This window comes from Microtus oregoni, unplaced genomic scaffold, assembly GCF_018167655.1.
Source record: "Microtus oregoni isolate MIOR12 unplaced genomic scaffold, Mior012 000169F_ref0000294, whole genome shotgun sequence".
Taxonomy (NCBI): Eukaryota; Metazoa; Chordata; class Mammalia; order Rodentia; family Cricetidae; genus Microtus; species Microtus oregoni.
The window spans coordinates 612162-756340 of record NW_024544825.1 but is presented as its reverse complement, the minus strand read 5'-3'; the positions used below and the strand labels follow the sequence as shown (position 1 = coordinate 756340).

Sequence of the window (144179 nt, the reverse complement as noted above, 5' to 3'; positions counted from 1 at the left end):
TCTTTGTATCTTCTTCCATAAAGTATCTGTTAAAGTCTTTGGCGCGTCTTTAAATTGGATTGCTGGGCTCCGTTGTTTACTTTGGAGTGCTTTTCCCTATATCTTGCATTCAACTCTTTAAACGAGTACATCCTTTGTAAATATTTTCTCCTGTTCCACGTATTCTTTTTATCTTTTGACAGAATCTTTAAAATGATACTCAACTCATGAATTCTTTTTATGGATTCTTCCTTCAGTCCCATTTCTAAAAAGTCATCAACAAACCCTAAATGGGGTCTTCTAGCACTTACATTTCTGTGTTATTGACTGATCAGGCAATTGATTAGTTGGATTGTGGGCTTGTTTTGTTTTGCTTCTTACCAGCCATTTTGTAGCCCAACTAAGCTTATTTTTTACTTCACTTGTGTGGTTGTGGACGCACATCTGTGCGTGTGTCAGTGCGCATATGTGTGCCTAGTGCTATGGAGGGCAGAAGAGGGTGTCAGATCCCCTGGAACTGGAGTTACAGGCAGCTGTGAGATACCATGTAGGTGCAGGGAATTGAAGCCGGGTCCTCTGAAAGAGCAGCCAGTGCTCTTAACTGCCGAGCCGGCCCTCCAGGCCCAACCCAGGTTGGTTTGGAACTGGCAGCAGTCCTTAAGCATCTGCTTCCTGGAAGTGCTTGGATTACCGAACAGATGTGAGCTACCACACCGAGCTTTACTTTTGCATTTACATTTAGGTATGTAGGGTGTTTTGAGACCTTTTGGTTAAGTGTATGTGATCAGTGTATAGATTCTTTGTTTGCTTGTATAGACATGTGCATATGCTCCAGCAATTGTTGAAAGGCTATCTTTCCTCATTGTGTTGCGATCACTCATGTTGGTCATCTGACAATATCCATTTTCTAAGCTCCCTATTTTGTTCCATTGATCTGTTTGTCTATTTTTCGCCAGTACAGTTGTCTCAATTATTGTAGTTTTCTAGTAAATCTTGGAATAGGATAGTGTTAGTCCTCCAATGTAGCTCTCCAACAACACTTTTCACGTTATTTTAAATGGAATTCATGTCTTCAATTTTTTGAATTGGCTGCAAACATATCAGAATGCCCTTCTATTTTTGTGTTAATTTTTTAATCAGCTGCCTTTCTAACTTACCATTTAAAGAAAGGTTAGGGGCTGAGGACGTAACTCAGATGACAGAATGCTTGTCTTGCATGGACAAAGTCTTTGTCATGCCTTTGGAAGGTAGAGGCTGGAGGATTAGAAGTTCAAGGTCATCCTTAGCTACACAGGGAGGCCAGCCTAGAAACAAGAGATCCTGTCTCAAAAAACAGACAAACAAACAAACAAACAAATAAATGGGCTAAAAGTGCCACATAAATCTGACATATTAGGTGTCATCCCCAGATTGAACCAACTCCTGAAAGTTGTCTTCTGACAAACACACACACACACACACACACACACACATGCACGCACACACACCCACATGCACTACCACCACCACCAAAAATAATGATGATAGTGATAATATGCTTTTTAAAGTATATCTTGAATTTTTATATTTTGTGTATATGAATATTGCTTACAACTAATGAAATTATATTTACATACTTTAAGTCACAATACCTCTTTGTTTTCTTCTTGGAGTCTTGTCTAAAAATATTTAGCACAATGTTGGATAGAAAGGTAAGTATTCTAGTCCTTTGCAATTACTGCCAGAAGAAAACTCTAACATGATATTTGGTTTAGGTTTTTTGTTCACATCTTTGAATAGCTTTAAAAAATCTCTCTTTTATTTATAGTTTGCCATTTGTTGCTAATCATGAAGGATTGTTGAATTTTTAAAATTGCTTACTGTGAGGTAAAATGTTCATGTGGACAGTGCCGGGCTTATTACCTTCTGTGGGAATGTATTTTCCTGTTGCACATGAAATGAGTGTTCTTTTGTTCTGATAACTACATGCATCAATGGCCTTAGGCATGCCCTCAGCTTTCAGCATGGGGTTTCAAATGAGGGTGAGGGGCAGAGTCTTGCAGTGAGGTACAAAAGAGGTGTGATTAGTTCAGTTGCCCTGTGTTGGCTGAAGAAGATGAGGCAGCTGCAGGTATGTGTGTGTGCATGTGTCTGCATACATGCGTGTGTGCGCGTGCACATGCACTCAAGCAGACACATACCATTGAAGCAGATTATTTTCTTTTTTGTGTATAAATAAACTGTTCTATCCCTTATTTGATTTCAAAGCCCAAATGCAATGGGCAAAAGTGATCGCAGTCCTCTCTTGGGCTAGTCATGGGTGTGCAGGTTATTGTTTATGACTTAGAACTATTACTTGCTCATAGAAAATTGTTATTGTGGTGCTAGGGATGGATTTGAGTTGGTAGAGTGCTTGCACAGTGAGCTTGAAACCCTGCCTCAGACTCCCAGCCCCTCCTGAACCTGGCCTGGTAACACTTGCACTGAGTACATGGAGTCAGGAGACTCAGGAAGTTCGAGGCCAGCCTGAATTACAAAACACTCTGTTGCTCTCACCTCAAAAGCCCAAGAAAGCAAAAAAATATATTATTTTGTGTAGTAACTTGTTTCTGCTTTTTTAAAAAAATATTCTATTTGCTCTATATTTTTTAATAATTTGGTTTTTTAACTTTATTTTATGTGCATTGGTGTGAAGGTATTAGATCCCTTGGAACTGGAGTTAGAGACAATTGTGAGCTGCCATGTGGGTGCTGGGAACTGAACCCTGTCCTCTGGAAGATCAGGTAGTGCTCTCAACTATGGAGCCATCTCTCCAGCGCCCACCTTGCTTCTGCTCTTGAAGAATTTTATTGCTTTTTGTACCATACACATTAAGGTTTGAATGCCTATACAACTCATCTTGATATGACTGAAAATTATCTTTTTTCTTGTAAAGTGTTTTAATATTACACATATTATTGTAAAATATCATCAATAGATTTGTTTTATGTGCGTGGGTATTTTGCCTGTGTGTATGTCAATGTCCCACATATGTGCCCGGTGCTAGTAGAGGCCAAAAGAGAGCACCCGATCCCATCTAGTTGGAGTTAGTTACTGATGGCTGTGAGCCAACATTCACCTGCTGGGAACCAAACCCAAGTCCACTAGAAGAACAATAAGTGCTCTTGACTGTCAAGCCATCTTTGCAGCCTACATCTATAATTTTTAAATTTTCCAAGATTTTATTTTAGTTTTAGATACATTTTGAATCCATAAGACATTATTCTAATGATTTTACAGTCAATAGGTCACTTAAGATTTACTCAGATATATATTTGTCCAGCTCTTCCCTCCCTAGTCAATTTTTCTTTTTTTTAAATTATTTATTTATTATGTATACAATATCCTGTCTGCATGTATGCCTGAAGGCCAGAAGAGGGCACCAGACATCATTACAGATGGTTGTGAGCCACCATGTGGTTGCTGGGAATTGAACTCAGGACCTTTGGCAGAGCAGGTAATGTTCTTAACCGCTGAGCCATCTCTCCAGCCCCCCTAGTCAATTTTTCATCTTCTATCTATAATCACATACCTTTGGAGTATATTTCAGTCTTGATTTTGGAGTACGGCTCTGTGAAGAATTGATACTATGTAACTCTTGAGGTAAAATCATAAGAACTGACAGAATTTGGGACTTGTTTGCAAGGGCTGTGCATGAAGTAGAAGAAACTCAGAGCTCTGCGGCTTCCATGTCATTAGAAAGGCGAAGTCCTCCAATGAAATCACAGGTTGCACCACGGTTAACATTTGCAGCTAAACTTACTGCTGGAAATATTGTAAGATAAGGATCGGGCCCATGAATAGAGGAGCCTTTTGGAGGTTTCAACTGCCAACCACTAAGTGACTCCCAGCTTCAAGGCTTTCTGAGGCCCCAGCTACAGTGGCACCAATGTCCCCTGGCTCAATTCCTGCCCCCTAAAATATGAAAGTAAAATTGTTATTTCACATTGCTAACTTTTAGAGTAATTTGATACACAAAAGCAAGAGAAAGAATGAAGAAATAAAAAACTAAAAAAGAGGAAGAATGAGTGTTTTAGAGGTGCCTTTGTGGTCAGGAAATAAAAACAAATAAAAGAACTAATATTAGAAATAAAAATATGCCATTTTTTCATAAAAAACATGACCTTAAAAATAGAAATACAAAATATATGTGATGAATATGAGTTTAAAAAAGGGTTAAAAAGTCAGCATGCAAAAGTCAATTGTATATTGCAGTTTTTATATTCTAATTTTATAAAAGGAAATACAAAAATATAAGACATTTGAAGAATGATCAAGGTAGGAGAACTTGCTGTATCAGATGTCAAGATATATACATTTCTAATATGAGATGCCATAGTGAGGTACAAGGGTAAGAAGACAGATAGAACAGAACTCAGAGGCCTGAAACAGATCTATTCAGGTACAATCATTTTCTTTTGGACATAAAGCCACTGCAAAAGTAACGGGGTTTTTTTTTGTGTGTGTATTAATCCTAGAATAATTATATGCCTATTTAAAAAAAGGTTTGAAACCTTATACCTTAGATAATTCTAGTTAGATTTTAGAGAAAAATGTAAGGAGCTTTTATAAATGAATATGAAAGCATCTTCAAGTCTTTGAGTACAAAAAGTCATCTTTTACAATTCACAAAAAAGTACAGTGTGTGTGTGTGTGTGTGTGTGTGTGTGTGTGTGTGAGAGATAGAGAGAGAGAGAGAGAGAGAGAGAGAGAGAGAGAGAGAACAAATTTAAGGACAATAGTTTACAAAAAATACCGTATTCAAAGTACAGAAACCAGCCTTGTGCTCCCTTTACAAAGCGGCTGAGTATTATCAATCCTCTTTTCTCTGACTCAGATTCATCCCGGTGTCACGAATCCAAGCAGTCTGAATCCAGTACCATTGACCAGCATGCCTGCTGCTACAAACCAGTTGCTTTAGCTGCTTTATTTTCCCACAGCAATGAGAAAAGTAGCTAATACAGGTAGTTACAGATAAGGAAAGCTTTTGCCTATGTCTGGGGACATACAGAAATAGAGACAGTGAAAGACAAAAGTTCTAAAGCAATATTTCCTTCCTTCCTTCCTTCCTTCCTTCCTTCCTTCCTTCCTTCCTTCATGTTTTTTGACCTAATTAACATTTATGTGGCCCAGGCATGTCTTGAACTTGCCCTGCTGGTCTTGAACTCATGCTCTTCCTGTTTCAGCCTTCCATGCACTGGAATTACAGGTATGTTGTCACCATGCCTGGCTTCTAAACAAACGAAAATATCAGAATGGCAATGTGTATATGAAAGAGTGCATGTTGTTCAAAATGATGACTTCAACTACTTTCCTTATATTCTTTCCAGGGGGATTATACTTTTTAGTTGTTTTTCATGCTGATAATTCTATGAAGTATTAGCTGTTAAGTCAATGATAACCAAGTGCCAATCCCTAGAACAGCAGAGGTTAGGTACAGAGTAAGGGACTAGGAGGGACAGATAAATCTCGCTAGGAAATGGAAATAGAATAGATAGTGATGGATGAACAGGAAGTATGTGTGGAACAGGAGGATCAATTGGGGAGGTGAGGAAGAAAGATGAGGAGGAGAACAGGTTTTTTGCAATGCTATAATAGTTTTCTCAGCTAACACAGTAAGCCAGATCCAGTTGAATTGAAACAGGAAATGAACAGGTTTATTTGAGCAAAGTGACTCCCAGGTGATCCTCAGGCCCCAGAGATCAGGTTGGAGAAGTCCTGAGGCCAAACTGAAGCAAGGAGCATATATGCCTTGTAGGCGAGAGGTGATGGCTTGAGTGTGTAGCCAAGTATGGTCAAAAGTTGACGGTTTCAGCTGGGGGCTTAGGCCTCTAGCAACTCCTGGGGTGGAGCTGCTGTTGCTGCCAAGAATGTGGAACTGGGATTTTGGGCGGCTTTTCTTCATTAGAGAGTCTCTGGGAGGGCTGGGTTTGGAGAGAGAAATGGAGCTCTCTGAGCAAGCCGGAGTGAGCTGGAGGTTCCAGCCAAAGAGAGGGAGTACTGGGAGGAGAGACAGATAAATTAAGGGCAGTTTGAGGGTTAATATGGAAACCTAATACAGTGGAAGCTTCCTAAAACATATACATATATGAAGGTCATCTAAATGACATTGTCGAATGATGGGGGGAGACAAAGCCCCAGGTGACTATCTCCAAGTGCAGGGATTGGGTTACATTCAATTGAGTTGGCCAAAGGGGCCCAGTGGAAATCTTCTAGCCCCACCCAGGCTGTTGCCAAGACTATATGTTGCTTGCCACAAACTGATGGCAAGGCCGTTTGCTGATGACGACATCTACACTATTCATTGGCTATGGAGAAGTTGAGCTGGTACCTACATAGAACCTTCACCCCTACCTTCTAGCATCTTCGGTACAAGAAGGTACTCTGCATACTGCCAAAAGAGGAACAGAAACACCCACCCAGCTGCAAACACTTCGATCTGCAGTGGTGACCTGCCTGCAAGATGAGCTAGGGCAAAGGTGGCATAGAGCTTGTGAGAGAAACCAACTGATATTTTGGGAAAGACTAAACATGACTTAAGGTTTCCATACTTTACTCGGCTTGGGTGACAAGAACCAGAGATAGATAGCTCAAGGACTAAGGCTAACATTAAAACCAAACACTTCTGCTCTAAAAAGGCAATAAAATGACTCCTAATGACATTCTGCTATACCATAGATTAGTGTCTCAGCTGATGTCAGAGATGATTCCTCCTGCAGCAGCTGGGAACAGAGACCTACAACCAGAGGCTGGGCAGAGCCTGAAAGACCTTGGAATGCTCAGCCCTAAACAGGAGGGCTTCTTCAAATTCCTCCCCTCAGGGCTCAGGGATCCCTGGTTGGGGGAAAAGGAAGTAGGTAGAGGGTGAGAGCCAGAGGGGATGGAGGACGTTAGGAGAATGAGGCCTTCTAAGTCAATGTGATCAAAGTTCAGATGAGCTCACAAAGAATGAGGTAGCTTGCACAGGGCCTGCATAGATCTGCACCAAGGCCTTTTACATATATATATATATATATATATATATATATATATATATGTATATATATATATGTGTGTGTGTGTGTGTGTGTGTGTGTGTGTATGTAGGTATATGGTTTATACATATGTTTAAAAACACTATGGTTTCCAGTTTAGTGTTTTTATAGGAGAACAAGTGGGTCTCTCTTTCTTGTGTCTTCTTGTAGATGCTTTTCCTTCTGTGTACTTGTTTTGTCCAATTGTAATGTGTTGGTTTTATAATGCAATGTTTTATTTTCTTATTATTCATTAGAAATATCTTTGATTTCTAGTGCAAGACAACAAAGCAGTGAATCCAGAGGGATGGAAGGTGCGGAGAAACTGGGAGGAGTAGAGGGAGGGGAAATTGTAATCAGGACATATTATGTGAGAAAAAAATCTGTTTGTAATGAAAGGAAAAAAGCAAACTAGTTTTAAAACCCTTAGATCCCCACTCTTCTGTGTATCATCTAAAAGATCTTGGGAAAATACCTCGATATTGAAAGTCTACCTTCTGAACCTTGATGATATGGGTACTAATAGTGTCTATCTCAATTAACTATGCAATTTGTAAGTAGATGTTTGCAAAACATTTGCTATTATGAAAATAATTATCATATTGCTATTCTGTTCTAAATAAAACGAGTACTATATATTAGAAATATACTCAAATGATTGTAAAAATTGGTTTGTGTTTTTCTTAGTAAATTTTACTGCATCTTAAATTTAGACACAAAGTTTATTGCTGAACAGGCGATAGAAGATCACATCCAACATTATAAACAGCTTTTACTTAATGAGATCATATCAATACATAAGCGTGTTACAGAATCATTAATATGTAGCTATGCGTTCCCTGTATACCACATTACTGTTTGTATTAAGAGTGTTATCTACATGATCTTATATCCTTATCAGTTTCGGAGTTGGGTCATATTATGATCATTCTTCACAAAGAAAGAAGCAGAACTTCAGAATAATTAAATCTAGCTCAAGGTCATAAGATAATTGCAAAATCATGGATTCAGAAACTTATCTCCAGAGTCTATAAAACTGATCATTACACTAACAATCTGTAAAACTAAACATGAATTATTCTATTTAGAAAATAGAAAATTTTTCCTTGAGGTATCAAAAACCAAGGCATCTAACACCAAGACTTTTTTTCAAGACAGGGTTTCTCTGTCAGGACAGCCCTAATTGTCTTAATGATTGATGGGGGAGGGCCCAACCCATCATGGGTGGTGTCATTCCTTGTAATGGTCTGTCCCTTTAAGAGACAAGCGCCCCCCCCCTTCCAGCCTGAGTTTTCTTCTTTTCTGCTTCTGTCTCTCACTTCTGCCCCTTCCCTCTTCTATTCTGTTTCTCTCTTTCTCTCTCTCTCTCTCTCTCTCTCTCTCTCTCTCTTCTCAGCAGTGTGGTCTCATGGCCTGCTGGGCCCCTCAGGGGAACCTACAGCATTTTATTTTTCCATTACATCGCTGGGCTGGTGGTCCTGCGTTCTATAAGAAAACAGGCTGAGTAAGCCATTGGAAGCAAGCCAGTAAGCAGTACCCCTCCATGGCCTCTGTATCAGCTCCTACCTTCAGGTTCCTGCCCTGTTTGATTTCTTGTCTTGACTTCCTTCAAAATGGAAGGTGATATATAAATGAAAGCCAAATAAACCTTTTGAACCCCAATTTGCCTTTTGGTCATGGCTCAGCTATAGAAACCCTAATTAATACATAACCAAAAAAATAAATTAAGAAGTCAAAAAGATTCTATGAAGTGTGTGGGATGGGGGAGGGGGGTTCAAACCAGGTTCTTTGGAAGAATTAAAACCCAGGAGATCATTCTCCAGCATTGTGTTAGTTAATTTTTTCTTATGGTAACTGAATTGACCTTTTCCTTTTGTGGAATCAGTGGGATTTGGTGAAGGAGGGTTGAACCAATAGCTTTTTAATCTTAGTATCAGATTCCCCCCTCCCCCTGCTAAGTATCAGAATGTTTTGAAAACTGTTGTTGATTTTGCCTTGAATCTTACTGTTTCCTGAGACCCTTCATTGTAACTGCTCTGGGATAATAAAGGAGACGACACTCTATCCTTCTGTTGAAATTCTGTGAAGAGCGGTAAAAATTCTCGAAAAGTCTCTGCTTTTCCAAGTGCGAGACATTTCTCTTCCATAAGCCAGTGGTGCCCTCTAGTGATTGTACCGATGTACCACAATTTGTATGTGGTCAGAACCCTGAACCCAATACTTTCCTGGAAGCGTCCTAAGGTTGTGGTTTCTGTTGCACACCACTTCATCCCAGGTGGGGTAGATTATGTTAATCTACCCGAGTTCCATTGCCGATAGTCTCGGTATTGACTGTTGGCAAGAAGAGGAAGTCCAGCAAAATATAGTGTATGTAGTGGGTGTTGTGTGAGTGTGTTTTAAATATTTACATGTTGATGTCTATGTGCCATATTTCTTTCCTTCCATCTTTCAGGGAAGGCAAGAAGATGGACATCAGGTGTTATGAATGACATTGCTCATGATCCATGCAACAATCTAGGAATTTTGAAAGCCATTCAAATTATTTTTTTATTTTGAAACAGCCAATGTACCATACATTGAACACATAGAATGTAAGTGTACTCAAAATTCTAAATACACACCTGAAATATGTATGTTATTTGTTCATCCCTCGATGAATGGGGAATGAAAATGTGGTATTTATACACTGAAATTGCATTCAGTTATGAAGAAAATGAAAGTTTGCAGGCAATGGATGGAACTAGAAACAATCATTCTGAGTGAGGCAGCAGCCCTAGGAAGACAGACTTTCCATATTTCTGTCAGATGTGAATCTTCGTACCCAGTCTTTAGATTTCTGTTCAATTTGGTCTAACTGTAGGAGCTATGAAACTAGGAAAGGGAAGGGAAAGACAGATCTTGGGGGAGGGTAGGATAACATAGGTGGTGTGAAGAGGAAAGGGGGGATATTGGAGGTGATTAGGATATTTTTTTTTTTCAAGTTGACACAAGCCAAGGTCGTCTGGGAAGAAGAAACCTCAATTGAGAAAATGCCTCTTATTAGATTGAGCAGTAGGCAAGGTTGTGGGGGGATTTTCTCTATTGAGGATTGATGCAGGAGGGCCCCGCCCACTGAGAGTAATGTCCCCTCCTTTACATATAGTCGTGCATTACATAAGAAGCAAACTGAGGAAGACATGGGGAGCAAAGCAGTGAGTGTTCCTTTGCAGTCTCTCTGCTATGGCTCCCGCCTTGGCTGCCCCCAGTGGTGATCTCTTTCCTCCACATGTTGCTTTTGATTTTGATGTTTTGTCCAAGCAATAGAAAGTGAATTAAGATCAATGGGAAAGGGGATTTAAGTTGGGAGAGGGATGTGAAAAGGTGAAGTAGGAGGAGTGGGAGGAGGGATAATTAATACTAAGGATATTTTTTAAACCCAGACCCAAAAAGATGAATATGGTATGTACTTACTCATAAGTGGATTATAGCCATAAATAAAGGACATTGAGCCTATAATTTGTGATTCTAGAGAGGCTAAATAAGAAGGTTAACCCAAAGAAAAACATATAGTTATCCTCCTGGATATTGGAAGTAGACAAGATTGCCAAACAGGGGTTGGGAGCACTGGGGTGGGGGTGGGGTGAGGATAAGGGGAGATGGGGAGAGAGAAGGTAGAAGGGGAGGATGGGGAGAGCTTGAGGGAATGGGATGGTTGGGATGGAGGGGGGTGGATGAGGGAGCAAGGAAGTAGCTATCTTAATTAAGGGAGCCATTTTAAGGTTGGCAAGAGACTTGACTCTGGAGGGATTCCCAGGTATCCAAGGAGATGTCCCCAGCTTGTTCCTTGGGCAGCAGAGAGAGGGTGCCTGAACTGGCCTTATCCTATAGCCACACTGATGAATATCTTGCATATCACCATAGAACCTTCATCTGGTGATGGATGGAGATAGAGACAGAGACCCACATTGGAGCACTGGACTGAGCTCCCAAGGTCCATATGAAGAGCAGAAGGAGGGAGAATATGAGCAAGGAAGTCAGGACTGCGAGGGAGTCGCCAGGACTGATCTAATGGGAGATCACCAAGGCCAGTTGGACAGGGACTGATGGAGCATGTGATCAAATTGGATTCTCTGAATGTGACTGATGGTGGAGGCTGACGGAGAAGCCAAGGACAATGGTGCTGGGTTTTGATTCTACTGCATGGACAGGCTTTGTGGGAGCCTAGTCTGTTTGGATACTCACCTTCCTGGACCTGGGGGGAGCAGGGAGGACCTTGGACTTCCCATAGGGTAGGGAACCCCGACTGCTTCTTGGACTGGAGAGGGAGGGGGAGGGAGAGGGGGAGGGGGGAAGGGGGAGGGGAGGGAAGTGGGAGGAGGGGGGGAAGTGTAAATTTTCAATAAAAATTGAATAAATTAAAAAAATACATAAAAAACTACTGTTTTATATATAAAAGGTCATATATGTAACCTTTGTCTTTTGTGGAATCAATGGGATTTGGTGAAGGAAGGTTGGACTAATAGCTTTTTAATCTAAGTATCAGATTTATATATATATATATATATATATATATATATTCATTGAAAAAGTTTGATTGGAGGTACCCTACACACAGGATATATTCTTCCCAGAAGCCATATGTTGCTAAATAAAAATCCTAGTGCCAGGTTTAAGAAAACTCCCCTAAAATTTTTGGTGAAGGGGTGTCCCAGAGGCCACTCAAATGGTACCCCCTATTGTCACTGCTCCTGGTTGCCCAGCAGAACTTGATGCTAAGCAAGCCCCTTTTGCTGAAGACGTCACGCACTTGGGTCACAGGACATGCACCATTCAAGATGGCATAGGCCTGGATGCTTTCTCCTTGGTGGACAGCAATTTCAGTACCAGAGGTGCTAGATAGGCTACTGGGTAGGGTTTGTAATCAACAATCTCATCGAGCTGTGCACCGTGTAGACCGCAGTAATGACCCACATGACACGGTCTGTCCATGCACACAGTAATGACATGAATTTTATGGTGCTAATGAACGTGTTTCTGACTGGATAAGGTCCAACTTGACAGGACATGACAGGTTCTCTGTTCACATAAACTCACAACAGTCCCCGTTACCTTTGAAAGAACTGCAAAAGCTCAAGCCAATTAACACTCCAGCACGGAGGGGCATGGCTCAGCAGTGTTCACGCTTAGTTAAGAATCAATTGGCGATTAAAGGATGTTTGGGGGAGGCAACATTGCTTTTCTTTATCAGTGCAGTCCCTAATGGATCAACCATGCTCTAGCTGACGGCCACACACCTGAGCGTACACAGGCAGCACAAATTAGACTCGGTGAGTTATTTAAAAAAGAGGACCTGAAGCTGGGAAGTGATGGAGGGGTGAGGAGGGGGAGGATATGGCAGAAATTAGGGCAGGGGTGAGAGCTGAATATGAGTGAAGTACATTGTAGGCATGTACAAATTCTCAAGGAACCAATATTCTATTAAAGTGTTGTTCCTAGTGAACTAGCATATTATTTCTAGAAGCAGAAATTTTCTTTTTAATTTTTTAAGAAAATAGAAATATTAACTATTTAAGAAGACAAAAGATGAAAACATTACAATAAAGATAAGCATAATGTTTGAAATTTTCACAATATCAAAATCAGTATTCCTAAATACATATAATGACTACACACAAATCAACCAAGCACAGGTTAAACAATCTTTTTTTGATAGATACTTTTAGAGCATGTGTGTACGTGTGTGTGTGTGTGTGAGAGAGAGGGAGGGAGGGAGGAAGAGAGGGAGAGAGAGAGCGAGAGAGCGAGAGAGAACAGAGTATAGGCGTGTGAGTACGGTGTATGTGTGTATGATGTATACATATGGGGGTTGCATGTGCTCGTGCACACAAGACGCCAGGGCAAGAGTGTGGGTACCCTGATCTATCACTCCCTGTCTTATGTTTTTGAGGCACAGTTCCTTGCAAACCCTGAAGCTAGACTTGAAGCCAGCAAACTCTTGAAATCCTCCTGTCTCCAACTCCCACAGTACAGAGGCTACAGGGGAGTGTGGCCCCAGGCTGTTTTTAAAAGCCTAGGCACGTGTACATGCAGGCAGACCACTGTATATATAATAAAATCCTTTAAAAAATTAAAAAAAAAAGCCTAGGTACTTGGTTCCGAAGTCAGGTACCCACGTTTGTACAGCAAGTTCTCTTAAATCTCTCCAGCAGCCCCCACAATTTGGAATTTAAAAATAACATTATGTCATGGGGTACTTGAAGATAAAAGCTCCCCAAATACCCGAATAAATTATATGGAGTCTTATTTACCACAGGCTGAGCTGTCCCAGGCAAAATAGTGGGAAGCAGCCTCGACCTCCAGTTTGAGTTTTTCAAGACAAAAACTATAACGGTGAAACACAGAAGGCGGCTCTGGATATCTGCAGCAAGCAAATGTTGTTTACAGAGAGATAGCAGTTAAGTGGTCAGGCAGTTCTCATAACCTTTAGGTCAGGGACACATGGTATAGGAATTTATGGCCGGTCCAGAGACCAGTTTACTCTACGAGTCTATGGCTAGACCAGAGACCAGATTACTCTAGGAATTTATGGCTTTTTCTAAGTGACCAAAGACCAGTTTACCCAAGACAGTTTTAGCACTTTAGCATATTCTTAGGAATGCTTTCATGAGATGCCATAATTATAGTTCAGTAGCCTACTACAGTTACACGACTCTTAAGAATATACACGTTGCTCTTTACTAAATACGTTTTATTGCTTCTTGAGAATTCCATGCAATATACTCGATCATATTCACTTCCTATCCATTTCCTCCTCACTTCATGACCTCATCCTCTCAAGAAATAATGTAGTAAGTACAATTTTTGCTAAGCATATATATTCCTAAGCATGGGGCTATGCATTGAAATATGATCAAACTACCAGGGACCACATCCCTAAAAATACTGTCCTTCCCAAGGAAGCCCTCAGAAGTTAAAGTTCATGAGCTCCTCTCCCACTCATGTTAGGATATTGACTAGCTTGATTCTGTGCAGGTCTTGTGTAGGTAATCACAGCTGTCGTGAGTTGGCTTGTTGTTATATGGCATGTTTTCCCAATTGTGATATTCTTTCCAAATTGAGACATTTGCCCAAGGTAGAAAGGGGCAGCTCAGTAGTCTTAGGAGGCAAACAGCACGTAAACACAGGGTCTCGTGTCCTGTGGGAGATGGAATATAGTACTTGGTGTGTTCTTAAGGGCTTTGGACCAGCAGTAAATAGGAAGAAACACAGTTGCTGGCAGTGGAGGAAGCAGGGAGACTCTGAGCAGCCTGACTGCCGAAGAGGCAGGGTGATGGACTGCGGAGCGGCACGCAGCTCTGCAGAGAGCTCCAGAGTGCCTTCTTTGGGGGTTACCATCCTTGTTGAGGTGGTTTCCTGGTAACACAGCTGCTTTTGAGTTATTCCTGCTTTTTGTAAGTAAACCTTTACCCCCACTTTTGTGAGCAACTCCAATAAAAAAGTCAGTGGTTCAACAAACTGGACATCTGTGTAATCATTACTTTCGCCAGTTGCAGGCTCCCTTTCTGGGGTAAGTAGACATTGTGTGTGCTGCCTCTCCCCCAGGAAATGCCTATTTCATGATACTTGACACCCAAACAGGGACAGGACAGACCCAAAGACAAGTTTCAGAGGAGTGATTGCAGTGTCCTGGCCGTGATTAATTGGCAAGGCATGCAACTGAGGCAGAGCAGCCTGAAGGGGGAGTACCCTAAGAGGAAATTCCGATACAGCCATATGGTGTGTGTTAATGTGCCTTTGTGCTACGAGAGTGGTTGCATTTTTGTTGCTGTGGGTAGTGAGATGAGCAACTAAGGCTGACTCACTAGGCTTATGAGTATCTGTGGTGAAAAATCCCAGGACAGAAGGCAGTCTTCATCTAGGCAGGATGGGGAGGCATGCCTGCAGGATGAGTACAGAGACAGAGATGCTCTGAAACCAGTTGAGTGTTGATAGCCAATTTTGCAGTCTTTGGGACTCACAGCCATGGGTTGAGATCATTGGCAAGGAGCATCAGAAATTGCCTAGTCACTGCTGTGTATAGTAAGAGATGGCAGCCAAGCGGGAACCCGTTTGATTGAAGGAGAAATTGCAACAAAAAAAGGACTTGAAGTTAGCATCCTTTGTGCTATCCTCTGTTCTATCAAACAAACTCGATAAATGAAAAAAATCAGACAGAGGCAGTGTGCTGGTCAGTTTTATGTCAGCTTGACATAAGCTAGAGTCATCTGAGAGGAGAGAAAATGGGTTTGGAAAATGCTTCCATGAGATCAGGCTGTAGGCATGCCTTCAAGGCTTTTTTTCCTATTAGTGATTAATGGAGGAGGGGCCAGCCCATGGTGGGTGGTGCTATCCCTGGGCTGGTGGTCCTGGGTTCCATAAGAAAGCAGACTGAGCAAACCATGAGGAACAAGCCAATAAATAGCACCGCTCCATGGCCTCTTCATTTACTCCTGCTTCCAGGATATTATCCCATTTGAGCTCCTGTTCTGACTTCCTTTGATAATGAACAGTGCTGTGGAAGTGGAAGATGGATAAGCCATTTCCTTCCAAACTGGCTTTGACCACGGTGTTTCATCACAGCAATGGCAACCTTAGCTAAGACAGGTGTTTCTACTGTTTTCTTAAGGCTTGGAAGCTGAAGGGAATAGAGAGTACAAATTCAATCCATGCCCCAATCCCTTTCTGGTATCCAAGAACTTGGAAAGAATCAGAGTGAGGGGGAAGAGAACATGGTAGAAGTGATAAAAAGATACACTTCAGGTCTAACCTCTAATCTCTATGAGAGAGAGAGACAGAGACAGAGACAGAGAGAGAGAGAGACAGAGAGAGAGGGAGAGGAGGGGTGAGTGGAGAGGAGAGGAGAGACGAGACGAGACAAGAAGAGAAGACTCTGGTGAAGAGAGGTGAAGAGATCTGTGATCCATCATGCAGACAGGAGCTTTAACCATAGTCCAGTACAAGAAACTGTGGTAACCACGGAATGAGTATTCAGCACTTTAACTGATGGAATTGGGAAGAGTTAGATTTATTTTTATTTTCAAGTGTATAGGTGTTTTGTGGGCATGTATGTCTGTGCACGACATATGTGCAGTTCCCACAGCAGCCAGAAGAGGGTGTTGGGTTCCCTGAAACTAGAGTTACAGATAGTTGTGAGGTGCCATATGGGTGCTGGGTCTCTACCCAGGGACCTCTGGAAGAGCAGCCGTCTCTCTTAACCTCTGAGCCTTGTCTCCAGCCCTGTGTATAAGACTTTTAAGCAATGAAAGAACCTATTACAGCCTACCTAGTGAGGCTGTGGGAGCAGATGGAATTAGTCTAACTGCTGTGGAGGCAGAAAAAAAATTGAACACCATTCCTTAAGGCAAAGACTACACAACCTGAAACAATCTGAGGGAAATCAGTCCTTCATGGACTGCTTGTCAGAGCCATCAGTAACGCCATCTGAAGTCCCCATAAACATCAGGAGCTGGAGGGACACAGAGTAGGGAAGGGAACTAGGTAAAAGGAAAGCCACATATGATGCCCCATTCACTGGGCCAGATAGGGTAGGGTTTACCATTGCCTTGGGGGTGGGGACTGGATTCAACAAGGACCTGGGGGCTGATATGGAGCTTTAGTGACTTTGCTGAGGCCTTTGGTGGTAGAGCTCTGTAAAGTAGGGAAGGCTTTGGTGGGTCCAAAGAGCAGCACGGATACAATGTCCGAAGGTGAGAGAGAAACGTAGGTGGAAAAGGAAAAGGTAAAGCCGAGGAAGAGATTTGTTTGGGTTACTCAAAGTCAAACGTAGAAAGATTTGCATCAAACCAGAGTTCCTAAGGAGAAACTACTGGCAGAAAGCCTAGTGTGTGCTAAGGAGCTTCTGGAAAGCTTTCAAGCCCAAGAAGCCGTTTATGTAAGATATCCATGGTAAAACAATACAGGTAAAGACAAGCTGTCCCGGGGTGGGTAATTATCCCCTAGGCTAAGCAGGGTATACTTCCCTCCAGCACGAGTTTATGCTAGAGGTGGAGCTCATTTGCCCAAGCAGGGCCTCCCTCAGCAGCCAAGTGTGGCGAATGGAGTTGCAATAGCTATGGCTACAGTCACGTGCCTACCCAAAGCCTTTTGGATCCAGGCAGCACGGACCATAGAGGTTCCCCGAGGAGGTCCAATCCAGAAAACGAACCATTTGTCATCTTGGACATCCTGTCACTGCTCTGAACCACGGCTATTGTGCAGCTGTCTGGGCAGTGTGTTGGGGAGCTGAGTCGAGTGCTCAAGGTCCAGGCTGCTTCACACCGCCCTGTCGGCCCTCCTGGGCAACAAGGGCATGGTCTCCTATCTACCACAGGCTTCTCACATCTACTACTGCTATCACATCTCAGTTCCACCTCTCTCCACTATTTCCATTCCTCTATCGCTCCTACCTCTCCATTGAATATTCGTTTGTCCTAGTGGCATTGGAAACTACAGTGTATTTCTCTCTCTCTCTCTCTCTCTCTCTCTCTCTCTCTCTCTCTCTCTCTCTCTCTCAGTGTGTGTGTGTGTGTGTGTGTGTATGTTCGCGTGTGTTCGCATTCATCCCAGACAGCCTTTCATGCAAATATTCATTAAAATGAGTCCTTGGCCTGGTTCAAGGTTTCTGGTCCTGAAGCACAATAAACACTGGACCATTGCCGAGACTCGCTTGTCTTGCATATCCTGCTATTGCCAGAGTCATGGGGATACTGCAGCTTTGGTTCTTCAAGACCGGCTCATTCACAGGCTCTAGCAGCTCATAGGTGGGAGAGATGTTGGGGTGGATTGACTCAAAGTGCTGGGCCCTGCAGCTTTCTGCACAGGGCTGCTAGCTACTTGGGGCTTTTTCGTTTTCTTTTCTCTTTCCTTCTTTCCTTCTTTCCTTCTTTCCTTCCTTCCTTCCTTCCTTTCGAGACACGGTTTCTCTGTAGCTTTTCTAAAATATCAAAGACAAAGTGGGTTGGGGTGGTGCCCATCTTCAATTTCAACACTTTGGAAGTAGAAGTAAGGAAATTTCCATGAGTTTGATGTTGACTGACAACGTGGTCTACCCAGTCAATTTCAGGCCACCTAAGACCGCATACTGAGACCCTTTAGCAAAGGAAACACAGGAAAATGTCCAGGACTGGTGGCTGGTAAAATGACTCAGCAGGTGCAGGCCCACCTGCCACCAAGCCTGGTGACCCAAGTTCCATCCCCAGACCCCACTGGATAGAATTAGAGAGACGACTCTCATAAGTTGTTGTGTGCCCACATAATGTACACACAATGCACAGCTAAAATAAATAAAAGGTAACAAAAAACACAAAATATTGAAGACCTAAACAAGGAAGTAGTGGCTTACCTTGATTTCAAAACAAAACAAAACACAGCAACTAAGAGTACATTTACTTCAAGACTGTGTATGCTCCAGGGGCAGCTCTTCCCACCCAGAGGCCTCTAATAGGGTTTCTGTGCACCAACGGCAGCCCTACCCATCCACATATTAGGACTGTGGCCTCTAATAGGATTCCTCTGCTCCAGGGGCAGCCCTACGCATCCATGCATTAGGAGTATGAATTGGACTGAGTGGGTTAAAAAAAGAAGGTGAAAAGTTGGGAAGGAAATGTGATGGGAAGGGTTTGTGAGTTGTTGGAAGGGAGAGTAGTGGGTGGATATGATCAAAATACACTGTTTTCATGTATAGAATCATCAAAGAACAAATACATACATATATATTAAGTTATTTATTTTAATGTGTATGGTTGTTTTGTTTGCATTTATGTCTATGCAATATGTTCCTGTCAGGTGGTTGTGGGGACAAGGAAAGTTCATGGTCCCTTCTTCAGAAACAGAGTATGGCCTGGAAAATTACACTGGCTGCTCTTGCAGAAGACCCAGGTTCAATTCCCAGCATTTGCTTGGTTCACAACTGTCTATGACTCCAGTTCCAGAGTGTCAGATCCTCTCTTCTGGACTCTGAAGCCATCTGACATTGTATGTACTGGTTGTGAACATACAAGCAAACAGGCAGGCAGGCAAAATATTTTATATAAAATAAAAACTCTAAAACAAATTCCTATCCTGTGTAGTCCATGTTGCCCTCAAAATATTTTTTAATGCTCTTGTTTGTTTAATTATGGTTAAAGATAACATATTTGGAGTAGAGTTCTTGGCTCAAGTATCCAGAGTTCGCGGAGGCTTATGTTTGATATTGGTCCCCAGCAAAAGAAACCTCTTCCACATTTTGAAGCTCAGAATCCATATGTGTTTGTTTTTGACTTCTAGCGGGAAAAATGTGAACTTAGGTAAAATATACATGCAAGTTTTTCAAAATATTTTTTGAGATTTTTAAATTGTAATTATTTTATGTGTATGGGTGTTTTGCTTTTATTTGGGGGGGGGGGCACCATGTGCATGCAGTACTCATGGCATCCAGAAGAGGGCATCAGACCCCCTGCAACTGGTATTACAAAATGTTGTGAGCTGAGAATTTAACCCGTGTCCTCTTGAAGAATACCCAGTGCTCTTAATGCCAAGCCATCTCTCCAGCTCTATCAAAGTAATTGTTAAAAAGAAGAAAAAAAAAGGAGGGAGGGAGGGAAAAAAGGAAGGGAGGGGAAGGAAAGGAGGAAAATAACTGCAGTCACAAGGAGGTCTGTTGAAGGACTCCACTTGTTTGTTCCCCGGCCAAGCAGATTCCCGAAATAACCATACAGAAACTGTATTAATTAAATCACTGCTTGACCTATCACTTAAGTGTATTGCTAGCTAGCTCTTATATCTTTGGTTAACCTGTTTCTATTATTTCATATTTTACCATGAGTTTCGTGGCCTACTGGCAAAGTTCCAGCTGGCAGCTAGAGTCTTTCCCCTCTGTCAGCTGCGTGGCACCTCACTGACTCCGCCTACTCTCTTTATCTTTTCAGGACTGGCTACATTCTGTTAAGCCATTGGATGAAAACAGCTTCTCTATTCATTAACCAATAAAAGCAACACATATACAGAAGGACTTCTCACACCAGAGGTCAAAGGTTATTTAGAGCTTCTTCTGCCAAGGAGGTCAAATGTTTGGACCAAGTAAGAAAGAACATTTTCTAGGACTAGCAAGATGGCTCAGTGGGTAAAGGAGTTTGTTACCAAGACTGATGACCTGTGTTTGATACATGGAATTCACATGGCAGCTGGAAAGAAAAGATTTCTGACCTCCACTCTCATATAGCATGCTGTTGGTATGTGCTTATATGCGCGTGCGCGCGCGCACACACACACACACACACACACACACACACACTCACATACAGAGAAAGAGAGAGACAGAGACAGGCAGCAGAGAAAGACAGGGAGAGAGAGAGAGAGACTCAATAAACAAACAATATGAAAAAAAGAAAAGAAAAGGTTTTTTTCTTGGGGTTTGTGTGTATAAAAATGAATCTCCCTGGAATTTGTAGTCCTGAGTAGGAAATGAAAGTATATAAATGGTCTCTGCTTGATGTCAGAGACCAGCTTCGACAAGGATACCACTTACCAGGGTAGGGGCATGGGATTAGAAAAATAAGTATAGAGAACAAAGATGTGAGCAAAAATAATAAAACAGAAACATAGGATAGTAGTCGGTGGGAGATCCAGGGAATATTGAAATCCACCCACATTCAATTTTCCATACACTTGGGGAGGGAGAAGGCAAAAGACTGTTTTAATATGATACAAAGGACAGCTAGAACAGTTACGTGCTTCAACACTCTGAGACATCAAGCCATTAATTCATGAGAAAAGCATTCTGTTGTTTAGGCAGTGAATCCACCCCAGACCAAACATCCTGAAGACAGCCACTCCCTAGGTCAAACCACCTATTTCAAAAGAAGTATGCTAGAATTCTCTGACCTTTGCTCAGGGTGGAGTGGATCTACCTTTACACGCATCTTAATGTTCAAAACACCAAGTTACCACACCCTAGGTCAAGGTGTGTAGCTTTGTTGTCAACAACTTTGAACAAGTTAAAACTCTCTGACCTTCAGACAAGGTGGAAATAGGCTCATATTTTTGGGCCTAAGCAACTTGAAAAGGAAGACATGATATCCTGAAGAGAGAATCAGTTCAGACAATGGAAAGGGAAGAACATTCAGGGGGAAAAGATCAAATTAGAAGGAGAATCATTTAATTGTGGAGTGGACTCGCAAGTGAGTACAGAGAACACTTTTTAATAGGAGTAATAAAATGGAATCTAGAGCATAATCAGGATGGACACTCTGGGTGGGAGTTTTGGTTACATGTAATAGCCTGCATACAATATTTTCCCCTTAATGTTCTTACCATTCCATTGTCTGAACTGATTGTCACTTCAGGATAGCACGTCTTCCTTTTCAAGCAGACACCATTTATATACTTTCATATCCTACTCAGGAATACAAATTTTAGGGAGATTCATCTTTACACACACAAACCCTGAGAAAAAGAAAACCTTTTCTTTTCTCTTTGTTGTATTTTTCTTATTGAATATCTCTCTTCCTGTCTTTGTCTGTCTGTCTTGTCTCTCTCCCCTATCTCTGTCCCTGGTTGTGTATGTGTGTGTGTGCATATTGTGCATGTAAGCATACTATGGGAATGGAGGTCAGGAGTCTTTTCTTTCCAGCTGCCATGTGAATCCCATGTATTAAACTCAGGTCACCAGTCTTTACCCACTGAGCCATCTTGCTAGTCCTGAAAATGTTCTTTTCTTACTTGGTCCAAACAGTTGAACTTCTTGGCACAAGAAGCTCTAAATAACCTCTGATCTCCTTCTGGCCTGCACACACAGGAGGTCTTTGGCTTCCACCCTTGCAGGTGGACTTTCTGACCTAAGTTTGATTCCTGGATGACACAGTGTGGCAGGAGAGAGCTAACTCCCACAGTTTCTTCTAAGATCTCTTGTGATTGCAAGCCAAAATTCACAAACACACTTACACAGACATGTACACACACTCTTTCTCTCTCACACACACTCACACATTCACACACATACACACTCACACATTCACACACACACTCACACATTCACACACACTCACACATTCACACACACACACACTCACACACATACTCACACACTCACACACACATACTCACACATTCACACACACACTCACACACATACTCACACACACACTCACACACTCACACACACACTCACACATTCACACACACACTCACACACTCACACACACTCACACACATACTCACACACTCACACATTCACACACACACTCACACATTCACACACACACACACTCACACACACACACTCACACACATACTCACACACACACACTCACACATTCACACACACATTCACACACACACACTCACACACACACACTCACACAGATACTCACACACACTCACATACACACACTCTCACTCATACACTCTCACACACACTCCACACACACACTAAATACAAATAAATAAATAAATATAAAAAAATTGTATTCAGACTATTCTTTCCAACTAAATGTAAGGAAGGACTTAGCTCAAATCTCCACAATACAATCATCATAACTAGGGTAACATTTACTAGTTTTTCAATTAGCATTCTTTTTCTATCCTAGTCACTGGTGATACTGGGTTTATGTTATATAACATTGTAACTATAATCTCTAGTGTCTATTCAGTTTGCCAGCAGTTCTGCATTAAATATTTAATTTTTACAGTGGTGGTTATTGTTATTATTATTATTATTGTATGTGAATGATGTGCATGATGTATGATGTATGTGTGTGAGTTGTTTATGTTTGCATGTGCCATGGTGTATATGTGGAGATCAGAGAAGAACTTTTAGGAATCAGTTCTCTCCTTCCCTTATGGGTTCCAGGAGCCAAATTTTTACTAAGAGGAAGGCTTTTTACTGGCATAGCCATGTCACTATAAAATTCCTAAGAAATTATTAGAGAGGTAGATAACCATTTATTGATATATACTATAACATTACTATATAATGGAATAATTTAAATCAAGCAATATGTTTAATAATAGAGAACTGTTGTCTTAGGTTTCTATTTTTGTGATAAAAATTATAACCAAAAGACTTCAGGGAGGAAAGGGTTTGTTTTGTTTTATATTGTCAGGTAACAGTCCATTACTGAGGGAAGTCAAGGCAGGAACCAGAAGGCAGGAGCTGATGCGGAGGCCATGGAGGAGTACTGCTTACTGGCTTGCTCACCATGACTTGTTCAACCTGCTTTCTTGTACCAACTGGGATCACCAGCCCAGGGGTGGCACTTTCCCCCAATGAGCTGGGGCTTCCCATAGCAATTGTTAATCAAGAACATACTCCACAGGCTTTCCTAATCTGATGAAGGAATTTTCTCACTTTAGGTGCCTCTTCCCAGATAAATCTAGCTTGATCAAGCTGTCAAATCACTAGCCATGACTATTATTTATATAAATTTTGATGTACTTATAAATTTGATGCACATAAAATCATTCAGAATCATATTTTCTAACATGGAGGAATTACACAAATTTATTTTTGCAGGTAAATTTTTCCAAAATAGCATTTTATAATAAATAAAAATTTAAAATCCCCACCATTATATTCATCTTCTTGTGCCTTGCCCTATCCCCTCTGCCTGCAAAGACTGATATGTTGTCACATAGTAGAGATTATCTTTAGGTACTGTGGCTGTGCTCATTTACGAGACAAGAACTCATTGTTTCCTGTGCTGGCTTGGAACTCCTGAGCATGGTAAACTTCTTAGTTGAGTACCAGGGACTCTGGGTACATGCCATGCTGTTCAATGTTTTCTAATTTTTTGTACATAGTATGGGTTTATTTTTAATTTTTGAAATGCATTGACAACTGACTATCTTGGTTTTCTATGGGAATAGATTACATGTGCTATCTGAAAACGCTTTGGTCCACCCCAGTTCATTCAGACTGTAGCTTTTCCAGCCAAATAATAAAAGCAAGTGATCTAGGACAATTTCTCAATGGAAAAACTAAACAGAAATGACCATTCTAGAATGATCATTTCAGAATACCCATCTTAAGGTTAGGTAAATATAGTGAAGAAAAAGTCTAATAATATAATAATAGTATCCATTATCTTTAACTTAGAAATAATGGAAACAGAGGCAACAAACTACACCTTGGGCTGGAGCAGGCCTGAGGCAACAAATTCCACAGGAGTGGGACTGAACCAGTGACCTGGGCCAGTGCAGGTCTTGGACAGCAAACTCCGTGAGAGCAGGATCAGATCCAGACCAGGGTTATTTGTGGAAGCAAGACTGGGCTAGTGACCTAGGCCAGAGCAGGCCTGAGGTGGTGACTTCCATGGGAGTGAGACTGAACCAGCTACCTAGGTTGGAGTCGGCCTGAGAAAGCAAGCTCCACAGAGCGGGAGCAGATCCAGTCCAGGGACATTTGCAGACCAGGAGTGAGCCAGAAACCTGGGCCAGAGCAGACCTGAGACAACAAACTTCACAGGAACAGGTACAGGGGAGCAACTGCTGAGGGAGTGAGCCAGAGACAAAGACCGCTGTGGGTCCGGACGTAAATCCGGGACCTTCAAAGGAGTAGAACTAAGCCAGGATCCCTATGGGTTGGAGCTTGAGTCTAGGACCTCCAAGGAACTAGGCTTGAGCCAGGACCTCTGCCAGTCTGGGCATGAGTGAACCTGGGACCTCCGAGGGAATAGGCAGGAACCAGAGATCTCTGCAGGTCCAGGTGTGAGTCTGGGACCTCAGAGGGAGTAGGACTGAGCCAGGACCTCTGTGAGTCTGGGCATTGGTCTGGGACATCAAAGGGAATAGGAAGGAACCAGAAACCTCTGTGGGTCCAAACATGACTATGGGACCTCTGAGGGAGTAAGCCTGAGCCAGATCCTCTGTGGATCTGGGTGCACCCAAGCCTGGGAACTCTGAGGGAGTAGACTGGAGCCAGAGTTTTTTCATTTTTTATTTATTTATTTTTTATTTTTTTATTGAAAAAATTTCCACCTCCTCAACGCCTTCCATTTCCCTCCTCCTCCTTCCACTCCTCCCCCTCCCCCCACTCCTCTCCCCTCCCCCTACTCCTCTCCCCTCCCCCTACTCCTCTCCCCCTCTCCCCACTCTTCTGCCCCTTCCCCCACTCCATGCCCCCTCCCTCTCCAGTCTGAAGAGCAGTCCGGATTCCCTGCCCTGTGGGAAGTCCAAGGTTCTCCCCCCTCCATCCAGGTCCAGGAAGGTGAGCATCCAAACAGGCTAGGCTCCCACAAAGTCAGTTCATGCAGTAGAATCAAAACCCAGTACCATTGTCCTTGGCTTCTCATCAGCCCTCATTGCCCGCCATGTTCAGAGAGTCTGGTTTTATCCCATGCTTTTTCAGTCCCAGTCCTGCTGGCCTTGGTGAGCTCCCAATAGATCAGCCCCACTGTCACAGAGGGTGGGTGCACCCCTCGCGGTTCTGACTTCCTTGCTCATGTTCTCCCTCCTTCTGCTCCTCATTGGAACCTTGGGAGCTCATTCCGGTGCTCCAATGTGGGTCTCTGTCTCTATCTCCATCCATCGCCAGATGAAGGTTCTATGGTGATAAGCAAGATATTCATCAGTATGGCTATAGGATAGGGTCATTTCAGGTTCCCTCTCCTCAGTTGCCCAAGGAACAAGCTGGGGACATCTCCCTGGACACCTGTGAGCCCCCCTAGAGTCAAGTCTCTTGCCAACCCTAAGATGGCTCCCTTAGTTAGGATATATACTTCCCTATTCCCATATCCACCCTTCCTTTATCTTAACCATCCCATTCCCCCAAGCTCCCTCCCATCCTCCCCTTCTCTCTTTTCTCTCCCCATTTCCTCTTACCTCCATCCCACCCCACCCCCAAGTTCCCAGTTTTTGCCCGGCAATCTTGTGTACTTCCCATATACAGGAGGATGACTATATGTTTTTCTTTGGGTTCAAATGCTGCTATGAACATAGTTGAACAAATGCTTTTGTCATATGATAGGGCATCTCTTGGGTATATTCCCAAGAGTGGTATTGCTGGGTCTTGTGGTAGGTTGATCCCGAATGTCCTAAGAAATCACCACACTGATTTAAAAAGTGGTTGCACAAGTTTGCATTCCCACCAGCAATGGATGAGTGTACCCCTTACTCCACAACCTCTCCAGCAAAAGCTATCATTGGTGTTTTTGATTTTAGCCATTCTGACAGGTGTAAGATGGTATCTCAAAGCTATTTAAATTTGCATTTCCCTGATCACTAAGGAGGTTGAGCATGACCTTAAGTGTCTTTTGGCCTTTTGAATTTCTTCTGTTGAGAATTCTCTGTTCAGTTCAGTGCCCCATTTTTTAACTGGATTAATTAGCATTTTAAAGTCTAGTTTCTTGAGTTCTTTATATATTTTGGAGATCAGACCTTTGTCTGTTGCAGGGTTGGTGAAGATCTTCTCCCAGTCAGTGGGTTGCCTTTTTGTCTTAGTGACAGTGTCCTTTGCTTTACAGAAGCTTCTCAGTTTCAGGAGGTCCCATTTATTCAATGTTGCCCTTAATGTCTGTGCTGCTGGGGTTATACATAGGAAGTGATCTCCTGTGCCCATATGTTGTAGAGTATTTCCCACTTTCTCTTCTATCAGGTTCAATGTGTTCAGATTGATATTGAGGTCTTTGATCCATTTGGACTTGAGTTTTGTGCATGGTGATAGATATGGATCTATCTTCACTTTTCTAAAGGTTGACATCCAGTTATGCCAGCACCATTTGTTGAAGATGCTTTCTTTCTTCCATTGTAAACTTTTAGCTCCTTTATCAAAAATCAGGTGTTCATAGGATTGAGGGTTAAAATCTGGGTCTTCTATTCGATTCCATTGTTTGAGTTCTCTGTTTTTATGCCAATACCAAGCTGTTTTCAATACTGTAGCTCTATAATAGAGTTTGAAGTCAGGAATTGTAATGCCTCCAGAAGTTCCTTTATTGTATAAGATTGTTTTGGCTATCCTGGGTTGATTATTGTCCTCTCAAGATCTGTGAAGAATTTTGATGGGACCTTGATGGGGATTGCATTGAATCTATAAATTGCCCTTAGTAGAATTGCCATTTTTACTACGTTGATCCTCCCAATCCAATGGGAGATCCTTCCATTTTCTGGTATCCTCCTCAATTTCTTTTTTCAAAGACTTAAAGTTCTTGTCAAATAGATCCTTCACTTCCTTGGTTAGAGTTGCCACATGATATTTTATGCTATTTGTTGCTATCGTGAAAAGTGATGCTTCTCTGATTTCCCTCTCTGCTTCCTTATCCTTTGGTATAGGAGGGCAACTGATTTTTCGGAGTTGATCTTGTAACCTGCCATGCTACTAAAGGTGTTTATCAGCTGTAGGAGTTCTTTGGTGGAGTTTTTGGGGTCGCTTATGTATACTATCATATCATCTGCAAATAACGAAAGTTTAACTTCTTCCTTTCCAATTCGAATCCCCTTGATCCCCTTATGTTGTCTTTTGCTATTGCTAAAACTTCAAGCACTATATTGAAGAGGTATGGAGAGAGTGGACAACCTAGTCGTGTTCCTGATTTTAGAGGGATGGCTTTGAGTTTCTCTCTGTTTAATTTGATGTTAGCAGTCGGCTTGCTGTATATAGCTTTTATTATATTTAGGTATGACCCTTGTATCCCTAATCTCTCCAAGACCTTTATCATAAAGGGATGTTGAATTTTGTCAAAAGCTTTTTCAGCATCTAATGAAATGATCATATGGTTTTTTTTCTTTCAGTTTATTTATATGATGGATTACATTGATAGATTTTCGTATGTTGAACCAGCCCTGCATCTCTGGGATGAAGCCTATTTGATCATAATGGATAATTTTTCTAATGTGTTCTTGGAATCGGTTTGCCAGTATTTTATTGAGGATTTTCGCATCGATGTTCATGAGTGAGATTGGTCTGTGATTCTCTTTCTTGATTGAGTTTTTATGTGGTTTTGGTATCAGGGTAACTGTAGCTTCATAAAAGGAATTTGGCAATGACTCTTCTGATTCTATATTGTAAAATACATTAAGGAATATAGATATTAAGTCTTTGTGTGGTTTTGGTGTCAGGGTAACTGTAGCTACAGGAAAAGAGTTTGACAATTACTCTTCTGTTTCTATATTGTGAATGCATTAAGGAGTATAGGTATTAGCTCTTCTTGGAAGTTCTGGTAGAATTCTACATTGAAACCATCTGGGCCTGAGCTTTTTTTGGTAGGGAGGTTTTTGATAACAACTTCTAATTCTTTGCGACTAACAGGTCTAGATTGTTCACCTGGTCCTGGTTTAACTTTGGTATATGGTACTTATCTAAAAAAGTGTCCATTTCTTTTACATTTTCCAATTTTGTGGCATCCAGGCTTTTGTAGTAAGATCAAATGATTCTCTGAATTTCCTCTGTTTCTCTGGTTATGTCCCCTTTTTCATTTCTGATCTTGTTAATTTGCATATTCTCTCTCTGCCGTTTGATTAGTTTGGATAGGGTTTTCTCCAAGAACCAGCTTTTTGTTTCATTGATTCTTTGGATTGTTTTCTGTGTTTCTATTTTGTTGATTTCAGCCCTCAGTTTGATTATTTCCAGTCTTCTACTCCTCCTTGGTGAGTCTGCTTCTTTTTTTTTTCTAGAGCTTTCAGGTGGGCTGTTAAGTCTCCAATGTGTGCTTTCCCTGTTTTCTTTAAGTGGGCACTTAGTGCTATAAACTTTCCTCTTAGCACTGCTTTCATAGTGTCCCATAGGTTTGTGTATGTTGAGTCTTTATTTTCATTGAATATCAGAAAGACTTTAATTTCTTTCTTTATTTCTTCCTTGATCCAGGTGTGGTTCAGTAGTTGACTGTCCAGTTTTCATGAGTTTTTAGGCTTTCTGGGGGTAGCATTGTTGTTGAATTCTAACTTTAATTCTTGGTGATCTGATAAGACACAGGTGGTTACTAGTATTTTTTGTAACTGTGGAAGTTTGCGTTGTTACCGACTATGTGTTCAATTTTCGAGAAGGTTCCATGAGCTGCAGAGAAGAAGGTATAATCTTTCCTATTTGGGTGGAATGTTCTACAGATGTCTGTTAAGTCCATTTGATTCATTACCTCCATTAATCCTCTTATTTCTCTGTTAGGTTTCTGTCTGATTGACATGTCCATTGATGAGAGAGGAGTGTTGAAGTCTCCTACTTTTAGTGTGTGTGGTTTGATGACTGCCTAATTTTTAGTAATGTTTCTTTTACATAAGTGGGTGCTTTTATATTAGGGGCATAGATGTTCAGGATTGAGACTTCATCCTGATGAACTGTTCCTGTTATGAGTATAAAATGCCTCTCTCCATCTCTTCTGATTGATTTAAGTTTGAAGTCAACTTTGTTAGAGATTAGTATGGCCACACCTGCTTGTTTCTTAGGTCCATTTGCTTGAAAAGCCTTTTCCCAGCCCTTTACTCTGAGTAGGTGCCTGTCTTTGTGATTGAGGTATGTTTCTTGTAAACAGCAGAATGTTGGATCCTGTTTTCATATCCAATCTCTTAGCCTGTGCCTTTTTATAGGTGAGTTGAGTCCATTGACATTAAGTGATATTAATGACCAGTGGTTGTTAACTCCGGTCATTTATTCTTTTTTTGGTAGTAGAGTTTGTGTGTTTCCCTTCTTTGAGTTGTGCTGGTGAAGGGTCATTAGATGTCTGAGTTATTGTGGGTATTGTTGGACTCCTTGGGTTGTGATTTTCCTTCTATTACTTTCTGTAAGGCTAGATTTGTGGCTAGGTATTGTTTAAATTTGTTTTTATCCTGGAAAATTTTGTTTTCTCCACTTATAGTGAACGAAAGCTTGGCTAGGTATAGTAGTCTGGGCTTGCATCCATGGTTTCTTAGTTTCTGCAGTACATCTATCCAGGACCTTCTGGCTTTAATGGTTTCCATAGAGAAGTCAGGTGTAAGTCTGATAAGTTTACCTTTATAAGTAATTTGACCTTTTTCCTTTGCAGCTCTTAATATTCTTTCTTTATTCTGTATGTATTGTGTTTTGATTATTATATGGTGAGGAGATTTTTTTTTTGATCCAGTCTATTCGGTGTTCTGTATGCTTCTTGAACCTTCATAGGAATATCTTTATTTAGGTTGGGAAAGTTTTCTTCTATAATTTTATTAAATACATTTTCTGTACCATTGAACTGTACTTCTTCTCCTTCTTCTACTCCTATTATTCTTAGGTTTGGTCTTTTTCTTGTGTCCCAGATTTCCTGAATGTTTTGTGAGGAGAATTTGTTGGATTTGCTGTTTTCTTTGATCAGTGCGTTTATTTTCTCTATGGTATCTTCATTGTCTGAGATTCTTTCTTTTATCTCTTGTATTCTGTTGGCAATACTTGTCTCTGCAGTTCCTGTTTGTTTACCCAGATTTTCCATCTCCAGCCTTCCCTCGGTTTATGTTTTCTTCATTACCTCCATTTCATTTTTCAAGTCTTGATCCATTTCCCTTACGTGTTTGATTGCTTTTTCTTGTTTCTCTTGGTTTTCTTGGGTATCTTTGAGAGATTTATTCATTTCCTCTACCTTTTTGTTTGTCATCTCTATTTCTTTATGGCAGTTTTTTTTTACCTCCTGTTTAAGGTCCTCTATTATTTTCATATAGTTCTGTTTAAAGCAGATTTCTTCTATTTCCTCTGGAGTAGCGTGTTCAATTCTTCTTGTTTCAGGTTCCCTGGATTCTGGTGATGTCATGTTGCCTTGCAGGTTGTTGGAGGAATTCTTGCATTGGCTCCCGCCCATCTCTTCCTTCAAATGGAGCCAGGAGAGGCCTGGTGTCTTGATCCAGTTTTTGCTGTGACTGACTCTCTGGGTGAATCTCCTCATTGTAGAAGCAGGAACTGTTCCTGTCCTTGCAGATGGAACTCCTCAGCTGAGCCACAGTTTTTTAAAGGACCTACCCCAAGCCAAGGACTTCTTCAGGAATGGATCCAGACCAGGGGCATTTACAGAAATAGGTTTGGGCAGACAACCTAGGCTAGAGTAGACCTGAGACAGCAAACTCCAAAGGAGTGCTGCAAAGCCTGGGAGTGCTGAGTGGCCTCCAGGAACACAGAGTAACCAACGTGGTAACTAGAACCATGGCACTGACTGTACTATGAGGAACAAACATTTGAGCCTTGGATTCACTGGCACCTAGAAGATTAATCAACAGAATCCCAGACAGCCCAAACACACTTATATTAGAGGAAAAGATGAGTAGAAAAGGTAAGAACACACACAACACCACAAAGAGCAACATGACACCACTAAAACCTAAAGAACCTACAACAGCAAGACTTGAACAACCAAATACAGATGAAGCAGAAGAAAATGACCTAAAAAAAATCAAGAGAATGTTTGAAACTCTTAAAGGGGAAATGAGATATTCTCTCAAAGAAATGGAGGAAAAGGCAAACAAAAAATTGGAAGACATCAGCAAATCCCTTAAAGAAAACCAAGATAAAACAATCAAACATATGAATGAAACTATTCAAGACTTGAAAACTGAAATAGAGACAATGGAGAAAACACAAGTCGAGGGAATTATAGAAACAGAAATCATGAGAAAGCCAATAGGAACTACAAACGCAGCATTAACAGCAGAATACAAGAGATAGAAGAGAGAATCTCAAGCACTGAGGATACGACACAGGAAATAGACTTATCAGTCAAAGAAAACATTAAGTCTAACAAAAACTTAACCCAAAATATCCAGGAAATATGGGACAATATGAAAAGGCCAAACCTAAGAATAATAAGTATAGAAGTCGAAGAAGTTCAACTCAAAAGCACAGAAAATGTATTTAACAAAATCATAGAAGAAAACTTTCCCAACCTAAAGAACAATATGCCTATGAAGATACAAGAAGCTTAAAGAACACCAAACAGACTGGATAAAAAAAAAAGTCCCCTAGTCAAATAATAAACAAAACACTAAACACACAGAGTAAAGAAAGAATATTAAGACCTGCAAAAAAAAAAGTCCAAGTAACATATAAAGGGACACCTATCAAAATTACACCTGGCTTCTCATTGGAGACAATGAAAGCCAGAAGGTCATGGTCAAGCATTATACAGACATTAAAAGACCGTAGATGCCAGCCCAGACTACTATACCCAGCAAAATTTTCAATCACCATAGAAGGACCAAACAAGATATTTCAAGACAAAACCATGTTTAACCAATATCTAGCCACACACCCAGCCCTACACAAAATATTAGAAGGAAAACTACAACCCAAGGAAGTTGGGTACATCAACAAAGACACAGACAATTGATGGTCTCATAGCAAATCTCGAAGAAGGGAAAAGTGTATAAATTAACATCACCATCAATGAAAACTAAATTAACAGGAGATAGCAATCACTGGTCATTAATATCTCTTATTATAAATGGACTCAACTCACCTTTAAAAAGGCACAGGCTATGGATATGAAAACAGAATCCATCCTTCTTCTACATACAAGAAACACACCTTAACCTCAAAGACAGACATTGTCTCAGAGTAAAGGGTTGGGAAAAAATATTCCAATCAAATGGACCTAAGAAACAAGCGGGTGTAGCTATCCTAATATCTAACAGAATAGACTTCAAACTAAAATCAATCAAAAAAGACAAAGAAGGACATTTCATATTAGTCACAGGAAAAATTTGTCAAATAGAAATCTCAATACTGAACATCTATGCCCCAAATGCAAGGGCACCCTCATATATAAAAGAAACACTTCTAAAGCTTAAATCATACATTAAACCCCACATATTAATAGTGGGAGACTTCAACACTCCACTCTCACCACTGGACAGGTCAGTCAGACAAAAAATGAACAGAGAAATAAAGGAACTAACAGATGTGATGACTCAAATGGACTTAACAGACATCTATAGAATATTCCATTCAAACAGAAAAGAATATACCTTCTTCTCAGCACCTCATGGAACCTTCTCAAAAATTGACCACATACTCGGTAACAAAACAAACCTCACCAAATTAAAAAAAAATTGGAATAACCCCATGTATCTTATTAGATCACCATGGTTTAAAATTATAATTCAACAGCAATACTAATTCCAGAAAGTCCACAAACACATGGAAATTAAGCAATGCTCACCTGAATCATCAATGGGTCAAGAATAAATAAAGGGAGAAATTTAAGACTTTCTAAAAGTCAATGAAAATGAATGCACAACATACGCAAATTTATGGGACACAATGAATGCAGTGTTAAGAGGAAAGTTTATAGCACTAAATGCCTACATAAAGAAGTTGGAAAAATCTCACACTAGTGGATTAACAGAACATTTGAAAACTTTAGAACAAAAAGAAGCAAACTCACCCAAGAGAACTAGACAGCAAGAAATAATCAAATTGAGAACTGAAATCAACAAAATAGAAACAAAGAAAACAATACAAAGAATCAATGAGACAAAAAGTTGGTTCTTTGAGAAAATCAACAAAATAGACAAACCTTTATCCAAACTAACCAAAAGACAGAGAGAGAATATCCAAATTACCAAAATCAGAAATGAAAAGAGAGACATAACAACAGACATGGAGGAAATACAGAGAATCATCAGGTCATATTTCAAAAACCTGTACTCCACAAATTTGGAAAACTTAAAGGAAATGGACAAATTTCTGGATAAATATCACTTACCAAAATTAAATCAAGACCAGATAAGCAAATTAAACAGATTTATAACTGCTGAAAAATAGAAACAGTCTTTAAAAGTCTCCCAACCAAAAAAAGCCCTAGATCAGATGGTTTCAGCTCAGAATTCTACAAGATTTTCAAAGAACTAATACCAATACTCCTCAAATTATCCCACACAATAGAATCAGAAGGAACATTGCCAATCTCTTTTTATGAGGCTACAATTGCCCTAATACCCAAACCACAGAAAGATATTACTAAGAAAGAGAATTACAGACCAATCTCACTCATGAACATTGATGCAAAAATATTAAATAAAATACTGGCAAATCAAATCCAAGAACACATCTGAACTTGATCCACCATGATCAAGTCGCTTCATTCCATGAATGCAGGGATGGTTCGACATATGAAAATCTGTAAAAGTAATCCACCATATAAATAAACTAAAAAATGAAAACCGCATGATGATCTCATTAGATCCTGAAAAAGCTTTCAATAACTTTCATGATAAAGGTCTTGGAGAAAGCAGGGATACAAGGAACATACCTAAATATAATAAAGGTGATATACAGCAAGCCAACAGCCAACATCAAACTAAATGGAGAGAAACTCCCAGCGATCCAACTGAAATCAGAAACAAGACAAGGTTGTTCACTCTCTCCATATCTATTCAATATAGTTCTTGAGGCCCTAGCTAGAGCAATAAGACACCAAAAGGACATCAAGGGGATACAAATCAGAAAAGAAGAAGTCAAACTCTCACTATTTGCTGATGATATGATAGTTTACATAAGCGGCCCCAAAAATTCTACAAAAGAACTTCTACAACTCATAAACACTTTTAGTAATGTAGCAGGATACAAGATTAACTCAAAAAAAAAATCAGTAGCCCTCCTGTACACAGATGATAAATGGGCTGAGAAAGAAATCAGAGAAACATCATCCTTCACAGTAGCCACAAATAGCATAAAATATCTCAGAGTAACTCTAACAAAACAAGTGAAAGACTTACATGACAAGAACTTTAAATCTTTGAAGAAAGAAATTGAAGAAGACACCATAAAGTGGAAAGATCTCCTATGCTCTTGGGTAGGTAGAATTAGCATAGTAAAAATGGCAGTCTTACCAAAAGTAATCTACAGATTCAATGCAATGCCCATCAAAATTCTAGCAAAATTCTTCACAGACCTCTAAAGAATGGTTCTCAACTTCATATAAAAAAGCAAAAAACCCAGGATAGCCAAAATAATCCTGTACAATAAAAGAACTTCTGGAGGCATCACAATCCCAGATTTCAAGCTCTACTACAGAGCTACAGTACTGAAAACAGCCTGGTATTGGCATAAAAACAGATAGGAGGACCAATGGACCAAATCGAAAATCAAGATATTAATCCACACACCTTCAAACACCCGATTTTTGACAAAGAAGCAAAAAATATCAAATGGGAAAATGAAAGAATATATAACAAATGGTGCTGGCATAACTGGATATCAACATGTAGAAGTATGAAAATAGATCCATATCTGTCACCATGCACAAAACTCAAGTCCAAACAAATCAAAGACCTCAACATAAAGCCAGCCACATTGAACCTTATAGAAGAGAAAGTGGGAAGGACACTTGAACGCATTGGCACAGGAGACCACTTCCTAAATATAACCCCAGCAGCACAGACACTGAGAGAAACAATTAATAAATGGGACCTCCTGAAACTGAGAAGCTTCTGTAAAGCAAAGGACATGGTCAACAAGACAAATGACAGCCTACAGAATGGGAAAAGATCTTCACTAACCCCACATCAGACAGAGGTCTGATCTCCAAAATATACAAAGAACTTAAGAAATTGGTCGTCAAAAGAACAAATAATCCAATTAAAAAGATGGAATACAGACCTAAACAGAGAACTCTCAACAGAGGAATCTATAATGGCTGAAAGACACTTAAGAAAATATTCAACATCCTTAGTCATCAGAGAAATGTAAATCAAAACAACTCTGAGATTCCATCTTTCACCTGTAAAAATTGCCAAGATCAAAAACACTGATGACAACTTATGCTGGAGAGGTTTTGGAGTAAAGGGAACACTTCTTCATTGCTGGTGGGAATGCAAGCTAGTACAGCTTCTTTGGACGTCAGTGTGGTGATTTCTCAGAAAATTAGGAAACAACCTTCATCAAGACCCAGTAATACCACGTTTGGGTATATGTCCAAAGGATGATCAATTGTACCAGAAGGATATGTGCTCAACTATGTTCATAGCAGCATTGTTTGTCATAGCCAGAACATGGAAACAACCTAAATGCCCCTCGACTGAGGAATGGATAAGGTAAATGTAGTACATTTACACAACGGAGTACTACACAGGAGAAAAAAAATAACGACATTCTGAATTTTGTAGGAAAATGGATAGATCTAGAAAACATCATTTTGAGTGAGGTAACCCAGACACAGAAAAACAATTGTCATATTTTCTCACTCATAAGTGGTTTTTTTTTAACATAAATCAAAGAAAACCAGCCCACAAAACACAATCCCAGAGAACCTAGACAACAATGAAGACCCTAAGAGAGACATACATAGATCTAATCTACATGGGTAGTAGAAAAAGACAAGATCTCCTGAGTAAATAGGGAGCATGGGGACCTTGGGAGAGGGTTGAAGGGGAGAGGAGAGGCAGAGAGTGGAGCAGAGAAAAATGTAGAGCTCAATAAAAATCAATAAAAATTTGTATAGGGAAAAAATTCAAATAATGGAAACAGTCTTCCTTAAAAATTTACCAGAAGTGTTATCATTAGTAATCAGCAGATTTTATTTATAGAACAATTTATTGGTTCATTTTCACTAAGACAAATATATCATCTATTAACAAGGGTGTCCGTGTGTGTGTGTGTGTGTGTGTTTGTGTGTGTGAGAGAGAGAGAGAGAGAGAGAGAGAGATAGAGAGAGAGAGAGAGTGAGTGTGCGTGTGTGTGTCTGTATGTGTCTTTCTCTGTGTGCATGTCTGTGTCTGTAGTACCAGAGATCCAACCTTGGGTCTTTGTGTCTCTAAGCCATAGATAAGTCCTACCAGATTCTCTGATAATGCCACTGTTCAGTTTTATGGGAATAATTAACCATATTCAATAGTTTATAGACCAAATAGAAATAGTTTGTACTTTCTGTTCCTTTCCCCATTATTTTAAGTGCCCCCCAAAATTAATATAGAGCTCCAAAAAGGAGAGAAGCTGTTTAATGATAATGTAAATGAAACTATATAGATTTTTCCAAAATCATGGTTATGATTTTGATTTATAGTTATGAAAATTTTCCTTGTCATGTGATCTGGGAAATAAAATAAGTAGTAGCCGCTATGTCGATATTGAGGATGGTAGCTAGATTACTCTAATTTACTGTACGTGATATTTTCTAGAAAGTTTGTTTGGTTTTGTTTTGGTAGCATAGTCTAGTTTCTAACTCCTGGCAATCGTCGCACCCTCCCAGTGCAGAGATTACAGGTGTGAGGCACCAAGGGAAGAAAGTTCTTTCAAAGTATTTTCAGATGATTTTTTTTCTCTGCAATTTCCTCCTTCATCCTAGAGTTGTTGATTATATCTCCTGCAAATTCTCACTAAAGAACTGCTTCCTATTTTAACAAAACTCCAAACAAAAAGAAACCCTATTCTGCCATTTCCGGTTTAGGGAAACTTGAAACTTCTCTCCAGCCCTCCTCCACATCGCGCAGCCTTTCAGAACACACTGAATTCCTGCGACTAAGGTTAAAAAAAAATCACTTACTTCATTTAGGTGTCTTAAAATACACAAAGCTTTGATAACGTGGGTTTAAAAAATTTAAACTAGTGTCCGATTCAACACAAAGCTAGCTTTCAGCTGTGTTATTTGCATACATTTCTCAGCAGGAAGTAACACGCAAAACTTCTGGTGTCCAAGGGAAAAGGTCCTTTATTCTAACCAAGTGCAATTCAGGATCCTTTGCTCCCCTCCCCCTTATTTTTCTTCCCCCTCCCTCGCCCCCTTCCAGGAGAGGGAATAGTCAAAAAGAATTGTTTCAACAGATCTCGCGGTGCTGTTCGAGATCCTGTGTTTTAAAAAAACAATTTAGAAATGATGCAAATGAGCCTGAGCCTTCCGGGGTTTGGGGCTGGGACTGCAGTGCTGGAAGCTCATTGAAAGCAGCCACTGGTGGAGGCTGGGCTCTGGCCAGTTCCCCTTCGACCTACCCCCACCCTCCTCTTCCAACCTCTGTTTGGCCCCTTGCTGTTCCAGTCGTTGCTGCAGCTGTTTCTCAACACTCTTCAAGACTCCAGCGACCGACCTCAAGGTCTTGTTTCCAGGATGGTGATCCGTGTATATATTGCATCTTCTTCTGGCTCTACGGCGGTAAGGAGAGTGGGAGCCCACCTTTGTTGTTTTCCAACACACTAGTCCTCCTCTGCCCCAGAACCGTTAAATTGCACAAGTTACACTGGAAGCTTCTCCTTCGAAGACGCAAGCATCGCCTACTACACCCTCCTCCTCGTCTTTCCTTTCTTCCTTTGTTGTGTCGATTTCATTTTTTTTTTCGTGGAGTTAGCTTTGTTCGCCTTGAGACATTAGTACCATATTTCGTTTCTAAAAGAAAAATAAAGAAAAAAAGAAAGGAAGAAAACTACTGAGTTTAGGTAGATGGGAGGAGATAACTGCTTTATGGATTTCAAGGTTAGGTGAAGTCAAGTGAAATAAAAAACAATGCCTTTCAGGCTTTCAAGAGTGAGGCATTTAACAAATATGCCCTAAGTACCGAGTTCAGGGAAAGTGCTGTTTCTGTAAAGGATGGAGCCACTGATGGGAAGGGACTGAAAGACTCCTGAGGCACTCAGATTATTGTGAAATCACTGTAATGACATTATTTTGAGAGCATGTAGACAGGGCATATAACACTAAAAGAAAAAAAGAAAACAGAAAGTCAGGAACAGTGATATAAATGGTTTCTTCTTCTTCTTCTTCTTCTTCTTCTTCTTCTTCTTCTTCTTCTTCTTTCTTTTGGTGTGGGTGGGTGTTTTTATTTAATGTAGTGTAAGACATGTCGCCCATATTGGCTCTTATTTTGACTTTTTCTTTTCCTTCAAAAAAATTTTTAAAAAACACTACTTGAAGAGACTGGGTAAAGAACACGTGGCAACTGAGTTGCTGCCTCTTCCTAGGATATGATTTTCTTCCTCGATTCATCTGCCAACTGTTAACTTAGAATACCAGTTTTTAGCATATCTGAGGAGGATTGGGTAAACTGAGGTGAAAGCTGAATACATACTCCTGGTAAATGAAAGAGCCTCTGTTCTGTTCTTGCAATCCCAGGGATAAAAACAAGGGGCCAGCAGTGGCCAGAGCAGATGTGTGGGCTTTGGAACTGGAATGTAGAAACCTTCTCTAGCTTTAGAGTGGTGGAGATCCCAGGTTGTTGGGTTGTTTATCTTTACATTTAAGAGGATTTGGAATAGAACTGACGGTTACATGAAATCAGCAGAACCTTGAACCTTGAACTTTGTCTCTTGCCAATATGTGTGGGTGCGCATAGACTGTATGTTAGCATGTAAGAAAACTTACCCCGAGAGTTATTGAACATTTTGTTTGAAAAAATAGAAGTGTTTGTTATTTCCTTGGGACCCCATTTTAGAAGCCTCTTGGCCTCCATAGATAACATTCTGATGTTTCAAAGTAAAGCATGCGTGACTAAATATTAATCTACTACAATAACTGCATTTTCAAGAACCACTTTAATGCCTTTGGTTAATCCTTATTAGGTTGAACCTCTCAAGCATGTAGGTTTTTTTTTAATGTGGTGGCTTGCAGTTTCAAAACTGCTGTTTGTTCTTTGCTTTCTTTCTCTTTTGTCTTCCAGAAGTAAACTCAAGGAAAAGCTGCTTTAAGAATTTCATCAACTACTAGAGTTACACCCTCTTTCTTTCTTAAGACTTCAATTTCTAAGTGCCCAAGAAGAGATTAAGACTTTTATTACATTATTTACGTGATGGATATTCATGGTATTTGTGTTTAGTTTCTATTTTTTTTCATGGATTTTAAGGACTTGTCCATTCTTTCACAATTTCCATTTTTATGAAAATGCCCATTTTCTATTTCATAGTGCCAAAATAAATGATTTCTTCATTATAATCTTGCATTTATTTAAAAACAACCCTAAAAGAGTATGAAGAGAGTGTCTTTGAGGAGCCCTTCTTTATGTGAGTGGGGTGCTGGTTATTTATTGGAGAAAGGAAATTTCTTTTATGATAGCAAAACTTTCCTTTAACATAGCAAAAACATTGTCATTTAAACAAATTATTTAGAAATTTGAAGGCAGATGTTCTGATGGAATCTAAAAATATTGAAAAGATATATTTCTGTGAGTTATTATGTAACTGATGAGTGTTTGAAGTTTCTTGGCTTTGGCTTAATGATCTGTATTGAATGTTTTGCCTGCATATGCACATACTATATGCATGCCTGATGCTCATGGAGACCAGAAGAGCGTGTTGGATCTCATGGAATTGGAGTTACAGATGTTTTTGAGCCAAAGTGTGGATGCTGGGAACTGAACTCAAGTCCTCTGCAAGAGCAATACATGTTCTCTTGACTGATGAGTCATCTCTCCAGCCCCAAAGCTATTTTCGTATTTTTCCTGAATACTATAAAAATCAGCCACATTATGTGGCTAATTGTTCTGCTACTAATCTAGAACAACAATAATAAACAAATGTTATAGCCCAAAACTTCCTGTATTTCTCATCCTAGCTGAAAAAACAACTTAAAAAATGTTTCCTTGTCTCTGCTCCAATACACAGGAGTAGCACTTGCTTCTCAAGGTTAGAAATAAAATGAAATGTGTTAGACTTTGCAGTGGATTCTTTGGCTGGTTTGTTTGTTTTCAGAACAGGGTTTCTCAGTGTAGCCCTAGCTGTCCTAGAACTCACTGGGTAGGTCAGGCTGGCCTTGAGCTCAGCAGCCAGTCTTCCTTTCCCTCCCAATTGCTGGAATTAAAGACATATGCCAGCACTACCCGGCTGCAGTGGATTCTTGGTAGTAACTACAGTAAGGACAGCTGATAGGAATGCTTAAGTTGTTTTAGGCACTACCTTACATTTTCTTGATAATAATCTCATGATTATGTTTCTTTCAGGAAAGGAAATGCAGACATGGAGAGGTTAAACAACTTCTCTAGTGTCACATAGCTACTAAAGCCATAGAGTTTTAATGCAGGGAAAGCTGCTTAAATTTAAGCTTGTGTGTAACTATAAAGAAATGCATGCTGACAATGATAGAACACAGTTAGTAGGCATGAGGACAAAAATTTGAACATGACCTTAGATGTTAGGACAATGAATAAGTCCGGCAGGTTGAGAAGAAGTGCCTGGGCATGCCCATATGTGGGAATAGCAAAATGGGGAGCTAGGGTAGGGGAGGGATGCTGTGTCTGTAAGTGAATGTAAGTAAGTGGGGTATGTGGCTTCTTCATTCAAGGCTACGAAAGTGGAGAAGACATAGGCACATTTTGGGAATCCTAATATTTTTTAGGTGAAGCTCTGACAGACAATTCTATTTCTCTTGGTGGAAGCATCTAGCAAGAATGTAGCTTCCAGTTGTCAACAGCAAGTGAATTCTGCATGTTCACGTTTTATTTCTTGTCACTTCCTAGTTGAACTTAACATCTGTTCTTAATATTAGTTTTGAGACAGAGACTCATCGCCTAGGCCAGGTGAGACTCAAACTCATGATCCTCCTACCTCAGCCACCCAAGTGCCAGGACTACTGTAGGTTTGTGCCACAACATCTGGCTTTCTACACCCTCCTTTGTTTAGAATTGTTTGTGCCTGTTATTGGTATGATGTCATGTAGCAGCATATGTATACTACATATCTAGAAGAAAATGAAATATTAAACTCCATGTCTAAATAACTTTATAAGTTGCAGTAGCTTTTAACTAAAACCAACACTGACCTTTGGTTGGAATTGTTAGAATGATGAGACAAGGTTTTGTTGACTTAAGAGAATTTTCCACTTAACTCTTTCTCCAAGATTCTTATTTGAGTTCCGTTTTATGTCCTCTATGCATTCTGTGTGTGTTGGCGCAGACACTTGATGGTTATGGTATGTAGGTGGTTGCTGAGAATCTCATTTAGGGGATAGCGTAGGCAATAATTTCTCTCTCTCTCTCTCTCTCTCTCTCTCTCGTTCTCTCTCTCTCTCGTTCTCTCTCTCTCTCGTTCTCTCTCTCTCTCTCTCTCTCTCTCTCGTTTCTCTTATAACTACTGAAATGGAGTTAGTTTTAGGGTGGATTCTATGGCGGTGCTAACTCTCAAGTAATAAAGAGACATGAATAGACCGAGTACTCTTGGTCACCAAATCACAGCTCACTAGTCATAGTATTTTCTTCACTTGTATTAGGCATGTAGAGCAGCAAGCCACTGTTCTTTGTCATGTGGTTCTTAAGTAATCTTTATCTTAGGTCACAGATTTTTTTTGCTGTTTTATCTTTGTATAAATAAATTGAGCACTGACTTGAAATATGTTTTGGTGCATGCCATAGCTGTCAAGCTTTGTTGAAGTGGTGTTTATTTAAAACTATTCATAAACTAATTAGAAGGCCAAAATCAGAACCCATCAAATGAATAGGCATGCTTTTTGGAAACCCCAAACAACGAAGAAGGGTGACTTTCAAGTGTCAAATTCAAAGACTGAATGAAGATCAGTACCTTCAATTTGGTACCTAATACTTGAAAGCCAATTTCTCTAAAACCATAGTAAAGCCGTTGGAATAACTTGGTCCAAATTAAAATAGCTTAGCAAACATATTTCCCATCCAAGTACTAATCAGGCCCCATCCTGCTTAGCTTCCGAGATCAGATGAAATTGGACGTGTTCAGGGTTGTGTGGCCTTAGACAGGAAACCTATCTCAATGGTGGTGGCTCTTGTGCAATTGAAAATGTTTGAAAGTCTAACAGTCTATGGCACAATGTGTTATGAAAGTTAAGTACGACTCATAACTTTGTAGATGAAAACAATAATGGGAATTTATCTTTAGCATAAAGGTTTATTCAGTTGAGGAAGAATAATAACCTTAAGATCAACCCTTCTCTTAAAATGGCCTGTGTTAAAGACTAGACACGGTCAGGCTGAATGTTGTACTTCTTTGTGGCTATTCTCAAGTGTCTTTTTCTAAAACATGTATTGCCCAATAAACTATGTATCTTTAAAATATATATTTATCCTTCGAGAAGTTCATATATGCATGCAATGTATTTTGATCATATTCATTTCCTCCCACTCAGCTCCTTCTAGTTCTCACGCCCAACTCCTCCCAACTTCTTGTCGTCCTTTTTATATTGCCTATCAAGTGCAGCTTGCATTGCTCTTGTGTAAATAGGTGTGGACCGTCCACTGGACTCTGGTAAACCTACTGGGCACCATGCCTTTAAAGGAAATTCTCTGCCAGCAGCCAACTGTCAGGAACAACTCAGGTGGGGGGAGGGGCGCACGAGCTCCTCTGCCATCCATGTTAGAATATTGATTGGCTTGAACTTGTTCAGGCAGCCGCAGTTCCTGACAACTCTGTGTCTTTATGGAATACATTTTGTCTTAACGGAATTACCAAGGATTAATATCATATTGTGGTTTATTGGCAAAATTAAATAGATTAGAGGGGATCTGTAAGTGAGTGTCTGTCGAAATGCTGGCCTTCAATTCTACCTTGCGACCTACCTAGAGACCTTTGAAAATTACAACTTAATTACTTCCTTCAATCTAGACCAAGATGAAACAAACATACTTTGGGACCGAAAGGGAAACTCTTTTATGGCGACTGCTTTTGTTAGCATGGGAGACAAAGGTGACATTTAACACTTGACTGGGCCAGAAAAGTTGAAAACAAAGGAATTGTTTTCTAGCCTGATGCTTTACCTTTTGATATATGTTTTTTTTGAAAGGTTGTAGACTTGTAGAGCGAAATAAAAAATTCAAATAAAAGGTTAAAAATACCACAGCAAATTCAGACGCTGCAGATTTAAAGTGGTTAGCACTGTTGGAGTTTTGTTTTCCTTGGGCTACCTTTTTGTTAGCATGGCTGTTCAAGATTTGGCTGCAGGAGTGCTAAAAACTGGCATGGGTTCTTTCTGCGTGGTGCACGCCAGGAACTGTGCCTACTGCTTTTCATACATTCTTGCATTTAATTTAACTCTTAAAGTAACTGTGAGGTGTTATTATTAGACTGGTTTATGTGACTTTCACTGAGATTCAAGAAAGATATTAGCTATATATTGATCAAGACCAAAGAGCTAGAAATGGCAGAGCTGGGATTACAACGAATACAGGATGTTGCCTTCAGAACCCCCAGAATTGTTATTTACATAGCCTCCATGTGTAGATAGTACATAGAAATTTGATTTATGATTAGAAATACAATTAATTTTAAGTCCAGCTTGGTCTACAGAGTGAATTCAAGGGCTATTCAGAGAAATCCGGTCTCAAAAAACAAGTAACCATTTAAGTAGGGAGAGTGGGATATCTCAGTGGGTCAAAGTTGTAATGCTGTCTATGTTGATGACCTGACTTTGATTTGTAGAATTCCCAGAGAGATGGAAGGATACACCCGACTTCTGAAAGTTGCCCTTCTACCACTCACTGTGAGGTACCTGCATTCATACATACATATCATATACATGCACATGTGCACGTACTATAGAAAAATACTCGGGAGATCCTCTTACTAGGTAAATGTGTTCTCATCTGTGACCCTTGCTTGAGAATGAGATGGGAGGGAGACAGGCAACTAAGAGAGAGGCCAGCACTTGGATTTTCTTTTACAACATTGTACGCATGCGTGCATACACACATAGGCTCCACCAGGGGTGTATCATACACACATAGGCTCCACCAGGGGTGTATCATACACACATAGGCTCCACCAGGGGTGTAGTTTAAGTAGTCTTTACCCCTTTTTGTAGGGGCTTGTGCTGCATATTGAACTTCTAGTACTTTGATTCTCATTTTTAAAACTATCCCCTTTGCTTAGCATGGCTGTGCAAACCGATAATCATAGCAACTCTGGAAGTTTGATGTACAAGAATAGTGAGCGCCAGGCCAGACTAGGCTCCATGTTCAGACCCTGTGTCAAAAACGAAAAAAAGGATAAAAGAAAAATGAAGGAAACAAAACATACCCCCCAACCCCCAAGTACAGGAACAACCACAAAACAGGTATTTTATGAATATAAACTAGCATGGGAAAAAAAAGATGTAGGTTTTTATGAGTCTGTGACTATATTTGAAAGCAGTGCTGTTATGATTTATAAACTTTGGCTTTGGATTCTCATCTTTGAATTATATTCTTTGGTTTCACTCTTCTGGAAATAAAAATCTATCGCAGAGTTGGGTTGGAGCCAAACATTTATGCTTGGGAGATTTCCAACAATGAGTCAAGACTAATTAAACTTCACTTTTTAAGCGCCAGACAGTATTCATCTCAGGTAACAGCTATTGCATGAGACACGTTGGTCTGTGTATTTCACCATTGCCTTTCATGCAGCTGCTTCGTCCTAAGTGTGGCAGAGTTCTTATTATTAAAATTGTAACCGTATGGAGTTAATCAAGCCGTATGGTTTTGGAAACCGTTATCTCTGGTATAACATTTGAAAGTTGATTTAGAAGGAAAACTTGGGAAGATAATTACTTATTGTTAAAAAATGATGAACTACATTGACTTAATTTCTAGTGCAGGTAATTAGTCAGCTGTAGTTGAGAGTACTATGGAAAGAGACTCATGGTCCAGCTCGGTGGGGGAACGCTGTCCTAGATGGGTGGAGTATTGGGCTATATATCCCTAGCACTCTATAAAAAAGTCACGAAAATAATTTTAAGAGCTGTCTTGCTGTCTGTCATGGAGCACTTAAACATACCTCACACAATGAAGTTTGTCATTTAATTCTCTAACAACTAAGTGAAATCAGTATTCAAATCTATTTTTTTGAGATAAAGTTTCACAATGTGGCCTAGTGTGGGCCCATAATTTGTCTTTTTCTATCTTTAGCACCCTTATTGCAGAGATGACAGTCCGGTCTGATGCCAGGGTCTAGTGTCCCCATTTTTATTTGAGGTCACGGTCTTGCCCTAATTGCCCTGGTGTTCACTATAAGATGAAACTGGTCTTGAATTTACAAAGATCTCTCTGTCTCTGTTTTTCACATGCTAGGATTAAAAACATGCACCATGGTGCCTGGCCCCCAACCTTAAGAAGCAAAACAGGCTAAAAAAGTTAACAAGGCCACAGAACTAGGAAACCACCTCCTAGATTTGTCTGATCTGAAACCATTGACGTTAATCTGTATGCTAATCTCCCTACAGATTTGATATTTAATATCACTGTGTTTTTGAATATGTCACTATGCTATTTCCTTTTGGTGATCTTGGAAGAATCATGAAAATATCTCATAACTAATTGGCATACAGTAGTATCAGGAACAATTAATTCTAAGGGTATCTATTATGTCAAGTAGGGAATTTAGGCTTTTTTCTTTTCTAATTCTTTTTTTGGCTTTTTAAAAATAGTTTTTATTGAGCTATATATTTTCTTTGCTCCCCTCCCTTCCTTTACCCTCCCCTTCTACCTTCTGCCATGGTCCCCATGCTTCCAATTTACTCAGGAGATCTTGTCTTTTTCTACTTTCCATGTAGATTAGATCCGTGTATGTCTCTATTGGAGTCCTCATTGTTGTCTAGGTTCTCTGGGATTGTGAATTGTAGGCTGGTTTTTCTTTGGTTTATGTCTAGAAGCCACTTATGAGTAAGTTCATATTATATTTGTCTTTCTGGGTCTGGGTTACCTCACTCAAAATGATGTTTTCTAGATCTATCCATTTTCTTGCAAAATTCAAGATGTTGTTTTTCTGTTGTGTAGTACTCCATTGTGTAAATGTACCAAATTTTCCTTATCCATTCTTCGGTCGAGGGGCATTTAGGTTGTTTCCATGTTCTGGCTATGACAAACAATGCTGCTATGAACATAGTTGAGCACATGTCCTTGTGGTATGATTGAGTATCCTTTGGGTATATACCCAAAAGTGGTATTGCTGGGTCATGAGGAAGGTTGTTTCCTAATTTTCTGAGAAATCACCACACTGATATCCAAAAAGGTTGTACCAGTTTGTACTCCCACCAGCAATGCAGAAGTGTTCCCTTTACCTCACATCCTCTCCAGCATAAGTTGTCATCAGTGTTTTTGATCTTGGCCATTCTTATCGGTATAATATGGAAGGGAACTTAGAATTCTTCTGAGCAGAAAACGCCATGATCTCTCAAGACTGATATTGATCAGGTAGAAAATAAAATGCGTAATTTAGGTCAGTAAAATAAAATCACCCTGTATAAGCTATCCTAACAACAATAAGATGAATCAAATTGGTCTGAGAACGGATTTTGAAGGTGAGCTATATTATTGTTTATTTGGCATGAGTGGGCCACTGCATGTTTCTTTGACTGTTATCCTCACACCCTGAATATGGGTAATGTGAAATGAAGGGAGCCATGGAAGAAAGCTGCTATAAGTGTTAGAAGGAATCATTACTGAAAATTATTGAAACTGATCTCATTATTGCAGAAACTTACATATAGGTGGCCTTGTGGTGTTAGCTAAGAATTTCTTTTTTTTTTTTTTTTTTTTTTTTTGGTTTTTCGAGACAGGGTTTCTCTGTGGTTTTGGAGCCTGTCCTGGAACTAGCTCTTGTAGACCAGGCTGGTCTCGAACTCACAGAGATCCGCCTGCCTCTGCCTCCCGAGTGCTGGGATTAAAGGCGTGCGCCACCACCGCCCGGCCAAGAATTTTGAATTTCTTAAGACAGATATTTGAGATGTAGCTTTTCTAGTGAGTTTCTACTTCAAAATGAAGAATAAAGAGATTAAAATTAAAATTTCTAAGTGAATTCAAGGGAACAAAGTTTCTGAAGGCTGGGGGAGGAAAGTTGTCGCAGGTGTGAGTTTACCACATCATAAGACAAACTCTTGCTAAGTTTTTTTTTTCTTTGTCAACTCTTCTTTTTTTGTTGATTTTATTGAGCTCTAAATTTTTCTGTGCTCTCCTCCCTCCTCTCCCCTCCCCTTCAATCGTCTCCCAAGGTCCCCATGCTCCCAATTTACTCAGGAGATCTTGTCTTTTTCTATTTCCCATGTAGATTAGATTCATGTATGTTTCTCTTAGGGTCTGCGTTGTTGTCTAGGTTCTCTGGGATTGTTATTTGTGGTCTGGTTTTCTGTGATTTATGTTTAAAAACCACTTTTGAGTGAGTACATATGATATTTATCTTTCTGTGTCTGGGTTACCTCACTCAAAATGATGTTTTCTAGATCTATCCATTTTCCTGCAAAATTCAAGCGGTCATTATTTTTTTCTGCTGTATAGTACTCCATTTGTGTAAATATACCACATTTTCCTTATCCATTCTTTGGTCAAGGGGCATTTAGGTTGTTTCCAGGTTCTGGCTATGATGAACAATGCTGCTATGAACATAGCTGAGCACATGTCCTTGTAGCACGATTGGGTATCCTTTGAACATATACCCAAAAAGTGGTATTACTGGGTCTTGAGGAACTTTGTTTCCTAATTTTCTGAGAAATTGCCACACTGACATCCAAAGGGGCTGTACCAGCTTGCACTCCCACCAGCAATCCTTGCTTAATTTTTAAGGGAGTAAGTAAGCAGTGTGTCAAGACCCAAAATAAGGTCAAACACTTTTGAATTTCTGGGACATTATTTATAAGAGGATGTTGAAAGACATGTATGATGAAACTGTGATAAAATATCTAGTTGTTATTTACGCAGATAAGGGATTTGATTTAATTTTGAAGTTGAAATTGAAGAATGGATTTTATTTAGTATGTTTTGCAAATACTGTTTATATTTATATTTTACTGTTTTATATTGTATTATACTGTTACGTTTATATTATTTGGGGAGTTTATTTTACTGTTATGTATTATATTATACTGTTTATACTGTATGAGGAGTTTAAGAGAAGGATGTGTATTACATTGAGAACTTAATCTGATACAACTAGAAAACTGTGAACACCAAACTTCATATGCCAAGGGATCCTAGCCTTACCCAAATGCCAGAGTCTCCACGAGAAAGGCCTACCCTGCCAGCCACATAGCATGTATCTACTTTAAAGTCAGTGTGTCTACATTTTGTGAAAAACAAAAATAACACAAGCTTGTCTAAATAATAATTTATGCATAGATGTTCAAGTAGATTTAGTATACATCAATATATAATAACTTTTGAAAATCATTAACTTACAGAGATAGATGTTCCCCATGGTTAGGCATGATGTCTTAAGAGTTTTGCTTTAAGATTAATTTAAGCATGATGCTTCATGCTATATTACTTTACAGTACAGAGAAAACATATAAAGAGCAGCTATTGAAAAAATGAGATACTATATCATATAAAAGCACAACCTAAGAGATCCATGAAAAATAAGCACAATTGGCCTCCTTGGGTTCTTCAAAAATGGATGGATCTGAAAATAATTAGGAGTAAAATTTCTTAGATGATCTCTTAACTTGTAAAGAAAGTACTGCTACTGACCTGCACTTAAGAAAAAAAATCACCATTTTATTTCTTTTTATTTTCTGCATATGTGTGTGCTTTACCTGCATGTATGTCTGTGTGTAGCATGTACACGCAGTGTCCAAAGAGATCAGAAGAGGACAGTGGATCCTTTGGAACTGGGGGTCACACATGTATGTAAATTGCTGGGTGCTGGAAACCAAAATGGGTCGTCTGTAAGAGCAAAAAGCACTCTTAACCAGTGAGCCATCTCTTCATCCACAAGGACTACCATTTGGCATCACAAGGTTTCTTTGAAATATTTGAAGTAAGAATGTTAAGCTTTTTTTGTTGTTTTTGTTTTATGACAGAGTTTCCTGCAGCCCCCAGGCTGGCTTTTCTAGGTAACTGAGGTTGAGATTACAATATATGCACAATCATGAATGGCATGTATGTGTGAGTCATTTGTGTGAAAGTATATGATACAAAGACAGTTGGGATATTCTTTTTTAAAGATTTATTTATTTATTATGTATACAGTGTTTTGCCTGCATGTGTGCCTGCAGGCCAAAAGAGAGCACTAAATCTCCTTACAGATGTTTGGGAGCCACTATGTGGTTTCTAGGACCCCAAAAAGCGCAGCCAGTGCTCTTAACCGCTGAGCGATCTCTCCAGCAGTTGGGATAGGGATATTCTATATGGTAACTTTAAATGTGTTTTTCTAAAAATTTTCTCAAGCTATAGGAATTCCTTCTGTCTTAATAACAATTTTAAACCCCAGAAGGAAGAGTAGAATAGATTTTGAGGCTAGGTCAAGTGTTTTCATTTCTTAACTTTGAGTTGATGTCTGTTGAGTGTTAGAAGTAGTTTGTAGGGCCCTACTTGAGAACTATTATAAAATGCAACAGAGGCTTGAATAATAATTTATTTACTTTTTCTACTTCTTACTACCCAGAATATAGTTAGAATGGAGTAGGATTCTACATATTTGCTGATGCATCAACAGACGGCATGTTGCAATTCAAATGCGGGAGGCTACCAGTTGGAAATTTGTGGTTGGTGTTCAGAAACGTAAGACTGGATTGGGGCAAAGATGGCGGCTAGAAAGTTAATAGCGCAGGAGTCATTGACAGAGTGTTCTCTGAAACTATGTGAAGAAAGAAACTAAGAGGAAGGGATTGCAAAATGAGATGAGGATACAGTCTTGCTGAAAATGTACACACAGGAAGTGGTGAAAGGCACAGAAAAGAGAGAGATTCATTAAGAAGAGGAGAGAGGTCTGGATTGGAAGCTAGGACAGAGGCCAGTCAGTGTTCAGGGAGCTTAGGCATTGTTCGGTAGTGCCATACAAGAATTGTGAAAATTCATAAAATGCCATTGAATTCAAAAGCAGGAAATTATTAGTGATTTTGGGCATAGTAGTTTCAGTGGCATGCTGAAAGCAATGACCTGCTTGCAAGGACTAAGGACTAGAATCCACAAAGAAGGAGAGACAGGTATTGTCCAGTTTTTCACTGGTGTGATAAAAAGAAAGGCTCTCGCTAAGTGAGGAACATGTCAGCTAGGGACAAAGCTATAGAGATGGATGTCCAATGAGACCCTTTCTCAAGTAATAACAACAACGAACCATTATCCTTACTAATTTAAGTTCCCTGTAAAGTGTGTATTGACCATGAAGAGAGTGATTTTATTTTTACTGGCCAGTTTTAAATTGCTCTTGTAAGAGAATAAGCAGGAAAGTCACGGCTCTTACATAAGTATGAATGGCTGGACAATTTCCACTGCCCTTACTTGCCAAACCAATTAACAAAATTGGCTCTTTAGAAAATAATAGTTTGCTTGCAGTGCTTGCCTAGTATGTGCAAGGGCCTGGATTTCATCCCAAGCCCTGAAAATAAAAATAAATAAATAAATAAATAAATAAATCCTTGTGGATGTTTGTGTTTTGCACTGGAAATGACTTGGGAGTTCTAAGAGTGCAGCTCATGCAATGTTTCTTTCAGAAACTTGAATTGTTTATACTTAGTTTCATTCCCAATGTCAATGGAAGCTCCCCAAGGCTGCAGGTTGGTGATCAGTAAGCAGATGTTTCTGTAACCTTCAGATTTGCAAGCTGACTTGGAATCTTGTGCACGGAATTCAAAGAAGATAAAGAGATAAATGCAATTCTTTGAGATTCCTTATAAACAAAACTGTTAAGAGTCTAGATCTGAGCGCTTGTAGAGCCTTGGCTCTCTACTTGTACATGGAACTTACCTGACAGCCTGTGGATGACAGCAAAGTCATAGAAACAGTTGAGAGACCTGAATAAAGATCCTTGTTAAAGACTGGACATTTTGAATAGATTAGCTAGGCCATGTTCTGGCAATTCTCAGTCTATGATTTGCTCTGTGAACTGTTTTCCTTCCACGCTCTAATTCATACATTCATTAAGAAGCATTTATACCAGTCGCTGGAGTAGGTTATGTGCCTTAGTTCTCAAGGACAAGACAGAACCTGGAATAGTGTCTCTCAGAACCTAGAGTGACTAAGAATGGGAAACTATGGGGATGTCCTTTGAGAGGACGAAGTTATGTGCTTTGGGAATGAGAATATATGAAGTGTTTAGAGTCCAACATCCATTTGGGGCGTCTCTGCCAGTATGTTGACAAACTCTCACAGAAGTCCGTGTCTTTAACAGATGTTCAGATACCTTTTTTGGTCTACTTTCCATTTATGTCTTTGTGAATAGTTATTTTAAAACGATAATTTATTATTTCAGCTGAACTTTTACCCTGTTTTCTTGTCATTTCCTTGGAAAGGTGTGGGAATTAGACTCTAAGTACAATGTTCTATTTCGGTTTCTTTCTGTACTTGAACAGGCAGCAGAGGCATGATTAAGGTCAGTTCTGATTAAGGGAAAATGTAGCTGTGATGACAAGCTGAAAGATTTGTGGGTTTTCTGCCCTACTATTTCTGTCAGTGTTTTGGAATTTCAGGGAAAACACTAAGACATTCTTTTATTATTGGACAAATCCTATTCAGGCTTATTTCGATTCCCTTCACCTTGAGATCAACCTGGCTGGGGTATATATACTTATTCCTTACAGAAACTTGAGCTGGCTCCCTTAACTACTTATGAAAGACTAGCTATCATAGGTTAGTCTCATCCTTCCTGCTCTCCCTGGCTCTTTCCTTTGCTTTTCTAAAGCTTATAGGATTCCCAAATATTTGGTTGAGGTTTAATTCAGGTTTCGCACAACTGTTTGCCTCATTATTTATATTCCAGCTAAATTGGACAAGAGTTATATTTTGTGCTAGAATTTCCAAATAGGGGCGGGTTGTTCAGTATGTTGGTCTTTGGCCAACTATATGACCAAAAAAAAAAGTAATCTTTGTGCTGAAATAGTATTTTTCTTAAGTTTCCACTAAATAATTCGATAAGTAGACAATTTCTGTCTTTTCAACATAGTTGTAGCTCAGCTCAATACAGTGGTTCCACTCAGAAAGTGTTCTTGCATTCTCCCTGGGAGTCAGTAGCATCTGAAGCCAGTTATTCTCGTGGATAGGTTTTTCTTTTCGAACCAGGGTTGCTCCTTTTAACATAGTATCTCAAATATAAGATTTCTTTTTGTAATTGTACCGCACTTGTGGACTGAAACAGTGTCTCCTAGGTAGAAGCATCGCCAGTGTTGCCCAGGTGGAATCATTGCCAATGTCGCCCAGGTAGAAGCATCACCAGTGTCGCCCAGGTAGAAGCATCACCAGTGTCGCCCAGGTAGAAGCATCCCGGTGGAATCAGTTTGTCTTTCTTACTCACTCCTTTGTTATTAAGACTCCTTGATTATGCCACACGATGTTTTGTGTCTACTGGATAAAAATCAGCTTTTACTCACTTCTGTTTTTAGGACCATCAAATTGAAAGCAAGCTATTAAAATCATCTTTCTAGGTGAGGTCATAGGAGGTCGTCCAACCCATCCACATACGGACTGCTTGGGAGCTGGCCCAGAAAGATTCTGATCCATTTTTCTCTTAGAAAACTCTCCCAGCAAGCGATGAAAGGAGACAGAGACAGAGACCCACATTGGAGCACAGGACTGAATTCTCAAGGTCCAAATCAGGAGCAGAAGGAGAGAGAGCACGAGCAAGGAACTCAGGACCATGAGGGGTGCACCCACACACTGAGACAATGGGGATGTTCTACTGGGAACTCACCAAGACCAGCTGGCCTGGGTCTGGAAAAGCCTGGGATAAAACCGGACTCTCTGAACATAATGGACAATGAGGACTACTGAGAACTCAAGAACAATGGCACTGGGTTTCTGATCCTACTGCACGTACTGACTTTGTGGGAGCCTAGGCAGTTTGGATGCTCAACTTACTAGACCTGGATGGAGGTGGGGGGTTCCTTGGACTTCCCACAGGACAGGGAACCCTGATTGCTTTTCGGGCTGAGGCGGGGGGGACTTAATTAGGGGAGGGGGAGGGAAAAGGAGGCGATGGCTGGGAAGAGACAGAAATCTTTAATAAATAAATAAATTAAAAAAAAAAACAGAAAGGTTCTCCTACCAGGAGCTTACACAATTATAAAAAAAAAAAAGAAAACTCTCCCAGGAAAGAAACCTTTTCTCCCCCATGGTAATACACTGGGATCCTACTCTATGTCCCTTCTTTCTCTGGACTCTAGGGGTACAACACAGAAATCTGGGTGACAGTGAAAGATAGTGTGCCCATTCTCTTGTGTGAGAGAGCTCAGATTCTTGAAAGCAAATGCGCTGGAAGTAAAGGACTGTGCTACATGCACACTCACCTGGTAACAGCTGAACAAATAGTTCCCAAGTAGCCACTAAAATAATATGCAGAGCCTTTTTTTTTTAAATTTTTGGGAAGAGCCCGGAACTTGTATTTTGAGAAAGTTAAAATAAGCCCCATAATTTTGATTTCTTCCCTTCTGTTCTTCTTTTTCCGGGAAGCGTTCTGTATCTTGCCCATGCCTGTCAACTGCCACTACCACGTGGTGGTCCTTTCATGAGGCTTGGGATTTACTGGATTTATATAAATTTTAAGATAGATATTTTAAACATTTTAAATTTGTAGGTCCCTAATGCGCAAGTACTGGGCATAGTTGAATGGCGTTACTAATGAAGAAAATTATAGGAGAAGACTAATTTAAGCCCCAGTGCCATGCCTTTAAAAGGTTCAGTTGCTAGAAAAAGAACTGCTGCAAATTTTTGAACTAAACTGCTTCTGTTGTAGAGAAAAATACCTGCCTTAGGACTTGGAACTCCAGGTGGCGAGTTTTTAAGGTAGTTAAATGATAATTTCTTAGCAGTCTTTCTTATCATCAGCTCCTACTCAACTCGGGAGCCCGGATTGACACTGGGAAAGAAAGGAGTTTAGAGAAGTGCCTTAGGCCCTGGAATGCACGTTCCTTGTGAAAAGAAAAGACCTCAAACTTGCATCCTGGGGAATGCTGGATTAAAAAAAAAAACAGGAGTAATAGTAACTACTTTAAATTTGGTTGAAAGAAGAAAAATTTTCACCACCGCCCCAATAAATTGGTTCAAATTGTTAGCTGAATAAAATGTCTTCCCTCTTTCTAGATAGAAATTGTAGTTCCGCCTATGTTTCTAGATATTCTAGATATGGTTCATGAGAATGTCAGTTTTTTGTTTTGTTTGGAAATACTAATATTAGCACAGAAGAGAGGCCTGTTATTCCTTTTCCATTGTAAGTGAGCTAGTCTCTTGAGGGAAGAAATAATCTCAGTCTTCTCCCTCCCTCCCTCCCTCCCTCCCTCCCTCCCTCCCTCCCTTTTTCCCTCTGTCCTTCCTTCTCTCCCTCCCTCTCTATTTTCCCCTTCCTTTATTTCCTGCCCTCGTCCCTTTTCTGACTCTTGCTCTGTTTTTAGCCCTATGGTCATGAAAGAACGCACAGTGTAAGAGGGTCCACTGGCACTCCTAGGGACGGGCAGAGGGAGGAGAATCACAGGAAGTTTGAAGCCAGCCTGGTTTACATAACTGAATTCCAGTACAGCTGGAACTACATAGTGAGACTATCTCAAAAACAAACAAGTTTTCAAACGTTAAAAGAGGACTGGACATGTTCCAGAGTACTTTTGGGGAAGCTCCAAATTCAGTCCCCTCAGTGCTCGAAGGAAAAGTAAGAAAAGAGTGCACAATGACTTGTGGTCAGTCGAATGTGACATTTGATACAAAGTCTGTGTCCTAAAGAAATTGTACTTCATTCAGGCAAGGCAAATGGCCCCAAGGTGCTTATACAGAACGGCAACCCCAGAAAACAAGACATTGTACTGCATCTGACAGTTTCGTTTCCAAATCTTTGTCTTTTGAGAAGGAATCTTGTGCTACTGGAAATTTGCTATTTGGTTTTCACTGGTGTTCTAGCTAAGTTTTTGCCTGTTTTCTTTCATATCCTCTATTTCTCCTGAGTATGTTAGCTAATATTTAATCGCTACAATATTAAACATCTTTCTTGAAGAGTATTTTACAGCTCTTTCAGTCACATCTGCAGTAGGTTTCACTCTCTAGACTATCTTTAAATTATCTCTAAAAGTGTGAGTGTCTCCCATACATTTCCCCAATATGGCAACCTAAGATTTCCAAGCTGTGGATGGGTATGTATGTGCATGTTCACATACAAGTAAGGTATCTTGAGTTGGTGAACATATGCTAGACTAAGCCTTCTCTGTCTTCTCACAATACAGAATTTGTTGACTAACAACTAATTATGAGGTTCAGCAGTTTAATAACACTAGTTTAAATTTGTCAGATAATCTACCTACCTCAGCAATCTGGCTGAGGCAAACACAAGTTCTATTATTTGAATCTTACTTGTTGATATTCATTCCCGTATCTCACAGCACACAGTAAATCAGTCTATCCATCTGTCTCTGTACGCATGTATGTATGTGTATATGTATTTGTCTATCTGCATATATGTGTGTTTTACAGAGTGACTACAAGTTGAAAATCCCAAGTAGACTTCAAGAGGTTTCAGAAGCAGCCTGATAGAAATGCAAGTAGAGTCTTTGTTGATAAAGAGGGGCTCGTAAATCTTGGGTTTATAAACTTTTAGAGTAGGTAATGTCAGTATCTCGTTCCACTGAGATTAATACTAATTTTTAATTGTTTGAGAGTTCCATACACAAATATAGCATTTTTGATCAAATATGCACCCCATTCTTTTCTCGGCAATTCCTCCCCTATCTTCCCCTGCCATTGTCCCCTAACTTCTCATGCTTTATTTTTTAACTGACTGAATCCACTTAATGTTGCCTGTGCATGGGTGTAAGACCATCCGTGGGAGCACGAGTAGCCTCTCAGAGGCCACATCCCTGAGGAGAAGTGACTGTCCCCCAGGGATTGTAAATAGATTCTTACCTAAGGGGAGAACTTAATGAGCCCTTTCCATAGTCATGTTGGTATTTGGCTGGTTTGATCTTGTACAGATCTTGTCACAGCCTCTGGTGGGTTTATGTGTACCATGGACCTGTTGTTGTGTTCAGCAAATACTATGTTGCCGTAGATGTCCACTACCTCTGCTTCTTACTGCCTCTCAGCTCCCTTTTCTGCAATGATCCCGAGGCTTTAGGGAAGGGAGTATGTCTTTGTTAGAGCTGAGTACTCCACGGTCTCTTATTCTTTGCACATAGATTTATTGTGGGTCTCTATATTAATTGCCATCCACTGTAAAAAGAAGTTTCTTTGATGAGGGTTGAGAGTTATACTAATTTATGGGCATAAAGTTGACAACTAAGGCAGCAGTATATTGCTATGTGCACTTATCAGAATACTGATATTATAAACCTCAGCTTTCTAAACTTTTCCAATTACCATTCTTTCCTTCCTGAGGAATTTTAACATGACCCCAGGTATATAAATCAAGCATTTACTCTACGGTCCTCACTCATTACACCCTAGTCCAGCGCCTTCCACAGTATCCTCAGTAGAATTGTTTTCTGTCTTAAAAAGTTAAATATTAACTGATAATAAGTCATAAATTTATCTTAAAACAATTTTTGACATATATGTATAATGTTACCATTTTTTAAAGATGAAAGCAAGTTTTCATATAAGGAAAGATGTGCTTATTTTTACATAAGGATTTAAATACTGTTTAAATATTTGATGCTACAGAATGCAGAGCATCTCCCATGTTTTCAGATCTGATCAAAAGATTGGTTTAATAAATTAATACTGAATAGGCAACTTCACCTACATGTGTTATATAATGGCAAAAATATGTTCAAGGCCATTTCAGAAATGGTTTGAAATTCTGGCTTAATCCCAAGCCAAAATTTAATTAACAGTTTGTTCTTGAAACTCAGGTTTTCAACTCAAAAAGCAATCTTAAAAGTCAAACATTCTAATATAATCCAACCTAATGATACACTACTTTGGTACTTATGCTCTAGAATGACAACATGAAAATACTGTTTTCCTCTCTATGATTAAATAATTATGTTTCTATAAGAACAGAGAGTTTTACACAGTGAAAATACATTTTTAATGTGCAGTAGTCTCAAACCTGGTTATAAAGCAGTCGAACATGGGGTTGTTATCCACAGCTTAAGAACCGGGGTGCTAGAGAAATAGTCCACCGTTGAGCTACATTCCCAACCCATGGCTACTTTAAAAGTCAAGAAGATAAGCTGAGGGACAGATCATGTACTTACCCCCAAACCACATAGTTGGAGAGAAGGTGAAGGATGAATCGTGAAGAGATATTAATTAAATAGCATCATTATTGTAGTGATATTTCATTTGTATTTTAATAAATAAAACTTGCCTGAAGATCAGAGAGTAAAACATTCTCACTGGCTAGCCTTACAGACTAGGCAGTGGTGGCACACACTTATCTCAGTAGCCACACTAGTTTGCCATAGAAACCGGGCAGTAGTGGTGCACATCGTTAATCCCAGCCCTAAAGACGAAAATTAGACGGGAGGAGACAGCTCTCACACAGACTCATTCTGAGATTCCTGGAGGCAGGATTGCCATTTCAGAGTGAGGTCGAGGTAAGAGCCAGTGGCTGGCTGTTTTGCTTTTCTGACCCCCAATTTGTTGAACCCCAGTTTCTGTCTCTGGGTTTTTAATTAATCATGCCACATATTATTTTTCTAGTCAAAATTAAATTGAGAATAAGAATTGATATTTACTAATTTCATCTTATATAAAACATTTCCTTTGAGCCCCTTTCACAGTTCCATTATGTTTTGCCTAAACTCCATTTTTGACTTAGTATCATATAGTATCATAAATGAACTGTGGTTCAGCCTTCCTTCACACGTTTCTGTCCACATTCTATTTCCTTCCTTGCCTTCACCTCTGGAATTGGGAACACTTTTAAAGAAAAGTGTGCTTAAGAGAAACCATGAAGGGCTATTACAGTTTCTTCTGGAATCTTCCTAATTTAAAGGTGATGCAAGTGTCAGGCCTGGTAGTTCATGTCTGTGACCCCGAAGTTGGGGATAATGAAGCAGGAAGGTCGCTGCCAAGTGGGGGGCCAAAACTGACTGAGCTTCAGTCTTTCCAAAGGAAGTGGATGAAATAATGACCAGATGGATTATATAGAATGTTTAGTCCATCTAGCTCCTTTCCCAACCATGTGTGTGTGTGTGTGTGTGTGTGTGTGCACATGTGTGATGTGAGTGCATGTGTACAGTATTTTACTCAGTAGGCTGTCATTCAGGCCATATCCGCTACCAATTCTAGTAATTTTTTATAACCAAGACTAAGATCATCATAATAATTATAGTTGAAATTTTAACCAAAATTAGAAGCTATTTCATTTTGCATTATCAATTTGGTTTAAGTCAGGAAAAGGCCTCAGAAAGAAGAATGCCAGAGCTCGGCCTCAGCATGAGAAGTAAATTAATTTTCATCTGTCAGGAAGAGTTTCTTTTAAAAAATTGTACCATTTTTGTTTATTTATTCTCTTTCTCTCTTTCTCAGTGTATGTGTGTGCATGATGTACATATAGAGGTCAGAGAAGGACTTGAAGGAGTCGGTTCTCATCCTTTCCACCACGTGAGCCTCAAACTGAGGTCGTCAGGCCCAGCAGCATGGGTCTTTGCACACTGGGGCCATTTCCTTGGCCCAGGAGTTTCTTTTTAATATTAAACCTTAATCAGAGATTTAGAGATCTACATTCAGCTCCAGCTTCCTTTGGATATTCCTTGGGGGGAGCGAGTAGGTTTGTAAAAATTAGCATGGCCTTTGCCCCTGTAATGGTTTGTTTTTAAGGTGATGTGTGAAATTATATTGATAGTGCTCCATGTAAGGGGGAGGACAGGGCTTATGAATGTTCGCCTCCATTTGATAACTGCTTCTGTCGCTGAGAATTACAGACTGAATTGCAGCTGAGTTGATCACTAAGCGAAGCATTTTCTCAGTTGTTTCCCTGTGCAAACCATCCTCCCACGAATTCACTTACTAACCAAAAGCACTTTAACAGTCTCCATAGATTTATATTTTACACTCCGGTTGCATCTTGCCCACTGTTTTCTTCGTTCTTCAGCTTTTCTCATATGTTTCTTCCTCATAAGTTGGTAAAGTTGTTGACGGTGATCTCTGTTGTGTTTTCAGACTACCACATCGTGCTCGGTCATTGGCAAGTATAGAATGAATATTCATTTATGGAATTGGAATGCATGAATGAGCGCATGCATGAACAAACTGATTTATTCTAAACAATAATATAGGTGAAATGGATTTGATGTGCTAATGCTCAGCTATTACCTATTAGCATAAATATGTTCAATTGAATAAACCTGCTCATTCAAAGCTAAGAATCCTCCCAGGTGCTGTCAGTGGAAACACTGCATTAACAGCACCGTTTGATCCAAACATCTGGGCATTTTACTTTTTGCATAACTAAGTTTTGTTTTCTCTTCTGTGTTTTTGCAAGTGAATTTTCCTCCCTCTATCCCACAGTTCTTTCTCTTATCCATCGTTATGCTCTCTTCACTAACAAAGTCTTTCTTGGTGCAATTCTATTTACTGCCCAACTCCTTTACCACTTTTTGTCTATATCCTTTTCCCTTTATTTGATTGGCTATTTTTTCTGTAATACAGGATGTATATGTCAGCTATTCAATTATTATTTATGCACTAGATTCACCAATAGAGCACTCTGCTAACTGTTGGACCCATCAAGGTTAAGTAAACTTCAGGAGGGAGTTTCTTCCTTAACTGGTACCAGGACTAATCAGGAGGTGAGTTTTGAGTCTGTTCTTGGCCGCCCTATCTCATCTCCGTTATTGCTTGAGGATAGCACAAGGACAGAGAAGTCTTTCTCTTGGGTCTGTCAGTTGGCACTTCTGCTTCCACTTTCTGCACAGGTCACAGCTGGCATCACCTCCCACCTCAATCTGCCTGTTGGTGTCTTCATTACTTTCCCACAGCAAGTGCTGTGCTTAAAATGATTACGGACCAATGTGACCTGGAGGCTGACAAGGGGGTCAGGGTCTCCTGGTCAGGATCTCCTTGTTGGTGTCCCAGAGGACCATCTGGCTGTGGATCTCATGGTTGCCTGGCTGGCTGTATGAATCCTTGTAGCCTCCCCCAGACCTCATTTCCTGGCTGTGGCCTCCACGACTCAGGCTGGTGATGATTCGAGTGTTTTTGTATAATGTTATCTAGGTGGCAGTGGTTTCCTTGCTTCCAATTCCTGACCTTACCCTCGTACTCCACCATCAGTTTGCATCACTGTGGTTTCCATAGAAACTGCCCTCATGTTGATGTGGGCTGAAGGAATCTTCCATTTTCTGGTGGTGGTAATCTCTTTCAAGGCCATGGCTCAGACCTTTGGTATTGGCTGCTAAGGACAACAGAAGGCTTTGGCAGAAGAAAAGCTGAGCCCTGAATGGTGAACGCATGAGTCTGCGGAAAAGTGCAGAAAGAAGCTCAAACCTCCCAGGAAACTGAGGCCCCGCAGGGGATAGAGCAGACATTTGAAGCAGACTGAACTGGTGTTTCTGGTCTCTGAATTTCAAAAGGGAGACTAATCCTATTGTCGGTTAATCTCATGGCTAATAAATAGTAAACTGTAAAAGCGGACTGTGTCATGTATCATCAGTCCCAAGCATGGAAAATATATTCTCTAATATTTGTTGATGAATTATTTAACTTTCATGATGGCCCTGTTGCATTAACATATAGAGGAATGTTGATGTCATCGTTTGGTGGAAATAATTTAAGTCTGATTCTAGATCAAAAGACTCTTGGAGGTGAAATGGACCTTTAGTGCACCCCATTAAACATCTTGTTTAATGTGAATATCAACTTATAGTCGTGTTTTGTTTTGCTTTTGGGATACTGTTTCATTGAGTCTAGGCTGTCCTGGAACTCACTGTGTATCCCAGGATGGCCAATCGCAAGAAGCCTGCACTAGCCTCCCAAGTGCAAGGACTACAAGCATGAACTAGCACCTCATCTGACAATTCACTGCTATTTAAATATTTACTTGCTCTATTCATATTTGAAATAATTATTCAGAAAGGAAAGTTTTCCCACTGTTAGATAACCCCAGTTATTAGTGGATTAAACTAAGCCAAATGTCTGTTCTTTCTGACCTCTACCCAGTGCTCTGGATTTTTATATTCTGAGGTCCAAAATGACATTAGAACCCTTCACTTAACATAAGAGCCTGTCATGTCTCCCTCAAGTTTTCTTCTTGTGCATGTGTGTGCGTGTGCGTACACATGTTTGCATGCTAAGTGTGGCATGCGTATGTATATGTGCACGCATGCGGAGGCTGGATGTCAGGCTCAGATGTTCCTTTATTTTTGAGACAGAGTCTCTCATTGGGACACAGGGGTTCATTGGCTACGTTAGGAAGGCTGGGCCAGTGATCCCCAGGGTTCTTCTTGTCTTCTCCTAAGTCAGCACCAGCCTTCCAAATCATTGTGTTTGGTGTTTTATGTGGGGATGGAAACCTATTCCTCATGCTTGTGTGGTAAAAACCCTTTACCAGCTGAGCTATATCCCCAACACTTAGTTTTCTGGAAGTGGTGTTTGATTATTTGCTTACAGATATGGTGCATATGTTTTATATCCACTATTGCAGCTGCCTTGTTAGAATTTGAGTCTCACGAATGATTTTCAAATTTGCTATTCCTTCAGAACTTATTTGGAGATTCCTACCAGGGAACTGCAGTTGCTTGGGTACTCATGACCAGAGGACCGTTCTTTTTTCCGGCAGAAGGGTGTCCTTTTCAACAAGTCCCCACATTCTGGAGGGATGTGCAGGAGTCCTGAAGGAAGACGGGGCTACCTTAGCCAGCCAGTGCAACCAGATTAAACCTGACAGTGATTGCGGTGACAGATGTTGTGGACAGATTGCCTTCACAGTCAGAATTTTCATTCCCGAATAGAACTCTTAAATGTGTCTCTGTCACTCTCTTAAAAGGCTTTAATCACCTATGGGTGATTTAATCTCTCTCTCTGTCTCTCTCTGTCTCTCTATCTCTCTTTCTCTCTCTCTCTCTCTCTCTCACACACACACACACAATGTTATATTACAGTTAAGTGTTGTGTTTGTGCAAGACCTGCACAGGTTTAAGTCAGATGGGATCCCAGTACTGAGAGGGGGGAGTGACGTGGGGATCCCACCTCCAGCCAAGAAGCTCTCTGCAGGTGATACCTGCTGGAAAAGTGGAACTAAGTTCTCCCCATTGGAGTGGCACAGCATTTATCGGCCTCACTCTAAGGCAGGCTCCAGGCTGAGGAGTAGTTTAGACAACTCAAAACAAGCTCAACATATTTTCATGGGCTTTTATTTTGTTTTGGTGGGGTTTTTTTCATCTTGTTGGTCTTTTGCCTGTTTATTTAGATTTTAATTTTTGCATTTTTGTGGGGGTTTGGTGTCTTTTTTGGTTTTTGTTTGGGAAAAGCATAAGGTTGGGTGGGCAGGGAGATGGGAAAGCTCTGTGAGGAGTCAGGGGAAGGGAAAACATCATTAAAATCGATTGTAAGACATTGTGTTTCAGTTAAGAGTTATACACTGTGTTCAGTTAAGTGGAAAATTATTTTCATATTTCTCATTTTTTCTTTTAGAATATTTTTATTTGACAACATCATATATGTACACACTGTATTTTGATCATATCCAACCTAAATTATTCTTCTTTCTCTCATTGGATCCCCAAATATGTCTCCCTTGCACTTTTTTTTTTAAATAAGCCACTGAGTTGAGTTGGTGCTGCCCACATTGGCATGAGCATGGCTCTATCATCCAGACTATGGGCTATATACCAACAGACACACTCCTCAAAAACCCTGAGCTCCCACACCAAGCAGTCATCAGTTACCAATAGCTCTTCAACATGGGGTTGAAACCTCAAGCTCCTGTATCATTCATGGTCAATTGTCTGTTGCCTTGATCTGCTGTAAGTCCTCTGCAGGTCATCACACTTCCTGTGACTTCATGAGCACTATGGTCCTGTAGTGTCCCGAAGACAGCACTTCATCAAATGCCCCCATCCTCCAGTTCTTATACTGCAAGTCCTTCTTAGATGATGTCTCCTGAGCTGCTTTAGCAGGGCTGGGGAGGTAAGAGAAAGAAGTCATTTAGGGATGATTCTCTCAGTAGTACTCTATTCTTGGCACTTTGGCCAGTTATACATCTTTGCAGTGGCTACTGCCCACTGCAAAAGGAAGAGATTGGGAGTAGGGTATGAATATAAAATATTAAAAAGGCAGTTTGGTAACATGACCTTTAAGCAAAAATAACAATAGTTGGTTTCCCTCAGGGCCTATGCCTTCCCCAGACATGGGCTTCGGACTAGGTTTGCAGAGGTGTGAGTTCTTTCCTTTGGAATAGACCTCAAAAGCAGTCAGCTACCCAGTAATACTTATGCCAAGATTGCACCAGTTTGTAGCCACGTTTTATTTAGTAGGTTCATGTTGTAGCATGCAGATGACAGCACTGGGTAAGACTGTCGATATCTTTTGCACCACAGTGACCTGCACAGTACCTTTTGGCACCATGAAAGCCAGTTAGCAGGTAGGAAGGTTCCAGGGAAGTTCCAACTTGATGTCTCCATGTCCTGCAACCGAAGTGCATGGTATCTTCAACAGGAGTTTGTTATCTATTGTAGTGGCTAACTAAGAGCAGTGGCAATAGCTGAGTTGTTTGGATAGCCTCTAGCACTTCTTTGTGTCAAAGATTTATGGGGGGTTGTAATCCCACATCGGGCAATGAGATTTTCATTTATTAACCCATGTCTTCTGAGACTGCACTGTCTACCCATGTAAGGGTATCTTTACTTAAATTCCTGATTTTTTTTGGGGGGGGGGGAGACAGGGTTTGCCTGTAGCTTTGGAGCCAGTCCTGGAACTAGCTCTTGTAGACCAGGCTTCCAACTCACAGAGATCTGCCTGCCTCTGCCTCCCGAGTGCTGCGATTAAAGGTGTGCACCACTGCTGCCCAGAGAAATTTCTGACTTTTAAAAAATACATATTTTGTAAATAGCTTGCAAATCATCGGCTTTCCTTATTGCCTCAGTGTTAGTTAGTGGGCTCCTTACCTTCTCCTACCCATGAAGTTTAACTCCGAGGACCCCACCATACATGTGTTTTACAGCCTCTGCTCCTTTCACATGCCCTTTCTAGTTTCCTGACCTCTAGGTACTTAGATGCCATATTACAAACTAAATCTAAAAGTTCAAAGGTAAGAGCTACATATGAGAGAAAATGTGGTGTTTTTCTTTCTAGACTGGGTTATTCCTACTTAGTAATTTTCCAGATTTATACATTTTCCCACAAATTTCCTAATTCTTACATATGCTGCTGATGGTAAAACTTCATTCCATCTTCAGTACTCGGAGGGAATGTTTACCATTTTTTAATATATAGAGATAAGTAAAGCTATCTGGGATATTGGGTAGAGTAGGGATGAAGAATTTTCCAGTTCATCTCAGTGTTTTGAAGTTGCCATATCTGAATTCATTAGATAATTAATTCTTTACTTTTGGGCATATAAGCCTGACTTTAGCTTACATAATGTAATCTGGACTATTGACAACTATTTCGAAGCTATAAAGGAATTTATTTTTTCTGCCATGAAAGTGTTTTGCTCAGTTGCATATTTGTCCATATTTTTATTATTGTGTTTTTCAAAAGAATATTTGAAGATTTTTTATCAGTAATTTCTCTTCAGACAGTGTGTGGGAGAGAGGGGACGGATGACGACTCTGTTTTCTGAGAATCCCAGTCACATAGGAAACAAGTAACAACCTGCCACAGCCATATGGCTGTGGGAAAGATCCTCGTGCCTTAGTGGCTGCATCTGAAGTGTGCATCGCTTCAGTCTTCTGTAGCTTGCTTTAAAAATGCCTGCTAGAGATAGCCAGCTCCTACGTTATGGAACCTGTCTGTGTGTCTTACAGAGCAAAGGGAATGTTGAATGTTTTATTGGAGATTTTCAGATAGGATAAATTTCCTGGGTTGTCTACATGAGCCATAAACGTAATCAGAAGTATTCTCATAAGAGGGCACAGGGAAATGTATTGGCAGAGGGGAAGTAGATGATATTACTCTGGGGGTCCGAGGATGGAGTGATGCAATATAGGGGTCACAGGGTGAGGAATGAAGGCAAGCTCCAGAAACTAGGAACGCCAAAGAAAATGGAATTGCCACCAGCTGGTAGAAGTCAACAGCTGGGCCACCGCTTCGGTTTTAGCCCTGTTAGTCTAATTCCAAACTGAACTCCAGGGCTGTAAGGGGACAAAAATCCTCATGGGTTCCAGTCCCGCGGCTGGTGGAAGTTTGCTGTGCATCTTCCAGGAACCACCATAGATTTCCCATATCTATACTATTGCCAGATCTGTAGCTAATTGCCGTATCTATATATTTGTTATAGCTCATCTATTCTTGAACATTTCACCGAGCTCTGCCACTCCTTTCGTTCTCTCAAGTAAAGTCTAGTATAGATTCCAAGCCTGTTGGGGAGAAATTCTTTTGCCTTTTGCAAAGAATGCTCTTTTGTAAAGTGGAGGAACAAAGGACGAATATTAGCTAATCTGTGTTATTAGACCTCTACACCAGTGAAAAACATGATGTGAATTTTTCAGTTTCTCCATGGGTTTAAAAGTCCTATATTTTATTCTGATATGAAGGGGAGCACATGAGCCATCACTAAAGCCATCAGTCTCTTAAGAGTTCTATTTTATTTTTCTACTTTAAGTCCACCAAGATGCTTTCTTCTGTATACTTACCACCCCATCCACCCGTACTTTGTAGGGACCTATTTTAGAACACAGGAGTCTGTCCCCTTGCTTGCAAACCCTTGGGTTTAAAGACTTTGCGAAGACTGAAAAATGAAATTTGAACAACCTCTCAGCTAAGACTGTTACCAGCTTCATAGCCTAAAGGAAACCAGGCCTACAATTTTACTTTTCTTTTAGATAAGTCTCTAAAAGACATAATGTTTTTATTTAATTTTTTAAAGATGTAACTAATAATCTGTAAATGTTAAACTAGTTTTCAAATTGTGGAATTTTATCTATATTTTGCTGTTTTTCACTTCTTGCAAGCTGCACTGTCTGTCCTGAAGTAGAGTGATGGGGGACGGGCACATGTGATTGGAGGGTGAAGGATAGACTTTAAATCCATTTCAGTGGATTTAAAGTAGAAAACAAAATAGAACTCTAAGTGTCTCTAATGCCCTTCTAAATATAAAAAATTGGAGTGGTATTTGTGTGTGTGTGTGTGTGTGTGTGTGTGTGTGCAATTGTGTTTGGTAACCAGAGGAGAATCTTGGATATTGTTCCTACAGAACCACCTACCTTTTTTTGAGACAGCTCTTTCACTGATCTGAAGCTAACTAGCTAGGCCAGGCTGGTTGGGCCAGAGAAGCCCCAGGGACCCATCTGTCTCCATGCTCCCAGCACTGGGATTCTAAGTGCATCTCCTTACCTGGCTTTTTTACTTAGGTGGTGGGAGTAAACTCAGGTCCCCATGTTTGGGAGGCGAGTATTTTCCCCACTGAGCTATTTCCCTAGTCCCAAATGTAGCAGTTCTAACTATTTAAACTAACTGAATAATATGTAGCATGTTTTTAACTGGTGTGGGGGTCTACCAGCCTGGATTAGTTAATGTTTGGCCGATGTCATTTTATTTTTCACAATATTCTTTTTGAGAAACCCAAAGTATTTAGTCCATCTACACGTTTATAACTTCCTCCCCAGTGGGCTTGAAATCTGTGATGCGGGCAATGTTGAGAGTAACCTTCCTTGCTCTTTGTTAAAGAGGCTAAACCAAAAGCATAATAAATACAATGAATGGTGACCTCATGCTTGGAGTATTAACTCAAATGGTGAAGGAATCTGTTTCTTACACCTTTGTACCTTCTAACAAGGTCATGCAGTATTCCAAATTAGTCTGCGATTCTGTTGCTTCTTATTTTGTCATACATTTCAGCATATAGACAGTTTAAAATAACTATAATTTCAGAAGTAGGATTATCATAGCTGCTTCTAAATTTTTATATTTCTTTGCTGGTGGTATTTGTTACTAATAAATTTTTGAGAATAAACAGCCCATTTTAAGTCATAATTTATAATTAATCTATATTGCTTTATTCATCTGTTTTAGGTATATACTCTGAGCTCCATTTCTTAAAAAATTACATCCAAAATCATTGCACACATGCCTTATGGCTACAACTGCATGATATCTATCTTGGAAGATTTACATATATAAGCCAGAGGTCATATTATTATTATTATTATTATTATTATTATTATTATTATTGAAGTTTGGTAACTTTATTTTGTACTCCAGGATCTTGCCATGTAGTCCAAGATGGTCTCAACTAGGGATGGTTCTCTTACAGCCTTCCAAAAACTGGGATTGTAGGTGTATACCATCAGGCCTGGCTAGATTAGGAATCTTATGTGGTGGTCTGGCTAGAACTGCAGCCCTCTTTTGAAAAGAAAATAAAAAACTAATAACTTTTTAAAAAAGAGTTGTGGGACTGGAGAAATGGCTCTGCAGTTAACAGTACCTCCTGCTCTGGCAGAGGACTGTAGTTTGATTCCCAGCATCTGCATTGGGAGGCTTGTAATTCGCGGGCCAGGGGTCTGATGCCTGCTTCTGACCTCCACAGTTACCTGCAAGCACACACATAAACATCAAAACACATCTCTAGAAACATAACTGTGTAATTTGATTTCATATCTGCTTCCTGGAACTAATATCCATAGGCTGGGAAAGTTGTCAGGGATTATACGGTGTGAAGTTGCTAGCAGTTAGGGAGATTTTCGTCCTGTCACGGCGGGAAGGACTATGGACGGGGAGTAGGAAGTTTAGTGGTTGAGTTTCAATTCCATGATTCATAAGTTCCCTAGTTTCTGCTAACCCCCATGACTTCAACTTGAAAATGAGAATATAAGCACTTCCACACTTATTCCATGTAATTGTTGTCATAACAATGAATATATTTTAAGTATTTTCAAAGTACTTGCTTTTGTGTTAGAGACCCCGGGTTTTTTCAGGGAACAACATAGATATAGTCCTTAAATTAGGTATGCATCCAAAGATGGTCACAGACATCGAAGAAGCAAATGCATAAACGAAAGAATGTGATTTCAGCTTTATGATTTCAACTTGTGATTAGTGTCACAAAATAATAGGAGAATGCTTAGTAGGAGGGCCATAACAAGAGGCTTGTTTTAAAAAGTGGGGTCCGGGAAAGTTATACTGTGAAGATCCTTAAGCTTAGTAAGGAAAGATGTAAAAAACAGTATTCAGTAAAGGTAAAATTTCAGTACAAGGAATCGCCACTGGCAGAGCTAGGGAAAGAAATGAGGTTGGCCTATTTGAGGAATACCAGCAATATCTCCTGTGGCTGTAACAGCTTGAAAATACAGAATGAAACTGGTGTGGAAGCCAGAGGAGAGCTCTGTAGGGCCTTGCGGACATAGTGGCGGACATTGTGAGCTCTAAAATCTGCACATTTCTAGCATTGTTAGTACTACTGACTTTAGTGCTGTTGACAGAAAGCCGTGTTCTCTCCCATCTGTAGTGAGTGACTCCAACTGGCTCTTGACACAGAAGGTAATCCGCTGGGCGCCTGCCTTTGTACTTTGACTCTGAGCCAAACTAGGGAAAAACTGAATTTCCCTCACTGGTATTTACTCTGTACTCCTCCCCCATACGAATTTTGTCACTTGGGAATTTCTGACTAGTTTACTGAGTTATTGCTGCTTAGAACAATATGCTAATATGATGAACTAAGTCTCTTGCTAGTTGCTGTTCTGTGTTTCTTCAGGGAGAAGTTAGGAAAGTCACATTGGGTTGTCTTGGAAATTTGTCATGTATAAATACATTCTAACTTTGAGTAGAAGCCGATCAACAGAATCTTTGGGAACTCCGTCGCTCAGGAAAAATTATTTTGTAGTAAAGAGTCTGGCATTTCACTAGGCTACTATCTAAAAGATGGACTTAAATTGCAGAGCTGTTTGTAAATTTGGAGTCAAGAAATAGATGCAGGTCCTAACGTAACTTACTGTTTGAGATGGCTGGACAGCAGTGTTAGATGATGATAATCGATTGCTTGAAGAACCGGCCAAGGTTTTTCTGACAGTCTTCTATTGCATTAAAAATAAAGTGTCACCAGACATGGGACACACACCTTTAATATCTGTACTCGGGAGGCAGAGGTAGGTGATTCTCTGAGTTCGAAGCCAGCCTGGTCTACAGAGTGAATTCCAGGGCTGTTACACAGAGAAACCTTGTCTCAAAGAATCAAAAAAGTGTCTATTTTGTGCAAAATTAATGTGTATTAACACGTTTCAAAATTACTTATTTATACTTCAGACTACCAATGTGTGTGTGTCTGTGTTCATTCCTGGTGTCTGACATAAAGCTCTTACAATCCTTGAAAATTTCTCAGTAGCAAGACTTTAGACTGTTTTTCCTTTGAATTGTTATGACTTTATGCTAATAAGGAAATGGTGGAGTTGTAGCTGTGTGGCTTCAAGGTGGGGCTGGCCTCCAGACAAGGACTGGGTCCCATACTTGGAGGACAAAGTACACTGACTCTACAGGTAGCCTCCTGTCCTGAGCCACCTGGCTGCTCAGTCCTGTTTCTTATAGCAAATTGTAATGGCAAGTAGAACATTTTTCTCAGCTTTGTGAGCTGCCATAGTGGATTATTGATCCCAAATGGAGGCTGTATTAGTTACTTTTCTGTTTCTATGCTAAAACACCATAACCAAAGCAGTTTATAAAAGGAAGTATTTGTGTGGACTTATGGTTCCAGAGAGATAAGAGTCTATTAGTGACTGGGCGGTGACTATACACACGCCTTTAATCCCAGCTCTTGAGAGGCTGAGGTAGGTTGATCTCTGTGAGTTCAAGGCCAGCCTGGTTTACAAAGTGAGTTGCAGGACAGTCAGAACTGTTACACATTAAAACCCTGTCTCAAAAAAAAAAGTCCATTGCTATCATGGCAAGGGAGCATAGCAACAGGCTGGAGCAGGATGCTGAGGGCTCACATCTTGAACTTCCTATAAATAGGAAGCAGAAAGCAAACTGGAAATACTGGCTTTTAAAACTTCAAACCCCTTCTTCCAGCAGGGCCACACTTCCTAAGCCTCCCAAGGCAGCACTATCAACTAGGGACCTAGTATTCATGCCAGAGTCTATGAGGAGGGGGCATTCTCATTTATGTCGCCATGGAGGCTGTGGAAACCCTTGAATCTGTAATTGTGAGGCTGAAATACAGTTTATCTGATCACACTTTGGGCTGGTGTGTACCTCCACGGAGTCAGTCTTTCCTGACTGAGCCTTTCTATTTCTGGAATCAGATATCAACCTCAAATAGTGTAATTTGATTAGTGGATGCACAATTGGTGGCAAAGAAAAGAAAATGAGTTTACTAATATAGCAAAATAATACATATTTAGAGTTAGGAAAAGAACCATACAGTCTTTATGATTCTTTAATTTGGAATTGGAGAGATTGGGTTTTCCATCCTGTACTGGTGAATGACTCACACATGTTAAACAAGGGTTGGATTGCTGAGCTACACCCCTCTTTCCCTCCCTCCCTCCCTCCCTCCCTCCCTCCCTCCCTCCCTCCTTCCCTGCCTTCGGTTTTGCTAAATTGCCCTGGGACTCATTTTCGCATTTGGTAGCATAAGCAGTCCTTGAGTTTGGATACTTCTGCTTCGGGCCTGAGCTGCCAGGACCACCAAAGAATGTTTTGCATTTCAATTCCAAAGGTCTTGTTCAGTCCTGGTTGCTTTGCCTTTATTGGCTTCCATAGGTTATAGTCTGCGTCTCTAAAGATAAGTGAAGGCGGGAGTGATTACTAGAGGTCTGCTAGAAGGCCCTCGTAAAAGTAGTGATGTGGAATAAAAAATATCTCCGAACTAACTTCAGCTGTGAACCTGATGGCACAGCTTGGATTGAACAGAGGGAGTCTCAATTGGAGGATTCCTTTTATTTGATTGGCCCATGAGTGTTTCTGTGTGGCATTTCTTTGATTTCAGTGATGAAAGAAGGGCCAGCCCATTGTGGGTAGTGCCTCCACTAGGCAGGAGGACCTGGGATGTATAAGAAAGCTAACGTTAAGCAGAATCTGTCTATGGTTTCTGCTTCAGTTCCTGCTTAAGGTCCTGCTCTGTCTCCCCTGAATGGTGTGTTATAAGCTGTAAACGGAAATGGAGTCTTTTCTCCCCAAGTTGCTTTTGATCGTGGTGTTTATCACAGCAATAGAAACCACACTAGAAGGGATATGGCGGCAGCATTCTCTAGGTGCTGTCGAGTAAACTTAAACACGACTATGTATACAATACTGTGTTTAATCTTTGTTATACAGAAATGCTGAATGTTCATATTCATTCTCATATGTGTTTATTTCTGTCTGTATGCATGAATTACACTCTAAACCTTAGTAAAAATGAGGATACAATAGCTTACTGTTAGGAAGTAAAGTCAGACAACATGCCTAGCATAGCAATAACTGTTCAATGGTGTTACTGGATATTGTTTACGTTATTATTATGGGGCTATCTGAAAAATTCATACTATTCCTAAAATCTTTGTTCAGATATGGGATCTTATATGTTATTTTATTCCCTCTAAAACTCAGTAAGGAAAATATAGGTAATACAGGAAAATACAGTGATTAAATAAGGTTAAGCTTGCTATGTAGTCTGTTGCACACAGTCAGCACTAACAATTCTTAGCCATGGGTGGCGGTGGTGATGATAGAGAAAACGATGTTCAGAAAAAGAAATGTAGGCAACGTGGCGGGCTTTCTGAATCACAAGAGTTTGCTACTTAACTGCCACTCTCCCTGAGCTCTTACTCTTCGGAAAGTCAGGCTCTCAACGTAAGTCCCCCGCCCTCCCTCCTGCCACCTCTTGTCTTGTGTTCTTACTTTCTTGTCAAGGGAAGCCTTTCTCTGTGAAAGCACCTGTGCTGTGGATCGGCTTACCTTTTTGGAGGTCCAGCTGGACATTCTACTTAACAGTTTTTGTATTGTGAAATGTGACCCGGCCTTTCATCCTGTTCTAGGCATTTGAGGTCACATCCTCAATAGATCCCTTCTATTGTACGGCTCACCTCTCTAGCCTCATCCCTCTGCTGGCGCTGCCACACGAGGTCTTTGAGATTTTGTAACTCTGCTCCATATATATTTTTGCTTTAAAAATTTACGTTGGCTATCCCTTCTGTGGCTTCCGTTGTTTCTAGTTTCCAAATTCCTGTAGAAATTTGTTATCATGGTCATATTAAGAAGGGGACTTTCAAGAGCTTATGTGGTCTCTGCTTTTTTGTCATGGGTCGATGCTGTTACAGTGGTGAGTTCTCCAGAAAAGGATACATTCAGCCCTCTTTTGTGTGACTTCTTGTTTCTCCTCCTCCCTTATTCCATTTCCCTCCCTCTCTCTTCTCTTCCTTATGATACTTTTTGCAGAAGCAACAGAAAGGCCTTTAACAAATGCTAGTGCCTTGAAAGTGGATCTTTGAGCCTTCAGAACTTCAGGGAAATAGATTTGTTGTTCATAAACTGTCCTGTGATATGTTATAGCAGCACAAACTAAACCAAGATGCTGTCTTTAAGAGATTTTTATCTGAATATTGAATTTGATGCCCTCTTAAATTTTGTGTTCAAGGTAACTCTCACAGGCCTCTTAGGATCTCTACAGCTGTATACTGAGATCCAGTTTTTCTTATTTTAGGAAGTCTGCCACAGTCATTGAATTTTTACAATCCATTAATTTAAAGAATAAATAGTAATTAAAGCAGTCATTAAGTTTGTAACGCTTCTTAATGAATTCAGAGTTTAATTAATATAACGTGTGTGTGTATATATATATATAAATTAGAAATAACAGTTGTATATTTAAATGAAAAACATACACTTTGTGTGTCTATAAACCTTCACAAACTCCTTTTAATCACTTACTTCTGTTTCCCTACTGTCTCCCCCCATTCCTGCTCCTGACTACTATCGATAAATCTCTTAATTCTCCTGCCAGAGCCTCCAGAATGCTGGTATTATAGATTAGAAACCACTACTGTAATAGCCACAACACACACACATGCACGCGCACATGCACACACACACATACACACACCAAAAATTAACGAAAAAGAGGCCATCAATTTGAAAGATAATAAGTAAGGGGTTTATGGGAGGATTTGGAAGGAGGAGAGGAATGGAGAAAATAATGTAATAGTATTATGCTGTCAAAAAGCATATTTTAAAAAAGAATCCAGCAGAAGGAAAAATGTGTCTCTGCATAATAGGACTTTGGCAAAAGCTTGAAGCTGAGGTAGAAGAAAAGAGCAATGACTGCCACAAGACTTCCTCCTTACTCAGTTCCTTTTGAGTTCTAGGCACAAAGCCCGAAGTTTCCCATTCTTCCCTTCATTTACACACATCCGTATGGATTTTATACGGAAGAAAACCAACTCAAGTGCATTTAGGTTGCCTAAAGTCTTAAAGACAGCAATAGCAGGGCCAGGATCCATATCTAGGATTTGGCATGGTTGAAGTTAGCACTTGGCTGAAGTTAGCTATAGTTAATAATGGTAAATAGAGTATTACTTTGAACTGATATGCCTGGAATGTGCAGCAATTGTTTGCTTTTATATTTCCCCACTTGGCAGGCACATCTTACTGCCTCCGTGTTTTTTTGAATATCTTGTTGAGACATCTGCTTTTCCTATGCCGTCACTTGACGAATTGTTTCATCTTCCATCCACTTCAGTGTTGATGTTTAACTGCTCCCTAGGCTCCTTTCTACATCTCTAGCGAGGGTTGAATACAAGATACCAGGCTTTGCTGGACAAGTGATCTGTTGCTGAGCTGTGTCCCCCAACCGCCTGCCCCCTCTGTAGTCTCACTCTGTTTGGCCAGTTTTATTAAACTCCCATTTCTCCTGCCTCAGCTTTTTAATCACTGCTGGTATTACAGGCATGTGCCACCACCCGTGGCAACCCTTCTCCTTCCCTTTTAAATTATTGTGGGGTTTTAAAGACAGTAGACTCAACCATATGTCTCCATCTGGAGTGCTGCATCATCATGTCTATCTCTCTTTTAGGATTTGATGTGGTCGGTCCAGAACAGTCTGCTTTTTTTTTCACAGGCTGTATCAAGCAGGTCATAATAATGTAGGTGGTTCCTCGATAGGCCTTTCTCTGTATTCAAATTACATTTGAAAGAGCAGGTTCCCATTGCAAATAGTTGAGCCACTTAAAAATGCTTTAATATTCTCACTTAAACAAACTGAGAAAGAATGTAAAATCAATTTTGTGTTATGTACTAATAAGATAGAATAGAGATCTGCCTGCCTCTGTCTCCCGAGTGCTGGGGTTAAAGATGTCACCTCTATGCCCAGATTCTTTTAAATCTTTAAGAAAATGTTTTTATATTCAATGTGAATAAATATGAAAATACATATTTTCATATTTATGTGAATGGTGACATTTAAGATAGCATGTCTATGGAGTGTGTAGTGTGTGTGTGTGTGTGTGTGTGTGTGTGTATGTATCACAGCACATGTGTAGAGGTCAGAGGATAAGTTGCAGGAACCAATTCTCTTTCTACTGTGTGGGTTCAAAATTGAACTGAGATGATTATGTTTTGTGCCAATTGTCTTTATTTATTTATTCGCTAAGCCATCTCACTGGTCCATCCTTTTTTTCCTGTATTTTTCATCTTTTTTCCTCACTTTATTTTATTTTATTTTTTTTAAAAAGAAATCTTTTTTCATTATACATACCAATCCCAGTTCCCACTCCTTCTCCTCCCATCCTCTCCACATTCCTCCCAACCCCACTCCCCATCCACTTCCCAGAGAGGGTCAGGCACATTGCTTTGGGGAATGTTCAAGGCCCTCCCTACTATATCTAGGCTGAACAAGGTATCCATCCAAAGAGAATGGGTTCCCAAAAAGCCAGTACAAGCAGTGGGGATAAATCCTGATGTCACTGCCAGTGGCCCCACAATTTGTTCCAGTCATATAACTGTCACCTATGATTCAGAGGGTCTAGTTTGGTCCTAAACTGGTTCCTTTCCTGTCTGTCTGGAGTTGGTGAGCTCCCATTAGCTCAGGTAAACTGTCAGTGGGTATCCTCATCTTGGTCTTGACCTCTTTGCTCATATTCTCACTCCCCCTACTCTCTGACTGGACTTTGGGAGCTCACCCAAGGGCTCCTCTGTGGGTTTCTGCCCCTGTCTCCATCAGTTGCTGGATGAAGGTTCCATGGTGACATTTAAGATAGCCATCAATCTGACTACAGGGCAAGGTCACTGGTCCATCTTTTTCTTTCATGACTTTCACAATACATTTATGAACATTTAAGTGTAATTTTTTTAAAGATTTTTTTGTTTGTTTTTTGAGACAAGGTTTTTCTGTGTAGCCCTGGTTGTCCTAGGACTCACTGTGTAGACCAAGTTGCCCTCAAAATCAGAGATCTGTCTGCTACTGTCTGGTAGAAATAAAGGTATGTACCACCATACCTGGCTATTTTTAAGATTTTAATAATTCTCTTCTTCCAGTGTTATTTTGATTATCCTGTAGTAAATATGGCCGGCAGAAGTAATTGTTAATGATACTGCTTTACCATTTATGTTAGCAGCAAAATGTTCTTAATGGACGTTTTAATCCTATCACATGGATGAACTTCATTTACTGCAAGAGGGTGTATGATATTGCATAAAAGCTGGCTTTACAGCAATGTCAAAGTTCTTAAGCGGGGCTCTGGTAGAGCTTTTCATCCCTTCATTTTGAGAAAAAAAATCTATTTCCCTTTGAAATCATTAACGCACTTTTGGACTTAAGGCATATAAATAACAGTTTGACCAAGACCATAAGTACCTAGTTATACTAATTTCCTGGACATGTTCAAATATCATGAAGGATTGTAATTTGGGGCTTTGGACCATGTCCCTTTTTCTTGCCTTTCAGATATTTTTGTTAAAATTTTAAATTAATCTTTAAAGTTAGCACACAGTATAATTAGTCTTTATGATGTTTCCATGCATAATATATGAATATATATTCACCCCTCTTTCTCATTGCCTTTTCCCATTCTGCCTGTAGTCTTCTTGCTAGTCCAGTCCAGTCTTTAGCTCTAATGCCACATCTATCCTCGTTTCTCCCCCACTTTTTCCCTCTTACTACCTCATCTTCCCTCCCCAGGGTCCCCATTCTAGTTAACTGATCTCCATATGCACATACACACAAATTTAAATGTCTACTCCACATGTGAGAGAAAATGTGCAGCACTTGCCTTTCTGGTTTTTGTATTTCACTTAACATGTTCTTAGCTCCACCCATGTTTCTGAGACTATCATTTGTTTTTCTTAATGAATGAATAATTCCATTATGTGTATCTACCATATTTTTTTAATCTGCTAATACACTGGTGAACCTCTAGACTGGTCATATCTTTTAGTTATTATGAAAACTGCAGAAATGAGTATGGATGCGCCATAGTTAGGTGGTAGTACCTTAAGTTCACTCCAGTAGTTATTGCTGATATTTCTTAGCCGATGAGTAGTCACGAGACATTTAGATTTCCACACCGTAGACTTGCGAAATTCAGAGCATAGTTTTTGGCTACATGGATTCAGATCCTTTTGGTAGTTCAAACTACTCTTTACTGGTGGTTAATTTGTTTCATCCTAGAGACTGTCTCCTTATACAGAATTTTATATAATGTCCACACAAGCCTCAAACTCATAGCTCAGGCTAGCCTTGAACTTCTGATCCAAAACTTCTTCCTCCTGAGTGTTAGGATTACAGACGTACACCATCAGGCCAGGTTTAGATACTATTTCTTTATCAAATGGATACACTAATACCAACCTTAAGGAGCTCTTTTTAAAGTTTAAAGGGTAATGTGATACATTTCACACTGTGAGTAGTATATAGTAGCTACTTGATAAATGCAAGACTAGCTTCATTATGGTGGTGATAGTGTTTAAATTCAGCACAGTTTACATTCTTGTAATTTGGGGCACAGACTGCTAATTCCTGATCTGTCTCAGAAAGCACTTACTCGTTGACAAAGTCGTGAGAGTTTTCAGGCATCGGAAATCAGAGCTCAGGTGGCACAAAAGGAAAGGCGCCTATTTAGTGCTTGTGCTTTGTAGGGGGCTGAGTGTGACTGAAGGGCTGGCATTGGAACTCATTCGCCTTAGTTGACAGAGGTTAGGAAGAAATGAGGAGCAGACTGGTGTTTTGTGCTTTGTAGGGGGCTGAGTGTGTCTGAAGGGCTGGCATTGGAACTCGCCTTAGTTGACAGAGGTTAGGAAGAAATGAGGAGCAGACTGGTGTCTTAAGTGAGCAATGAGCTACAGTCGTCATTATTTTCCATGTGATTCACTGCCTGTCTGTCTGTTTGTCACCACCTAGAAGGCTGATGTTGCTTCTTCTTCTTCTTCTTCTTCTTCTTCTTCTTCTTCTTCTTCTTCTTCTTCTTCTTCTCCTCCTCCTCCTCCTCCTCCTCCTCCTCCTCCTCCTCCTCCTCCTCCTCCTCCTTCTTTTTGGTTTTTTGAGACAGGCTTTCTCTGTAGCTTTGGAGCCTGTCCTGGAACTAGCTCTTGTAGACCAGGCTGGCCTCAAACTCACAGAGATCCTCCCGAATGCTGGGATTAAAGACGTGCACCACCACTGCCCGGCTAGAAGACTTCTTTAAAAAAATAAAAGGTCCTAGTGCTAGCTTGATACTTCCTGGTCATATTAAGGCTTGGAAATATGTTGGTGTAATGAAAGCATGCTGATCTCGGCCCGAACATTCATTTGGCCACTTATCTGGCCTGTGGCCTCTGTCCTTCTGCTATGTCACGGCCTACTTTGCTCCTACCTACTTGTCCTCACCTTTTCATTGTTTTAATACAAACTGTACTAACAGTAAAGTCTGAGTTATGTAGTTGTGCGGCCAGCCGTTGCTTGTCTCTAGCTCATTGAAGGCTTATCCATGACTCTGCCTTACTGAAGGGATCTAGTTTTCGGGCTGATACTTCTTTTTCATTTCTTTACTTTGCATAATCTGTCATCTTCATCTTCTTGTCCTCGGTCTTCTGGCTTCTGGTCATTTCTGCTTTTGTTGTGGTCTGGGTTTCTACCCGGACCAGTCATCTGGCCAGTATTAGTTTAGTGTATCTGATTTAAAACATTAATAGTCAACTCAAGATCACAGTCTTTATACAAGGTTATAGTATTTATAATCATCCTGTATTTACTTCTTTGTGCCCCATGTGGACAGTGGCCTCCATCTTGTTTCCTGTGAAAGAGCACATGTGCCGGGTGTGGGAGAAATGGCTCAGGAGGCTGTCTTGGAATTGGAGCAAAGAAATTGAGCAAGACCTTCATTATTAGGTGGAGGGAGTGGACATTGCTAAGAGCAGTAACAGGAAGAGCAATGTTGAGTGTCCTGTAAACATTCCATTGTCTCTTACTGTGCAATATGAGGGCCATCTGCTTGTGAAATCTTGGAGGACCATATTCAAAATTTTATTCATGAGTGGTGTAGACTTAATAGATTAGGATCTATGTTGTATTTTAAACAACAGGTACACCATGAAAAGTATATATTAGTTAAATTAGTCACACACACAGACACACAAAGGGAGGGAGAGAGGGAGGGAGGGAGGGAGGAACAGAGAGAGAGAGAGAGAGAGAGAGAGAGAGAGAGAGAGAGAGAGAGAGCTGAGGACTTGGGAAAACTAGGCCAGGTCTTACAGGCTGAAAGCAGTATCATTTTGAGAATTAGTAGTGGCTTTTAGAAAGAAGGGTCCATATTTGGAAGTGGTGTTGCTTGGGGGAACAAGTTGAGCTAGAATAAATAGGCCTGTAAGACAAAAGCAAAGACATTCTTCTAAATAAACTCCAGTAAGCTCTGTGGTGGTGGTGATGGTAGTGCTGGTAGCAGTATATGTAACCAACAGAGACAAAGAAGTTAGAATCACAGTGCAGAGAAGCATGCTAAGTTTGCAAATGCTCAGGGAACATCTTACAAAAGGCAGCAGAAGGACGGGGTGATGTGGAGCAAAAAGACATCTTCTGGCCATGACGTGGCTGTTGCACTCACAAAGTTACTGTAGCTGTGGTTTCTTGGGCAAGACTTTCACAGAATCAGGCCTATCAACATTTCATTGTGGATAGGCTGGGGACCTCATAAGACTCAATTCTTTCTGAGGGCATACTGGCAGTTAATGTTTACTGGGGCACGGGCTATCATTTCTTCAGTGACATGAACACTGATAAGTTGCCAGCAGATAACCTCACACCCAAGCTCAAGAAGCAGCTCCAATTAAACTCAGTGGATCACACACAAACACAAAAGACAGAAAAGGAGAAGAGGGTCATGGGAGAGCATTTATAATATCCTGAGAAGGATTCCAGCAAGAGAAGGAGGGGGCAACAGAGAGGGGATGAAAATGACAGAAAATCCGGGTGGTGGTGGCTCATGCCTTTAATCCCAGCACTCAGGAGCAGAGGCAGGGGGGGGGGGGCTCTGTGAGTTCGAGGCCAGTCTGGTCAACAGAGCGAGTTCCAGGATAGCCAGGGCTGTTACAGAGAGAAACCCTCTCTCACCTCCTGCCAAAAGAAATTGACAAAAAATTCACTTCTCCATTCAGACAAAATAACTCAAGTTTGGTGTCCCCCCCGCCCAATTTTTTTTTATAGTTGGGAATTGAATGCAGGGCCACATAGTTGCTAGATAAATGATTTACCAGTGAGCTATGTCCCTAGCCCTTGGTTTCCACTTTAGATTTTAGATAGTCTCCCTATGTAGACCAGTCTGTCCTTGAGCTTGTGTTGATCCTCCTGCTTTAACTTCCTGCGTGTTAGGATTACTGACATGTGCTGTGGTTTCCAGTTTCTCTTCCTCTTTAATAATAAATTATTAATTATAGCATCATTCATTTATATGTATAAGCCTCATTTATGTAAAGGCTACAAAATTTAAATTGTTTTCTTTCTGGATACAAAATTTTAGGACTAAATGTTGGTTCTTATAAGGAGGCAGAATGTCCTTACATTTTCTTTTTCTGTGGTAAGTTCATAAGTGGGTGGGAAACATGTTCTTCCCAATGGTACCAGATTTGTTGGCATTAAGCATGTAGTGTATATATCCAAAATTTTCCGTTCTCTTGGTTGGATGAAAGGACATGAGAGCTTTTTTTTTTTTTTTTTTTTTTTTTTTTTTTTTTTTTTTTTTTTTTTTTTTTGTGTAGGACTGGATATGTTGATAAAACCAGAGACATTGCTTTCTAGAGTCAACCATTCCAAGGAAATACATTTTTAGTCCTGAGGGAGGTGTGGCTCTCCCCTCTGTGCAAAGCCAAATTGGAAAATTAACTGCAGTACACAAGGCGTCTTGGTAGAAAAAAAAGGAAAATGATTGCAGATGTCCTGTGCATGGAAAAAATTGTAACATTACCAATTAACGCCTACACTTGTAGCAGTTACAGCAAATATTTGTGCCTTAGCTTTTGGTAAAAATTGGCTGCCTAGGGTGCTGGAAGAAAGCAGAATTCTCAGGTCCTCAGGAATTCCACCTTCATGTAAATGAATGCCATAGGGTTACAGTGACAGAATAATCTGCATTATTCATCTCAACCGAGTGTGCCCGTTAGAGATGAGCTGAGTACTTATGAAATCAAAACTAATCAAAGCAAAAAAGTTCTGCCTGTGTTTTAGTCCTAACCAAATATCGCATCCTTATGTCATATGCTTTAACTTTCCCTAAGGACTTTGTAGTGCAAATGGCTACTTCTTTGAGTAGAAACTGTCCAGTAGAATTTGATTTATTTCAGCAAACATTTTCTGAGTGCGTGGAATGTGTGTCTTTATTTGGAAAATGGATGGATTTACTGTAGCCCCGAGGGGGAAAAATGTATTTAATAGCGTACCATTAGGTAAGAGAAAAAAACATACTATTTCATTATAGCAAGCTCCAGTCTGGAGTTTCTGATGTAGATCTTAAAATCTTATTGGGTATAATGAGCACCAAATAATTAAAGCAATTGCCTAAGACTTTCCTGAAGCAAGAAGCACCTAATGCTCTTCTAATTATCAGAAGAGGAGTTTGGTGCACGACTTTATGCACTTCAAGTCTAGCTTTAGTTTCAGATTTGTACTTACAAATAAACGAATCCTGGAAAATGGATATGACAACATGAATATTATGTGAGATTAACTATTTCCTGTGTGGTTTTCAAGTAAATACGACACTTTGTTTTAATTATGTGTTTAAATGTTGGTCTGTTTGGTTAGAATTCTCTTCTCTACCATTTTCTGACTGTGTTGTTTTGGCAAGAGAGTTAACTACTGTGGAAACTGCTTTCTCATTAACTCGCACAAGACAGGCAAAGTGCTTAGTGTAATAACAGGCATGGCAGTATTTAGAAGTGTCTTACTGAAGGATGGCAAATTGAAATTTTAAATGTTTATGAAACAGAAATAGCATTCGCATTTCATATTCTCCTTACAGAATATGGGGGTGGTGGTCACATTGCTGGGTGTTGCATATAAACATGGACTGAGGAAAAACCATGAAAATTGCTAGTTATTTTTCAAGCCCTAATTTAGGTAAGAACAGTAAAACAGGAAGCATTAAATAAGTTTTTCTTTCAATACTTTCTGTGTTTTTATATCACGACAAAAATACAGTTATTTATTAGGGGTTTCCTTCATTCTAGAAGAGTGTTACTTTTGCTGTTTTCCTACAAAGTCACCAAAGAGTTTTAAAGGCTTACTGTATTCTCTACTGAATCGTTGACAAACATTTGTTATATAGGTCTTTTCAAAGAGCCATATATGTTTAAGTAAACTGTATACTTGCCAAGAAACAAAGCAACATAATTTTTAGAATGCCGTGATTGTCAGGGACTCTGTACCTGTCTGTGGTTAATTATACGTATGATGATTTGGAAGACAGGTGATTGGACTGGGCAATTAGATACATTTCAGCAAATCTGTTCTCATCAGATCACGGGTGATGCCTTCTAAGCCACTCCCTTAGTGTAGTTCTTAGTAAAGAGAGCTAATATATATCTTACTGTCTTGTCATAAAACCAGCCTCTCTCTGACTTTGGGATATATGGATTCTTATTGCAACCTTAAAAGATTTGAGGTACATTTATGACAATCAGTTGAGCACCTTTAAAAGACATAATATAAAATGAATATTTTAATTACTGTAATTTTATTCCCTCTAAATTATGCATATTCTTATTATTGATAAAATAACAACTAAACAAAGCAAAAAAAGGTTTATTTGTTAACATTTCAGTTCTTACTCCAGTCATTGGAGTCTGTCTTCCCTAACCTTTATTATTATTATTCTTTCTAGTGCTGGGATATGCAAGCGCTGACCACTGAACTACACTGCTAACCCCATGCACTTTACTTTTAATAAGGGTTTTCTTTTAGTAATTGCCAGTTATTTAAAAACTTGAATCAAATTAGACTTGTTTCAGCAACTCCACAGTGACCCAGGATCAGAGTGCCTAAGACGGAAGTGCTTATAGAGAGAATAAATGCTTTTTCAGCTTGTCTAGACTTTCAGTGAGGTCATGATTCACTTTCGTCTTTTGGCTCCTACAGAGATTTGGTTTAGGAGTAAGAAAAACTTAAGGTGTAACATATCTCACAAGAACTGATTTCACGAATAAACACCTTACAAGGGTCTGTTGAGTGAATGCGTTGTGTCTGGAGGTAAAAAGGTAAGTCTTCTCCATGAATGTTTGAAGCATTCATGATTTATATTTTTTAATTTAATTGTTGTACAAATTAACTCCCACAGTGTTTTTGCTTAACCAGGTGGTAAAATTATAGGCTTTCATCACCCAACAGAGCATTTGATTCCCAGATTAGCTTCACCTTGGAAAACCTGTAAGACAAGAATGAGAAGCTATTTTATAGCCAAAGTATATTGTAAGTGGTAGTTGTTGGCAACAGTAGCCTTTGTTGATCTCTTGCTTTGGTGCACAGCTTGTGGGCAGAGCCACTGGTTTTAGCATTCTCTTCTTATACATCCAGACGCCATGAAAACATACTGTGATTCCCTCCAGAGCAAAGGGCATGTTTGCTTACTGCTCATTCTAAACGATACAGGTCTCTTCATTGGACCGTGTTTGTCACTTGTAGAACGGGAAAAAGGTACAAGGAAATACTGGTGTTCTAACTACTGTAGTCTTGGGCATTCTATATTTTCTTACAGCACCTTAAAAATTATGACAGGCTTACTTGGTAATAAATAGGATAAAGTTTCAGACCCTTCAGTACTTTCGCCAGTAGTACTTATTGCTGGCCATGATGTCATTTTTGATAGTCATAGGCCACATAACTATGCCAGACACTACACTGCACAAAGTTTACAGGTATAGTGCCCGGACTTCTTTGGTCTTAGCCCTCTTTATCTACTAGCTTACTCACTTTCTGGACCATTTGCTTCTGGTCTTGCTTAACTAACTAGGCGCTATATGGCAGCTCTTCTCAGCTGGACAGCTTGGAACATGTTTTATTGGCCTGAGTGTGGGAGAACATTTGTGGTGCTCTCTGGAATGTCATCCGGGGCACTCTGTTCAGCTCAGGCTTCAGACTTGCCCTTTTTCCTACAGCAAATGAATGGGCCGTCATAAGAACAGTATTTTCTGGTCTGTGGAAGTAAAGTCTTTTTATTCGCTTTGAAATGATAGTCCCTCACCAGTTGTTGACATAGTTCACCAATACTGTAGCTATGATAGTCATGAAAAAGAGTACTTGGTATTTTATGTTTGTTTAAAAGTGCTTTCTGCGCAAATGAGTAGCCTTTGAAGTATGAGAAATATGACAGAGATTCAGCACCAGTTTGTACGTATTTAGCAATTATTTCCGGAGAAAAGCCTAAGGAGAATGACTTTGGACATACTGAGGGCTTTTTTTTTTCTTCTCTGAGACAGGATCCCACGTATCCCAAACTGGCTCCTGATTGGTTGTGTGGTTCAGCATGACCTTTACCCCGCCCCCCTTCTCTTGCCTTTACCTTCCAGTGCTAGACAAACACTCTGCCAACTGAATAAGAGCTCCAGTCCGTTTTTTTTTCTGTTTGTGCATACCTCGGTGCATGTGTGTGTGTGTGTGCGCGCGCATGTGTGTGTGTGCAACTAGACCTATAGTTGTTCCCAACTCAGCTTGTGTAGTCTTGAAGAAGCACTGAAATAAAAAAATTAGATTGTTAAATATTTATCAATATATATATCCCTGTGGAGATTTCTAACAAGTTTCTTTTAAGAAGAAAACAAATTACACTGTCAAATGTTTGCATAGAGCCACGTGACCTCCTTTACCTTAAACCAACTACACCCGAGGAGGACTTTTGACTTGGGCAGCAGCTTCTAAATCTTTCCTTGTACAAAAAAATTCTGTGATTAAAAACCAAAAATAAATAATGAAAAATGACTTGCTTTTTAGCTAGACAAGGTTTTCATTATTGGCAATGTTGAACACGTAATATACAAAATCAGAAAGAAGTACTTGCAGATATTATCGAATTATAAAATGTATAAAGAGATTTGAGGTCCCTCCCTATTGGGCATTTAAATAGTAATGATCAAGGATAAATAAATTGAATTATAAATGTTGAACTGAAAGTCAGACAGGCCTGCTTATGGATAACTTTAATCCTAGCATTTTTTTCCTCCCTGAGGCTAAGGTAGCATCTTAGTGAGTTTAAGACGACCCGCTTTACATTGCAGTCACTAGGCCAGCGAGGGAAGGATACCAAAATCTTGCCTTGCAAACAAGCAAAAACCCAAACAATAACAAAAAAATGGATTTGGAATTATGATCCATTTGTAGGGATTTAATCATGATGGCAAAAGACTGTAATTTGTTCCTACATTTGATGGTTTTCCGGAGTGAGTTGACTGAGATGCTGTCTGTCCTGGTTTGATTGTTCAATTATCAATTGTTCAAATGTCCTTCAATCTTATTCTGTTTTGCCTCTGATTTTCTTTCTACCATAATACTGCTTTTGAGTTTGAAAAAGTTAATATCTTAAACTATGGTTATTATATTGGGACAGATTTCATATATAGGAAAGTATTTTACATGGCATAAAGCGCAGTGCGACAACTATGAAGGTGCCTTCCTTTCCCTCCGGACAAAGGGACAGTGGCTAATTTCCTTTCAGGGGACAATCATTCAGAACTGCATTTCTGAGAATTTGTATATGGCTTTGTGGCTATTATTAGTATTAGTTCTATTATTCACAGAACGGTTTAGGGAACTTTTTGAGGTTAAGGCAATGACTTTCGAACTCCTTGTTATTTCACAATATTTTCTGTTACCTCTTCTCAGACATAAATGTTCGTGGAATTTTACCAGTGAAAAATTGACTGGTGGTCTTTGAGGATGGAGATTCAGATTGACTTAGGAACTCTCTACCGCTGCTTATTTACCTTCAAGCTGGGAATGGCAGTTCTTTTCCTTTTGGAGTAAATTGCCACAAAACAGCCAATTTAAGAAAATGTAGCAATTTTATAACATGGCTAGATAATTTTTATGTGATGATTGACTTTGAAGTTTAAGAATTGTTTTGTTTATCAACAGTAATGTTTGACAACATTTAAATTCTAGTCAGCTTTCTGATAGAGTCTTGTTCCAACTACCTTGTGGATGGTTCTTTAAATGATACAACTTCTGACCCTTGTACTTCAGGAGTTCCATTGTAATTTTTCAAAGCTTCAGAAGGAGAATTTGGTTGCACAGTGATCCGTCAGACTTTTCCTGGGCTTTTGCTTCTCAGAGCCTTGTGATATAGCTCAGGCATTTACCCAGCAGGGCACATATCATTTGCCTTACAGTAAGTGGCTTCCTAGCAACCCCGTTGCTCCCTTTTAACAGCTTACATCCTCATGAGTAGTTTTTTTGTGTTGGTACTGACAGCATCTTTGGAAAGGTTTTATTGAGTTCTACATATAAATCCAGTATTATGTTTGGTTCCAAAGTCTGATTCCTCATCAACACATATAAAACCCTAGATGCGATTTTTCCTGTATTGTGGCCTTTTCACCATGGAGTCATTCATTATGTTTAAAACCTTAAGGGCAGTGATTGTCTCTCATTCTCTCATTCATTCATTCATTCTCTCTCTCTCTCTCTCTCACACACACACACACGACAGCCAGAGCTACATGATGAGATATTCTCTATCTCTTTCCCTCACTCCCCCCCCCACACACATTTGAGCTTACTTTCATTCATTTATTAATTCCTTATCACATATTTATAAAATAATCCGAGTCAAATAAGTAGCTCTTGAAAATACGCTGAGCAAAATAGACAAGGTCTCAGCTAAGTGACAACTTGTAATTTACAACCTAGCTAGTAGGTAATGAAATAGGCTCATAGCTTTTCTTATGTATGATTTTTTTGCAACATTTCTGAGAGGTATTCTTATTATCATCCTCATCAACAAACATGATGAATTTGAGACTCAGAGGGTTAATCGACTTGCTCAGACATACACAATAGGTAGATATTCTCTGAGAGATTCAAAGCCAAGTTAGTTTGGTCTTGTATTGTTTTTTTGTGCCATAGAGTGGATTATTGTCATTTTCATCTTAAATCAACATCTATTCATTTATATGACGGTGCCTGTGGGGCTGAAGTATTGAGTTGAATTCTCTGCAGTCAAGGTGAGAGCTAGTCCTGCCTTCTGACTGGGAGGCTGCACTAAGGCCGAATCCACTTCCATGTTCACGTGCTTGTTGATAGAATTCATTTTCCTGAGACTCTGGAACTTGTTTCCTTCGTTGTAAACAAAGGAGACTCCAGTGTGAGTCTTGTAAAGGAAACCTTGTCGAGCAAAACATTACAGTGACATCCTGTCACCTTTGTCATATTCTCTGGATGATAAACAAGAAGTTCTCCCTCCCTCAGAGGGAGGGGATTCAACACAGAAGCGTATCTCTGTACGATTTCTGGGGGAATAAACACATAATACTCTTTCAAATCTTGCTTGTCTTTTAAGAATATACCTTTGGCTGGTTGGTGGTGGTGCACGCCTTTAATCCCAGCACTTGGGAGGCAGAGGCAGGTATATCTTTGTGAGTTTGAGGCCAGCTTGGTCTACAAGAGTTAGTTTCAGGACAGGCCCCAAAGCTACAGAGAAACCCTGTCTCAAAACAAGCAACCAACCAACCAACCAACCAACCAATCTTTTCTTTTTCTTTCCTTTGTTTTTTGCTTCTCACAATTGAAATTGCAAGATATATAATTTTTTAGAGTTTCCTCTTGATGCTGTAGATATTTTCCCATGTTTCTACACAATCATACAGCACGTGCTTGTGTGCAGTGTATTGCAGTGTGCATACAGTATTCTTTCAAGTAACCACATCACAACCATTTACTTAAGTCTGAATGGCTATATGTGCAGAAGCCTTTCAAACCTTTACTGTTGAAAAGAAACACATACCAAAATTCACCAGAATATCACACCCAGTTTCTTCAGGCACATACTGTTGCCCTCTTTTATTTACTTAAACAAGAAATCTGAACACAAAATCACAAGATTAAGAATTATGAATGTTTCCATGGCTGTTTACCACACACCAGGAGAAAACTTTTGATTTCACTAGACTTTTTCTGAATTAACCACCTTCAGCACCAGCAGCACGTTTGCTCATACAAATTAGAACACTAAGATCACTGAAAATCAGGATGATGTCTGTGTGCGCTTTCAGCCTCGTGCTTTGCTGGAGAGGAATGTGGGTGTTACGCCCTCTTCAGGGCCATGCAGCAGCTCTCTCAGTCTGGCTTTACCTGTAGGTGAAGAGAACATGCATCCCCTCAGGACTTAGTCTTATCGAATTATGCTATATCTGGGGATTTTTTCCCCCTGGTCACAGTGAGCTTTTCCTGTAGTGGGACAGAGCTAGTTTCCTGAGACACTTGAGAAATCTTATTTGCTTCTTTCGGAGGAGGTAGATTGAATGAATTACTCACTCAGATCCAGCATTCTGATGTTATATGCATACCCCTTGGCCACACATTTCACAATAGCCTGCCAGTAGAAAAGGAAAAAGCAAAGGTGGCCAGCTAATATGACACACTGTAGACTGGGTAATAGTTGTTATCTTGTTAACAATATTGCTTTTCTTGTGATTCAAGAGCTGATAGGGTTGATGGTTCCAGCCTTCTCTTTTAAAAAGGCATCTTGTGAGCTGCAGATTTTAGCTACCATATTTGGTTCTCATATGCCTGCCCTGTGACTTCACATCAGCTGTTAAGGATTTGTGTTTTTGCTTATCCTTATATGGGAAGGCTGCCTGGTGACTTTGTCTGACCGGAGTTAGACGCCCTGCAGCATTAGCAGGAAGTGACCTTAGGACACAGTTTCCTTGCTGCTGGAATCTGTTACATAGAGAAAGGGATAAGATGAAAAGCCTTTTTTTTAAAGAAGATCATTATTTTGTTGTTCTTAGTGCTCCTATAACCATTCAAATTCCCTTTCTTCTATTATCATGATGCTATTCTCCTAAAGAGGATTGAAATCTACACAGAAAACCATTCTGCTGAGTTCTTAATAATAGTGATTAAGGCAGGAGAGTGGGAGCTGAGATGAGCAGGTTTATTTTAAATATCTTTGTGCAGCACTAGTCCAGAATTTTTGAATGGGAAGATCTGTAATGTTAGAATAGCAGTGGCTCCAATTATTGAGCTTTCATAGTTGCTGCTAACAGTGTGATTCATTTGAAGGAAGGGTTTTTCTTTAAGAATATTCCCAGAGTTGCAAGAATAGCCTAGGGCACCTGTTAACCCTATTTCCTCTGCCTAGTCATTTCCTGTCGTCTGGTGTAGTCATAAGTCAGTGACACTTTTATGGAAGCATGTCACAATGCTCTTCATTTTACATTTGCATTTGTCCTTGCCCATGAAAAAGATTTCAAAAGAGATGGCTTTATATGCAGGCAATATGATTCATAGGACATCCATTTCCTGCAGAAACCGATAGGCACAAGCCACTAACACTGTGCACAAATGTCTTGGGGAGCTGGGGAATGGTGGTACATGTCTCTAATGCCAGGACTCAGGAGACTGAGGCATGAAGTTCATACGTTGGAGGTCAGTGTGGACCATGTATTGATACCCTGTCTCAAAAAAAATACAGTAAGGGATAGTGACGTGCTTCAGTGATAGAATACTTGCATATGGTCCATGAGACCCCGAGTTGGATCCTCAGCACTGCAAAACGAGAGCAGCAACAACAAAAATCTTAAAGAGAAAAATGTTGTAATTAAATTCCAATCTCAAAAATAAACAGAAATGACACTACGAATGATCTCCAGGTTTTCTTGCTGTTACTTTAGACCAGGCTTTGAAATGAAGAATGATACAAACATTATTATGAGCCACATCTGTGCTCAAGACAACTTCAGTAAGTCAACAGATGATCTAATTAGCGGGAGGCACCAAGCATGGCAGTACATTATTTGTTATTCTGTATACTTAGTTTCTAAGTGGTGATTTTTACTCTGGCAGAGATTGGACAAGTATGTGATTTGGAACAAGTTCCTTAATCCATCTTAGCATTAGTTTCTTTGTCAGACTGTCTGGAATGAAAATAATACCAGCTGCTTCAGAAGATTATGGTGAGAATAAAATAAAATAAACATGGAAAGAGCTTATCACAGTGCCTGGTTCATAGGAAATGCTTGATAAATAGTAATTATCACATTATACTTTATAGCGAGCTTACATGTGGTGCAGTGCCAAAAGGGACCCGATGCGCACAGCCTAGTGCTAGCTCATTCAGCGTAGCTGGGCTTTCCCCTTATCATTCTAGTCTTAGTTCATCTACTTCCCTGAAGCAGCGTCATGCCAGACTTGGATTAAGGGCTGGTTAGAGCCCTTAAAATCATGGATTAGTTTAGGATTTGTATTTTATAATTATAATTTCCCTCAGGTTCTAAAATTGTTATTATTATTTGATTCTATTTATTTATTTTTTTGGTTTTGATTTTTTGAGACAAGGGTTCTCTGTGTAACAGCCCTGGCTGTCCTGGAACTCACTCTGTAAACCAGGCTGGCTTCCAAATCACAGAGATCTGCCTGCTTCTGCCTCCCGGGTGCTGGGATTAAAGGTTTGTGCCACTACTGCAGACGCTATGCTATTTTTTATTGTATAAAAGCAGTAAGTGACATTGAGGCCTAAATTGTACTTAAAAGTAACATTTTCAATTAACTGGTAATCCTATAACATTACCAGACAGGTCAAATATTGAACCCTTTCTACCATTAGAGGATCCTGAGTTGGAAGTGTGTATTTCAGATTTTTTTTTAAAAAAAATTTGAATGCTATGAAAATTTGTTCATTTGGCACATCGTCATTTGAACAATAAAATTAAACTCTATATATTGAATTTGCAATTAACATATAAAAAGAACACATAAAAAACTATTACCTTTGGGATAGTGTCTCCCACTATGCTGCCAGGCTGGTCTCAAGTCCTAGGCTCATGCGGTTGTCATCCTTCAGTTTCTCAAGTACCTGGGACTATCACTTGCATGCCGCTATGTCAGGGAGTATTACTCTTTATAAGATTTTTTTTCTTTTTGTTTGTTTGTTTGTTTTTGTCTGGGGCAGGGTTTCCTCTGTAGTTTTGAAGCCTGCCCTAAAAGTAGCTCTCATAGACCAGGCTGGCCTTGAACTCATAGAGATCTACTTGCCTTTGCCCTCTGAGTGTAATCTATCATCTATCTATCTATCTATCTATCTATCTATCTATCTATCCACCTATCATGCATCTGTAAATATCAGAGAACAGCGTGTGGAGATTGATTCTCTCCACCATGTGGGACCTGAGAATCAAACTCAGTCTGTCTGGCGTGGCTGCAAGTATCTACCTAATAAGTCATATTGCTGGCCTAAGAATTTCTTAAGAAAATAAATGTAGAAGGTAAAATGAGAGAAGACTGATGATGGAGGAAGGTCATTGGTTAATTAATAAAGAAACTGCTTGGCCCTGATAGGTTAGAACATAGGTGGGTGGAGTAAACAGAACAGAATGCTGGGAGGAAGAGGAAGTGAGGTAAGACGCCTCAAAAAGACGCCATGCTTCTGCTCTCCAGAGCAGACACGATGTAGCCAGCCGCCAGGTCAGACATGCTGAATCTTTCCTGGTAAGCCACACAGATTATTAGAGATGGGTTAATCAAAATATGAGAATTAGCCAGTTAGAGGTTAGAGCTAGTGGGCCAAGCAGTTTAAATGAATACAGTTTGTGTGTTGTTATTTCGGGTAAAGCTAGCTGGTGGCTGGGAGCTGGGCTGCAGGAATGCAGCATGCAGCTCCTTCAACAGACTGGCAAATGTAGTGAAATAGTGTAAGATTTGTTGTTAAAGGATACCTAAATTTGAGTTTTAGTTCTGTCATGTACTCGTTTTATGAATTTTGGTAAATTTCCTTAACCTCTTTGAACCTCACTAATCTAATCCATAATGTGAAAATCAGGATATCTACACTACAGGGTAGTGTGAAGATCTAGCAAAAAAATACATATGAAGCACTAGCTATGTTAACTTTCACTTAATTGCTATTTACAATGATGACTAGTATTGATCGGAATAAGAAGCCAAATCCGATTCCAAACAATTTACTTTTTATTTTGGTTTATTTTATGTGTATGGGTCTTTTGCATGCATGTGTGTCTGTGCACTACATGACTGCCTGGCATCTTTGGAGTCCAGAAGAAGGTGTTGGATCTCCACCTGGAACTTGAGTTACTTGTGGTTTTGAGCCACCATATGGGTGCTGGGGCATGAACTCAGGACCTCTGCAAGAGGAGCCAGTAGTACTAACTACGGAGCCATTTCTTTCATTTCTCCAAGGGTTTTTTGAATAGCTGCAACTTGAAATCTGGTCAGTTTGGAAATAATAGCAGGGAACACTTTCTGATAGTCCAAAGTTTCTCTCTAGTCAAGTGAAATCATCGCTTTTAAGACAAGAAGCTCTAAATCTTGCAAAGCTTTTGGACTTTATGCTTTCTGTATTTTTGCTTAGAACAGCTTCAATCTCCTTGATGTGGACTGTGTTAGAATTTAGGGACTTTATAGAACTCTGGGGATGTGGGAAGGTGCACACTTTTCATCAGTTTTGTTCTAGGACTTGCAAGTGTTATTTTGGGAAATATAAGAATGGAGGAAAATCAGTATGCAAACAGTGATCATTACCAGTATCTCTCTGTGTACAAGAAGTCTTGCTAGAAGGAATGTATGTTGGCTTAAAAGGAATGTAGGTTGGCATAGTTTGCATTTCACAGGCAGCACTACTTCAAGAATAGGTGGAGTAGCTTATACTGAAAAAGGTGACTGAGGCATAACTAAACTCTGCTAATATAAACGAATGTTTCTAATTAGACCAGTCACTCTAATTTGATTAATATGATATCTGAGGTGTTTAATCCAAGGATTTTTTTTGAACACACATTTTTTTGTTTTTTTTTATTTTTATTTATTTATTTAAATTTATTTATTTATTAAGGATTTCTGCCTCGTCCCCACAACCGCTTCCCATTTCCCTCCCCCTCCCCCGATCAAGTCCCCCTCCCTCATCTGCTCGAAGAGCAATCAGGGTTCCCTGACCTGTGGGAAGCCCAAGGACTGCCCACCTCCATCCAGGTCTCGTAAGGTGAGCATCCAAACTGCCTAGGCTCCCACAAAGCCAGTACGTGCAGTAGGATCAAAAACCCACTGCAATTGTTCTTGAATTCTCAGTATTCCTCATTTTCCGCTATATTCAGCTAGTCCGGATTTATCCCATGCTTTTTCAGACCTAGGCCAGCTGGCCTTGGTGAGATCCCAATAGAACATCCCCATTGTCTCAGTGTGTGGGTGCACCCCTCGTGGTCCTGAGTTCCTTGCTCGTGCTCCGTCTCCTTCTGCTCCTGATTTGGACCTTGAGATTTCTGTCCGGTGCTCCCATGTGGGTCTCTGTCTCTGTCTCCTTTCATCGCCTGATGAAGGTTAATATTCATGAGGATGCCTATGTGTTTGTCTTTGGATTCACCTTCTTATTTAGCTTCTCTAAGGAACATGAATTATAAGCTCAATGTCCTTTATTTATGGCTAGAAACCAAATATCAGTGAGTACATCCCATGTTCCTCTTTTTGGGTCTGGCTTACCTCACTCAGGATAGTGTTTTCTATTTCCATCCATTTGTATGCAAAATTGAGACAGGGTTTTTCTGTGTAATAGTCCTAGGTGTCCTGGAACTCACTTTGTAGACCAGGCTGGCCTCCAACTTACTTTAAATCCACCTGCCTCTGTATCTCACGTGCTGGGATTAAAGGTGTGCACTACCATCACCCAGCTGAAGACACATTTTCAAATAAAAACTGAATTATGAGAAAGCCACCATATTTATCCTCAAAGATGGATGTATATCACTTTACAGTAATCTTTTATATGTTGCTAATTATAGCCAGCAGATATTTCTCGAATTTCCCAGGCTCTCTGACTGAGAAGTACTGTCAGATTTTCACTATGAAGTTGGAGTTTTAGAATTCTTTATTCGAGTGTAGGCTGTTCTTACTAACTTCCAAATACATAGTGTGGAAAGGGTGAAAGTACACAATATGGAAAAGGAAAAAGTCAGGAAGAACCCTGTGGGGAGTCAACTTCAACAAGCATACCACTTACCAGGGTAAGGCCATGGGGATTAGAAAAATAGGAGAATGAGCACGTGAGTGAAAATAATGAAACAGATGCGATAGTACGAGGGGAGCTCCAGTGAACACTGAAATGTGCCCCCCACTTAATATTTCATACACTTTTATACCCCAGTACAACAGGGAGAGAAGACAAAAGGCTGCTTTAACATGATACAAAATGCAACTAGAACAGTTAATTGCTTCAAACGTGAGACATCAAGTCATTTATTCTTGAGAAAAGTATTCTGTTGTTTAGGCAGTGAACCCATCCTAGACCAAGTATTCTGAAGGCAGCCACTCCCTAGGTCAAACCTCCTCTGATTCTTCAAAAGGAGGATTAGAATTATGCTTGCCTTCTCTGATCTCTGATCAGGGTGGAGTGGATCTACCAGTATGGGCCATCTTAATGTCCAAAACACCAAGTAACTACACCCTAGGTCAGGGTGCGTAGCCACACTTGTCAACAACTTTGAGCAACCTCAAACTCTCTGACCTTTAAACAAGGTGGAAATAAACTCACATTTTTGGGCCTCCACAAAATTCGACTTACCAAGCAATCAAAGTCAGTACCTCCCTAGTAAGTTCTGTTCTTAGCAGGTGTGCTGTGGAGTGGTTGAATGAGAAAGCTGTTCATCCTTTATATCTGACCAGTGTGCTGCACAATTGCCACAATAGTGGGGAAAATTGTCTGAGAAACTGTCACAAAGGAAACTAAGGAGGCATGGTGACTGAATATAATATGTTGTCCTGAAAGGGAGCAGAAACATGGCATTATAGGAAAAAGTGGTGATGTCTAATCTGACTAGTCTTTACTTAATGACCGATGTACTTCTTCAAGGTGAGATGTCAGTAATAGTGGAAACTGAGTATCAGATGAATGGGAACTCTATTTCTGTGAATTGAAGATAATTTGCAAATTAAATTTGATTTAAATTAAAAAAATAAAAGCATGCTGTTTGGTTGTGCTTGAACCTAGAGTAAAATTATAGTAGATAATTAAGTACTTAACATTAACTTTGTGCCGGGCGGTGGAGGCACATGCCTTTAATCCCAGTACTCAGGAGGCAGTGGCAGGTGGATCTCTCTGAGTTCGAGGCCAGCCTGGTCTACAAGATCTAGTTTCAGGACAGGAACCAAAAAGCTACAGAGAAACCATGTCTCGAAAAATCAAAAAAAAAAAAAACCAACAAAACAAAACAAAACAAAAAAACAAAACAAAAAAAACCCCATTAACTTTGTTATTACCAAACCCATGCACTAAGTACATTGGAAGAGAGAAGTTAAAGGCATGTTACCTATGCCCAGGTGCCTTATCAGCTCACCAAAGGACTATAACATCAATGTATGAAATGATTGGCAAACACCGTCACCAATAGCCCCCCTACTTTCTATGATTTTATTTTCTAGCTATTTGTGACGAGCCACAGTCCGAAATATTGATGGATCCAGAAATAATATCTCATAAAATTTAAATTGCTATCCAGGGTAATGTGATGAGATCTCATGCCATCCTGTTTGCTCAGCCAGGGTGTGAGCAATCTCTGTCCAGCACACCCATGCTCTATGCACTACCCTTTGGGTGTGCTAGGTGAAAGAGAGCACATTTATATAACTTTTATTATATTGTTGTAATGGTTATATTTTATAATTAATTCTTATTACTCTCTACTGTGCCTAATGTATAACCTACACTTTATTATGGTTATGCACATTCCAGAAAAAAATAGAGTATATGAAAACTCAATCTTATCTACAGTCTCAGTGATGAGCAGGAGCCTAATGCTATGTGGATATGGTGGGACTGCTCCATGTTAGGTAAAGTAGACTTCTTGAAGTTAGAAGGAGACTGTAGAGATCCTACTGAGAGAGATCTTCACACAGGGAATGAAGTTGGATGAATATGTTAGAATGGCATTAGTGGGGGCAAGCAATGTAGGCGGACTTTACTTTCCCACCCACCAGTTCCCAAATAACAGACAGGGAGACTTGATATTAATTATAAATGCTCAACCAATAGCTCAGACTTATTACGAACTAGCTCTTACAATTTAAATTAGCCCATTTCTACTAATCCATGTGCTGCCCCAAAGTTCATGGCTTTTACCTCTTCTGCATGTCCTCCTTTCTTTTCGTCTGCCTGGCAACTTCTGTGACTCTGCCCTCCATCTTCCTAGCATTCTCTGTGCCCCCAAAATCCTGCCTAGCTATCAACCAATCAGCTTTTTATTAACAAGGAGAACAATTACATATTTACAGTGTACAATGATTGTTCCACAGTAAAGTAGTAGTCTCCCGTCTTAAATGACCATCAATAAAGAATAATAATAAAGAAAGACTTAGGAATTACTTCTTGGAATTACATAGCAAAGCATTTTCTGTACCTTTACCACATGGCATTTAGAATTTATACAGTGAGAATTCTAGGCAAAAATCCCAACTGCTAACCCAGGCTAGCCTCAGAATCCAGTGATCCTTTGGCTCAGCATCCTTAAGTGATGGAATTATAGGTATGGACCACTCTGCCTGAACACATGAGTTCTTTCTTTCTTTCTTTCCCTCCCTCCCTCCCCCTCCCTCCCTCCTTCCCTCCCTCCTTCCTTCCCTCCCTTCCTCCCTCCCTCCCTAGCTCTCATATTCATCTATTTTGTGTGTTTGTTTATGTGTGGGGTGCATATGTGTTTTCACATATTTTTGGCCGAGTGTAGGCACACATGCACATGTGTGTGCATGCATGTAGAGGCCTGATGTGGCTGTTGGGACTCATCCTCATCTGTTCTCCTCTACCCTCGTCACTGAAGCAGAGTCGCTCAGTGAAACCCTTAGCTTGCTAATTGGCTTGCTCTTGGCATAGGGGAATTCTTACTACTCACCTTCCCTCAGAATTGTTGCATTGTTGTAAACCAGTATGCATTGTGGGTTTTATTTACATGGCTGATTGTGACCTGAGTACTTTGAAAATGCAGTGAACCAAGCGAGGAAAGGGAGCTCTTACTTCCGTTCTTTCATTTCCATGCACCCTTAAACCCTTAGCACAGGTAGGCAAAGACAGACATTTTGTTGTTGGGTTGCCCTTCCTGAGAACAAACAAAACCAACTAGAGAAAATTTTATATCTGAATTTGTAGATGAGGGAGTTGACTGTTACAAATTTGAATTTGTTTGAGAAAGACCAAATATTTAACCACACAATTGTTTGTTTATTATTTATTCAATTGTTTATTAACTATTCATTGTTATTCATTTGTAGATTTGAGTCATTTTTAAGAAATGTAGTAACACAAATGGAGCACATTACCTTTGGTTTAAGTGCAGTGTGTTGTCACTTTGGGGCTAAATTTTCATAGCTGTCCAGTGTGTGTGTGTGTTTTCCCTGTCAGCCTTGTTTTTAAGAGCGGTCCCACACTGTCTCATATTTCACAAATAGACGAGTGAGCCCCAGGGATCACATGTGAGTGCCATCATGCTCAGCATTTTTTTTTTTTTTACAAATCAACTACAGTTCCCCCTCCCTCCCCCACTCCTGTTCCCTCCACCTTCCCCCACCCAACCTCCCATCCACTCCTCGGAAAGGGTAAAACCTCCCTTTGGGAGTCAACAAAGTCTGGCATCCAGAGTTGAGGCAGGACCAAGGCCCTCCCCCCTGTATCAAGGCTGAGCAAGGCATCCCACCATAGGGAATAGGCTCCATCCAAAAAGCCAACTCTTTCAAGCTCAGCTTTTTAAAAAAGACTCCGTTTCTCGGTAAAAATTTAGAAGCCAGTGCTTGCAAGGCAATTGCTCTTCCAAACCCCAGTTCTATTCATCTTTACTAAGTTCACCTTCTTTGACTAAAAACGTGAAGCCAGGTAGAGACTCTTTCATTGGTGCTGCGGTTATTACATTTTGCCTAAAGGCACCGATAATAGCTCCTAGTGTTTGCTCTCGGTTTCTCATAGCTTTGTCATTCCCTGGCCACTTCTCACTTAACCATCCTGCACTGTTCTCTTAGCAGCTCAGTGTGTTACAGTTGAGCTTATGTCTATGTCTTAGCTCTCCCAGTAGATTGTAATATGCAGGGGTTATCTTTGCTGCTTTTCTTTAGACATAGAGACTCTGGTAAAGTGCTTTGTTCATCACTAAAGATGGATCTAAGGAATACATACTATTCAGTAATTGCTAGGAATAGTTTCAGATGATAATCTGCCAGGGCTGGCTAATTCTTATTGTTGACATTCTAGGTTCCTGAAAGTACCACATTTTATATCTACTGACATCTAGAAATAGGCTAAGAGTTCACAAATTACTTGATACATTTCATGTTGCCCGAACTCCCCAGTTATGTGGCAACGGTTGGAAGCCACTGCATTGAGCCTTCCTGCGAGTATATTAGTGCACTAGATGCTTGTACTTATTGACTGTCAGTCATAGTTTTTCTTCAAGTGTTCCATGTAGAAATGAAAGTTTAATTTTGTATATCAGTGAAGAAATAGTACTATTAGAAAAATTAACTGTGTGGTACATTTTATTGGGAAAGAATTGGTCTTTTTAAAAGGACTTTTAGTATCCACCTAAATAGGGACCGGAAATTCTAATTTCTACTGGAGTAAATTGAGAAACTTTTCTTGGGTTTTGTTATTTGAAATGAATTATGTAGCCATAATCACAAATACTTTGGACCAAAATATAACCCCTGCATGTCCACACACATCCAGGAGTGAGATGTGAATTGAGAAGGGCTTTGCATGTGAGATTTTTTTCTTCCACATTGTCGTTTCCATTGCGTGGACGACTACTTTATAATAGATATTGATTGAGGTTTTTGAAATGCTTCTGCCTCGTGTGTCCTTTGAGTATTATTCCATAAAATCTTTTTCTTACATATTCTTTATATAGTCCAAGTATGTTAAGAAGTGGCTTTAAACATAGTTGTATGAGCATAGGTATATGAAGTCAGGCTCTCAAATGCATTTCATAGGGGAAACCTAGGAAGTATTACCTTGGTGTGATAAGGCGATAAAACAAACACGTAATCTCTACGTAATCATTTAATGAGGTAGCACAGACTATGAACTAATGAGTAGTACAGGTTATGCTATAAACTTAGTATACAGGCAGGCTTAGGTCTTCTGTGTTATAGATTTTGGTCTGAACCATAAAAGCGAGGCTTGAGTGATTCTGAGGCACATGGAGTCATTTCTGCTGATGAAGGTGCAGTTAGTGATATGCAGAGCGAGAGTTAGATCAGTGTTATTTGACATGGAAAGTTTCCAAGCAAAAAGGAGCCAGTTAGACGGATAAGAAGACCTGCAGGATCTTCACTTGTGAGACAGCATCAATAAGTCAGTGTTGATGGCAAGTGTATCTTCTGCACTGCACGTTTGATCTCTGTCTAAATTCATGTCTGTGGGCTCAGAAGCATTGACTTTGTAGAAATGTCTCTCACTAGAATTGAAAGGTAGACTTTTTTTTTGCCTCTTAGTATGATATCATTGCTTTTTCTTAAGACATTGTCATTTTTGTTTTACATTGCTTCCTTCCCTTCCCTCCCGCCAAACAAGCTCACAAATTCCCTCCACTCTCCTTCCAATTCACGGCCTCTCTGTTCATTAATTGTTATTGCATGCTTATGTGATTTGAATATACATATACATTCTTAAAAAAACTGTTGAGTCCAAAAAAAAAGAAAAAGAATAAATGTTACTTGCTAAACAGTGTCAATTTCCCCCTCCCCTTTGGCTCTAGATTAAGAAGAAACAGCAAGATGTGCTTGGTTTCTTAGAAGCCAACAAAATAGGATTTGAAGAAAAAGATATTGCAGCTAATGAAGAGAATCGGAAGTGGATGAGAGAAAACGTGCCTGAGAACAGTAGACCAGCCACAGGGTACCCCCTGCCACCTCAGATTTTCAATGAAAGCCAGTACCGTGGGGTAAGGAAGCAATTTAAATCTTGTTTCTTGAAATATATTGTCTCACATAAACTTAGACCTTTCAACGTTACCTCCCAGCACACGGTCATTCGCTCTCTGCAGCCACCCTAAGCAGTTTGTAGTATTACATAGTATTTTGCTTTCTGGGAACAAAAATCAAAGGAAGAAACAAAACATATAAATGTATAAGGACAGACACGGGATGTATGTTTTCAGTTTGGTTCTAACCAGACCATGGTCTGCTTCTTGGCTGGAATCTGGACTCTCTTGGGCTCCTTTCCTGGTTTCTGGGGTGTACATTCTCCACCGGAAGTTCCTCCATTATGGGACTTCCTCTTTTATGAACAGTCCTATTCTCTTCTCTGAGGCTTCCTTTCTAGATCTATTATTTTTGAGACAGCTGAGACTGGTCTCAGATTCCTTTGTTGCTAAGGGTGAATTTGTACTTCTGAGCCTTCTGCCTTCATCTCTCATTGCTGGGATTACAGGGGCTTTCCACGGTACCTAGGCTCGAGTAAACGTTTTCAGAGGCACCAGTAAAAATCCTCTACATCCCTGGTTTATGTAAGACTGAAAAAGGTATCTTTTTTTGAAGAACCTCTTATTGCTAATTAGTGCTGTCTAGGGCAAGGGTATAGACCAAAATGGGAAAGTTCTGTCAGTGCTGTTGCAGGTTTCATATGCTATCAAGCACAGGGCCAATATGTAAATTAGATCCGAAGATAGGTGAAGGTACTTAGGCTATTCTTTTGAATTTCTGCAAATCATTGACTCTCAGCAGCTAGAAGGGGCTGCAAACATCAGCCAGCCCATGCCCAGGTTGTATTTGTATATGTAGGACACAGACACACCACACACATAAACACACACACACACCACACTCATGCACACACATTTATTTATTTATCAATTAAAATAGAGGTCATGAATTCAAGGGGGTGCATGGAAAGGGGAAAGACAATGTAATTAATGTTTTAATTTAAAAAATAAAACAATAAAAATGGTTAGTTGGTCCTGTATAATCCATTATGTGATTTTGATTGCTCATTTTAGAACTATTATTTTTTTTAGTGGCATAGAAGTTGGTTCATAGTCTTATTTTACCATGTGATGTTTTGATCCAAGTGTGCATTGTGTTCAGCCACAAAAAGATGAGCACATCTTCTATCTCCAACCATTTGTCTTTTTTTGTATGTGTTGAACACTTTCAAAATCCCCCTAGTTTTTAGAAAATATAAAATGTTATTGCTATCTCTCTTTTGAAATGTCTTTTGTTTGATTTTGAAAACAAAACCGCATGGATCACAAGAGTACAGAGAGAAGCCACATCTGTCTGGTTTGCCTCTTCCTTGGAAGCTACATTTCAGGGGAATGAAGTATCTTATAGGATAAAAAGACAAGTATCACTAAGAATTTAAGTGAAGCTTCAGAAGGTGAGACTCAGTAAACCAAATACATATCTGTTAGTGGAAAAGGAATCCATTTTCTATTTAGTGCTGCTCTGTGCCTAATAGACAGGGGTTTCATGAAAATGAGAATTAAGATTTTGATTTTATAAAGCCTCAGAGAGAAGAGCTTGTAGCAGTCATTCACAAAAAAACGTATCCGCTAATGATTCTGCTCTGTGCTTTGTGTGCTACAGTAATTCCCATACCAATTTAGAGTGCCAGGCAGCTTTGCTAGTAACAGCTTTTTTTTTGGTTTTTTGAAACAGGGTTTCTCTTACTAGTAACATCTTGTAGTTGCTAATCTCTGGATCCACTCTATCTCCTGTTTGCCTTTTTTAACTAGGAGATAGCTTTCCAGGCTAATTTGCTTTTACTTATCTGAGGCTTTCCCAAGCTTGGTACTGCCGACACCTTTTGTTGTGTAGATTCCCTGTGCATTGTAGGCTCTTTCATAAGAACCTTGGCTTCAACCCCTGTAATGACAGTGGCACTCGGTAGCTGAGTAACAAAAAATGATTCTAGGCATTGTCAGCCCCTGTGTGGAAATTACCTGCTCCTGAATGCCACTGGACTGTAGCACAGGATCTTATTATCTGACTAGATGGTGACAGAGGCCAATATCCAACCTTTATGTGTGAAACTCTGCTATAGTAGATAGGAAATTTGTAAGGAGAATCCTTGTTCTGAATGTCTTGTACAGAAGAATGAAATGAGAATTAACATGTAGCAAAATATGGTGTCATACAATCTTGTTTAATGTTAAAGTTTCATTACACTTTCTCCCTTAAGAGACTTGTTCCAGAATGCAAACTACCTTGCTTAATGTTGTATATTTAACACCAAGAACACTGCTTATGCTAAGCATGGGGGCATATACCTGTAATCCCAGTTCATTTGGGAGATAAAGTCTGGAAGATAAGGACTTTGAATGCACCCTGGAATACATAGTGAGACCATTTCTCCAAATAAAACAAACAAAAAGACCCCTGTTAGTTTATATAATTCTATACTTAATAAATATTTGTGGAACAATTGAATGGCTCTGGTTTCATTAGGAAAGAAAATATCCTTTTTCTTTTTAGATTCACAAGCATTTTTTTTTGTGTCTGGAACCAACAAATGATAATATAACTTGACCCTGAAATACTTGAAATAGGCAATTAGATCCTCTACATAGCATCATATTACCAGATTTTATTTATACAAATTAAAGAACTTCTTAATTTCACATGAATCTAAAGGCTTATATGAGTTGTTTTTATTAATTTTTGATAATAAGAATACTTTCCTGTGTGGCTCCTATATTTTTTTCTTTTGAGACAGGGTCTCCACGATCTCGCTTTGAAGTGCACGGTGACTAGAAGATGCTCTATGCCCCAGGCAGGCCTAGAATTCATGATTAGGCTTCTGTCAGTCAAGTGCTGGGATTATATGATGTACACAATGCCTGGTACACTGGCTTCCTTTAAATTATATTTTGCTTATTTACAACTGGTTAAGTGTAGATATTGGATATGTTTTTTAAAACCTTGAGTTACTTACCAGTCTCAGCATAGAATTGGTGTTAGAATCCTGATAGTTTTACTTTTGAGGAAGGAACTCAAAATTTTATCTAAGAGGTAAGAAAAATACATTGGTACCATTGGTGCTATTCTCTGCTTTTGTAAACTTCATTGGCTCAAATTTCACATGTGAGTGAGAACATATATGTTGATGTATATCAACAGATAAATGACCAAAAATGGGATAAAATGGAATTTTATCCAGCCATAATGAAAAACAAATTCATGACATTTGCAAAAAACTAGATGGAATTAGTAATAACTATTATTTTCTATTGAAAATAATTTTTGGGGGTTGGAGAGATGGCTCAGTGGTTAAGAGCATTGCCTGCTCTTCCGAAGGTCCTGAGTTCAATTCCCAGCAACCACATGGTGGCTCACAACCATCTGTAATGAGATCTGGTGCCCTCTTCTGGCCTGCAGGCTTAATAAATAAATATATATTTTAAAAAAAACACCATTAAAAAAAAAGAAAATAATTTTTTCAGCTGGGTTGGGTGGCGCACGCCTTTAATCCCAGCATTTGGGAGGCAAAGGCAGGTGGATCTCTGTGAATCTGAGGGCACCCTGGTCTCCAGAATGAGTTCCAAGACAGCCATGACTGCTGCGCAGAGAAACTGTCTCAAAACCAATTCATAGTAACAGTTATAGTAATAATAATAATTTTATGCAGTATATTCCAATCATATTTCTGATCTCCTCCTGCAACTCCTTCCAGATTATGCTCATCTTCCCTTCCATCTGACTTCACCTTCTTTTTCTGGCTTTTAGAAAATAAACAGACAAATAGGAGACTAAGCACTAGAAACACACAGGCAGTCAGGTAGACAAACAGGCAGACAAACAGACAGACACACACACACCATAAAAATACAAAACCAGAACCACAATATACAAGCAAAAGACCACTAAGAAAAAAATGTCCAAAGTATTACGACACACACAGAAAACTCTCCAAAAATACCATCAAGTTCCTTTGTTTTAGCTCTCTACAACTGGCCATGAAGCCTGCCCAGAAATGGGGTCTATCTACCCGGTGAGACTATGCTGGGGAGACCTAATATTTCCTTTGCAAGCTGTTGTCAGCTGGAGATAGCTTCTGGCTTAGGGATGGGGGCTGTGCCCACTTCCCCTCTCAGCACTGGGACCCAAACTGGTTTAGACCTGTGCAGGCTGGCTTGTGCCAGTCTCTCTGAAGTCATATGAGCTTTTCTCATGTTCATTTAGAGGGCTTTGTATTCTTGGTGTCCTCAATCCCCTCTTTCTCTTCCATTCTGTCTCCTCTTCATTATACCTCCTTGAGGTCTGAGGGGAGGGATTTGATGGAGACATCTCAATTAGGACTGAGCGTTCCAAGGTCTCACTCTCTGCACATTTGTACAGTTGTGTGTCTCTATGTAAGGACTGGACATTTTTATCTGAACCAATAATCCAGAAAAGAAAGTTGAATACTCATGTTTCTCATATGGATCCTGTTTTTTAATGTGTGTGTGTGTGTAGATACAGGTCATAAACTAGATAAAAGACAATAGGGGGAGGAGGCATTTTAAAGGGCATGTGTGGAGGTAAGAAGAAAAGCAAAAAAAAAAAGGTAATGGTATGCACGTGACATAAAAGCAGAAGAGTAATAGCGGGAGGAGGAAGGGGGCAAGCAGGTTGGGGAAGGGAGTAGAGGAAGCAAAGCAACAAAAATTCCCTCTGAAAAATCCCATAATGTGAGGTTGGGGAAATGACTCAGTTAAGTTTTTACTGCACAGGCATGTGAACCTGAGTCCAGCTCCCCAGTTTCCATGTTAAAATGGGGGCTAAACAGAGCATGGTGCCTTTAATGTTCAGGTTCAGGGGGAGACCCCGTTCTGGCAATGAATGACCTCTTGCCTCTACACACATGTACAGAAGTGTATGCATACACACAAAACACATACATACAACACACCCACAAATCCCATAATGAAATCTTTTACTTTGCATGCTCATAAAAAATGCTAACCTTATATGAAAATTAATTAATGTAAATGTCAAAAATAGCATGTATGCCTTAATGGTGACTGATGGATCATGGGATAGTTATTTTTTTTGAGACATGGCATCTCTATTTAATCCTTGCTGTCTCAGAACTTGCTATGTAGGCCAGACTGGACTAGGGTAGTTCTATTTTTAATGTTCTGAGGAAGATATATATATATATATATATATGTATATATATATATATATATATTTCCATAATTGCCATACTAATTTGCATTCACATGCAATAGTGTGGAAGGTTTTACTTACTATACAACTTTCTCAACCCTTGTTATATTTTTGTTCTTTGGAAAAACCTCATTCTTGCATGATTAAAGATAGCATCTCACTGTGGTTTTAATTTAGACTTCCTCAATAATTCATTTTGATGGACTTTTTTTCATAAGCCTAATGGCCTTTTGTAGATACTCATTTGAGTCATGTCTTAGTCAGGTATTTCAGTTCATTTTTAATTGAGTTAACTTGAATTTACATTTATTTGTATTTTTAGCTTTGTCAGCTTCAATTCTCACAATCGGCTTGGTGAAAATACATGCATCTACCCTCCCCCGACACATACATCTCCAGTACTTACTTTTGTTTCATTTATGGATTTTAATTTTTGTCATTTTCCTTAAAATGTATTTATATTACTTGTCTTTTTATAAGTTTAATGTTTGAAATTTTATACTATTGTAGTGACTTTTTTGGTGTGTGGTTTCCTTTGAATTTTAACACATGCATTGCTTTCTGTAACTAGTACTATAATTAAAATAAAGAACCATTTCTCAATCTCTCAAGATACTCCTTTATATGCTATGCCTACCCCTAATGCCTGGCAAACACTATCATCATCGCTATAGTTTTGTTTTTTGATAAGTTCATGTAAATGGCTTCATATCACATGTAGTCTTTCAATGCTGGCTTCTTTCAGTGACTTGGATGTATTTGAGATCCAGGTTGTTGTCTACACCAACATCTGCTCCTTCATATAGCTGAGTAGTGGTATATTATTATACAGGTACTTCATTTAACCCCTGTACATTGGTAGACAGTTTCATCATTTTCAAATCTGAGCCATTGTAATTATACGTATTTAGAGCATTTATTTTTTGATTTTTGTATGAATACTAATTTTCATTTCTCAGGGATGAATGCCAGGATTGGGTTTACTGCCTAACCCAGTGATTATATTTTTTATTTATACAGAATTTGGAGTGTTTCTGGATTGATTGTTCATGTTCTTGCTTAAAGGTTCCTGATATTCAGCCTTTCTCTTTAGCTCTTGGTATTGTCAGAAGTTTTGTGTCTGTTCTTTTTCAATGTTACTGCATATTTCAGCCAGTATTGCACACATGCTAGGCAAATGCTGAAGCCCTGAATTACTTCATAGCCCTATTGTCAGACTTTTAAATCAATCTAAAGTAGCTTTGTGTTTTGATACCTTCTGGTCATTTTAATTTGTATTTATGTAATGATCAAAATTATGATACCAACACACATTTTGTGCACATTTTGTCATCCTTTTATCCTCTTTAAGAGTTTATTTAGTTATTTTCTCATATTTAATTTTGTTTTATTAGTATTATACCTTATGATTTTTATATATTTTATATGGGAAATTTTGCCACATACACAGTTTTCTATTATTTTCTTCCATGTTGTTGCTAAGGAATATTACTTTAACTAGTAAAGACGTATTACATTTATTTCACCTTGCCTGCCTAAGGCACCTGATTGGTCTAATAAAAAGATGAACAGCCAATAGCTAGGCAGTAAAGGGATAGGTGGGGCTGACCATCAGAGAGAACAAGTAGGAGGAGGAATTTAGGCTTAATAAGAAGAGAGAATGAGGGAAAAAAGGAAGACTCCAAGGGCCAGCCATCCAGCCAGCTGCTAGTTAGCCATGCAGCTGCCAGGCAGCCAGACATGGAGAAAACAGAAAAGTAGGACATTCAGAATGAAAGAAAGGTTTAAAAAAAGCCCCAAGGGAAAATGTAGATGAAGAGAAACAGGTTACAATAAGTTTTAAGATCTAGTGGGACAGCGTAAGATAAGGCTGAACATTCATAATCAATAATACCTCTCCATGTCATGATTTGGGGGCTGGTGGTCCAAGAAAGCCTGCTATATGTTGTAATTCATCTTTTTATTCTCTTAGCATTATCCTTCACAAAGCAAAATTTCTTTTGAGACTATGCGGAATATGAGGGAAAGAAAAGAGTATATGTTTTAAAAACAGAATTTCACATAGTCTGGGTTGGCAAAAACAAAAACAACCCCCCCCAGAAACCCCAAAAGAAACAAAGGAAAACAAAACAAAACATATTACTATGTAGCTGATGACCATGAACTTTTGATCCTCTTGTCTCCTGTACCTTCCAAATGTAGATTACCGATTGTGACACCATGCCTGGCTCTATGTAGTCTTGTATTTCTTGAGGTTAGATCCAACTGTTAGTGTCATCAGTGTCTTCTAGGTCCAGATCCAAGTGTGGAAAGGTAATGTGCTTGAAAGCAACCTTGTAAAGACAATCTGTTGGTGAGGCATTTGTAAGACACTGGAGGTATATGAGTGGCCTGCTCCCTCCCCTGAGGATCTCCAACTGCCAGGTTCCACCCACAAGACACTCCAACTGACATAACAGCTGAACCCAGCCTCTCCAAGTGGAGGCAGCCAAACTCAGGACTTGGAACCCCACCAATTCTCCACCCTAGAATGTAAAAAAAAGTTTCTTGTTCCAACCATCTGTTCCCAAATACCAGGCAGCCATTTCTCAAATTGCCACACAGAGGCTTATATTAATTACCAATGCTTGACCCATAGCTCAGGCTTGTTATTAATATGCTCTTACATTTTTTAGCTTTTTATGTTTGTATTTCCATCAATGATTACATCAATTATTGCATAAAGCTAAACATTCTTAAATAAAAATTATATAACTGTACATTATATAAGTCCTTCCAGTTCAAACTATTTTTTTTAATTTATTTATTTGTTAAAGATTTCTGTCTCTTCCCCGCCACCGCCTCCCATTTCCCTCCCCCTCCTCCAATTAAGTCCCCCCCCTCCTCAGCCCGAAGAGCAATCAGGGTTCCCTGACCTGTGGGAAGTCCAAGGAACCCCCACCTCCATCCAGGTCTAGTAAGGTGAGCATCCAAACTGCCTAGGCTCCCACAAAGCCAATACGTGCAGTAGGATCAAAATCCCATTGCCATTGTTCTAGAGTTCTCAGTAGTCCTCATTGTCTGCTATGTTCAGCTAGTCCGGTTTTATCCCAGGCTTTTTCAGACCCAGGCCAGCTGGCCTTGGTGAGTTCCCAATAGAACATCCCCATGTTCTCAGTGTGTGGGTGCACCCCTTGCAGTCCTGAGTTCCCTGCTTGTGCTCTCTCTCCTTCTGCTCTTGATTTGGACCTTGAGATTTATGCCCGGTGCTCCAATCTGGGTCTCTGTCTCTGTCTTCTTTCATCGCCTGATGAAGGTTAATATTCAGGAGGATGCCTAAATGTTTTTCTTTGGGTTCTCCTTATTTAGCTTCTCTAGGATCACTAATTATAGGCTCAATGTCCTTTGTTTATGGCTAGAAACCAAATATGAGTGAGTACATCCCATACTCCTCTTTTTGGGTCTGGCTTACCTCACTCAGGATAGTGTTTTCTATTTCCATCCATTTGCATGCAAAATTCAAGAAGTCCTTGTTTTTTACTGCTGAGTAGTACTCCAATATGTATATATTCCACACTTTCTTCATCCATTCTTCCATTGAAGGGCATCTAGGTTGTTTCCAGGTTCTGGCTATTACAAATAATGCTGCTATGAACATCGTAGAGCATATACTTTTGTTGTATGATAAGGCCTCTCTTGGGTATATTCCCAAGAGTGGTATTGCTGGGTCCAGGGGTAAGTTGATCCTTACATTTTGAGTTAACTCATATTTCTTATTTACACTCTACCACATGTTCATACCTTTATTAGCATGGCACGTTTATATCCTGCTCCCTCTGCATCTGGCTGACAGCTCCTGACTCCACCCTTCTTCCCATCATCCTTAACTTGGTCACCCCACCTATACTTCCTGCTTGACTACTGGCCAGCCAGTGTTTTAGTAAACCAATTTGAGTGACAAATCTTTACATTGTGCAAGAGGATTATTCCATAGCACTAGAAATCTCCACCCCGAAAAGCCTTGCCGCCAAAGAAATCCTTTCTTTCTGCTTTCTTCTTGGTTCTCTGCTACTTCTTGTCTGAGCAGAGGCAGCCACCCTCCTGCATTTTTCCATCCCAATAAATCTCTCATGTGAGGTTTGTTGTGTGGTATGACTTTGTGGTTGATCTTGGCTCCCTACTGTTAGGATACCTTTCCCCTTAGAGGTGTAACACAGCACTTTCTAGAGAATTCAGCACATTTTGAAAATCTCAGGTTTAACAAATCAGCCAAAATCTCAGACTTCCTGTGTAGGTTTAGAAATCACACCAATCAAGGCAACATACAGAAAATGAACAATTAACTGTGTTTGCTGTTGATTACAAGTTACAAGTGGAGCCAAGTCTACTTGCTACTTTTGGTGAAGGCTTAGTGGCTTATGGGACAGCAAGTAAAGCTGAAGCAAATTGAGACCTGTCAAGATTCTTCTCTGGTGGTCTCAGGTTTGAAGTTTCTTTCGCTCATGTTTTGAAAACACTTCATTCTCCTTGCAAAGAGAGTACAGTCTCACTGGTCTTCTGGCCTTATGCGTATATACCTAATATTGTTTTTATTTCAGTCGGAAGAAAACAGTATTAAATTCAGTAATAGAAGAGAAATATGGAGAACTGGAATTAGTCTCCCACTGGAAAAAGTTATCTATTGCTGAGAAATGCTTGCTTTGGGTGGTGAAGGAGGAAGGTGCAAAGAGGTGTAAATCCTATGTGATATGCAATAAACTATTCTTCATTTTCTGCCCCAAAGACCTATGTACCTTCTAACACATTAAATGGTATCTAGAAGCCCTCTCTCCCTTTCTTCATCCTCTTCCCTTTGTATTTTGTTGTTTTGAATTGAAGTGTATTTTTTCAAACAATATATGATTACAATTTTCCCTCCTGCAGAGTCCTCCCATGTCATCTCCACACCCCTACTCACCCAAATCCACACCCTTTCTTGCTGTCTATTGTTAGGAAACAAACAGTTATCTAAAAAAATAACGTAAAATAAAATATGATTAAATAAAAAGCAAACAAACCAGAATAAGTTAAAAGAAATAAGCAAATGACAAGAAAGAGTCAAAGGAAAGGCACAAAACCCACTTATAGATGCAGAGACATGGTGATATTTTGTTTCTTATCTAACAAATATAGCTTTCCTGAAGATCAGGGAAGCAAAACAGCCAATCACTAAGGAGGACTGAAAAGAGAGTAGGTTCCTGTGTCATCCAGCCTTATAGTCCTCTCCAATGGGATTAAAGGCATGTACCACCACCACCTGGCCTCTATGGCTAACTAGTGTGGCTGCTTTGCATCCTGATCTTCAGGCAAGCTTTATTCATTAAAACACAAATTTCACTATATTTCCCCCTTTTTGTCTAACATAAAAGTAATGCGGGATGACACAGGAACTCGTTCTCTTTTCATAGAGGTAAGAACTCTCTAGTGGTTGGCTGCTTTGCTTCTCTGATCTTCAGGCAACCTTTGTTTGTTAGATCATCAACAAAATATCACTATAGAGACATACACATTCACACTCACAACTCTCATTAAAGATGTCAAGCCAGACTCACAAAAGAACTTAATTGATACTTTTGGAATTTTTTTCTTTTTGCCTCTCTCATAATGCTTCCTCTGGGCTTTTTTTCTTTTTTCTTTCTTTTTGTTCCCCTAATCTTACAAGACTTTCTCTCTCTCTCTCTCTCTCTCTCTCTCTCTCTCTCTCTCTTTCTCTCAGACATTGTTTCCCTGTGTAGCTCAGTCTGGCCTAAACTAGTGATCCTTTTGCCTCAGCTTCTGAAGTTGGTATTACACACTTGTAGTCTCAGAAGCCTGCCTGTCTCTTTATTATTCCTTGCAGAATTTCAGCATTATGGAGTTTAGCCCCCGAGAAGACAGCTGATCTTGTCAACCAGTCCAGTCATTGAGAGCACATCTCTTTCCTTTGTTCCGTTGCAGACTGTTAATTCTTCTTGTCTTCTTTTCACAAAGGACTATGATGCCTTCTTTGAAGCCCGAGAAAATAATGCAGTGTATGCCTTTTTAGGCTTGACAGCACCACCTGGTTCAAAGGTATGATTCCTCTATTTACTTTGTTGTTGACTATCTTGTTGCTACTGAGTTGTTTAACCAGTTAAAGTTCTCCCGGTTAACTATTCATAATAAATCCAGAGCCGTGTTTGTTCTAAGTACGTTTAATCCTCAGTAGGTTAGACTAATGTGCATAGAACACAAAGTGTGTACGCAGGAAGTAGAGTATTAAGTGGAACTTCTCTGTCAAACTGCCTGAGGCAGTAGACATAGAATTATTCATTCTCAAATAAGAGATTGTCAGCAGTAGGCCTCCATCATGCCAACTCTCATGCACAGTTCTACGTGGACATCAAGCATCTTAGTTTATGATAATCTTCTTAATAGCATTTATTAGCTGTGTGAGAATAAATGATTAAATGATAGAGTCAGCTATTCAAGTATAACAGGAACATTTGAGTTACAAAACTGGTCACTAAATTGCCAGCTAAATTTGGTATTTTGTTCCTTGCCAAGATAAATTAATTTTTCAAGTGACAGTGTTCCCTGGAGAGCCCAAATAAAGCAGGAAAGCAAAAGCGAAATTGCCTGTCCAGTTAAATGACCCAAAGCTATGGACTTTAAGTAGACCTTTTTCTTTTCCATTTGGGCTTTTCATACCAGCTCATTTAATAAAAATATGTTTCCCCCGTGGCACTAATCTGTGTTCCACTCTTAACAATAGATTTTATGTTGAGTAATTTATTTAAACTCTAGTTCCTTCTTCACTCTTGAGAACCCATAATGCCATCTACGTTTTCACCAAACAGTATTTATAAATACGTTTGTCTCACTATGACGTTCTATTTCCTTGCCAAACATTCCTTTCCCATGGATAAACATTGTATTTTAGGCTTTTTAAAACCTGACTCAAGTAAAAAGTAAAGTGGCCTTTTTTGTTTAAATAATTGGTGAGATCAAGTTAAGCCATTAATGCAGATCAGAGGGAGGGCAGAAGAAAGGACAGACCATTTCCTGTGGCTGATGACTGTGCCCCTGCAATTAAAATTAGAATTCATTTGCTCACCAAATATTTATCAATTGTCAAGCACTGAAATTAATGGCGGAAAAACAAAGTATGACATAATCCTTACATTCTTTTTAAAACCTAGTGAGTGTAGATGTGGAAAAGATTATATAATAAATGTATGTATTAAAGTAATTATAATTGAAGACATACTATTGTAAATTCTATGAAACTATAGTGTAATTATAAATAAAGTGCTATAGGGATTTAGGAAAATAATCATGATTTTTTTTATTGAGGATATTAGAGAAGTTTTTAACAGAAGGGTCTTATTTAAACTGCTGGAAATGTCAAACTATTGAGGTGATAGTCAGTTTTTACAGGGCCAGCAATGAAAAGCATGGGCATACCGTTGCGCATGCTGAGTTTCCTTTGAGGGAACAGAATGTAGTACAGTATGACTTCGGCATAGGGACTGTGAAACAGAGGACTGTGTTAGGAGCTTTAAGATCGGCTAGGTAGGTTAAGACCAAGTGATGATTGCTCTATCTGGTAGTTTCACCTTTACCCACTAGGCACCCAAAAGTTACTATGGAAAATCTGGGCAAGCAGTGGTGAGATTTTTGTTTCGTTGTTTGTTTGTCACTGTTTCACTTTGCCCCTAGCTGGTCTGGAACTCACTATGTAGATCAGGCTGGTCTCAAACTCACGTTGATCTTCTGTGCTCACCACACCCAGATACTGGTATGATTGTTTCAGTATTTTAAGACATGGTTTAGTTTAATTTAATATTCATAATTTTTTATTCTTACTTTGAGACAGGATCTTATCTCATTCTGCCTTGATCCTAGCACCTGGCTTTCCCAATGATGGGATTACTTGTCCACTTTGGTACAAAAATTTGTCTTAAAAAAGTAAATTTAATAGGAGTCTGCTCTGCACAATGAACATTAGAGGGATGATACTTTCTAGCCATATTTCTACTTCAGGATGTCTTAAGGGCCCATGAAAACAATTGAGAGGACCTCAAGGTGAAATAGCTTTAACAAAGAGAACAATCAATTTAGAAGGCAAATTAGCAGAAATACGTTATATAAACCTCTAATGTCTTTTTTCTGTCCTGATTTAAATCCGAAAGTAGAATACAGTAGCACTGGATGTTATGAAGGGTTGGGCAAAAGGAATTAATATATTGGGTTAACAAAAAGTCATCTGGAGTGAATTAATTAAAGAAAGTTTTTTGAATGTTGACACGTCTTTGCCAAGACCAAAAGTGATCAATTTGATGTCTGAAGAACATTTTTCTATTCTGGTCACTTTTATTTAGTGACAGTCACTATGGCATTAGACTTTGGCTGAACAGAAAGTCCACCAGATAAGAAATTCACACATAATGGCTGGAGAGATGCCTGAACAGTTAAGAATACTGACTGCTCTTCCAGAGGACCTGAGTTTGGTTCCCAGCACCCACTGTCAGGTGGCTCTCAAGCAGATGGTACTCTAGTACCACACCTTTGGCCTCTGAGAGCAGTGGCACTTGGGTACACATACATGCACACACATGCGCGCACGCACATACACACCCACACCCACACACACCCTAAACTTAGAATTAAAAGAAATAAAAATAGATATTGCCAAAAAATAGATTCAAGTAGTTAATCCATACTGGAAAAGTATACTGATAGTAAATGAAATATGGTAAAATGAGATGCAATTTTCATAAGTGAAATTAGTAAAAGTAAGACAAAATGCTAAGGCTCTGTGCTGGGAAAGTATTTTGAAACAGACAGAGCTTTAGGCAGAGGAATCTCTTACTTTCCTTTGAAAATGAGAAGAGCAAATATTTGTTAAGAAACTCAAGAATATTACTCTGCACCTTCACCCAGAAATTTCACACTGAGTATTACATAGCCTGATGAAGTAATCCTAGATATAGAAACATTATGGGTAAAAGCATAAATCCAAATATAACTCAAGATCTCAAATCTTTGGAGAAAATTAAATGTTTCAAAAGAGTGTTAACTAAATTAATTCATCAACAAACTTTCTGGATAAAGTATGAGAGTCAAATATAATTTAAAGATTCATTTATGCATATGTCTGTTATCAATAATGTTGGAAAAAATGTCCAACAAAAGATCCAACAAAAATATTAGTCCATTTAGTGAGCTCATGTTGACATTTAAAAAATTTCATCATGACTTCATCTTTTACAGTTTCACTTTCTATAGGTCTGTCCACTCTGGTCTGGAAATACTAATGGAAAATTCTAGAACAAACAGTGTATATGTATGTTTTTGTCAGTCTTATTAGTGTGATGAAATCCCTCACTTTCCTACTCTATTCCATACAGGATCTGAATTGCCCTTTTGCCAAGCTCATCCAGTCTCTATTCATCTCCTGCTCAATGGCAGTGGAGAAAGAAGCAAACACATTCACATAGCCTTTATTAGAGTTTATTGTTATAATGTATCATTATTAGATATTTTTAGTAGTTTCTAACTATGCTTATTTTATGAGCTAAACTTTTTTATAAGAAAAAAATTCACATCTACTAGGATGTCTATGGTTTCAGGTGTCCACTGCAAGTTGGAATATCTCCTGTATGGAAAAAAGGGAACTATTGTAGCTTGTGGCAAAAATATATGAAACTGTGCTATAGATTTATTTTTTACTGGATAATTCTCTAATTCTTTTCAGAATAGGATAAAAAGAGCCTAGAAGGAATACTAGCCAATAGCAATGACTTTCTCTCATTCCTTATTTTCCAAATAACTAATAGTTCATACCCTTTAAAATTAAAAACTACCCAAGTAGTGGTGCCACACACCTTTAATCCCAGCACTTAGGAAACAGAGGCAGGCAGATTTCTGTGAGTTTGAGTCTACAAGAGCTTGTTCCAGGACAACTAGGGGTGTTAAAGAGAAACCCTGTCTCAAAAACAAAGAAACAAAAATTATTGAAAACTAATTCAATAGAGAGCTTGCTACCTAAAAGAACTGTACTGAAAATTGTTGTAGGAAGGCTACTTGGTTGTTTCGGCTACCGGGCAGCTCAGACACAAAACAACCACAAAGAAACTATATTAATTAAATAACTGCTTCGCCCATTAGCTCTAGACTCTTACTGGCTAACTCTTACATCTTAATTTAACCCATTTCCATTAACCTGTGTATCGTCACGTAGTTGTGCGTTACTGGCAAGTTTCAGCATCTGTCTCTGGCGGCCACTCTATGGCTTCTCCTAAACGCTACCTTCCTTCTCCCAGCATTCAGTTTTGTTTTTCCCATCTAAGATATAGCTTCTATAGACCAAGCCAGTTTCTTTATTCATTAACCAATAAAAGAAACACGTAGACAGAAGGACCTCTCACACCAGAAAATGTTTCCATTAAGCATGTTCTTGTAGAAGACAATTCTGCATACCTGGTGGAGTTAAGAAGGAAAGAATATTGTTAGTTTCTTTTTTTAATCAATTCAGACGTAGTTCTTAGCACAGGCAGTTCTTACTTTGTAGTGAAAGTGATGATTTTAAGATAGGAAATAATAAACTAGTTTGTACTGTGATGGAAAAATAAATCCAGTGATGCTTGTCTTTAAGGAGAAAATGGTTTGCCTAGAAAAGGCTCTTGCAGTAGCCTTTTAACATAGTTGAGAGTTATGGTTAGAGAAATGTTTCCATTAATTTTGTGTGAATCATTATGTGGTGGAAAGTGGCCATGGAATCTGCCTAAGCTGTGGTATGTGAAACAATCCTATTTTCATAGAAAATAGTCTACCCAAGAGATTACTAACCAAGATTAATAACATCTAACTGTGTACTTGTTCTAGTCAAAAAAGAGGAGAGGAGGAAAAGAAAGAATTGGTGCCCATAATGGATCATGCACTGAGCCACACACTTTGTATATATCTTTAGATCATCTTTATGAGTTAAGTATCTGTAAATAATTTTACAGAAGAAACTAATACTTAAATAATTTTGCTCAAGAATGCATAATTGAGTGCAACAGATGGAATTTGAACCCTGAATTAAGTCAAAACCTGTGCAGGTACAGGGTGAAGTTCATATTTTATGCTTCTTAAAGTTAATTTTTTTTTACTGTGTGTGTGTGTGTGCACAGGCACCCATGTGTTATGGAGACCAGAGGACAACTATTGCTACACAAATGAATATATTTTATGGATCTTGTTTTCTTTCTTTCACTTTTCAGTGTGTGTGCACAACGATGTGTGTACAAAGGGTGTGTGTGTGGGGGGGGGACCACTAGTGCTACAGTGCGTATGTGTAGGGAAGAGGAGTGAGTTCCAGGATTTGAACTCAGATCATCAGGCTTGAATCATGGACAGTTCTACCTGCCGAGCTTTCTCACTGTCCTACATTATATTTTATTCCTAAAATTAAATACAAACTTGCTCTAGAGACCAGACTGGCCTTGAACTCAGAGAGCTCTGCCTTCCTCTGCCTCTCCCGCATGCTAGGATTGAAGGCGCGTGCTATCAAGCCTGGTAAAAAGACACAGTCTAATGGACAGTGACCTAGAATGTAGAATACCCTTTTGGCTTACATGCCCATCTCAGTGATTTCTTTAACTATGAAATCCAGAGTATGACTAAGGGAAGCTAGGCTCTTTCCCAGTACTGCTCACTTGCAAGTGATGTGCAGTTATGTGAAGAAACACATGACCAGGACATACGCATTACTACATAACTGCTTCCCCAACTGCATCTGCTAGTTGCTATTCACAGTTTTGTTTATTTTTTAAGTATTTTGGTAACTTCATACATGTATATAATGTATTTTGATCATATTTAGCCTATACCTTGTCTCCCTCTCCCTGAACTGCTTCTTTCCATACAGTTCCACTATTCTGTGCCTTTGTGCATGACCCGTTGAATTTCAAAAACGCCTGCTGGTGCGAGCATAGATGGGGAGGCTCTTACCAGAGCATATGCACCATTTAAGGAAATTACCTTCCCCCACCCCCAGCAACTGTTAACTGCCACCTTTAATAGCCAATATCTTCTCAAGGATGAGTGGGGCCTGACAAGTCTCTCCCTAAATTCCACGAGGGAATGTTGTCAGGGTCCCGTCTCCACTAGGTAACCACCCTGTGAGTTCATGAGCTGAGTGCAAAGGTCATGTTGTGCCTACCAGATGTACTATAACATTCCCGTCCTCTTGCCCCTTTTTTCCCACTCTCTTTTCCGAATTGTCCTTTCATTCTTGGAGAGGGTGGTACAGAAGTCTCCTTTATGACTGAGCATTCAACAGTCACTTTCCCTAGTACATTTGCCAGTTATTACTTGCTGCTCACTGCTAAAAGAAACTTCTCTGACCAAGTTTGCAAGCGACTCTAATCTTTGCTCATAAACGCAAACATTTAGAAGGCAGTATGATGAGCACAATATAACCATTTAGCAGAACAATAGAAAGCTCCTTTCTTCTAATACCTGTGACCTCCCAGCCCATGGGCTCTTTACCAGGATCACAGAACCAGACGTAAATTTTCTCTTGGGGAGAAGGCTTCAAATCCAAGCCTCGTAAAAGTCCTACCATCATTTTACCAGCATCTTGCCTCCAGTTTGGCTGTGTGGTATGCAGAGTGCACATCTGAGTAAGAAGAAGTTGATACCTACTCTCTGCCAGCAGCCTGCACAGCACTTTCTGGCACAATGGAAGCTTCTGCTAATTATTTTAAAGCCTTTTTTCCTCTGGAAATTATTACTGTTCTATTGAATAATCTTAGGAATTTGAGCTAACTTATTTTAACAAAGATGCATAGACGTATCTGTCTTGTGATATTTAAACGTATGTTTTGTTTGTTTTTGATTCCAGGAAGCAGAAGCCCAGGCAAAGCAGCAAGCTTGAATATTACGCGTTCTTCCTTCAACATCTTGGAAAATAATGAATCTCCATTGCTTTTATAAAAATCTTCGCTTCAAAGAAATAGGCTTAAATGTTGCAATAATAGATTAGTTGATGTTCTCGCATGCAAACAAGCATAATTAAAATGTGAACATGATGGTGAGAAAAATGAGAGACGAAGTTAAAACTTTAAGTAGATATCATAGAATAGTATTCTTATCTGCCAAGATACTTTATGTTCTGTAAGGATTTTACAAAAAAACCATATGCTTCTTTTTTGATATTACTGTTGCTTAAGGATATCTTCATTTCAACTTCAAGGAATTAAAAGAGGAGCAAGAGAGAGCAAAACTCTTATTCCAAAATTGCCTCATTAACTTTAGTGAACATGAATATTTTGGTGTGATGTTACTGTTGCTGAAATGTATTTGCAGGTTATGTTTACGATGTGATGGTTATTGTGACATTCTTATTCTCCCATAGGAGCAACTTGTGTGCCCTGAACCTCAAGTTTTCCCGGCTTCTTGATGTAACATTTCATTGCACATTCAGTGATCAAGATATTTGACTTCCCACAAGAAAAGTATCAAATGCATTCCACTGTTGCTTGTTTACATATATAGTTACAATGTAATCGTGCTTCTAAGTGGCTTGCCTCAGTAAAAAATATGGATGTGTAAGTCACAGAATGATGATGGCAATTAATTTTAATTTGGCCCTTCTTGCAAAAAGCTCAGGCTTTTAATTAACCATTACACAATATCTTGCCCCTAATTGTTAAATATTATTTTTCTTTGGTGTTTGCTAAAAAAATCTTAGTGGCTCCCTTCTCCTGCTTTAATATAGCTGGTGATCATGAATGCCACTGTGTCTTGATAGCTGAACGCTTTGCTTCAGTTTGGGCAGATTGTGTCAACACCTCCGTCCAAGTAGAATGAATCACAAAGCTTTGATTTTGTCAGAAAGCACAAGTATCAAAGAAAAGGAACAACTTTTGAAATATTTTGAAGATAAGCATGACCCACGTTACTCAACCAGAAGGTACTGATTTTGTACCTTTGTCTTTTATTACTTTATTTTTTAAAACAATCACCTTTTACTTAAAATTGCTGTATCATATCTTCTGTTTGCAAGATGGTACTCTCCAAAACTCCAACATATAATGAAGTCATAGCTGTGTTTACTGAAATTCAAACTTGATTTGATGCTTTTAAAATAAGTTGTTTTAGACATTGTTACTGGATTCTAAATAATATACAGTAATTTTGATGAGTAATTGTCTTTTATAGTTGGTGAGAAAGGAGAAAAACAAAACATCAGGCAAACAAAAAAACGACTTGAAGGCAGTTTCTCAGTTTTTTTTTTTAGTGACCTAAATTTTGGACTATGTATTGGAGTCAAAAGTATTCCATTTTTATTTATTTATGTTTCTTCATTTTGCAAAATAATATTTCTCAGAGAACTCTGGAAAACAGAGTGCTTTTTAATGGATTGTGGAGTGAGCAAAATAATTTTAGTTATTATTTTTTCCTTAACATTGCTAAATGCAGCAGGTAATACTTGGCAATATTCTAGGTGGACAATTGAACTTTTGTATTAAATAATACTGTTTTGGACAGACCTTAAAGAAACAGATGCATTGGGTGATATTTATATCCGTGGTTAGTACCCTGAAATCAACTTAAATCTGTCGATTTAATGGAAAAGTTTGAATTGAGTTTTCTCCAGTTGAAGCATTTTATTTCTGTTAACTGAGAAACTTGCCAGATAGATGAGAGATGAAAGAAAAGCAAATGAAATTCTGAGGATTAAGATGAGTTTTGAATGGAACTCCACAGTATGTGCCTGGGAAATAACATCCTTGATGCTTTTTACATTATGTTTGGAATATTTGCATTTATAAATCAGACCATGTAATTTGGTAATTTCATATTTTGGAGCTCATTTGCCTTTTAGAATTTTTGATCCTCAGAAAGTTCCATTTTCACAAAACACTATAAATTGTTAATTGTATTGTTAAATGTAAACACCTCTTTGGGAATTTGAGCCTAGGTGAATAGAGAATTTTGAAGCAAAGATTGCTTTGATTGGGAAAGACTAAGTAAATACAGGGAGTTTGAGTGAAATCAGATCTCATTCATTATGTAAAAAGGTAGAATTCAAATGTATTTTGTTAACCACTTATTGGTGTTTAAAATATACAAAGTTCGTCATTAATTCTTTTCTATGTAACACAGACACTTCTTTTCTTGTGATGAATTCCAATAAAATCAATTAAGTGATTTATGTTTGATTCATTTGAATCTTCTGGTCTTCTGCTTCCTTCCACAATTCCTGTTTCTGAATACTACTAGTCAATCCCATTGTAAATGAGTTTTGAATTTCTACATTAAAAGTAATCATTCTTGGGATTCGGGAGGTGACTCAGTGTTTTAGAGTACTTAGGGCTCTCCCAGAAGAATCATGTTCTGTTTCCAACACACATGGCAGCTTATAACTGTCAGTAACTACGGTTCCATGGGTTCTGATGAACTCTCTTGGTCTCTGCTGGTACCAGACATGCACATAGTATACCAACAAACATTTATACACACAAAATAAGGCTATTTTTGAAAGAGTAACCCTCCTCTTAATGTAATTATTATTTTGCTATGAGTGTTTTTTTAACAGATTCATTGAGGTATTTTATACACCTTAAAATTTATCCATTTAAACATGTGAAATTCCATGGGATTTGCACAGTCATCAACACTTCAGGATCTAACATTAACATTCTTACCTATTAGTTCTTATTCCCTCAGTTATATCCGACCAGTGATTTAATTTTGACCTTTATGAACTTAACAGTTCTGCATGTGTCACATGAATAGAATTATAAAGCATTTTACTCTTGGTTACCATGCTTTTGAATTTCATCTGTGCCACATCTTGTAGTAGGTCGCTGGTGAATACAGCATCCATTTTCATATTGTCAAATAATATTTATTGTATATAAAGAATACCATTTTTGCTTCATTAGTCATTTGGTATAACTTTTACATGTATGCACCTTTATTTATTATGCATAGTGCTACTATGAATGCCAATGTACTGTTTTGTTTGAACATTTGTTTTCAATTCTCTTGCATATCTGTGCAGATGTGGTTCATTGGTACTTCTGTTTAACAATTCGAGTAACTACCAAATATTTTAAAATTGTCTTCACTATTTTACTTCCCCACTACCAGGGTATGCATTTTGTAAATTCTCTAGTGCTGGGGAAATTTTGTTATTTTTATCTTTTTTTAAAATTTATAAGCATTGTAGGTGCTATTACATGGCACCTCATTAGAGCTGTGGCTCACATTTCTTTGGTGTCTAAATATGTGGAGCATATTTTTATGCTGTTATGACCATTTGTGAATCTATTTTTGGAAAAAACTCTTTTCCAGTTCTCTGTTTAGTTTTGATGTCTTTGTTTTTGGATTATAATTTCTTTTATAATAGGATCACTTGTCTATTATTGTAGACATGATCTAAAATGTTATTTTCCATTCCATGAGTTTTTAATTTTTGTTTTCTAGAAGGTGGGTATTTGAAGTTCAAGTTTTTCATTTTGACAAAGTCAGCTTACACGTGTTGATCTGTTATTTCTTTTACTTTTGCTATCATAACTAAAGGGGGAGGCAATCTTAAACCAAAGTTATGTTGACATTACTCCTATTCTTTAATTGAATAATTTCATGTTGTGCTTTGTATGCGTGTGATATGCTTTGAATTACTTTTTGTGTATTATTTAGGTTAAGGATTCAATGTCATTTAATTTTGCGTGTGGACTTTCAGTTTGTCCAAGTACCATTTGCTAAAAGAACCACAAACGTTTTATCCCTATAGAATTTTCCTGACTTTTGTTAAAGCTGAGATAAAATAAGTGTATATTTTTAAAAGTTATTTCTACAAATTATATAATTATGTAGCATTGTGTTTTATTATGGTGTTCAGGAAATAGAACGCTTTATAGTGTGGAATTATTAGGCTAATTAATATAACTATTCCCTTAAATATTCTTTCTTCTGGCATAAATGTAACTTTACTCTTTTCCAGTATCTTTCTTCCCATGCCCTCCAGCACCACCTCTTAGCCTCTGGTAATAGCCATTCTCCCGCATGTCTATGCATTTGATTGTTTTAGATCACACACATAATAGAAAACATGCCATACCTATTTCCCTTAGTTCATCCGTGCTAATGAAAATGACAGAATTTCCTCCTATTTAAAGACTGAGTAGTGTTTCATTGCGTGTACACAACACGTTTTCTTAATCTGTTTATTCTCAGATGGATGCATAGATCAGTCCCATTACTTGGCTACTGTGAGTAATGCTACATGTTATAGTATGTTTCTGAACAATTAATCTTTCTTCACTGTCTGTGTACTGCTTGTGTACATATGACACTTCCACACTGTTTTGATTTTTGGTGTTTCTTTCTCAGTTTAACTTTTTCAGTTATTTTTTTAAAAGATTTTTTTTGTGAAGTAATTGGAAAAATATTTCAAATTGCAACCTGGTTTTTATTTTATTATTAATTACATTTTTAATTTAATATCACAACCACAATTTCCCCTTCCTCCTTTCCTTTCAATTCCTCCCCCACCTCCCCTCTGCCTCCTTCCTCTACATACTATGTACCTCCCTTTGTATTAAGGCTGAGCAAGGCAACCCAGTATGAGGAGTGGGTTGCCAAAAGCCAGCCAAAGTATTAGGGACAATTTCTGCTTCCACTGTTAGGAGTCCCACAAGGCAGAACAACCTGCCCAGCTTTCACATATATGTAGGGGGCCTAGGTTGGTCCCATGAAGGCTCCCTGCTGTTGGTTCAGTTTCAGTGAGCTCCTATGATCCCAGATTATTTGATTCTGTGGGTTTTCGTGTGATGTCTTTGACACCTCTGGCTCCTACAATCCTTCCACCCTCTTCAGCAGGATTCTCCACGCTTGGCCTAATGTTTGGCTGTGAGTTTCTGCATCTGTTTCCATCAGTTACTGGATGAAGCCTCTCTGATGGGATAGGTTCCAATCGATGAGTACAGCAGAATATTGTTAGGCATCATTACATTTACATTTTTCTCCAATCCTGTTTGGTTCTATCCTAGGTCTCTGGGTCCTGGCACTGGTCTCAGGCTGGGCCAATCATTTGTTGGCCACCCCCACTCTGAGCCACTCTCACCCCAGCACATTCCATAGGTAGGAAAGACTGTAGGTTGATGATTATGCAGCTGGGTTGGTGTCCTAATTCCTCCACTGGATGTCTTGCCTGGTCACAGGAGATGGCTATGTATCTGCTATTGCTAGAAGGCTTAGCTGGGGTCGTTTTTGTAGATTCCTGGGAGTTTCCCATGCCTCAGGTTTTTTTTTTGTTTGTTTCCATACCATTAGCTCTGAAGCAATCAGTAGGTCATGGTTTCAAAACCTGATCCATTAAAAACTTTTCAAAAAATATGATGGGTAAGGTTAGTGTTGAAGACATATAGTGGAGTTTGTTTTGCTTCAAAACACCATGCAAGTGTCTCCTGAGATACTGTATTTGAGTAACAAAAGATTAGCCAAGAATCTGGTAATTTCACATATTAGGTAGTTTTAAAAATACTTGTTTTTGTTGGCAAAATATTTTTGTACACTGTGAAGATATCTCTGTTTTATCTCATTTGCCTAAGACGCCTTCTTTTTTTTATTGAAAAAAAAATTCTGCCTCCTCCCAGCATCCCATTTCCCTCCCCCTCCTCCTTCTCCTACCCCCCTTCCTCCACTCCTCTCCCCCTCCCTCTCCAGTCCGAAGAGCAGTCAGGGTTCCCTGCACTGTGGAAAGTCCAAGGTCCTCCACCCTCCATCTAGGTCTAGGAAGGTGAGCATCTAAACAGGCTAGGCTCCCACAAAGCCAGAACATGAAGTAGGATCAAAACCCAGTGCCATTGTCCTTGGCTTCTCATCAGCCCTCATTGTCTGCCATGTTCAGAGAGTCCAGTTTTATCCCATGCTTTTTCAGTCCCAGTCCAACTGGCCTTGGTGAGCTCCCAATAGATCAGCTCCACTGTCTCAGTGGGTGGGTGACCCCTCACGGTCCTGACTTCCTTGCTCATGTTCTCCCTCTTTCTGCTCCTCATTGGAACCTTGGGAGCTCATTCCGGTGCTCCAATGTGGGTCTCTGTCTCTATCTCCATCCATCGCCAGATGAAGGTTCTATGGTGATATGCAAGATATTCATCAGTATGGCTATAGGATAGGGCCATTTCAGGTTCCCTATCCTCAGCTGCTCAAGGAACTAAGTGAGGACATCGCCAATGATAGCCTTTGCTGGAGAGGTTGTGGAGGAAGGGGTACCCTTATCCATTGCTGGTGGGAATGTGTTGAAGGAGCTGCGGGCTGCGTTCCTGCCACCCAGCTCCAGGCCGCTGGGCTAACTTATGACCCAAAATGACGACACATAAATTGTATTCATTTAAGCACTGCTTGGCCCATTAGCTGTAGCTTCTTACTGGCTAATTCTTACATCTTGATTACCCATTTCTATTAATGTGTGTAGCACCCCAAGGTGCGCTTACCGGGAAGATTCTAGCCTACATCCATCCTGGGTCGGAGCTTCATCGCATCTGCCCCAGAGAGGAGAGCTATCGAGTCTGAGCTCACTTCCTCTTCCTCCCAGCATTCTATTCTGTTTACTCCACCCACCTATGTTCTAACCTATGAGGACAAGCAGTTTCTTTATTAATTAACCAATGACCTTCCTCCATCAGGAATGCAAACTTGTCCAACCACTTTGGAAATCAGTGTGGCGGTTTCTCAGGAAATTCGGGATCAACCTACCCCAGGACCCAGCAATACCACTCTTGGGAATATACCCAAGAGATGCCCTGTCATATTACAAAAGCATTTGTTCAACTATGTTCATAGCAGCATTATTTGTAATAGCCAGAACCTGGAAACAACCTAGATGCCCTTTAATGGAAGAATGGATGAAGAAAGTGTGGAATATATACACATTAGAGTACTACTCAGCGGTAAAAAACAATGACATCTTGAATTTTGCATGCAAATCGATGGAAATAGAAAACACTATCCTGAGTGAGGTAAGCCAGACCCAAAAAGATGAACATGGGATGTACTCACTCATAATTGGTTTCTAGCCATAAATAAAGGACATTGAATCTATAATTTGTTATCCTAAAGAAGCTAAATAAGAAGGTGAACCCAAGAAAAACATATAGTTATCCTCCTGCATATGGGAAGTAGACACAATTGCCGGGCAAAAAATTGGGATCTTGGAGGTGGGGTGGGATGGTGGTAAGAGGAGATGGGGAGAGAAAAGTGAGAAGGGGAAGATGGGGGGGCACTTGGGGAAATGGAATGGTTGGGACTAAGACGCCTTCTGATTGATTTATATAAAGAGCTGAATGCCGAATAGCTAGGCAGGAAGAGGATAGGTGAGATTTCCAGGCAGAGACAGGAACTCTGGGAAAGACTCTAAGGCGAGGGATCCATCAGCCAGACACTGAGATATTCAGACATATGGTACTGAGGAGAGGCAATGAGTCGCATGGCAGAAAACAGATTAATATAAATGGGTTAATTTAAGTTTTAAGAGCTATTTTAAAGCAAACCTAAGCTAAGGCCAAGCTTTCAAAGTTAATAAAAAGTCTCTGTGTCATTATTCGGGTGATCCAAAGAAAGACATGCTACATATTTTCCTATGTTTGTGTGTGTGTGTGCACATAACATGGGTGTGCCAGAGGAGGATGGAAGAGCAAGTCCTGTGTCCTGGACCTGAAGTTACAGGAAGTTATGTGTTGCTGAGAACCAATTTCAGATCCTTTGCAAATGCAACAAGTGTTCTTAACTTTTCAGCCATCTCTGAAACCCTGATATTCAGTATTTTAAACATTTTCCCCTCTCAGATATCACTGCTTTCTTCTAATTTAAAGGCTGATAGTTTGATGTTTGATTCACACCATCAAATTAAACCGATTGAATAGAGATGCATGGTTAGATAGTTAAATTAGATAGGTGGGTAGGTAGGTAGAGCTAGCTAGCTAAATGATGCAATATACATAGACATTTGTTATTGATTTATTTCTGATCAATTTAATTGTTAGCCTTAATACTGTATCATTATTTAAGGTGTAAGTTACTGAAACATAGACGTGTGCAAATAAGGTATGATTATTGAATACACCAGATCTATTAATTTTCTCCTATTATAGTAAATTTGCTTTATACTGATGTGTTACAGTACTGTCATTTTCTAGAACTGTTTTTACAATGTAGTCTAACTTTAGAATGTTATCTCCTTTATTGAAAGAAAACAGAGCAAGTATATTGCTAGTTACTCCCACCTACAATCTCTAAGGATATAAAGAAGCTGATTTAAATATGAATTATTTTTTATAACCCATTTGAGAAACCCAAACTTACTTGTTACAGTCTCCAGTAAGGAGTCCATTTTATCTATCATGGCCTTAAATATATGTCTAAATTAATAGAATTTGTGAATCCATCAACTGATATATATATATATATATATATATATATATATATTTATATAAATAATTGCCTATATGTATTTGGTTTGTAATTGTTTAATTTCTAATGTATTTTTATTGGCATATGTAATGGGTTTCATATATTGTTGTAAATAGGGGCGGCGGGGCTGCGTCCCCAGCACCCCAGCTGCCTGCTCGGCTAGCTTATGCCCTGAAATAATTACACGGACACTGTATTCTTTTAAACACTGCTTGGCCCATTCTCTTCTAGGCTAATTCTCACATATTAATTTAGCCCATTTCTAATCATCTGTGTGTAGCACCCCAAGGTGTGCTTACCGGGGAGATTCTAGCCTATGTCTATCCTGGGTCGGAGCTTCATAGCATGCGTCTGCCCAGGAGCCAGGAGCATGGCGTCTCTCTGAGGCGTCTGCTCCCGAGAGGAGAGCTGTCGAGACTGAGCTCACTTCCTCTTCGTCCCAGCGTTCTGTTCTGTTCACTCCTCCCACCTATCTTCTAACCAATTAAATGGGCCAAGGCAGTTCCTTTATTAGCCAATGACCTTCCTCCATCAATATATCATGCATCTGATCATACTTGCTCTCTCCAACCCTTCCCCTTTACCATCTCCCCCTTCCCGATAGTTCCTTCCTTCCCCCAGTTTCACTTCTACTTTTTTACTTTCATAATGCATATTCCCTAAATAATTTTGTCTACACAAAATCCGATGAAAGAAAACTAATTTGTATTATTTGCCTTTATGAGTCTCACTTAGTTTTCTGTGTGTGATCGTCTTCAATTGTACCCATATTCTTGAAGATGACATTGTTTCCTTATTTACCACTGACATTTTCTATGTGCACTCATCTGTTGATGGACATATGACTAACTGCTATTGTGAACAGTATTGCAAGTAAACACAGACATGCAATGTCTCTGTGGTGGATTGACTTTGGATTTTCTTCATTGTAGGAAGAGATTTTTATATTTTATTTTTAAATTATACATATGTGTGTATGTGCCTTTGAATACAGTACCCACAGAGCATGTGTGCGCGCACACACACACACATATAATGCTTAAACATACATATACATCACCTTATTTCTTTATAGCAAATGCTTGAAAAATAATTTAAATACAGTATCTATATCAGAAGACATTGTACTGTGTAGTACACACCATGACATATTAATTCTGCCAAACTATATTATACAAATTCTCCCCATTGTATTCTTCTTCCCAGTCTCTAGTTCTGTTCTCTTAATTCCAGGCGTACTAGCTTTTTTTAACCATTGTATCTTTTGGAAACTATTTTGTGAGATTATAATATAATAGCATTATTTCCCTCTTTCTTATCTCCCTAGAACATTTCCCATATACCCCTCCTTTCTCTGTTTCAAATTCATTGCCTCTTTTTCCATTAAGTATTACTGCGTAAGTTTGTGTAATCAACAGCTCTTTAATTGCATTTATGACCCATTCAACAAAAGGGAAATCATTCATAGTACTCCAAATCTAGGCAATTACGCAGGGGTAGTGAAATCATTGTTCATGAAGGAGGATGTACAACCCCAGTTTACTAACCCAGAATAGTCTCTAACTACATTCTAAATACGCTAAATTTTATTATTTTTAAGATTTCATTTTCAGTGTCTCTGTGTGTGGTGGCTTCTGCAAGGTGTCTATGCGGGCCAGAGGCATTAATCTCCCAGATGCTGACGTTATAGGCCACTGTGAGCCACCCGATGTGTGTACTGGAAATTGAAATCATGCCCTCAGCAGGAGCGGTATATACATTTAAACACTGAGCCATCTTTCCAGACCAAATCTTTTAAAATTTTTGTTATTACATACGTGTGTGTGTGTGTGTGTAAGAGAGAGAGAACATGCAGTCATGCTGCCCTTCATGTGCAGAGGTTCTTTCTATCATGTGAGTCCTAGGGATTTAACTCAAGCCATCACATTTGACCATATTTGTCCCCCTCTGTTTTACACCCCCCTTTCCCTTGTTTGAATCCCTCCCTCCCTTCCTCTCTTCCTCCCTCCCTCCCATTTTTTGCTTTTCTGTTGCTATGATAAAGTAGCATGGCCAAGGCAACTTGAAGGGTAACTAACACAATAGCTTTTCTGAAAATGTCAAGGTTCTCCGGATATGCAATTGTATTTATGGCATGACAAGTGAACTTATTTTCCAATTAAGATGCACTTCATTTCTTTCACTACATTAATTTTTCTTGCTAGACATCTAGCACTGTGTTGAATAAAAGTCGTGAGAGCAGGCAGGCATCTATCTTTTCCTCATTCCAGGTCTTACAAAGAGAGATTTCAGCTTTTCCCACCCAGCAAAATGTTAACTGTGGGGACTTGCTATAAATGGCCTTTGTTATGTTCCTTCCATACTTCAGCTTTTATCATGGTAGGATGTTGATTTCTGTCAGCTACTCTGTTTGCATGTATTGGAATCATCAGAAGTTTAAAATTTTACTTTGCACGAGGTGATGGCCCACGCCTTTAATCCCAGCGCTCAGGAGGCAGAGGCAGGCAGGTCTCTGTGAGTTCAAGGCCAGCTTGGTCTAAAATGTGAATTCCAGCCAGGGCTGTTATACAGAGAAACCCTGTCTCAGAAAACCAAAAACCAATTTATTTTGACCTACAATCTGCCCTGCCTACAAAATGTGCTGGGGTAAAGGTGGTGCAGAAATTGTGGGAGTGGCCAACCAATGAGTGGTCCAGTTTGAAACCCTAACTGGGAGAGGAAGCCCACCCTGACACTGCCTGGAGGGCCAGCACCAGAGGCTGGCTAGCCCAGACTACTAGGAGATACCCAAACAGACTGGCACAAATGTCAGTGAAATGATTCCAAATGATACTCATAGATTGGAGACTAGCTCAATTGTCATCAGAGAGGCTTCATCCAGTCAGTAACTGATGGAAACAGATTCAGAGACCAACAACCAAACGTTAGGCAGAGCTTGGAGAATCCTGTGGAGGAGTGGGGGAAGGAGCCAAAGGGTAAAGTGCACCAGGAGAAAACCCACAGCGTCAACTAATCTGGGCTCCTAGGGTCTCATTGAGACTATTGTGACATTCAGGGTGTCTGCATGGGACTGACCTAGGCCCTCTGCATATATGTTATGTTTGTGTAGCTTGGTTTTCATGTGGAACTCCTAACAGGAAAGCAGGAAAGGGGGCTGCCTCTGACTCTTACCTGCTTTTGTGAACTATTTCCTCCTACTGGGTTGCCTCATCTAGACTAAATATGAGGGGAGGGGAGTTACCTAGGGTTTTTTTTTTAATAGATGTATACACGTATGCATATTTGCCTAAGGAAGAAACTGTCTCCCACCCTTTTTTTTTTCAACTGTGGCTGTTCTTTCTCTCTACTTACTGGTTACTTAGGTTAGCAGTTGTTTCTCACCATTCGTTTCTTATATTTTTGGTTGTGAGCCTAGCCTTTAATGGCTGAGCCATCCCTCCAGCCACCATTCATTTCTTGAACTTCAGGAAGGCTTCCATATCTTCATGGTCACAGTCAGTTTAGAGCCTCTTCAGGAGTGGCCAGGTCTTAGATTAAAAACAACAACAACAACAAAACCTAGAACACTGGCCTGTAACTTGTAATGATCAGCACACCCACACCACGGTCTCTTTGGCAAATCATTTGTGAGTCTGAACCGCAGTCTCTGTAGCAATCAGTCCCAGACATTCAAGGCTTCATCAGTAACTGCTGACTTTCCTAACTGTTGGTCTTACTTGGAGAAAATCAGTCATAACATAGGGTTGCCTACTTCTAGTTATGCATCCAGCATCTCAAAGGCAATAGATGTCAATTGGCACATACCCGGTCTTTCTTTTAGCTAACAAAATTTCCCATTCTTTTGCCTGCCTTTGAAAGTCTTTGTAAAATACAAGTGGAATACCCAGCTCCTAGCAAGTTCTGAATAATCAGACTTTAGTTGTTCTCATGGATGGTCTCCATTTATTTTCTCTGGAGCCCTGGCTCTGTGAGGCTACTTTCAGTTACATCATCTGAGACTCACTTAGACACCGTGGCTATGCAATAATGGTGCAACAACAGTGTGTTGGGCTTCTCTAGAAAGACTTGACATAAGATGAAGCCTTCATTTCTGATCCTATTACGATCAAAAGTAGCTAGTTTCCAAGATTGGTATTCCTCTCTCTTCCCGAGAATTTTGACTAAAATAAGGCAGAATCTAGAATGGAGATATGGTTCAGCATTTAAGAACACTTGCTCCTCTTCCAGATGACCGTAGTTCAGATCCTACCACTCATATGACAGCTCACCACCACCTTTCAATCAAATTCCAGGATATCCAGTGCCTTCTTCTGGCTTCCAGGGCACGACACATGCATGATGCACAGATGCACATGTAGGCAAAGTGCCCATACACATGTAAAATAAAATCTTTGTAAACGTCTTAAACCATAGAACTTCTTTTTATGGACCCATACTTCTGATTCCTCTTGCTGCTTTCTCATCTTCTTACCTTCTTTGCTTAGGGAAAAATTGCAAATCCTGATCCTTCATTAGCTGTGTAGTCTTTCGCAAATTTCTATTTTGCAACTCATTTTCCTCATACATAGGTCATGAAATTGAGAGGGTTAAATGAAGTTGTCATGCATAGTACTTTAAGGCCCAGCACATAGTGTTTAAGAAATGTTGACTATCAACTGATGTTGTCTTTGTTCAGATCTAACTTCCTTGTCCTAGATAAAAGACACAACCTCATAGCAGACAATCTGGCTTTTGACTGTTGCAATCTTTCTATTCTTTCCTTTTCCCACAATGTTCCCTGAGCCTTGGGTGTATAAGTTATATTGGAGGTTTATTACCTGGGGCTGGGCATGCCATGGTCAACTGTTTTCTGTGCTTTGACAAGTTATTATGGCTTTCTATAATGACCTCCATCTGTCGAGAAAAGAATCTTCTTTGATGATGAGTGAGAGCTACATTTATCTGTGGGTATAAGGATAATATTTAGAATTGTTAGTAATTACTGGTTTTCACAAGGTCCCACCCCAAGATGAAGAACTTGAGGCAAGTAATGACTGCTGAGAGATGAAGAATCAGTCTCTCCCAGGGATGAGCTCCCTAAATGGCTATCCAATACGAAGTAGTCCACCCTAAAAGCATATGCACACAAGCAACACTAAATGGACTCAAGCAGGCTGTATTTATATGTATGGATACAGGCAATAAAAATAATGATATTTTAAAAAGAACTTTTCTAGGGAAAGCTATCAAGACAAGCCACACTGCTTGGCAATTACTGTCAGCAAAACCACAGTGCCTTGTGAATTTGTTATTATTATTCAACAGAATTTGACATTGTAGAAAGACACGAAAAAGTGTTGGCTGCTACTATTTTAAAGGAAGCCTACCATTATAACCTGTTATTAGTGTTATGAGAGAAGTAGATATTAGGTTATACCTGAATCTTAAAGGAAAACTAAACTACATTCTGTTCGGGTAGGGAGACATCACCAAGACTGAGAGATCAATGACGCATTGTCAACAGACGACGGGACAATGTACAGATGGAAAAGGCTAGGAAATGCAAAGCTGATGCCTTGAGGAAGCCACAGAGAGCACAGTAGAGGCCTGGAGGGAAAGAGTAGCTGTAATTAAAGAGTGAGAGCAAAGCGCCAGTTTCTGAGAATGCGTGTGGAATTGGCATTAGGACTTATAGTTCTCAGATATTAGTGTATTTTAGATTCATCAAGAGTGTCTCAGCAAATTCCTATAGCTTTACTCCAGCTTTTAAAATGTTATAAAGGATTTCAGAATATGAATATTTAGTAATACTTGAGACAATTATGAGGAATTTGATTTTTTTCCACATCATGTGATTTCTTTTTTTTTCTTGAGAAAAATTTTCCGCCTTCTCCCAGCCTCCCACTCCTTCCCCCCTCCCCCCACTCCTCTCCCCCTCCCCCCACTCCTCTCCCCCTCCCTCTCCAGTCTGAAGAGCAGTCAGGGTTCCCTGCCCTGTGGAAAGTCCAAAGTCCTCCCCCCTCCATCCTGGTCTAGGAAGGAGAACATCCAAACTGGCTAGGCTCCCACAAAGAAAGACCATGAAGTAGGATAAAAAGCCACTGCCATTGTCCTTGGCTTCTCAGCAGCCCTCATTGTCCGCCATATTCAGAGAGTCCGGTTTTATCCCATGCTTTTTCAATCACAGTCCAGCTGGCCTTGGTGAGCTCCAATAGATCAACCCCACTGTCTCCGTGGGTGGGTGCACCCCTTGTGGTCTTGACTTCTTTGCTCATGTTCTCCCTCCTTCTGTTCCTCATTGGGACTTTGGGAGCTCAGTCCATTGCTACAGTGTGGGTCTCTGTCTCTATCTCCATCCATCGCCAGATGAAGGTTCTATGGTGATATGCAAAATATTCATCAGTATGGCTATAGGATAGGATCATTTCAGGTTCCCTATCTTCAGCTGCCCCAGGAACTAACTGGAGACCTCACCTTGGGCACCTGGAAGCCCCTCTAGGTTCAAGTCTCTTGCCAACCCTAAGATGGCTCCCTTACTTAAGTTATGTGCTTCCCTGCTCCCCCATCCAAACTTCCTTTATCCCAATCATCCCGTTGCCGCAAGTTCTCCCCATCCTACCCTTCTCACTTTTCTCTCCCCATATCCCCTACTGCCCTCCCACCCCACCCTTAAGATCCCGATTTTTGCCTGGCAATCTTGTCTACTTCCCATACCCAGGAGGATAGCTATATGTTTTTCTTTGGGTTCACCTACTTATTTAGCTTCTTTAGGATAACAAATTATAGAATCACTGACCTTTATTTATGGCTAGAACCCAATTATGAGTGAGTATATCCCTTGTTCATCTTTTTGGGTCTGGGTTACCTCACTCAGGATACTATTTTCTATTTCCATCCATTTGCATGCAAAATTTGAGAAGTCATTGTTTTTTACCGCTGAGTAGTACTCTAATGTGTATATATTCCACACTTTCTTCATCCATTCTTCCATTGAAGGACATCTAGGTTGTTTCCAGGTTCTGGCTATTGCAAATAATGCTGCTATTGAACAAGTGCCCTAGTCATATGATCAGGCATCTCTTGGGTATATTCCCAGGAGTGGTATTGCTGGGTCCAGGGGTAGGTTGATCCCGAATTTCCTGAGAAACCGAAACACTGCTTTCCAGAGTGGTTGCACAAGTTTGCATTCCCACCAGCAATGGATGAGGGTACCCCTTCCTTCACAACCTCTCCAGCAGAGGCTATCATTGGTGTTTTTTATTTTAGCCAATCTGACAGGTGTAAGATGATATCTCAAAGTTGTTTTGATTTGCATTTCCCTGATCGCTAAGGAGGTTGAGGATGACCTTAAGTGTCTTTTGGCCATTTGAACTTCTTCTGTTGAGAATCTCTGTTCAGATCAGTGCCCCATTTTTGAATTGGGTTAATTAGCATTTTAAAGTCTAGTTTCTTTAGATCTTTATATATTTTGGAGATCAGACCTTTGTCTGTTGCGGGGTTGGTGAAGATCTTCTCCCAGTCAGTGGGTTGCCTTTTTGTCTTAGTGACAGTGTCCTTTGCTTTACAGAAGCTTCTCAGTTTCAGGAGGTCCCATTTATTCAATGTTGTCCTTAATGTCTGTGCTGCTCGGGTTATACCTAGGAAGCGATCGCCTGTGCCCATCTGTTGTAGGGTACCTCCCAATTTCTCTCCTATCAGGTTCAGTGTGTTCGGACTGATATTGAGGTCTTTGATCTATTTGGACTTGAGTTTTGTGCATGGTGATAGATATGGATCTATTTTCATTCTTCTACAGATTGACATCAAGTTGTGTCAGCACCATTTGTTAAAGATGCTTTCTTTCTTCCATTGTATACTTTTAGCTCCTTTATCGAAAATGAGGTGTTCATAGGTTTGTGGGTTAAAGTCTGGGTCTTCTATACGATCCATTGGTCGACTTCTCTGTTTTTATACCAATACCAAGCTGTTTTCAATACTGTAGCTCTGTAATAGAGTTTGAAGTCAGGGATGGTAATGCCTCCAGAAGTTCCTTTATTATATAAGACTGTTTTGGCTATGCTGGGTTTTTTGTTTTTCCATATAAACTTGATTACTGTCCTCTCAAGATCTGTGAAGAATTTTGATGGGACCTTGATGGGGATTGCATTGAATCTATAAATTGCCTTTGGTAGAATTGCCATTTTTACTATGTTGATCCTCCCAATCCAAGAGCAAGGGAGATCCTTCCACTTTCTGGTATCCTCTTCAATTTCTTTCTTCAATTCCTTAAAGTTCTTGTCAAATGGATCTTTCACTTCCTTGGTTAGAGTTACCCCAAGATATTTTATGCTATTTGTGGCTATTGTGAAAGGTGACGCTTCTCTGATTTCTCTCTCTGCTTCCATATCCTTTGTGTATAGGAGGGCGACTGATTTTTTGGAGTTGATCTTGTATCCTGCCACAATACTAAAGGTGTTTATCAGCTTTAGGAGTTCTTTGGTGGAGTTTTTGGTGTCGCTTATGTACACTATCATATCATCTGCAAATAATGAAAGTTTAACCTCTTCCTTCCCAATTCGAATCCCCTTGATCCCCTTATGTTGTCTTATTGCTATTGCTAGAACTTCAAGCACTATATTGAAGAGGTATGGAGAGAGTGGACAGCCCTGCTGTGTTCCTGATTTTAGTGGGATGGCTTTGAGTTTCTCTCCATTTAATTTGATGTTAGCTGTCGGCTTGCTGTATATAGCTTTTATTATATTTAGGTATGACCATTGTATCCCTAATCTCTCCAAGACTTTTATCATAAAGTGGTGTTGAATTTGGTCAAAAGATTTTTCAGCATCTAATGAAATGATCATATGATTTTTTTCTTTCAGTTTATTTATATGATGGATTACATTGATAGATTTTAGTATGTTGAACCAGCCCTGCATCTCTGGGATGAAGCCTACTTGATCATAATGGATAATTTTTCTAATGTGTTCTTGGATTCGGTTTGCCAGTATTTTGTTGAGGATTTTGGCATCAATGTTCATGAGCGAGATTGGCCTGTAATTCTCTTTCTTGGTTGAGTCTTTGTGTGGTTTTGGTATCAGAGTAACTGTAGCTTCATAAAAGGAATTTGGTAATGACCCTTCTGTTTCTATATTGTGGAATACATTAAGGAGTATAGGTATTAGGTCTTCTTGGAAGTTCTGGTAGAATTCCGCATTGAAACCATCTGGTCCTGGGCTTTTTTTGGTAGGGAGGTTTTTGATAACAGCTTCTAATTCTTCGTGACTGACAGGTCTGTTTAAATTGTTCACCTGTTCCTGATTTAATTTTGGTATATGTTATTTATCTAAGAAAGTGTCCATTTCTTTTACATTTTCCAGTTTTGTGGCATACAGTCTTTTGTAGTAAGATCTAATGATTCTTTGAATTTCCTCTATGTCTGTGGTTATGTCCCCCTTTTCATTTCTGATCATATTAATTTGCATATTCTCTCTCTGCCATTTGATTAGTTTGGATAGGGGTTTGTCAATCTTGTTGATTTTCTCCAGGAACCAGCTTTTTGTTTCATTGATTCTTTGGATTGTTTTCTGTGTTTCTATTTTGTTGATTTCTGCCCTCAGTTTGATTATTTCCAGTCTTCTACTCCTCCTAGGTGAGTCTGCTTCTTTTATTCTAGAGCTTTCAGGTGGGCTGTTAAGTCTCCAATGTGTGGTTTCTCTGTTTTCTTTAAGTGGGCACTTAGTGCTATGAACTTTCCTCTTAGGACTGCTTTCATCGTGTCCCATAAGTTTGAGTAGGTTGTTTCTTTATTTTCAATGAATTCAAGGAAGACTTTGATTTCTTTCTTTATTTCTTCTTTGATCCAGGTGTGGTTAAGAAGTTGACTGTTCAGTTTCCATGAGTTTGTAGGCTTTCTGGGTGTAGCATTGTTTTTGAATTCTAAATTTAATCCACGGTGGTCTGATAAGACGCAGGAGGTTACGAATATTTTTTTGTAACTGTGGAAGTTTGCTTTGTTACCAAGTATGTGGTCAATTTTCGAGAAGGTTCCATGAGCTGCAGAGAAGAAGGTATTTTCTTTCCTATTTGGGTGGAATGTTCTATAGATGTTTGTTAAGTCCATTTGATTCATTACCTCCATTAATTCTCTCATTTCTCTGTTAGGATTCTGTCTGATTGACCTGTCTATTGGTGAGAGAGGAGTGTTGAAGTCTCCTACTATTAGTGTGTGCGGTTTGATGGCTGCCTTGAGTTTTAGCAATGTTTCTTTTATGTATGTGGGTGTTTTTATATTAGGGGCATAGATATTCAGGATTGAGACTTCATCTTGATGAACTGTTCCTGTTATGAGTATAAAATGTCCCTCTCTATCTTTTCTGATTGATTTAAGTTTGAAGTCCAGTTTGTTAGAAATTAGTATGGCCACACCTGCTTGTTTCTTGGGTCCATTTGCTTGAAAAGCCTTTTCCCAGCCCTTTACTCTGAGTAGGTGCCTGTCTTTGTGGTTGAGGTGTGTTTCTTGTAAACAGCAGAATGTTGGATCCTGTTTTCGTATCCAATCTTTTAGCCTGTGCCATTTTATAGGTGAGTTGAGTCCATTGACATTAAGTGATATTAATGACATGTGGTTGTTAACTCCGGTCACTTTTTTAGTAGTAGAGTTTGTGTGTTTCCCTTCTTTGAGTTGTGCTGGTGAAGGGTCTCTAGATGTTTGAGTTATTGTGGTCATTTTTGGACTCCTTGGTTAGTGATTTTCCTTCTATTACTTTCTGTAAGGCTAGATTTGTGGCTAGGTATTGTTTAAATTTGTTTTTATCCTGGAAAATTTTGTTTTCTCCATTTATAGTGAACAAAAGCTTGGCTGGGTATAGTAGTCTGGGCTTGCATCCATGGTCTCTTTGTTTCTGAAGTACATCTATCCAGGACCTTCTGGCTTTCATGGTTTCCATAGAGAAGTCAGGTGTAAGTCTGGTAGGTTTACTCTTATAAGTAACTTCACCCTTTTCCTTTGCAGCTCTTAATATTCTTTCTTTATTCTGTATGTTTTGTGTTTTGATTATTATATGGCGAGGAGATGGTTTTTTTTTTGGTCCAGTCTATTCGGTGTTCTGTATGCTTCTTGAACCTTCAAAGGAATATCTTTCTTTAGGTTGGGAAAGTTTTCTTCTATAATTTTATTAAATATATTTTCTGGACTGTTGAGCTGTACTTCTTCTCCTTCTTCTATCACAATTATTCTTAGGTTTGGTCTTTTTATTGTGTCCCAGATTTCCTGAATGTTTTGTGATGAGAATTTGTTGGTTTTGCTGTTTTCTTTGATCAGTGTGTTTATTTTCTCTATGGTATCTTCAATGTCTGACATTCTTTCTTCTATCTCTTGTAATCTGTTGTTAGTACTTGTCTCTGTAGTTCCTGTTCATTTACCCAGATTTTCCATCTCCATCCTTCCCTCGGTTTGTGTTTTCTTCATTGTTTCCATTTCATTCTTCAAGTCTTGAACCTTTCCCTAACCTGTTTGATTGCTTTTTCTTGTTTTTCTTGCTTGTCTTTGAGCGATTTATTCATTTCCTCTACCTTTTTGTTTGTAATCTCTAATTGTTTATGGCAGTTTTTCACATCCTGTTTAAGGTCTTCTATTATTTTCTTATAATTCACTTTTGAGTCGATTTCTTCTAATTCTTCTGGAGTAGGGTGTACAATTCTTCTTATTTCGGAATCCCTGGATTCTGGTGATGTCATGTTGCCTTTCAGGTTGTTGGAGGAATTCTTGCATTGGTGCCTTTCCATCTCTTCCTTGAAATGGAGCCAGGAGAGGCCTGGTTTCTTGGTCCAGTCTTTGCTGTGATTGACTCTCTGGGTTTATCTCTTCAGTGTAGAAGCAGGAACCATTCCCATCCAGATGAACTCCTCAGCACCAAAACATGGACGCCTGGTAGTCCAATGACCCGAGGACAAAAGGGGGAACTTGGGGGGCAGGGTGGGGATGAGTAGAACATAGGACACCCTGCCGCACAGGCTGAAGATGCATGTGCTCCCTTACCGGGGGTCCTTGAGGCCTGCCCCGTAGGTAGGCTCTCACCGCTCTGGGTGGGTAGCCTTAGTGTAGGAGCAGAAAACTGTTCCTGAGCAAAGGACCTTGCAGAAAACGAAGACTTTAGGGGGGGGTCGTGTGTAAGAAAGACAGCCCTGCAGAAGGAGCTGGGGCAGGGGGTTTGTGCTCTCTTCCGGGACAATCCGCCCCTGGATAGCACACACTCACCCCTCCAGATGCAATTCCTCAGCACCTAAACAGGGTTGCCTGGTAGCCCAGTGATCCGGGGACAAAAAGGATGAACAGAGCTAGGGGGGACGGTACCCAGAAGAGCACAGGAGAGCCTGGTGCACGAGCTGAAGGTGCCTGAGCTCCCTTACAGGGGACCCTGAGGCCTGCCCGGTAGGCGGGCACTCACTGCTCTGGGTGGGTAGCCTTAGTGTAGGAGCTTATAAATGTTCTTGAGCACTGGTCCTAGCATACAGCAGGGCAGGGTTGGGGAGAGGTGCTGGGGGGCTGGGTCGTGCAAAAGAAAGACAGCCCTGCAGAAGGAGCTGGGGGAGGGGGGTTTGTGCTCTCTTCTGGGACAAACCACCCCTGGATAGCACACACTCACCTGTCCAGATGAGATTCCTCAGCAACTCCACATTATGTGATTTCAAACGCTGTTGTAGATTGTTGGACAAAGAAACTTACCTTTAATAAAAATATTTCTAAATTCATTGTCAGTCTTAGCTGTGCATTTAGAATGTTACTATTTGGATTGTGACATCATCATTTAAAAAATTTCAATACTCACTCAGAATTGACAACACTAACCTAGCAATATTGTGAGCGGCAAATGCTATAATGGTAGAAGTGGTCAAGAACTTCACCAACCCCGCAACTGACAAAGGTCTGATCTCCAAAATATATAGAGAACTCAAGAAACTAGACTGTAAAAGGCTAATCAACCCAATTATAAAATGGGCACTGAGTTGAACAGAGAATTCTCAACAGAAGAAGTTCAAATGGCCAAAAGACACTTAAGGTCATGCTCAACTTCTTTAGTGATCAGGGAAATGCAAATCAAGACAACTTTGAGATATCATCTTACACCTGTCAGATTGGCTAAAATAAAAAAAAAAACACCAATGATAGCCTTTGTTGGAGAGGTTGTGGAGAAAGGGGTACCCTCATCCATTGCTGGTGGGAATGCAAACTTGTTCAACCACTTTGGAAAGCAGTGTTTCGGTTTCTCAGGAAATTCAGGATCAACCTACCCCTGGACCCAGCAATACCACTCTTGGGAATATACCCAAGACAGGCCTTATCATACAACAAAAGTATATGCTCTACTATGTTCATAGCAGCATTGTTTGTAATAGCCAGAACCTGGAAACAACCTAGATGCCCTTCAATGGAAGAATGGATGAAGAAAGTATGGAATATATACATATTAGAGTACTACTCAGCAGTAAAAAACAAGGACTTTGTGAATTTTGCATGCAAATGGATGGAAAAAGAAAACAATATCCTGAGTGAGGTAAGCAAGACCCAAAAAGAGGAACATGGGATGTACTCACTCATATTTGGTTTCTAGCCATAAACAAAGGACACTGAGCCTTAATTAGTGATTCTAGAGAAACTAAATAAGGAAAACCCAAAGAAAAACATATAGGCATCCTCCTGGATATTAACCTTCATCAGGCGATGAAAGGAGACAGAGACAGAGACCCATATTGGAGCACAAGACTGAAATCTCAAGGTCCAAATCAGGAGCAGAAGGAGAGAGAGCACGAGCAAAGAACTCAGGACCGTGAGGGGTGCACCCACACAACTGAGAACATGGGGATGTTCTATTGGGAACTCACCAAGGCCAGCTGGCCTGGGTCTGAAAAAGCATGGGATAAAACCGGACTTGCTGAACATAGCAGACAATGAGGACTACTGAGAACCCAAGATCAATGGCAATGGGTTTTTGATCCTACTGCACGTACTGGCTTTGTGGGAGCCTAGGCTGTTTGGATGCTCACCTTACTAGACCTGGACGGAGGTGGGTGGTCCTTGGACTTCCCACAGGGCAGGGAACCCTGATTGCTCTTTGGCCTGATGAGGGAGGGGGAATTGATTGGGGGAGGGGGAGGGAAAGGGGAAGCGGTGGTGGGGAAGAGACAGAAATCTTTAATAAATAAATAAATTAAAAAAAAGAAATACTTAAAGTTAAAAAAAAAGAAGTTGAGATATAGTCCCAAGGGTGCGCATTAAAACAACGAAGCTCTGGAGACAGGCAGCAGCTGAAGGAGCAGAGGATAACTGAGATGTTAAGACCAACTCATCTCGGGCTTGGTAGTTCATTTCATATGGAGCTGACTCCATGGTTTCTGAAATACAATTGAGCTGGATAAATTTGCCTGTCAACAAAAAGAAATGAGTAGAGAAACAGATTGGAGGAAGTCCGCTATTTTGTATTATGTAGCAGGTAAGAGGTGATCTGAAATTATTTTCAAGTATTGGGTCCTGATTTTCATGTAGGAAAAATTACCTGAGAATATTGAGAAAGGCAGTTACTCTTCCTCCTGTGTTTCTTTTGCATGAGAATATAGGATGAGACACAGTACCTTTGTCTTTAATTTTATGAAACATGACCATTATTTGGTATGCAAACCTATATTAAATATAGTGACAAACATTTAAAAAATAAAGTTTCATGTTTATGGATGCTAGTCCATTTCCTTCTCTGTAAAGTGTTCTCAGCTGTAGCTGAAGAGATGGCTTAGCAGTTAAGAATGGTTGCTAGGCCAGTTCCCAGCTGCCTGTAACCAATAGGAAATCTGACACCTCTGGTTTCTAAAGATCTCTCTCTCTCTCTCTCTCTCTCTCTCTCTCTCTCTGTGTGTGTGTGTGTGTGTGTGTGTGTGTGTGTGTGTGTTTGGGTACACCCCATACACACACTGAGAGGTAGGGGCAATACAAGCAAATCTTTAAAATGTGCAGTTTAAAAATCATATTAATGACACATTGAAAGAGTAGGAGCCCATTAGTTTCCGTGGCTGTTTTAATGGAGCAGTTGTTTTACAGTTAAGAGGAGCAGTGGCATCAACATTTGCCATTACTCTCCGTTTTTTCCATCTTCAGGAACTTCAGAATCTCCTTGTTCTCCTTGGCATAGTGGAAAGTATCAAAATCCTGGAAATGAAATTGTAGTTAATCAGTTGTGATCATTCTTAATTACAAATTAAATTCAAGTGTTGCCTGCTAATTATTATGCCCAGACTTTCGCAAACTTCTGCTAAGAAAGATAGATCATTTCCCCAGAATATCAGTTACTGGACACCATAAAGAATGATAAAAACATACCTAATTATCCCTTGCCAAAAAGTGACAATCTTTTTATTATTAAATATTGTCTTGTTGTTAGAAACACAATTAAGTTATTCTGTAGATAAGTAAACCTGACTTTCATACCTCATACATTGACATTTACCCACATATATGACTTTAAGTTATGAAATATAACCAAATAAACAAGTATTCATTCTTACTCCACAATATTCTTGGCCATTGAATATCTGAGGTGGTACAGCATTAGGAGAGTCAGACTTAGTCCGCATTTCTACCAGTGCTTGGGGACTGACAGTTATATCAATTAACTCATACTTAATGTTGTAAGAATCAAAAATCCTCATAACTTCATTTTGCTTCTGTTTTACCTAAACAGTAAAAAAGAGATAGAAAGTTCTTCATTGATTTGCTCTAATACCTTTTATGTTTTGTTGTCTTGCTTATCCATTATGTTATGAAAGAGTTACAGCCATTCTTGGTGGCAAGTTTGGGTACAAAAACAATTAGTCAATTTTGTTGTTAGATCATATATATATATATATATATATATATATATTGTATAAATATATTTAACATATTGGTCATATCTATTAGGTTACACCACACACACATATTGCACAATGTGAAACTGAACAGAACCACAGATTTTTTTTTAAAAAGATGTGTGGCAATATAAGAAAACTCACACATATATATATATAAATATTTGTACAATCAATACATACTAAAAATTAAAAAGATGATAACAGTGATCAATTTCTAGGCCAGCTTGGATCACTTCTTGAGATCTTGTTTTGAAAACCAACAACCTGTGTGTTTACATGTCTATATATCAAATAGGGAAAACAATAATCAGGAATTAAATCAGAAAATTGAGTGAAAAATTACCTCCCTCATGAAGCTAAGCTCTAAAAATGTGAAAGGACAAAAATGGCTAATTTGTGCTGTGTGATTGAATTGCCAAAATTTGTACCCTATACTAACAATGTTTGTCAGATTTTTCTTTCTGTTTCCTTTCTGGCTAAAGTAAAACTGCAGCTGCTAGTTGTTTTCCTAAACTTACTCTATAACCAAAAACTGAATAACCACAACATAAATATTAGGCAAAGTTGAGATTTTTGTGTTTTCATGTGATATCTTGAGTAATTTTGTCAAATACTATTTCTGATACTAGAATGTGATAACTATTGGACAAGCCCCAACCCCAACTTATTGAAGTGGGATTTCTGTAAAAGTGAATGTCAGTAAGGTTTTTGTTTGATGTTCAAAGGTGTAACTCCGTCACACTTCAAAAACGCTTGTTTGTATCCAAAATACAGCAGAAAAATTTCTAAAACTCCTAAATTCAGTGTTTTCACTTTCTTATTACTTCTTTATAATTGCAAAATCTGCTGTATGAGACTTAAGCCATTGTCTTATAGTATTTTTCTCAGACTTCCCAGATGAACCCATTAAGAGAATGGTTGCGTAGAACAGTGATATCCTGTGCATGACTCACAGTCTGGCAGCATCAGCATCACTTCCACCTCAAATCTACAGTATTAGCAATGCTGAGGGAAGTACCAGGAACAATCCGTTCTAGCATCCCTGCCGGATGATGGTTATGCAACAGTTTGAGTGTCGGAGATCAGCAGTTTAGTGTATTGCCTTCTTTGCGTTTCTTACTTGAAATCATCGACTTTTACAGACTGGGATACCCAATAGCATATAAGACACATGCTGTTTGTTGTTCTTTGAAAACTAGTGAAATATCTCAACTTTCTTTAAAAGTTTTTAAACTTTTCATTTTTGTGTAAAAACGCTAACACCCTTGACCAGGCTTTATATAACAGCAGTCTACTTTTCCTAGGCTGAGATAAAATCTTATTCCTCCCTTCAGATAGAGGGTATGGCATGCAGCAATGGCATAATGAATGCTTGGCAA

At 39.5% G+C, this 144179-nt stretch overlaps 1 protein-coding gene across 1 annotated transcript; it reads left to right on the top strand.

Annotated features, from left to right (window-relative positions):
* Nucleotides 1-37959: 37959 nt before the first annotated feature.
* LOC121445258 (SH3 domain-binding glutamic acid-rich-like protein) lies at nt 37960-118653 on the top strand. The gene is made up of 4 exons (XM_041647299.1): nt 37960-38011; nt 100101-100286; nt 111481-111561; nt 118364-118653. The coding sequence occupies exons 1-4, from the start codon at nt 37967-37969 to the stop codon at nt 118394-118396; spliced, it is 345 nt and encodes a 114-aa protein (XP_041503233.1). The 5' UTR covers nt 37960-37966; the 3' UTR covers nt 118397-118653.
* Nucleotides 118654-144179: the final 25526 nt, after the last annotated feature.

Bases quoted from the DNA above. Each gene is read 5' to 3' on its own strand.
- LOC121445258 (XM_041647299.1), top strand. From the start codon at position 37,967: ATGGTGATCCGTGTATATATTGCATCTTCTTCTGGCTCTACGGCG. The intron at 38,012-100,100 runs GTAAGGAGAGTG...CTTTGGCTCTAG, and splicing joins CTTCTTCTGGCTCTACGGCG to ATTAAGAAGAAACAGCAAGA. The intron at 111,562-118,363 runs GTATGATTCCTC...TTTTGATTCCAG, and splicing joins CAGCACCACCTGGTTCAAAG to GAAGCAGAAGCCCAGGCAAA.